This window comes from Brachycentrus maculatus, unplaced genomic scaffold, assembly GCF_059751285.1.
Source record: "Brachycentrus maculatus isolate JH-2025_06_01 unplaced genomic scaffold, ASM5975128v1 h1tg000050l, whole genome shotgun sequence".
NCBI lineage: Eukaryota > Metazoa > Arthropoda > Insecta > Trichoptera > Brachycentridae > Brachycentrus > Brachycentrus maculatus.
The window spans coordinates 731,355-875,533 of record NW_028280804.1 but is presented as its reverse complement, the minus strand read 5'-3'; the positions used below and the strand labels follow the sequence as shown (position 1 = coordinate 875,533).

The 144,179-nt window shown below is 32.6% G+C and overlaps 11 protein-coding genes across 13 annotated transcripts in view; 6 read left to right on the top strand and 5 right to left on the bottom strand.

Annotated features, from left to right (window-relative positions):
* Mocs2B (Molybdenum cofactor synthesis 2B) overlaps positions 1–1,296 on the top strand; it is an 8,088-nt gene extending 6,792 nt beyond the window's left edge. Inside the window, exons 6-7 of the mRNA XM_088277823.1 lie at positions 233–468; positions 1,070–1,296. Coding sequence (XP_088133949.1) covers positions 233–468; positions 1,070–1,195 — 362 coding nt within the window. The 3' untranslated portion in view covers positions 1,196–1,296. The remainder of the gene's footprint in view (positions 1–232; positions 469–1,069) is intronic.
* Positions 1,297–3,093: 1,797 nt separating this feature from the next.
* TTLL5 (Tubulin tyrosine ligase-like 5) lies at positions 3,094–21,816 on the top strand. Of its 3 annotated transcripts, XM_088277784.1 has the most exons (13): positions 3,102–3,234; positions 5,321–5,450; positions 10,334–11,311; positions 11,411–11,624; positions 12,350–12,606; positions 13,303–13,502; positions 14,153–14,397; positions 14,804–15,023; positions 16,693–16,852; positions 17,407–17,574; positions 17,800–17,956; positions 18,311–18,477; positions 18,746–21,816. In XM_088277784.1, the coding sequence occupies exons 2-13, from the start codon at positions 5,341–5,343 to the stop codon at positions 19,074–19,076; spliced, it is 3,207 nt and encodes a 1,068-aa protein (XP_088133910.1). In that variant the 5' UTR covers positions 3,102–3,234; positions 5,321–5,340; the 3' UTR covers positions 19,077–21,816. The 3 variants fall into 3 exon arrangements, with proteins under 3 accessions (XP_088133911.1, XP_088133910.1, XP_088133912.1); XM_088277785.1 differs by lacking the exon at positions 5,321–5,450 and having other exon boundaries at positions 3,094–3,234; XM_088277786.1 differs by lacking the exons at positions 3,102–3,234; positions 5,321–5,450 and adding an exon at positions 10,086–10,199.
* A 715-nt stretch (positions 21,817–22,531) lies between these two features.
* Positions 22,532–24,126, top strand: Srp14 (signal recognition particle 14). The gene is made up of 3 exons (XM_088277783.1): positions 22,532–22,718; positions 22,815–22,887; positions 23,440–24,126. The coding sequence occupies exons 1-3, from the start codon at positions 22,695–22,697 to the stop codon at positions 23,658–23,660; spliced, it is 318 nt and encodes a 105-aa protein (XP_088133909.1). The 5' UTR covers positions 22,532–22,694; the 3' UTR covers positions 23,661–24,126.
* Positions 24,127–28,424: 4,298 nt separating this feature from the next.
* On the bottom strand, positions 28,425–47,689 carry Sptz (zinc finger FYVE-type containing 26 spastizin). Its single transcript, XM_088277782.1, has 15 exons — positions 47,417–47,689; positions 45,550–47,215; positions 44,968–45,095; positions 40,869–42,599; positions 40,654–40,752; positions 39,759–40,574; positions 38,977–39,254; positions 37,521–37,801; positions 36,341–36,744; positions 34,842–35,306; positions 33,426–33,654; positions 32,550–32,856; positions 31,464–31,598; positions 30,669–30,795; positions 28,425–28,616 (listed from the first exon to the last, which is right to left on the bottom strand). The coding sequence occupies exons 1-15, from the start codon at positions 47,471–47,473 to the stop codon at positions 28,446–28,448; spliced, it is 6,894 nt and encodes a 2,297-aa protein (XP_088133908.1). The 5' UTR covers positions 47,474–47,689; the 3' UTR covers positions 28,425–28,445.
* Positions 47,690–48,718: 1,029 nt separating this feature from the next.
* CLS (cardiolipin synthase) lies at positions 48,719–53,730 on the top strand. The gene is made up of 5 exons (XM_088277780.1): positions 48,719–49,373; positions 49,464–49,601; positions 49,872–50,087; positions 51,068–51,163; positions 52,329–53,730. The coding sequence occupies exons 1-5, from the start codon at positions 48,948–48,950 to the stop codon at positions 52,482–52,484; spliced, it is 1,032 nt and encodes a 343-aa protein (XP_088133906.1). The 5' UTR covers positions 48,719–48,947; the 3' UTR covers positions 52,485–53,730.
* Positions 52,619–57,493, bottom strand: CIA30 (complex I intermediate-associated protein 30). Its single transcript, XM_088277778.1, has 5 exons — positions 57,002–57,493; positions 55,837–56,054; positions 54,949–55,134; positions 52,975–53,119; positions 52,619–52,793 (listed from the first exon to the last, which is right to left on the bottom strand). Exons 1-5 carry the CDS (start codon positions 57,336–57,338, stop codon positions 52,714–52,716), a joined length of 966 nt encoding a protein of 321 aa, XP_088133904.1. The 5' UTR covers positions 57,339–57,493; the 3' UTR covers positions 52,619–52,713.
* Positions 57,494–57,720: 227 nt separating this feature from the next.
* On the top strand, positions 57,721–70,188 carry Gnpnat (glucosamine 6-phosphate N-acetyltransferase). The gene is made up of 6 exons (XM_088277779.1): positions 57,721–57,817; positions 61,765–61,987; positions 64,755–64,882; positions 65,625–65,686; positions 66,696–66,836; positions 68,032–70,188. Exons 1-6 carry the CDS (start codon positions 57,794–57,796, stop codon positions 68,048–68,050), a joined length of 597 nt encoding a protein of 198 aa, XP_088133905.1. The 5' UTR covers positions 57,721–57,793; the 3' UTR covers positions 68,051–70,188.
* Positions 70,189–80,039: 9,851 nt separating this feature from the next.
* yata (N-terminal kinase-like protein yata) lies at positions 80,040–92,520 on the bottom strand. The gene is made up of 11 exons (XM_088277777.1): positions 91,855–92,520; positions 90,221–90,450; positions 89,623–89,799; positions 88,280–88,508; positions 87,773–87,916; positions 87,061–87,242; positions 86,107–86,423; positions 85,082–85,249; positions 83,375–83,625; positions 81,970–82,177; positions 80,040–80,274 (listed from the first exon to the last, which is right to left on the bottom strand). The coding sequence occupies exons 1-11, from the start codon at positions 92,230–92,232 to the stop codon at positions 80,126–80,128; spliced, it is 2,433 nt and encodes an 810-aa protein (XP_088133903.1). The 5' UTR covers positions 92,233–92,520; the 3' UTR covers positions 80,040–80,125.
* A 1,271-nt stretch (positions 92,521–93,791) lies between these two features.
* On the top strand, positions 93,792–97,367 carry mRpL11 (mitochondrial ribosomal protein L11). The gene is made up of 4 exons (XM_088277776.1): positions 93,792–94,165; positions 94,690–94,879; positions 95,798–95,964; positions 96,773–97,367. Exons 1-4 carry the CDS (start codon positions 94,031–94,033, stop codon positions 96,869–96,871), a joined length of 591 nt encoding a protein of 196 aa, XP_088133902.1. The 5' UTR covers positions 93,792–94,030; the 3' UTR covers positions 96,872–97,367.
* On the bottom strand, positions 97,299–114,018 carry LOC148312021 (N-acylneuraminate-9-phosphatase). Its single transcript, XM_088277775.1, has 5 exons — positions 113,811–114,018; positions 108,458–108,632; positions 105,071–105,155; positions 103,209–103,431; positions 97,299–102,331 (listed from the first exon to the last, which is right to left on the bottom strand). The coding sequence occupies exons 1-5, from the start codon at positions 113,916–113,918 to the stop codon at positions 102,098–102,100; spliced, it is 825 nt and encodes a 274-aa protein (XP_088133901.1). The 5' UTR covers positions 113,919–114,018; the 3' UTR covers positions 97,299–102,097.
* On the bottom strand, positions 111,054–114,018 carry Neurochondrin (neurochondrin). Its single transcript, XM_088277774.1, has one exon. It carries the CDS (start codon positions 113,383–113,385, stop codon positions 111,169–111,171), a length of 2,217 nt encoding a protein of 738 aa, XP_088133900.1. The 5' UTR covers positions 113,386–114,018; the 3' UTR covers positions 111,054–111,168.
* Positions 114,019–144,179: the final 30,161 nt, after the last annotated feature.

Below are 144,179 nucleotides of genomic sequence, written 5' to 3'. Positions count from 1 at the left end.
TTATGACAAAGATTATTGTAAAACATGAAAGTTATGATAAATATTACAATAAAACATATTTATGATTATAATGAAACATGATTGACTATTAAGTGGAATTTACGAATTCCAAAAAAGTAATATTGTGTTCTAAGTAAGAACACAACGCGACACAATAGATTAAGCTGAACATATATTTTTATTTCTGATTGATATTGGCTTTTTAAATATATATTTCTCATTTTTATTCTAGTTAAGCGAGTACATAATGAATGGGGACCTCAAACTAAAGTGGAGAAGAGAGAAGTGGCTGAAACAAGTATAAATCCAAATCACCCAAAAGACGCGGTCGAAGAAAGGTTATCAAACGCTGAAACACATTTAAATATTCCAAAACCAATTCCTAATGATGTGTACAGCCGTTTGAAAAAAATAGAAGACAGAATTTTGGAGCTTGAATCTATTTCTCCGGAATATGTCATGTTTTGGGTAAAATAATCATCTTTTAAAATTATTTATTATGCATGTTTTTAGATACAAATATTTGAATTCTTGTATTTTTTATGCTCCAAAATTTATTATTATGAAATTACAGGGTAACAGTTACTGATATTAATACTGTTATTTTTAATTTTTTTTAAAACTTTAAATGTTAAGGAAACCTTTATGTTTAGGAAATAGCCTTACTTAAAATACACTCATTTCTACAATAAACATTTAAGTACATTGCTATGATGAATATTTTTTCTGTAAATCAGTATTGTCTGAATTAATCCTATCAAAGTGACAGCTGTTTTTCTCTATTTAATTGATTTTTCAATGATTACTAAGGGCTCATTCGTATGAAGTAATATGGTTGTGCAAAGCTTGTAGAACAACGTAAGTTTAAGGCATATATACATTGTATTAGTCACCGAACATCTGTACATATGGAATGTGTTGCGTCTTCAAGTTTTAGTTAGTATTAATGAACCCTAAGAGATATTCCTGCATTTTAAGTCATCCAAAATACATAAATATTTTAAAATAATTTTGTAGTTTATAAAAGTTTGTAAACACATTATCTGTATTATAAATTTTTGTTTTTCAGTCCAAAAATGCTCAGCAGAACAATGATTCTGAAATCACAATGTTGACTGAATCAAATACCCTGAAAAAATTTAAGTACAGCTCTGAAGACATCAAAAGAAAGCTTCAAGACTTGGAGCGAACATAAGATCTGATGTAATTTTAATACTCATATAATTGAATCACAATACTTTTATTTTATAAAAAGTTTTTTAAATAAATATATCTTAATTGTGAGTTTTCTTTCTTATGCTTGAACTTTGACCTTTTCAAATCTATGAGAACCTGGGAGTCTACATAATATGCTATTGGCTTGTGGCTATGCTCCGTAGTCTTTTTTGTATTTTTTTAAATATACTCTTATGATTGGTTTTATTATGCATCCACTCTTTATGTGGTGTATATGGAATCTGCAAACAAATGTCCAGTGTGTGGGAAGAAAAGCGATGCTGAAGAGACTTGGTAAATGGGGAGATTACCGCGTTACATAAGAAGGGTGATCCATTTAACTATGACAACTACCGCGGCATAACGCTACTCAGCGTACCTGGGAAGGTGCTTGCCCACGTAATCTAGCAGAGAATTCGGCCCCCATTATGCAGGTGCTCATAGAAAACCAGGCAAGGTTTCTGCCTGGTAGGTCGTGTGCGGATCAAATCCATAATATTCGCCACATTCTACAGCAGAGCCAGTTAACAGTTCTCTGGCGATGTGTTATGTAAACTATGAGAAAGCGTTTGATAGTCCGCACAGGCCTACACTCTGGAAAGTACTGGAAGCTTATGGGGTGCCTACGAAATAAGTGAAGCTAATTAAGTCCCTTCACCTCAACAGTAAATGCCGTATGAGAGTTGACGATGTTGTCAAGGATTGGTTTGGGGTCTCTAGCGGAGTCAGACAAGGCTGCGTCCTTGCGCCGTTTCTCTTTATCATTCTCATGGATTTTATTCTTTGAAAGTCATTACCATCTGACCGAGGTATAACCATCTCCCCCTCCTGGAATCTCTGGGGTAAATAGGTATTCTACGCACATGTGGCTTACAATAAATGTTGCAAAAACCCATGTGTTGTGCAACAACTCATGCCTAGATGCCCAACAACCCTTGACGTTGAGTAACCAGCTCATCGAAAGGGTCGAGAGTTTCAAGTACTTGGGAGTGTACGTGGCTGAAAATGGCAGCCTTCAAAGGGAACTGGGAGTGCGATTAGGACTCCCAGGGTCCGCATTTAACAGTATGAAGGCTGTCTGGAGATCAAATTTATACTCGGTGAAGACCAAATGCCGCCTATACAATGCCTGCATTGCTCCTGTTCTCTTATACGGCTGGAGCTTTAAGAATAGGTGTCTGCGGAGAATTTTAGGCATGCGGTGGTTTACTTTGTGAGGAATGAAGAGATAAGGCGTGGGACGCAGCAAATCTTGGTCACAACTGTCGTCAAGAAAAGGCGATTCAGTTGGCTTGGCCATGTACTGCGCATGCCTCCTGAATGCCTTAATCAAGCTTCCCTCTTTTACAAGGCATCAGATCGCGCCGCCCAGGACGACCACTGTTGACAATTCGTCGGCAGTTCTCGTCAGAACTTTGGGACGCAGATTTGACTTGGGAGGATGCAGGATGGAGACAGTTTGTGGACTCCATATGCTCCACCTAGGGAGCGGATATGGTTTAATAACTGTTATATGGATTCACACAAGATCACAGATAATTTGAGAAGATATCAACAGAAAAAATTGTGAGAGACGACATCTAAAATAATAGTTTGAAAAAAACTTATATTATGACTTCCTATAAAAAAAATACTACTGCAAACGTTAGGCAGTTGGTAAGCGAAAGTTTTCCTCCGATGTTTTACTTACTTGCAATTCGGAATGTATGAATTGTATACAAATATTTTTAATCCATATTTTTTTGCTAAAAAGAAACGATGGCATTCTGTCGCGAGAGCCTGGTTTTGCGTAGCCTAGATAAATAGGTACTAAAAAAAAGTATTTACGCAGGACAGTGTTATTTTTGTGTCTGGTAGCACTAGTACTATCAATCGGGCAACACAGACAAATATGCCAAAAAATTGAAAAAGTAAATTTTTTGTGATCTGATTATCACGTCAAAATTCGCAGTGTCAAATTGTTTATTATAATGAAGGCAGTGGATAGTTTAATGAAATTCCCCGAAAGTATTAGTTAACGTAAGTCTCTTTATATTCTATTATTTGTAGACCGTAAAAATAATTCCTCAATTTCAAAATCGATATACGGAATCTTGGATTTTTTTCTATGTAAAAAAATATATTTCTCTTTATTACTAGCTCGCCTATTTAAAATTATAAATGAGAAAACGTCCACGAATACGTTATTAATATACTGCTTATTTTAGGTTATGAATAAGTATTTTTTTGTGCGTGTTTGATATTAGGGTAGGTATACTTGAATTATTATAGTCATTGAGTTAAAGTATATTAAAATATCCTAGCAACAATAAATAGAGGGGTGAATTTTAATAAATAAAATTGAATATCTAGAAAACTTCTGTAAAATATATACTTTTTTATAAAATACATCAAGGTAATGAAGTGATAACAATTTTTAATTTGAATAAAATTTATTTTTATAAAACTAAACATTTTTCTTCTATACTGTTAAATTTATTTAGCAAAATATTTTTATGAATTTATATTTGTATATAAACACATTATATGCAAGTAATATGTCTACATTTCTTTTGATTATGTGTTTTAAAAATATGAAATATTTATTTTCCAAATAAAATTTAATTTCATATTTTTTTGTGTAGTTTTTTATGCTATGTAAATGAATTATTTCTATTGGAATTTAAAATAATCAATCAGGTTTTGAATATTGTTATATGGTAGTGATTAATTTTCTGAATCAGACCCAGACTTCATTCTGGTTTAGACGTTTCTGAATAAGATTTGACCCAAACGTAACACAAAGACAAATGCATATCTTGTATAAATTGTGTTAAAAACTTACTAGTAAGTTGGCTTTTTGAGTGTTGCCAGTCATTACGAATCTAATCAAAATAGCCGCAAAATAAGACTTCAATATAAAGTACTCCAGGCTTTTGACTTAAAAATAAATCCAAGGTTATCTTAGTTTTTTTTGACCATGAGGTCTTTATCATTCCTAATCATTCCACGGAAAAAAAACATGATTTGTTATTATTAACATTAATTATTGTCATTTAAAAAAGAAAGCGAAGTGAATGCAGTCGAAATGCGATTTCTTAAACGAATGTGCGGCAAAACGATGTATGAAAGATGTTTGAATGGGGAAATAAGAAAAATTGCAAGGCTGAGATAAGCATTATCGATAAAATAAAAAAAAGGTGTGTTAAGATAGTTTGGACATGTAGAACTTATGAGTGAGGAATGAACAGTAAAATAAATTTATGAGGCAAATGTAGTTGGTAAAAGAAGCAGAGGAAGAACGAAAAAAACTTTCGATCCGGTATGTCAAATATTTGAAAGCGGCCCGATCAGGAGACAAAATAATTGGCGGGTATGTATGAGGAGATGCATGTACGTGGAAAAGGCGAAGAATGTTTGCAAAGACAGAGTGGTATGGCATTCTATTCTCTTTGCCTACCCTTTTGATATGAGAAAAATCACCAAATGCTTTTTATAAAATTTGTTTTAACCAAAGTAAACCAGAATGTAATCATTTTGTAATGCAAGTATATTAAGACATATTGAGTTTTATTCCTTAATTTTTATAATTTTATATAAAATTCCTAACAAAAAATTTATGCCCATTACATATAAATCTTGAAAAAAAAAGACTATTATACCATTAATGAAATAAAACATTAAACCTTCAGTGTAAGTCCCTCTCCAAGCACAAGAGCTCAGTCTCTTTTTTGTAGAGGCACAGCGAATCTAAAACTATAAGTTTGCCATATGTATAAATGTTTAGAAATTGTATTATGTTGTACTTAAAAATGTAACTATATTAAATAAAATAAAATTCCATTATGTGTTAATAACTTTTGCGGGTTCTATGACAGAATGTTATAATAGGTTTGACTCTTGGTTTTTTTTTGTGGTTACTGTGTCATAAGGGTGTGAGGATCATTGGTCGGCTGGAGCTTTATTCAGCTATATCGTTTATTGAATGATTTTTTTATTGTCTGGATCTTTTATCGTGGATGTATAGCATAGAACCAAGAGTTCATTTCGCCTTTATTGCGGAACTGTACATTATTATTACCTTTGTGAGTAAATTGGCACCCATATTCATTTTATTTTATTCAAGTATATCAGTCAACTACTGATATGGAAGCGTACGAAGATGGGCAGAAAAGAATTAAAAGCAAACCGAGTGGTCAGGATATCGTCCCTGTACATGCCTCAAATATTACCCAAAACAGATCCGTTATCCAGAGGTCTGTAGTTTACTTCCTTTATTATTAGCCCCACATTTCACGCTTGTTTCATACGGCTACATGCGATCAACTTTATATTTATACATTTTACTTCCCACCGAAATAAAAAATTGCTTTTTTAAAATCATCTCTTAGCATTCTTTCACATATAGATTGTAAGTTGATTTTTCAACATTATTCCTCCATGAAATGCTAATAAATAGTTTTGGACTATTCAATTTTGTTTTTTTTTACAACATATTTATAAGGATATTATAGCCAATAGGTAGTAATTATTTTTAGATTAAACATTTTCATAGCATATATTTTTTTATTATATCGATTTATTGTTAAATACTCATTGAAAATCATCAATGTATCACATGAAATAATGGTATTCAATTCTTGATTTATCGTACTAATGCAGAATTCATCATCGTACCTTCATAGAAAGAATTATATAATCAACTATCAAGTTGACACTACGCCAATCCAAGTCAACGCCCATAATAAAATAGAAACTTTTTGCTATTGTCATTTTGACTATATAAAAATGATGTGTTATTTTAGCACCTTAGGCAGTAAAATAATGCTTTATTTATTTTTAGATAATCAAAATTATGAAAAAAGTTAATACAATGATGTAACAGCCAAAATAGTTTTCAAATATTATTTAATATTTACATAAATATCTTTTTAGAATATAATGTTTAAATATTCGTGACCTTGAGGTAGTATTTTACGTTTTTATTTTTTAAATTTTTTTATTAGTCAAATAGACTTAAATAATATGTTTAAGTTAAAATCCAAAATTATTATATCAAATGTATTGTTGATAAAATAAATATTTTCGAATTATTTATTTTCTTGTAAAAAAAAATGCAAATAATTTTTTTTAATGAATTTTATATTAAAAAAAAATCAAAAATAGAAAAATTTCAATTTCATACTATTTTTGTAGACCTAAGTGGTCCATTATTAAAAATAGTAATCAATTTATGGTAGAGTTAGTCTGAAGCCAGCAACTCTGACTCAAGAGTCCGTGACACTGACCGCAGGACCACAACCCATTTTTTTTGCTGTAGTAATAAATGTATTTAAAAAGCACTAAGTTAGCTTATAGTTTTTTTTATAATACATATACATATTAGAAGCATTTAATATTTTATTTTAATTTTCAAACTTTATATTAGTAAATGATTTTTTAAAAAGAAATTAATATTCACCAGACGAACCTATAAATGCAATCATTTTTTACAATCCATTCATTGAATGACTCACAGTCCCGGTGTGTTGGCAAAGCTGAATATTAATGAACCAAATTGGTTTTTTAAATATATATTGGAATCTATTTGTATTCCACGCAAGTCAAATTCTCCATTGACACCTCAAACATCTTCAAACATTAAAAAAAATATATATTTACTATTTTTTATATATTTTTTAGGCTCAATATATTAATATAATATATAAAAAAATACAAGACCATCGGTATTATTCTAATTGAAACCTGTAATGAAATGAGGCAGATAGAAAGAATTAAACTTTCATATTATTTTTTGACATCTCATCAAAGATGAAGAAGAATATGGAAGTCTGGGCATTTACGGGGCTGATGACTGTCGTAGGCTGGTTTGAGTGATCACTTTACACACATGTAACATTCACCAATTCTACCCATTATTGACAACCACACTACCAATTTTGATTCAAGAACAACGTTTCGAAATGGGTTCATATATATAGAACTTCCAAGAATTTGAGTAGTGTGGTTGTCAATAATGGGTAGAATTGGTGAATGTTACACGTGTGTAAAGTGATCACTTAAAGCAACCTATGACGGTCGTCAGCCCCGTAAATGCCCAGACTTCCATATTCTTCTTTATCTTTGATGAAGTGTCAAAAAGTAATATGAAAATAACTCATAATATATTTAAATAATATAAATCAATAATAATAAATAATTGGAGATAATCCAAATTTTCTGAACAAGTATTTGGACACACTCAAAATGTTGTAAATTAAACTTTCTTTCAAAATATTAAAATAAACAGGCTATTACCAGTTCAAAAAATGTTGATTTTTCAATTCCTATTCATGGACCTTGTGGTCTCTATGGCAGATTATATGTGCCGATTGGGCGACATGGGCCGTAAAAGAAAATGCGGTTTATAAAGATTTCAATATCAGCATGCATTTCTTGGGCTCATAATGATTCGGTATAACACCAACTTACCCTAAGCAAATTTAGCAATGAAAATAATGAATGAAATTATTGATTTTTTTTATTTACACAGATTTTATGCATGCAATTTTTTTACTACATTTTATCCTTGAATTTACACACTTTAATATCATGTGACACACTACCTGTAATTCTATATATATTTAATGATTAGTTATAATCTTACACCTCATATTGATCTTGTGCCTTGGTAATACAATATTATGATTTATTGGTTTATTTACAAGCACTGTTTGCATTCAATGTCATATGTATTTTACATATCCTATATTATCACAACATTTGTTTTGCATTCTTTTCTCTTACATGTTTTCCAAGAATCATATATTTTTATTAACACCCAACTTTGATTTCTATACCTGTGTACTGTATACATTTGAAAATGCAATAAATGTGTGTCAATATAAGTTTTTTGTGTTTTTTAAAAGTAGTTAAACCAAGGTTAACAGTGTTGGCAACGCCCTCCATCAATACAAGCCATTTTTAATAATTAATGAAATTTAAAATAGCCCATTTTTAAGCTTAGAATTATATCAATGATATTTGTGTTAACGCACAAAACACTGTTTTTGGACTGATTTTTGTATGACAATGATTGTATTTTTTTCGATTTTATATATGACAATGTTTGTCTCATTCCTATAAATGTTAAAAACAGGTTTATTTACAGTATGTCTGTATCAAATAACTGGACATGACTTGGAGTTATTTTATTATATTAAACAACATTACATATCAAATTATCAACAAAGTATCTTATTCTCATGTACACATTTCCCTTGTAACACTATGGAAAATGTATCTACTTTATTTCTTCATATAAGTTTATTGCTTTGAAAACTGTTCAAAGCTTAAAAAAAAGTAATTTAAAAAAAAGGGGTCAATCCCAGTGATATTTTTTAGTAAGTTAAACTGACAAATATTTCATACCATGTATGAGGTTCGATTCCCACTTGGAAAAAAGTTTGTTATATTTTTTAAAATAATAATTTAATGTTTCATTCAATACATTCTATCAACCCAATGTCCAATTCACTGTTGGGTTGTGGTCCCGTGGTTAGTGTCGCGGACTCTCAAGTCAGAGTTTCTTGGTTCGAACCCACTCTCCCACAATGATACCTTTTTCTAATAATGGGCCGCTTAGGCTCACAGAAATAGTATGAAATTGAAATATTAGTGTAAACAGTAAAAGTACAAATATTTCTCTTATAAATATATTGGATATAGATAAAGGAAAGAAAAATAAGAAATATGGTAAAAACCTAATATCTAAATCATTCCAAAAATATACACAAAAAATTGTGCTCATTTTTAATCTCACATTTTTTGATATATTGATATGTAAATTAGTTTTGCTTGCAAATAGGTCATGTGTTTTATCAAATTGTTATTTTTGTTTCACAACCCCTTTTGTTGAATGTCGTGTTTTATCTATTGGGGGATCTTTGCTGTGTTTATTGACCATAAAAATTGATTTAATATTCCCATAGTAACACAAATATGAAGGGGATATTTGAATTTAATTATCCTTTTTATAATCATTCATGTCATATACTTTTTTAACTGTTTTTTAGATTTTTTTTGCTGTTTTTGCAAATATCAGATATTTAATTATACATCTATGGAATTAATCATTTTTAAATATATAAATATTTTAATTCACCGTTTATATTTTGTTTTTAGTTTTTGTTCTGTAATATTTTGGTCTCATTTACCTAAATTAAATATAAATATAGAAATTACTTCTTTCATTATAGTATCAGATTTCCAAATATGAAGACATTCTGCAGTATGTGCGTACTTACTTAATTTACATAATATCTTAGCAGGCTCTGGTAAATTAGAAAGTGAAGTGAAATTTATTACTATTTTTGCTCTGTACACAGTATGTATAAAAAAACTAGATTAGTCATATTGAATTTGTTTAAATTGAAAATATTAAATTAAACGTCTGGTAATTATTTCACTTTTACTGTTTATTGAGTTATAATTCTACTGTATACTAGTATATAACTTTTTTATTATCATATTATTTTTATATTTTTTATAGTAATGATTCATATCAAGTTTTGATGGATCTCTACTAAAAACATCATTGTAAATTGCACTCTTTCATTTTTAATTATTTTCTTAATTTACATTTAGTTTTATATCAGCAGAAATGTTTTTTTTTATGATACAAATTTTATTATATTGCATGACTGTTTTCCTTATATAGGACAATCAAATTCTAACCAATTCATCGTGGACCATATGCTGTGCATGGTTTGTATTGGATAACTGTATTCTATTGAATGCATAATTAACTGTTTACATGCAAGCCATGTATAGAAATCCAGTTAACTGCTGAACTAGTCATGCTATGGTTTATTTTTCATTTCATATTCTGACTTATTTGTGTATGATTCAGTTTACCATCATTCCAGTTCTTTAAAAATATATTTATACTTAGGATTATTTTCGCATTATCCATATACTTTTATGCATTTTTAAAACTCCAGTGTTTGAAGACTTTAATTTTATAGGTGTTTAATATGTTCATTAAAAGAAAACAGCAAATTTGTATTTTTGTTTGTCTTCTTTTAGTTTTTCTTATTCATTAATCCACCTAATCTGTTTAATTTATTTTTGTTTTATCTTATGGTTATTATATTTTCAGTTATATTACCGGTAACCGCGGCATTATGAGAGTAAAAGATGATGATGAATTGGAAGATATTACTCTCGAGAGACCGAGCGATGCGGAACTATCGGATTGGTTGTGGGGAGGACAACTCGGTGGAAGAGGAACGATGCTGGTTTTCCGAAGTTGTGTTTTAGCACCCAAGGACACATACCAATACCCCAGTAAAAGCTCCTTCAACCCGAGTTTGAGCCGCAACAATTTGGCAAAGAAAACTTCGCAGATTGCGAACCCGACAACTTCTGACAATGAACCTGATAAAAGTTTAGATAACGCTCCCGAATGGGACTCCAAAATACTCGAAGACTCCGATACTAGTACGGAAACTAGCGTAGAGGCTGAACACAGTCCCTTTTCCTGCGAGTGTCCTGATGTAAAGACGAAACGGGATATTAGAGATGTTTTGAACGATATCAATAAAATAAAATTAAAACGTAAACTTAATGTGATAAATTCCACCGCTGATGTTATCAAAGTATCTCAGCCTATAAATCGTTCGGTAACGAGTGACGAAGATGTAGATAGCGGCCATGAGACTGAATCGCCAAAAAGTTTGCTGAACTCCATTCCTGATATTCCGATATCTAACAGAAGTGCTGATGAATCTGATTTTCCCAGCTCTTCATCTAAAGATTCTTCTTTAGCGTTCTTCACAAAGAATAGCACTCCGAGTACGCCGTTAAGTTTTGATTCCGCTTACAGTGATATTTATAGCAAAGACTACAGGGATATTAAGATACTAGACAAATGTCAGATGCCGGCATCTTTGATGAATCTCAAGTACAAGACGGCCATGACGGAAACCAAACTCTTGAGTAGAATATTACACGCCCACGGCTTCACGGAAAGTCCTCCTCATTCCAAGGGATATTCCCTCTTGTGGACAGGTCTACATCCAAAACCTGATCTGCTGAGGTCTTTGGCTGCACATCAACGCGTTAATCATTTTCCTAGGTAAATATTTTAAAATTCATCACAATATAAATTACATAACTTTTTTACACTTACGAGTTATATCATTCCTTTTTATCCTTTGTTTATTATTTTCTGCAGATCTTACGAACTGACAAGAAAAGATAAACTATTTAAAAATATAGAAAAGATGCAGCATTTTCGAGGCGCTAAAAACTTTGATTTTATACCAATGACATTCTTAATGCCCATTGAGTATCGCGATCTTTGCTCTGCGCATTACCGCACTAAGGGACCGTGGATCATCAAGCCGGCGGCTTCAAGTAGAGGACGTGGCATTTATATTGTGAATTCTGTAAGTTTCTTTCTTTAAGAATTTTTTACATGTATGAAATAAAAGTGAACTTTATTCATTCTATGGTTTAGCAATATGTATAATAAGTTATACTAAAATCTGTCTGTGTAAAAGTGCAAAAATAGATTTTCTTATGTATTCTTTTACCTGGCCTCAACCATTGCACTGGTCGTTTTTGATTTTGTCAATTGTTATTTACTCAATAAAAACTTTCGATAACTTGTTATTTAAACGCCATCATTTTTCAAATAATACAAGCTATCCTTCAGATGTTCCTATCTTTAGCTGTACTGTTAGTTTGCATAGTTTGCAGTATTTATTTGTTTTTTGTGTTTGCTTATCAAATAAAAATCCGTTTTGTCAATAAATTACGTAAGAATGTTTCTAAGTTCACAATATTTTATAGTTTATATGAAGTGCATATTTATAAAACATAATTTAGTTAGGACTGTAGATTTATTGTAATCAAAAATGATATCTACAAAGTCGACTTTGAATTTTAAATTGAATAGATATTACAACAAAGCGACTGCTAAAACAATAAATTATCTAGATTTATTGTTTGTACGTCAGGAAACTCTACCATATTCTAAAATTGTGAATGTAAGAACATTTTTTTTTACTAAATGTTTACTTTTTTTTGAGAGTTTTGTAATAGGTATTAAGTTTTCAGCAATAAACAAAATATAATTTGATTTTTATTTGTTTATTTAAACACATTTTAGCCTGATAAAATACCAAAAGCGGAGAGTGTTGTGGTTGCAAAATACATAGACAAGCCCCTACTTGTGGATGGCCACAAGTGTGATCTCCGCCTCTATGTTTGCGTGACATCCTTTGATCCTTTACTGATCTACATGTACGAAGAAGGTCTGGTGAGGTTTGCCACCGTGAAGTATGACAAAACCAACAAGAACCTCTGGAATCCGTGCATGCACCTGTGTAACTACAGCATCAACAAATACCATTCGGATTACATCAAGTAAGTCATTACTTATCGTTATAAATGAGAATCTCTAAATGTAGCGATGATGTTCACCACCCACCCTATTGCCATATGGGCTATTGCAAATTTTTACAGTTTGCCTGAAATTCACAACTGAATTTAGCGATTGAGGTAAAAATAGTGTAATAACAAATTTTTTAACAAATTTTGTTTAAAATATTTCTTCATAAGATATTGACGGAATTAAAATATGACACTAATATCAATGGTTTAATTGAATCTTGTAAATAGTTTGCTGGTCTATTGCACATATTAAACTTCATTCAGGAATGTTCTTTAAATATTTTTTACCAAAATACATACATATATACTTTGAGGATTCATTGGAAAAGATAACAAAAATGAATTTCCTTTACTATATTATACACTTATAGACGCTAGAACTTGACAGGCGCTGTGGCACAAACGATCGACTGCGAAACTGGCATTGTGGGTTCAGTTCCTGCCAATTGCAAAATGAATTCAAGAAAGATTTATTTTCAATTGTTCTGGGTGTTTGTGATGCATTTTTCACATTTACCTTCCCTATCCTTTCTATCCTACCTGCAGACAAGCCTCTTAAAGTAGCTTTGCGGGTTGTTCCTTTGATCCGATCCTCCCTGCCTTGGTACATACATTTGATTATATTTTTTACATTTTTATGATAAAGGATTCTCTTATATCTTTGATCAGGTGTGAGGACCCATCCGCGGAGAACGTCGGTCATAAATGGACGCTCTCGGCTCTTTTGCGTCACCTGCGGAGAGAGGGACGAGATACTGCCACCCTCATGGCCTCTGTGGAGGATGTGGTCATCAAGTCCATTCTGTCCTGCACGCAGTCCATTGCAGGGGCCACCAGGATGTTCGTGCCACATTTCAGCAATTGCTTTGGTAGGCTTCCCTCCATTTGTTTACTGCAAATCGTTTATACCACCTATTATTTTATAAATTGTATATTTTTATTGTCAGTATTTGCTTATACTTCATTTGTTCTGGGTGATCTAAGACTTGTAACATATTAAAATACTTTCCAAAGATCAACAAATGTTTTTTCTCAAAGGATTCTCTCTGATTTTCCCCATTTTGATTTTGGAACTAACTTTTCATGTGTTTATGTCTTGCTTTTGGGTTCATACACAAAACAATTACTGTTAAGTTTTGATCTAAATAAAATCAAAAAGTATTTTTTGAAGAAAAATGGTTATATAACGTGTTGGGTATAAAGGATATAAACCTTTTAATTTTATGCCAAATTTAATTCCTACTTGTGTGGATATATGCTCATGAAAAATTATGCCTTTTCATGCTCTCTGAATGCATTTATAGTTTTAAAATATTGCATCAGAATTTTTACATTATTATTTTCCTTCCCTCTACATATATATTGTTGTTGTTTTCAAAGTACCAATTTTCTTTTTCATATTCTGACAATGCTGACCGGCGATCCGTTTTGAAATCGTTTGAAATAAAAGCCCAAAAGTAAGCCAAAGTTAAGGTGCAATACATAATTCCAGCTATTTTTTTATTGTTTTTCTTTTCAGAACTCTACGGATTTGACATCCTGATAGACGAAACCCTAAAACCTTGGTTACTGGAGATAAACTTATCTCCGAGTTTGGGATGTGACAGTCCGCTGGACACTCGCCTGAAGTCCTCCCTTCTATCAGACACCCTCACTCTAATAGGTATCCCCGCAAACGCTCCTGGGAGTAAGAATGAACCGGCTGCACCCAACCCGCCTCCGATTATCAACAAACCAGTCAACATCAAAATGAGGATTGTTGGTGTAAGTACACCAATTATTCTATTTGGTTGTAATTGATTTTCATAACATTTCATCAATTATACTCATTTTATATATAAAATTGTATTCATTTTATATATAAAATTGTATTCATTTTATAAATAAAATTGAGAAAGGTGTGTTGAGATGGTTTGGACATGTGGATCGAATGAGTGAGGAAAGTAATGTTAAACAAATTTGAATGTGGTTGGAAATAAGAGCAGAGGCAGACCGAGGAAAGTTCAATCAGTGGCATGACAATACATTTTATTGTATTCTTAAACTTTAAAAACTCTCCTGAAAAATCAAGTCTTTTGATATATGACGTTGTTGAAAGGAGTGAGCGATATGTAATTCATATTACGTACATACACATACATACTTTAAAAAATTCTCTCACCTTTTTTAGTGTAACCGTGTACACTCGGCCGAAACTATGCCGTCTTCCATGAAGAAAGGTTTCGGGAGCTCTTGGAATAGTGTGCCAACTCACCCGAGTGGTATTTCATTTCTAACGAATGATGAACAAAGAATCATCAAAATAGTGAAGGGCCAATATCAGAGAAGGGGAGGTTATGTGAGAATTTTCCCATCGCAAGATTCCTGGCAAAAGTACGCTCAGTATCTCGGTATGCAATATTTTATTATGACACTTACATAATGCACTATTTTCATTCTGCCTTTGCCTACATAAAAAGCAAAAAATAAGTTAAAATTTTAAATAATCATAGATAATACTAATACATATTCAATCTTATTTTAATAAGTGAAAATAATTATAATTTCTTATTTCTAACTAATTAATTTATAAATAAAACAAAACAGTTTGTAAATGAAACAATATGTTTATCTTGTTTTTCTTATTGTAAATACATATGGAGTATTATTTTTGTTGTATCAGAGGACGCGCTGGAAACTTGACTTATTAGCATATTTTCGGCGAGCTTTTCATACTGTACATATCACACAGTGGGCAACTAGGAATGGACCGTGGTTGTTCCTTTAGGTTTAAATTCTAGCTGCTAGTAAATGTAGTTAATGCTATCAGTTCACATGATTTAGTTTAGAACTAGAGAAAATATAAGAATGTGAAAAACAGATGAAAATCAGATCTATTATTTTCAGAAATAAAAACACTTTGTTTTTTGATCCAGTCACATGTTTATTAATTACCAACTAGTTTCGGTAACAACCTGTTGCCCTCTTCAGAGTTTAATTTATGAGTATTTTTATTTCTCAAAATAATATATCAATATGATCCACAAAGTTAATGCTTTCAATATTCAAAACAGAAAATCAGAATAATTATCTATGGACTTGCTGCACCCAGCCACGCGTTGCTATGTCTTAGTCTGGTTAGATGTAAGATAAAGAAAATAGAACCACACATTTATAATATGTGTAATTTTACGATGGTTGTGCAATGAAAATATCGAAAATCCATGAAACAATAGTGCTATCGAAAACATTGAAAATATGCCGTATCCAAATGCAACGTTGTGTCGAAATTTCAAAGCAATCGGTGTATAACTTGTGGAGATTTGAGATTTTGAACAAAGTAACATATACTTTTTTATTTGCAATATATAGACAATAGCTATGTGAAGATATAATTGAACCATTGCCAATTTCAATTAACTAACTATGTAGAACCTTGCCCTGGCTTATAGATATCTCAGCAAAATCTTGAAAATCCTTGCTACAAATATGACTTATACTAAGATATTAATAGTTATTACTAACATACACTTAAATAGATAAATGATACAATATACCAATATAAACTTCAATTCTCTTATTGTGTGATTTTGGATATCTTTTATTTACACCCACATTTATATGGTATAAGAAAAATTCCACAACGCAAATATTGCTTTAGAATCTTGGTTTAGAAAAGAGAAAATGAAATGAAACTAGTTTAAAGATTACCAAACTGATATAAAGGTATAATATAAAGATTATCTACTGTTTTCCAATAGTAGAATATTTTGATTAACCCAGAAAATATACCCAATTTCTGTGGATATTGTAGAGAGTATACAGCTTATATTCCTGCATATATTCGGCTACAGCAACAACATAAGTAACAATTCTTATTTGGCTAAGGCGCTCAATGATTTATTAAATCATATTATATCATATATCATTTCTATTTACTTATGTTTTATCAAGTAAAATCAACACAATACATTAATAATAACAAACACTCACAAGTAATTTAAAAATAAATCATACTAACTGTAAATCGTACATAAGGAAGATGGAATTGCTTCTAAATAATGTAAATTGACTGAACAGATCCGGTGAGCGGTATTCCCGTCTGCAACACCTCAGTAACAAATGTAACAGATCCTCACTCGTTAATACCTCACAATTACAATTTGTTAGTACATTCTCAAGTTCTGCCAAATTTTGACCAAAGTGTCGTCTCCAACTCCTCCATGGACCCCCCAGAAAGGTAATGCGCACTTAGAGTGTCAATTTTATATACTGTTATTAAGTACTCGTAAATTTAATCGAGGACATGCATGGAACAGCGACTTATTCTAACAAATTCTGAATCTCATTTGCTTATTTTACCATATCTCAATAAAATATATATGTAGCTCGTAGATGGCATAATACATATGTACACATTAAAAGATGTGGTTTTTTAAGGCCTAGGATAGACCAGCTTTTCAAAGCATTTATCTCCGAACACACTTTCGTTATTCCTTGCATGTCCTTTACTATAAAACAATGTTTTATGTAAAATTTTCGTGGGGATACAAATGTTTATTTTGTTTTATCCAGTCAAAATGCCATAATTCGCTGATTTTGCATTTTATTGAACCAAACTGCAGTAAATAAGACCAAACATTGGGTATTGTAATGCACTCCACAATGTTTAACATTTCAAATTTACAATCATGTACTTACAATCAAGTGCCTATAATTTTCTCTTTTTCTGAAGCATGTTGGTTATAGTAAGTAATGGACTTGCCTCATTTAACATTTGTATAATTTTTTTAGACTCATGCGATACGAGAGAGTGTTGCCAGTCTGTCCCAGAGTGAGCTTAGATGGGAACAATAGTGCTGGGCCATCTAAGCCTGGTTCGGCAACCAAAAATTCTCACCCTGATGTAAAATCAGCCAAGTTGTATGTTAAAAGGGCCTTAGATCTCGGAATGCACCTCACGTAAGTAATTTTTATTAAGATTTGAGTCACACTAGACTAGCCACAAAAAAAATCTATATATTAATATCAATTAATTATACTATAGGAGACTAGGAACACAATTTGTGAATCTTCAGCATATTTAATGATTTTTTGTTGTCTAGTAGGTTTGTTTAAATAATATTCACTCTCTGAACTTGCTTGTTATATTATGCTTAGTTATATATTACTCATTTTGTTTGATAGAATTGGAGAATCTCGCCGAGCATTTGGAATGTTTTTGAACTGTGTCTTAAAACGAATCGCTAACTCTAAATCGGAGCAAGCTGCCCATCATGCTGACCTTGTCCACCGATTTCTCAAAAGGGCCGCTACTACACTCAAAATGCCCTACAATCTTAAGGTATTTCTTATTACCATGAATTCTATTTATTGTTTCGGCATTCACTTTGTGGTAATACATGATGAAATTGTAAATGAAAACACTCGTTTTTTACCACTTGCATTATATTTATTTTAACTAGTTTCGGAAGCTACAGATGCTTCCATCTTCGGGTCTGAATATAAACTAAAGCATTAATAATTATCTGTACTGTAATTATCTCTAGTTTCCGAAACTAGTTATTAAAATAAATATTTCACCATGAATTCTGTTAATTTTCAAGCAATGTAGATTTCCAGATGTCCTTTTACTCGTATATGGATTTCAGTGTAGGATACATTTGTTTAAATTTGAATTGTATTTATTTCTTTGCAGAACTTGTCACACCGAATAAATGATAAGGATAAAGCTGCCATGATAGCTAAGCAACTGAATGATTTCCTATACATTTACCACCGGGAGACAGATATGTATAGTAATTCTGCCGATGAAAAAGACTGCATTAGAAATTTAAATTTTTCACAATTTCTTTATGGTGCTAGGTATGAATTATACAATTAATAATTTATTCAATCTTAATACATATTTTTACTTATATGAGTTTACATTTGAATGCGTGGATAAATAGAGTATTAAAAAATGCATTGCAAAATATGTATTGGATTGTTTTGGGGATGTTAAGACTAAAACTAATACATATAAGCTTATAGAGTACCTGACAGAGGTTCTCTGTCCTAAACAGACGAGGAATGAAAACCCAGCTCATCTAGTATAAAAGATTAATTTTCTCTTTATAAATATTTATTACAGTGAAGCTGACTTAGAAAGCGTATTGTTGACGGTTCTCAAAGCCGAAGGAAATATCGCTCCATTCTTGGGAGATCGGCAAAGTCCTCAGTGTATCGACATGCCCCCTCCTCCCTTCACCCAGAATCCCGGCAAGGCCTTCGGTTCCCGGCAACATCAACTGCTGAGATACCTGACCTACGTCACGCCGCTGCACTCGCGACGTTACCAGCCGCCCAACCCGCCCGCTGAGAGTACCACATTACCTAAAGACAACACACCCGAAACAAATACTAAAAACTCTTTGGAAGGCGAGACCGCGTCCATTTCCAACAGCACCATCAGCTCTGTATGATATTAATATCTAAATCTAATTGATATGATACATAAACTATAGTAAATGTAGTATGCACACTATTCAATTAATGTGTCTTCTTTTACATTCTCACCCGTTTTGAGGTGGCTTTTTAATAATTTTAAACTATCTTCTCTTTATAGTACATAGTTACCAAAATTTAAAATTTCCTTCTCATAGTTGATTTATTGCATTTTGATCTGCGAGATAACTACGCATAGACTTTTATGAAAATATTCGCTTTAAGTAAATGCCAATTAATTATAGCATCTCAATAGACTATCAAGTAACGTACTAACTAATATTACACATAGTTTTGCAGGAAACATATTTATATGTACATATTTGTTTTGCTAATCTCCATCAGTTTTACCCTTTGCTACATCAACCTTGATACACAACACTGCGGTATAGCAAAAAATGTTCATCTTTACACATAGTTTTCTTTAATAAGATATTGTGTGTGCTCGTATTCTAAGTCCATAGTTCTCTCAAGGTTTAAATAGTATCCAATTATCGAATCTGCTTTAAAAAAAAGCCCATATCACCATTATTTTATTAATATTTTAGATGGATCTCTTTTATTTAAATTTTATAAAAAGTGCAGTAATCGAATTTCAATTTTAAACCATATACATATTATGGAGTGATATAGATGTGCCTAATCGGTATTCATTACTTTTTTGGTTACCAATTTAAAATTTTGTAGGTTATTTCTTTTTAGTAAATATATCGGGATCTAGAAATATGCAACTAAATTTTTTGCACAGATTAGCATTGAATCCGAATATGTACTAAATTTAGTAATGACTTCTTCAGGATTCAGTAAAAAAGCTGTCACTTTACTCAGTTTTCGGATTAATCACTCAACAAAACCGAATGGATATTACATTTTTTATGCTTGTGTTTAATATTATTATTTAATTACATTCCTTTGATTGAAAAATATTAAAATTGATCCATAAATGAATCTGAATAACATTATGCTTACTTATTTTTTATGATTTCATAATGTTATCAAAATTGAAATTTAGAATCGTTATTTGTTGTGTATTCTATATTACAGTGGAACCTCTCACAACGAGTAATTCGCATAGCGAGAAAAAAAGTGAAAAAGTTGCTCCCTTAACGAACGACATTTCGCGTAACGAGTTACAGAGAAAGGGCAAGTCCCTGTTTCACGACATTAACATGTGAGCCGGGACTTCCGCACCAGTCAAAACAAAAAACGTTTCGCATACTGAGTGTTTCGCTTAACGAGTAAGATTCCAGAAAAAATTATGCTTGTTATGAGAAGTTCCACTGTATTAATATTCATTTTGTTTTTAAAACATTTTTGTACTTATCAGATCTAGTCTTTTAAACCAAAACTCATATACTTGGGTTTGAAAAAATTATAAAAAACGGTATATAGGTTAACTTATGATTTGGAGAGACAAACTATGAGAAAAATGTATTATAAAATTACGATCCGTCCATGTACATAAGTTTGGCTCGTCTCCAGCAAATTTCTGTGATTTTTATTTTACATATTTGGAATATTAACTTTCGATATCTAGTCTTTTTAATTTAAAAGAAATATTTATTTATACACATTTTATCAAAAATATTTTTTATTTTGAACCAAACGGTTGCGGTTTAATTTTTATCACATTTTGTGAATAGTCGTATTGTTTAAAATTTTTTAAAGTAGATAATTTATGAATACATACGGCCTTATAATACAGGACATACTTTTATTGTTACCGAGTGTTAAGGGAATGTTTGAATTTCTCGGAAAGTGTATTTGGATGAAGTATATTTTTCAAATGATTTGTATTGATTGTATTTTTATACAGATGTAGATGTAAGAACACGATTGTGGCAAATTTTAAGCTTTTATAATTTTTATTGAAGTATTTTTTTTACTAGTAGGTGATGTCATATAGAGCCGACAACTAATTTTATCGGTTTATTTATTCCTATTAATTCATATCTCCATATTCCAGGCAGTCCCCCGAACACAAAAATAATAAATAATTTAATAGACACTATTTAAGTTATTTAAATTAATATGAATACAAAAAAAATGGTGAGTTATTTTCAGTATGACGTATCCCATATGTTGTCAAGTAGGTAACCTACTATTTTCAATATTTTTTTCAATTTCAATGCAGGACATTCCAATTTTAAATTTATTTATTTGTCTATGCATGATTATTTTCTTTGTATACTATCACATTCTCATTTTGAACATCTGGTATGTGTTGCTTGGATGTCTGCATGTACTCAGGAGTTATGAAAAAACCAAAAGATAAGTTTTATTTTTTATGTAATATTGAAATTTCATATTAAATCCAAAGGATATGTCCAAAGCCCTATTGCATTTAAGACCTAATAACATGTTTTTACATTGATATAGATAAAAAATCCATTCTATGCTCGAAATTCAATATGTGTACAAGTTTTAACGATATTAGATGTTGTGATATTTACGCACATTTTTAAAAATCCATCCTAGATAGTGTTCATATATTTCTCAGTAACATCTATCTGCCTTAAATAATTTTATTCTGTTTATTTTCATATTACAATTAGTTTTACTATGTAAAATTACTGACAGAAAAATCCTATGTTCATCAACTCTATCTGCATTTTATGCTGTGATCACAATTTAATAACCGTCTTAGAATTTACAGATTAATAAAATTCCAAAAGTTCCATTTACGATTTTTGTGAATAAAATTACTACAATAAATAAGTTTGTTTTATTTCTGTCTTCCATGTCCATTATAATAATAATATGTAATAATAAATTTGGATAATTTATATTGTCCTATTTTCGTTTCACTGAGAATGAATTGGGGAAATGATTTAGCAAACAAATGTGTTTTTAGTTTTTTTCTAAAGATCATCTCACTATTTCTAAGTACTGGTGGAAGAACATTCCACGCCTTTGGTCCCGCATCATTCAGTAATATCATTTTCTTGAAATGATCAAATGTTTCTTAGCAGGAGCTCAACTTGAAGTAATTAACAAAAAAGTGTCAATATGTAGGTATAGATAATGTTACAATGGTTAGATAATTCCAATTATTAATTTGTTTTCTCACACACACACACATATATATATATATATATATATATATATATATATATATATATATATATATATATATATATATATATATATATATATATATATACTCGTTTTTTTATGTATGTATATGCTGTTTGGAACTAGACATGTAATGATTTTACAGATTTATTGGATAAGCATATTATTTTTAATCGAATATGGAAGGAGTTTTAAATTTTTATTGGGTTTTATACCAATATGAATATCGATTCTTACTCCCTCTTTCTAATCACCAAAATTTATTTGAAGTAGGAACCTTTAATGAAAATTAAAAAGCCAATATAGTTTTTCGTTTCTATGGTTCGGTGATGTGTCGTATTTATATTATATTATTTTTGTCTATGGTTATGATGTGTCGTGTCTGCAAGCTGTCAAATTGAGAAAAATCGAGAGTTCGATTAAGTTTAGTTGTATTAAAATATTGATCATTAATGTTTTCACAGATTCTTTAAGGTTTTTATATTAGGTTTTGATTGGATTAAATTCCCCCGCGGAAAACAATGGTTCTTTTGGAAAATGATGAGGTGTGCTGAGTAACTGAATAACATACGTTATGTACAAGCCGCATGTACTTTTTTATTTTTTGGAAATTTAAATGAATTATTTATTTATTTTTTCAGTTTTTATCTCAGCTCACTAAACTGTTTCAAAAGGCCAGACTCTCAGGAAGTGTACTCATGACAATAAAGCAATGTAAGTAACACATATATAGGTTATGGAAAAAGTAGGTTTTTACAGATTTATAAAGTGTATTGCCATGTTCTACCCTGTTTCAATGCTTCTGGATGTTTTAAATTGTTTATTTCTTATTTGACGAATATATTATCTGGTGTCTTAAGAGTCCTATCAGAAGATTAGCATTTAAACAAAATAAATGAAAGTGCAGTATGTTTGATGAACATACATCAAAAGTATATTATACTTCTAACTGAAGCAACTGAAACGCTTTCATAAATACTTTTGATTTATTTATCCCCTCAAAATGAAGCCATTTCTCATTTGGAGAAATTTGTCCCTTGATTTTGTGTGTTAACTGCAATAGTCTATCCGCAATGAGTAATATTTTTATTTATTTATGAAATAGAATTGCAATGTATGTATGAATGTTACTCTAACAAATAAAGAACGCACAAATAAATGAATTGGTTTTATAATAATAATGATAATTTTTATAGCGCCATTTTTGTAAAATATTACCTCAGGGGGGCTTCATTTTGATTTGATGTTTTAACTTTGTCTTTTCAGATGACGGAAGAACAAAACCAATGCCAAGAAATGGTAAAAGAATAGAACCAGTTAAAAACTTATGCTTAGTTAGGGCAACATTTAAAAGCAAGAAAATATCAACGGTGGTATATCAAAATGACGTTCCTAAATTCCACGCAGCCTATTCAAATTTGCTCAGAGGTAACTTAGACGGACTTAAAAAATTGAAGAAACCCAAACAGAAGAACAAGGCGACATAATGCAGGGAGCAGTAGTTCAAGTGAAATAGACAAAGTGTTATAAGTTGCAACTATTTTTAACACGGTGTTTCGTACTCCACCCTGGACAAGTTTGTTATTTATGTTATTACTAGGGTTTTATCCGTATTCACTAATCCTGTCAATGTTTAACACGGCAACAAAAACTATAATAATACTACAGATTAGGCCCGTGCTGACCTCCTATATGCTACTCTCATCCAGTCAAAATTACATTCTCTAGTTACTCTAGACCAGAGGTGTCAAACTCAAAAGACACCAAGGGCCGCATAAGGTATTTTGGGTACGCCGGCGGGCCACATAAACAACTCAAAAATCATTTTATTTTATTTCATTTTCATTTTTATCTAACTTTAAGTGAATAATCTATTATCAAAAACAGTTACATAAGGTACATTAGATCCAACAATGGTTTTTTTAAAAGAATATCATATGTTCCCGTACAAAATTTTTATTTAAATGAAGAATTAAAATAAATATAAAATATAACCGCGGGTATCCGCGGGCCGGCAAAAAATATCCGCGGGCCACATGCGGCCCGCGGGCTGCGAGTTTGACTTGCTTGCTCTAGACCCATGTGTCACAAACCGATAGTGAAAGCGGATTTTAACTGGATGGCGATAGGATATAGGATGTGAGGACCAGCGTAATATACTTTTTGTACAGGGTTTTTGTCACTTTGTCAAATATTAACAGCATTTGTGAATAGGGATATTCATGTCTATTTTTTTAGCTGCAGTGGTGGGTGCTCTCCTTTATAACTGAATTGTGTAAATTTGTTCAATAAATTACCGTTATTTGTTCTATGAGGCAAATGCACTATGCAAAAATACCTCAAGGTATATATTAATTCTAACACCTATCGACTGCTCAAGCAGTTTGATCGTATGCTTATTAACTGTCAATGCTAACTGTCGAGCCAGTTCTGCAATATCAATATAAATTATGATAATTTATTGAACGATTCACAAAATTCATTAATAAAAATGAGTGTTCACCGTGGCTAAAGGATTTGACCTTCATATTACTCTGAGTGTAATGTAATATGCGTCACAGTGTCTTTAAATGAAGATAGCCGTTATAAAAACAACTAAAGACTTGCTTGAAGATGCTGAGCATTAAAGCAATTTTTAAATAAAATCATCTTTTATATTATGTTTTGTGTTTTCTTTTTTAATCCTACCGTTTTAAATTAATATTGGTTTTTAATGCAACAGAAGCTTCATGTTTGTGAATATTGCTGAACTTAATCTACTATTTATTTTTTCAATAATATATCTTCTATTGTCAGTTTAAAGGTAAAAATCATGACATACAGAACAGTGGCCCAGATCTTGCTTTGCTGTTTAAGAAATGTATAACTTTTTGCCCACCAATATTTTCTTTATTTTTTAATCATATTTCAGAAATATTTTAAATTTTGACATTTTTTGTTAAAATTCGTTAAAAAAAAATATTGGACTTATTGACATTATTTAACCTTTTAACCGCGTCAACTTTGTTCCTGAGAGACCCCGTATGCGGCGGTATTTAGCCGTTTTTAAAATGATTACTTTTATCATGTATTTAGTTAAGAAACGATTTATTTTCCTAAACAAAAACGTTCAATGGGATTCATTGTGCTTTTTTGGTACTCTATAATACACTTGTGTCACATTATTCTTGAAATATATCGTAATATAAACAAATAAGATCGTAACATAAATAAATCAAAGCACGCATCGTGCGTCACTCTTACCCACTGGCGATGCGTAGCGTCGAGAGTGAGACAGATATAGGGCATGATTATGGCGCGGACTAATTACCAACCGCAAGAAAAATCAGGGATCTGTTCTTTTATTTATCCTTGTGATGTTACAAATTATAAGTCAGATATTTCAACAGATGTCGTAAGGCCGAGGATTGACGTATTATTTTATCCAAAGTTACACACCATGGAAAAATCCCTCCAAGTTGAACTGAGGTTCGAAACTTGGAGCAAAGTAAAAACACAAACGGTTATGTCAGCCGCGTACGGGGAATGTTTTGTGAAAACACATACGGTTATGCGAGCCGCGTGGATCCGGTTAAAATTCGTGAAAAAAAAATATAGGACTTATTGACATTATTTAAATACAGAGATAATGTGTGCACCATACTGCACCAAATTCAAATTGATGGTATAATTCATATTGATGTATTACTGTCAGATTCTTAACAATTTTATATTGTACTCTAATAGTAAAAACTACTTAGAATATATCTCTATAATCTAAAACAAAAATATTTATAAATAGCAAAAAACTTCAAATAAATAGCACAAACATTTAAATAGTAAAGTTAGATCTGCGCCACAGTTCTGTTATGATACTTTTACTTCAAGCCAATGATATTATAAAAGCAAATTAGAAATCAATGTCAATGAGATGATGAGGTTCTTTATTAAATAAACGACAAGATTTTCAATATTTTTTTTGTTTATTTGAGATAGAAATATAATTTTTTATAATATTCTTAAACACATGTATATAATAAAGGTTTTGTTATATGTAATATCAAAATAGGAAGTTTGTAATCTTAAATCTCAAAATAAATTTAAAAAAACAATTTTATAAAGTAAACTTAAATGAAATATTTATCTACAAGTATTAGAATTAAAATGAAAATGACTTTTTTGGAAGATATTTGAATGGAGATAATAAAATGTATTCTTGACAAAATTTTGTTCAAGTGTATTTATTATTTTATTATCCATCTACTTGTACGGGTATTGTGATAAATATAAATTTTTTAATAAGTAATAAATTAAAATAGGAAACAATTATGAATTCTGCCTCTAGACCTTTCGCACAATGCTGGGAGTTGGTAATAAAAATAAAACAAATCACACATATCGTAGTCATACAGGAGAAAGTGACCAAGTGCTTTTTTTTTTACAAAAAAGTGATCATTGACTATTTGATATCTTACTAGCTTAATATTGCCCTGAAAAATTCCCAATGGATTTTTAACTTGGAAGTATAATATATTGACTTGTAAAAAATGACTAACTGCATTGATGTTTATTTTCTTGCCAAGCAAAAGTGACTTAAATGGCCCTCCTGAACATTTTCCGTTATGTTAGTTGGTCACTTTCTCCTGTACGACTACGATATATTCTCACAAAAAAAAACTAAACAAAAGGATCAAAGATCAGACAAATAAAAATAATTTAGAAAATGAAAGAAAAAAGCCTATTATTTGTCAATGAAGTACCCATTTTTCTGGGCTAAAAAATGATACATTTAATGAAAAATAAAATTCAAACAAAATTTACTAGGTTTTATCTAGACTGGTCAAATCGATTTAAACTCTTGACCATTTCTAACCTCTCATTTACTTGGACTTTGTGACAATATAAGTGAATGTTCTCGGGAGAATTTTCAGTTATTCAAAATTGTATATGTTTCTATGGTTGACACTGTGATTTGACAGACTTTACTTAAATGTATACTGAAACTATGAAAAAAAAAACATTGTTTCCCAAAAATAAAAAATATTTTCTTGCTTAGTCATATCTGAAGAAAAATACTAGAAAGTTAGCTAAGTTTTACAAGGACAGAGATATTAAATAAAGAAAACATGCAATAATAATAGTTACACTAGCAAAAATGATCTAAACACTTTTTTTTCAATAATTAAATCCTTTATACATATTAAGCATTTACATTTTGAAAATATGTTGTAAAAAGATACATTCTACTACTTACTCCTTCAATATTCAGTCAACAAAGATTACAGAAAAAAAGTTTTGTATCCATGTATTGTCAAAATCTGTAGCTTTATAAACATACTTTTTTTTTTAAATAAAAGTTTTTTACTATCACAGATATTATTATTACACTAATTCAATGTCACAATTGCAATTTGAAAAAAAATTATGGAATTTAAGTTGATCTACAATTTAAAATAAGTTGACATATTTAGACATCTTTTATGCCTACTAAAAGTCTTATTAAAATAGACATATTTTAGTTGAAAAAGGTTTAAAGGTTTGAAGGATTTTTAATTATATATATTAGACATTTTAACAAACATATATTTTATAAACAGTCGAAAGGGTTAAAACTTCAAATAAGTATGATTAAACTGATCATACATATAACTCATAATAGCCAACTCGTTATAAAATATTAAAATCTTTATTAATAAATCTGCTGTTTTTTTTTATTGCACATGATAACAAAAAATCGGATTAGTAACATCGTTGACAAATGGTAAAGATATTTTTTCATAATATAATATTGCATTACGATTATATATGTAAATTAACAATGGCGAAAAACACAATCTTATGTTTATTCATGGGATTCATTTTTGTTTTTACCATTTTTAAAATAAAGCTCAGAGTTATCTGCATATGTTAATAAAATTGGTAATAATCACTAATGATTCCAGTATTAACTTCATAATTACTCTTTATTTATTTGACTTAGTTGAAAGTATTACTATTTTATAGTTTTATAGCACTAGTTTCAGGAAAGCAGTCCTTCATTTGATACTACAAAATAGTAATAATTTTAATAAGTCAAAGACACCATAAGTAATAATTACACCATACTACCATATATACTGTTGATTACATTTCATAAAAAAGTAGAAAAATATATTTATCTCTTGAGAACATGCAGAAGCAATACTATGCTTTGCTATGATTATATTACAAGTTTTCGAGATCTGTTTTTTCTTAATATAATATTGATGAAACGTAACATTTCAATCACATTGTTTTCATTGGCATTTTATTGATCATCTTATTGATTCAACACTTTGAAGTCTTTTGATGCACGCATTTTTGACTTTAGTTTGTCCTAATCTCTCCGCCTCTCTCATGATCCTCTTCAATTCCGCAGGTCGGTTGTTCTTTACAGCTAATACGTATGCCGTCTTTAATATTCTGCACTCGATATAACATGATATCTGAAAAATTCAAGAGTGTATTTTAACACTTTATTTACAAACATATTTTTGAAAGACTTGCCTTAAAAACTATTTTTTTATCAATCTCATTGTATGTATGCATATAATATAAGAGTTTCTGCTTAGTAAAAAGCTTCTTTACATCTCACCAATAGATGTCTCTAGTAAAGTTCTAGTGATTCATGAACAAGGTTTCTAAATTGGTTCATATATATAGAACTTTCAAGAATTTGAGTAGTGTGGTTGTCAATAATGGGTAGAATTGGTGAATGTTACACGTGTGTAAAGTGATCACTTAAACCAGCCTATAACGGTCGTAAGCCCCGTAAATGCCCAGACTTCCATATTCTTCTTCATCTTTGATGAGATGTCAAAAAATAGTATGTATGCATAGTGAAACCGTAAGATGTATCTGATGAAAAAACAACAGCTGTAACGAAGCTAAAGGATGATGACTGAGGATTAAAATATGACTGAATACCGAGACACAAGTCCTTGGAAATTCATGTGCTTTCATCGATCGCAAACCATATTTGAAAAATGTTCAAAGACTAGTCAAAGGAGATGTCATATGTAATTAAGTGGTAAAGAATGTTTAGTAAAGCTAACCATTTTTAAAAAGGGTTGAGAAAATTTTTTATGGTTTAAGTGGCAGTTGAAATTATGAGCATAAAATGTCATATTGTGATTCATTCTAGTAACATTTCGTCTTCTACTTTTTCATCTTGTTGTAGGCCTTGTGGCCTGTTTTTAAAAGGGATTAGCCTCCTGCGATGTCGATTCCCAGCTATCGACCCATCTCTTTGGTGGTCTGCCCGGGAGTCGTCTACCATGTGGTTGGCCGTACAGTGCGATGTGGGGGAGTCTGGATGGTTTCATTCTCCTCACATGCGCATACCATTGTCTCCTTCGTTGCCTTCCCCACCTAACGACATCTTCGATCTCGCATATTTCCCTGATTTTGGCGTTTCTTATTCTATCTCGAAGACTCTTGCCTGATATGCTTCTTAGAGTCTTCATTTCTGACACTCTAAGCGCGTTTTTTGAGGCAACAGTGTCCGCTCTACTTTCGATTCCATAGGTCATGATGGGTCGGACACAAGTTTCATTTCGTATTTATTAAAAATATTGTCTTCAACATGTAAAATTATGGAAAAAAAAAGTGCATACTTATTTCTTAAATTTTAGTCTGTAGTAAATATCCTTTTTAAATGAATAGTTTAAATTTGAAATCGATATAGTGATTTATAAAAATGTAAGAATTATTTCCAGAATGTAGGATAGAAAAACTGACTAATCAGTGTTTGGTCGCTTACGGTTGGCAGTGAAAAGTCGACTAGTCGACTTTTGGTAGTTAATATGTTAAGAATAATTTCGGATAATTTATTTAGAGAGTGCTAAAACTAACTAACTAACTAACTAACTAGCCTACACTGCAGGGGTAGGCAGAGATAATAGAACGCCACACCAATCTTTGTTTGCACACAATCTTCGCCTCTTCCACATTCATGCATTTTCTCATACATATATAAGGTGGTAATATTTTTCTTTGTAAATTGGGTGTAAATAATATGTAAAGTGGGTGTATAATAATAAAATAAACAATGTGTTGCTTTGTAATTAAAGTTTATAATTAAAGTTTATTCTTAATTTATCTTTATAATAATTTTCTATCTATCTATCTGATTCTGACAGTTCAGAACATTATATTTTTTCTATTGGATGTTTTTTGTTTTATTCTGTGCGACGCATGCGACATATGGTGGTAGAACTGTTTTATGTTGGTACTATTTGTAAGTACTTAATAAAATGTATAGGTAGGTACCTAGGTATTTTATTACACATATACGCCAATTATTCCGACTCTTGACCTGACCACGGCCAAGTACTTAAAATACTTGATCATACAGAGTGCTTTTTTGTAAAATATTGCCTAGAGGCGTCTTAGTTAAATTGTAAATTAGAAATCTGTAATCGACAAGGGAAACATACAAATTCTGATAAAAAAGTAGTACAAAACGTAATTTTAAATATGATTTCAAATATGTATACCTTGATGGCCACATCTTCCACCTTTTGTATGAGTAACTCCGCCAATTCGTCAAACAGCTGCCCTTTGGAATCACATTTTCGTACGACCGCGGCAACACTTACTTCGATAACCTTGTCACTTATGTTGCTAAAATGAATAAAACATAACTTTTATACGAATGCAAAATGTTTGTTTTGAATATTGAAAGCATTAATTAACTTTGTGGATCATATTGATATATTATTTTGAGAAATAAAAAGACTTTGTGTTTTGATCCACTCACATTTTTACTAACCAACTAGTTTTTAGTCATAAATTAAACCCTGAAGAGGGCAACAGGTTGTTGCCGAAACTAGTTGGTTAATAAAAATGTGAGTGGATCAAAACACAAAGTCTTTTTATAAAAATATAAAAAAATAATATAGCAAAATGCCCCATCTACAAGGGAAATACAAAGAAACCAACTTCACATTGTGGATGTACATATATATCTTGTTTTTAGAATGATACAAAAATCTAGATATGCAGTTTTTTTTACTACTCTGCTCTCTAAGTGGCTTGGCATATTGTTTTTATCTAAAACAATATGCAAACCCTTTTGGTATATGTATTAAAATGACGTTAAAAGTAGTGTAACTTTGCCAATACAAATATGGTACAGGGATCGACGTTTTTTCTTAATCTTCTGTATCTCTGGGTGGCAATTGTTATATGAAGTTCTTTTCTTTTTTTATTTATTGCCAAGAAACAAAATGAAAATAATTATTATGAATTATCATATTTGCAGTAATAAATCAACAATTTTTTATAATAACCTCGAATTATTTGCATTCCAATTTTTTATGCAGTCGCACAGTTGTAATATATCTTCATAGCGCTCAGAGTTAACCAAATATCTAGCGGCATAGATGTAAACTTTCAATGCATCCAAAACGTGTTCTTGAACAATCCTGCAAGATACAAAAAAGTTTAAAAAAATTTAAAAGGGTAGTATAATTACCTTTTAAATTTTATTTCATTCAAACACTTATTTACTATCTTATTTGCACCCGATGGTGTAAACAGCATAGAATTAGTGAGCTTGTGCACTTCACGGAATTTTACTGTCCAGCAGTCCGGTTTTGAAAAAAAGCGACTACGACAGTTTAGCGTGATCGAATTTAGGCGCAACGTGTTCACCCACCGATCCGAAGAAAGATGGATAAAAGCACAAGCCAATCATTGTTTTATCACGCTTACTGAAGTGCCGGACGGCAAAATTTTGTGTAGTGCACAAACGTCCTTAGATTGCCAGTATATAAAACCTCGATTCAATAATATTAGAATGTCCTACTCGGATGTGAAAAATGATCGCACATTGATCACTTTAGAACATCAGTATGGCATAGCACCGGCTACGGTTGTGTGTGAGCGTCAGTTTGTTGACGGCCTACCGTTACCTTGTGGACAACTTCCCATCAACAAGCATGGAGAAGGAAGGCACATTATTATTTTCAGTTTTGCTTCAGTTTGCACAGTGTGAGATGGTCATCATAGCCACGGGGCCACAAAATATGAGGGCAAGAACCACAGACCGTGTGAAATAAACGCGGCAGCCAGACAGAAGTACAGTGACTGCAAGTTGATCTCATGTTGAATGCCAATCACTAGCATGTTGTAAGGCAATGCTATTATATGGCTCTGAGAGTGTGCGTCGCTGTATGAAAATCTTTACAAACAAATAAGAAAGTTTTGTGTTTCTGTAGTCCTGAGTTACAGAGGCGATAAGCGCGCACTTAAAACTGATCACTTTGATTCAAATAGAATTATATCTTGCATTTAACCAAGCACCATTGAGTATGTATACAAGAGAAACTTCTTAAATATTGTAATGCACTAAATAAAAAAATAAAATTATCTACCTGACAGCCATGTCGAATCCTTCTTTGATATTTGGGCAGCAAGTTATTAAAATTATGGCTAATTTTATCTTTTGCAAGACGGAGTGGAAAAGTGTCGGTAAAAAGCATTTGGGTTCACTCAGCTCTTCTGAATCAGGTGGCATAATTTTGTTGACAATATCTACTGTGAGACGACCGGTATCTTCGCATGCGTTTAAGAATTTAGCAATTTCCAATTGGCGGCAGATGGTGTTGATGTGTTTGTCAAGAGATATTCCATCCATTTTAAGATGCAATGTTTTTGAAGATGCTTCCTTATTTATTATAACTGTAAATAAATATAAAACTTTGGATTATTTAATACATATTAATGAATATGACTACACATTAATTTGTATTATGTAAAGATTACTTTTTTTCTTTGAATTTGCTAGATATAAATATTTAAAAAAATATTAATTGATCCCTTCAACTTCAAAGTATCCGACTTTTTTGTATGAATAAAAAATTTCATTATCTTTTTGAAATTTCACCATTTTTAAACTTTTTGTACACGGTACATTTGAAAACATAGTGTAAAAGAATGTATGGTTTGTTAAAAAATAAATTACGTTTGATATTGTTGTTTGCCAACTAGAGAAACATGGATGGTTAGTTTCTCTACACGACAGATTCTCCAGTTCTTTGGACACATGGCGCGTGGCAATGAGGATAGCCTGAAACAACTGGTTGTGATTGGCAGCCTGGAGGGGTAGAGAGGGAGAGGATTCCCCGCACGATGGACTGATCAAGTTAAGGCAACAGCAGGCACCTCGGTGGTTGGAGCACTATGAGCACTGATTCGACAAGGGTCACAGCCCTCAGTAATGATAACTAAGATGGAGAACAAGTTTCTACCTTGTCCCGTGACCTTTCTAGGCACGTGTTGCAGATGCCCTCTCGCTTGTGCAAGGAAATGGGCACGCTCCACGAGGGCGGCGGCGTGTGGCGCACTGGTCGGCCGCGTGTACAGAGCCGCGCATGTCATGGCTGCCCGCACGTGGTCACCCACACCTGTCTGCAAAGCGTGTAGCGCTTCTAACTGTCCGCGACGCTCCAGCACCCGACATACATATAAAAGATAGTCCTAAAAATATAATCAATTTATAATTTATATTTAACCACCCTACCTTCGGGTTATTTTCAGACATATTTTTTATAAACAAGCAAAAAAATCACAATGTCTGTTGTCACAAAATATTGTCAGGTATGGTATAGGTTTCATACCTGACAAAAATTTGTCAGTGTATCCGGTACACATTAAATATTTTTGGAACAGATGTCTTTTCTCGTGCGAGTAGGTTATACGGGTTAGCGCGGAATGGTGAAGAAAAACCGTCTCTACATGACTTATTCGAGTGAGGATTGAATTAGGAATAACTAATAATGACGGGTCCCCTCGCGCTGAGGCTAAACACATCTCAAAAGTCACCCTGCACTTCTTAGTTTAAGATTTGTTTAAACAAACGCGTCTGGCGCGTTGAGGTGTGGCGGTCATGTTAACTATCAACGCGTCTCACGCGGTGTCAGCAATGAATGTGTTAATTATAATGTCTACCGGTTTCGAAGTATTAATCAGTCTTGAAAAAGAAGCAGTTAGCTTCAAAACCGGTAGACATCATAATTAAGTTATAATAAAATATTTATTGTGATTTTTAACCAAAGTTATATTTTAATCATACAATCAATTTATTTTATAAATTAAATATAAAAATCACTGATTTTAAGTATATCAAATCGTATTTTATTATTAAAAACACAAAAATTAAATTTGTGACAATTGTTTCGCATTGTTATTGCATTTTCAAACTACTGTCAAGATTAAATGGACTGAGGGTTCCTTATATAGCTATCCAATTCTAGGTACCTAAGTATAGTTATAACATGTTCAGTAATAATTACGGGAGAAAACAATACTTATTAATAAGGGTAATAGTAGAGTTGCACAGTAAGAAAAAAGACACTTTTTTTCATTAATAAAAACAAAATAACATGTAATGAGTTTTAAGTCGTACGATTCAATTTCAAAATATAGGAATTTTATATTTTATATGCGTGTTTAAATTGTTTTTCACTTACTGATTTACATCCAAGTTATGAAGCATTCAGTATGAATGCAGCACATCAATGTAAAAAAATAGGCAGGTACTTGTTAGAAGTTCAATTTTCCATTTTCAAAGTAAATGAAATAGTAATGACAGTGTAAGCAAATGTATAATTGTTGTGATAAAATGTTTTTCAATTTAGTAAAATAAAAATAATACACATTCTCACCGTCCAAATGTTCCATGTGCTATCTATGTCACTCATGCACATCAGCAATTCATTGACTTTGTCACTTTTCAAACACGGTATAAATATGTTTTCTGTAAAGATTTCCTTTTCTACCGCATTTTCTTCACAATATTTCAAGGCTTCTTGCATATTATTGAACTTTAAATAGAACTCGATGATTGCGCTGTGAGATCCGTATGCCGTGAGGTAGTAGAGACATTCGTTGTAGAAGAAAGAATCGAGTTTCCGTTTCAAGGGAATTTTGTCCGAGTTGTTACTCTGCTTTTTGAGTATATTCGTAACTTTGATTTTCTTCAAATACAGAGATGCTGTAGAGAAATCACTGAAATCTCCTTGTTTGATTTTGTTTACACTCGCGAGTGCGTGCATTATATTTAGCGAAGGTTCTGTTGAAGCCATCTTTTTAGTTTGCTTGTGTAGAGTTGACAATCTTTCATAGGTACTCTGGAAAAACATACAAATTTCTGACTGATGTCTAAAGATGTCTGATAATTTAAAGTGAAGTAAAGTATTGAAAAGATAAAGGGATTTTCATAATGTTGGCAGACAAATTAATGGATATTTGATGCTTCCATTTCCGAAATGTACTATTTTAGTAGTTTGTTTAATTGTTTTACTTTGTGTTACTGAGAGGTGTTTTTATACTGTCCGCCTTTGTAGTGTAGTGGTAACCGCGTTTGGGTACAATGCTTGAGATACCAGATTCAATTTCCAGAGGGTATCCAAATAAATAAAACAAGTTTAAAAAAAAAACTCATTGATTAAATATAACTCTATACTGGTGCGTAAAGCGCAGGACTGATCACCTTGCCTTTATATAATTAAATATTAAAATAAAACGTGTTCATACGACGCAATAATTCTGGAAAAACTAGCTCATAAAATTTTTAAAAAATAAATATTTTACATTAAATTTGTAAAACCATTAGTCATAATTTTTTTTAAATAAACATTTCCCTTATCCCGCCAAAGTTCCTTTGAGGAAGTATTTTATAAAAATGGTGCTATGTAAATTATTCAAGAAAGAATGTAAGGCTGAGATAAGCATTATCGATAAAATTAAGAAAGGTGCGTAGAGATGGTTTGGACATGTGGAGCGTATGAGTGAAGAAAGAACGGTTAAACAAATTTATGAGGCGAATGTAGTTGGAAAAAGAAGCAGAGGACGACCGAGGAAAACTTGGCACAATCAGGTATGTCAAATACTTGAAAGCGGCCGGGTCAGGAGTCGTAATAATCGTCGGGTATGTATGAGGAGATGCATGAATGTAGAAGAGGCAAAGAATGTTTGCAAAGACAGAGTGGTGTGGCGTTCGATTCTCTCTGCCTACCCCTGCGGCGAAGCGGCGTGATGGTTAGTTAGTTCTTTTTTTTTATTTCTCAGTTGCTTGCTTAAATCGGTTAAAAAAATAGCAAATGGTGAAATTTGGTACTGGAAGTATCAATAGTGTTGTAAGAATACAAATGGAGTGCCTTACCTTGATAGCTTCGGCTTTCTTGGTGATTTGATTATTGATTGGGTAGTTGGTATTCTCCAATAACAAAATGATTTCTTCTAACAGAGCGGGATTGCCCCGATTCCTCGACAGATCAAGTTGGCTGCCAGACATGCTGTGATCCATTTTTCTCAATCTCATGACTGTCCTACTGTGAGGAGCCTCCTTCAGGCTGTCCGTGTCGTCCATCGTGAAGGATGATGTGTGCGACGGTGAGCTCTTGAAGCACAAGGCGAGCTTCTGTCTCGCTTGCTGGAAGCACCCGGCCCTGAGACAAGCCTTGCCCCAAGCGGCCAATACTCCGTTACGTGACATTCCAAACTTGGTTGATATTTCAAGAGCCAGTTCCCACTTTTCGGCTTCTAGAAGTCGCCTAATACAGCGAGCTACAATGTATTAAAAAAATAATAACTTCAATATATTTACAACATTTTGAGTGCGTCCAATAATAATAATATAAGAGTTTCTGCTTAGTAAAAAGCTTCTTCACATCTCACCAATAGATGTCTCTAGTGAAGTTCTAGTGATTCAAGAACAAGGTTTCTAAATTGGTTCATATATATAGAACTTCCAAGAATTTCAGTAGTGTGGTTGTCAATAATGGGTAGAATTGGTGAATTTTACACATGTGTAAAGCGATCACTTAAATCAGCTTATGACGGTCGTCAGCCCTGTAAATGCCCAGACTTCCATATTTTTCTTCATCTTTGATGAGATGTCAAAAAAGAATACTTCCATATATATCTATCATTATTTATAACATTTTGTGTGTGTTCAAATACTTGATCACAAATCTGGATTACTTCAATTAGGAGTTATTTTTTTACATTATTTTTTGACATCTCAACAAAGATGATGAAGAATATGGAAGCCTGGGCATTTATAGGGTTTACGACCATCTTAGGCTTGGTTGAGTGATAAGTACTATAACATTTACCAATTCTATCCATGATTGACAACCACACTATTCAAATTCTTAAAACTTCTAGATATATTGATCAAACTCGTAACGCAGTATGCGTGAGCTTTCCTCATCTCACCATAGTAAAGATTTCTCTATCCCAGCATAGATGGCTATTGTGAACTCTGGGAAACATGTGGAGATTGCTAAGGCGCTTTTATCTGCTGAGGCTTATTTTAAAATGATATAATTTAAACTCACTGTCTACAACATCTTCAGTCCTCTTCTTCTCATCCTGCAACATGTCGTGGCAGCCGTGTGCCAGCAGTAGGGCCAGGGCGTCGGTGGCGGCCAGCTGTCTCTCGGTGTGCGCCAGGGCGGTCTCCGCGATTGACGGCCCCGAGGGCGCGGCCAGCGGGCGCGAGTACAGCACGGTGCAGCACAGCAGCAGCGCGCGCCGCATGCGCAGCAGCTCGCGCCCCCCGCCGCCCCCACCGCTGCCCGCGGCTTTGGACAGCTCTGCGCTTCTGTCCAGAAGGAACCTGTCCATGGGTTGGGATGGATTGAAAATATTTATCAGCTAAACTAAACTAACTAACCATCACACCGCTTCTCCGCAAGGATAGGCAGAGAGAATAGAATGCCACTTTTTTCACATTCATAGCCGTTTATTCCGACTTCTGACCTGACCACAAGTATTTGAAATACTTGATTATGCCAAGTTTTCCTCGGTCTTCCTCCACATCTATCTATTACAAACCACATTCGCCTCATAAATTTGTTTAACTATCCTTCGATTCTTCATTACTCATTCGATTCACATGCCCAAACCATCTCAAGATACTTTTCTTAATTTTATCGATAATGTTTATCTAAGCCTTGCATTCTTTCCTTAAATCACCTTTCAAACATCCATCATTTATCGTTTTGCCGCACATTCATCTGAGAAAACGCATTTCGACTGCTTCAGTCTACTTTCATCCTTCTTTTGCCAACACAGGTTAGGTTAGGCTAGATAGTAGATTAAGTTGGGTTAAATTTATCCTGCATTTCTGTCTAGAATAAACTTATCGAGAGATTGAAGAAGATATTGATGTAATGGTTGCTTGTGTAAAAAAAGGCAGTATTTTAGCACTGGATTCTAGCAAAAGTTTTTTTGTTTGTTTTTAACTAGGGTTAAGTTAGTGTGTAATATTAATAACCAAAAAATTGATTTAAAAAAAAAACATTATTGGCTACCATCGATAGACATAAATACTTTTCTTTTGATGGCTAAAATTTCACATAAATATGTAGCTTCATAAATATTCATAGCCTGAGCTCGCTTAAAACTTTTGACATCTCATCAAAGATGAAGAAGAATATGGAAGTTTGGGCATTTACGGGGCTGAAGACCGTCATAGGCTGGTTTAAGTGATCGCTTTACACACGTGTAACATTCACCAATTCTACCCATTATTGACAACCACACTACTCAAATTCTTGGAAGTTCTATATACATGAACCAATTTTGAAACATTGTCGTTAAATCACTACAACTTCACTAGAGACATCTATTGGTGAGATGAAAAGAAGCTTTTATTGAGCAGAAACTTTTTTATTAGTATGTGAGGTTCGAATCCTGGATTATAATCACACACATGAGAAATGAAAAAATATAATTTTAATTTTTTAATCTTTAAGCTTATAATTTGACCAGATAATTTATACAATATACCTTGGATAGTCAGAGTTTAGAGAGTGCATTTTCATAATGGTCAGACATAATGTCACATTTGGAGAAAATTCATAAACAAATTCTCTTCTGACTTCCTCGTTACGTTTTAGGTTTGCCGTCAAGCACCATTCCATAGACGTTCCATCGCTGTAAGTAGACCCGCTTCCAACTTGTGTTACAGATTTATCATTGCGGATAGAGTTTTCCGGTTTACTCATCGTTTGGAGGTGACAATCATTGCAGACGCGAACTTTTATGTCATTGTATAATCCGTTAATCTGGAAATAATATGGACAACCATACTGTATCAATATATATTTATCAGTGAAATTTTTTTAGCCATTTTGGATAGAGCTAGAGGAATATGATGCAACGCAACTTACAACATTAAAGTTCCCTGCACGCTGACAATGACATAAATCATAGATTCAATAAAATAATGGATTTAACCCTTAATAACTAAACATTCGTCTGGCGGACTACACAATTAAACTTGTAAACCTTAACCAAAAGTATTTATTAAAAATAGGAACCCGTTACATGGCACTTAAGTTTGGTTTATTAGGAATGAATGTAAGGGGCATTTAACAATAAATCACTATTCCGCACAGCTACTACATATGTCAATATTGTGCGATCCACAATGGCATTGTATCTACAAATATAGCTTAGTTATCGAGGGTTAATAAAGCGTCAGAACGCACACATTAATGGTCATAAGTATGAGTAATGGTTGAAAGAAGTGGAAAATAAGTGGGAACTGCTGATTCCATCATACACACCTGCATTTTATGTCTGGAGCAAGAATAACAGACCAAGCGGCCGCATCTTCTGCAGTGATGCCTTCGAATAAGTATGGAGAAAATGGTGGTTTCACAAGACATACACCGATCTGTGTGATTATCCGGAACCCATTCCTCTCTAGGGGGAACCTCTTCTGGCATAATAAAGTTTCCCGATTCGCCGATCATATTAATCGAATCAATAGACTGCAAAAACATTTCATCGGGTTTGCTCGAAAACTGATTGAGTCTGAGAGTTTTGGCCGGCTTGAGATCTACAGCTTTCGATGCGTACATTTTCAAGAGAGCATCGACCGCATTTACAGATATTGTGATTGAATTGATCAAAGAGATGTTATAGTATAAATTTTCCCCGACTGGGTCATTCTTGAGTTGTGGCTTAATTTTTTCAATCAGTTTAGCCAATTTCTCTAATTTTGCATTCATCAAATACTGCTCGATAATCAGCAAGGGTTTGTCAATTATATCCCAAAAGTAAAGTTTGTCATGCATGTCCATTTCTGACAGTAATTCGATGCCAATATTAATATTCTCATATTGGATTCCGTCGTGCGAATTGTTAACTAAGAAGTCAACTATAATTTTTAAGACCGGAAGATCTCTAATTTTGAACATCATATCTCTGCAAAGCGTAATGGCTTGTTGGGAAGGAACTTCACACAGCAGAGAACTAAGTTCAGCGAGGGGCCGATCCGCAGGAGATTCCAACCACTGTTTGACATAACTGTGGATTACTAAATTTTTTATATTGACAGACACTTCATGTAGACTAGTCCACGTGAGACACAACTTGAACTAAAAATAACAATAATTAGTATGGCAATAATTTCATAATATTTGTTTGTTAAAATAATTCTCGAGGTCATTTGTATACCTCTTGCGAATCCATTAGTATTTGTAATACTGCCTCAGGATCTTCAGTAGATAGTAAATATATTGATGACCAAGTGCTTTCTGGGGAACACTGCGATATCTAAAAGTATTTGTAGCTATTTTAATATACAAATGATTTGATGGTCACTATTTTTATTTTGAGTTATGAGAAAGAAATAGCAATAACCAAATAATGTATATGAATAGTGAATATACCTTTTGATAAACGGAAATATTAGACAGCCAACGCTGACATTCTTCTTTAATTTCATCCTTTATTATAGCTCTATTGTAGCAAATATATTGTAAAATTTCTGTAGCTCCGTGATAAGGCCAGTTGATTAAATTAGGAAGAATATTAGTAACTTGTAAATCTAAATCAGATATTCGCAGGAAGTACCTCCAGTTGTCTTCACTGTCATCCCGGACAGAGAGTTTTAGAAGAATTTGGTTCTTTAAGACATCCAGGAATGGATTCAATATTACTTGCTGTTCAGGCAATGCTTCGATGACTTCCAGTCCACTTTTTAATTTTCCAGAGGTCATAAGGTGTTGCAGATAGTTGAAAACCAGATCCAAATCGTAAAATGTTTGAATAGCCGCCAAAGGTTTATTTTTATGATACATGTTTTTTAAAACTTCAAACTTTTCTTCGTGCAAGTAGAAATCTAGGTACCTCGTTCTCGCATCGAGACTCTGTTGTAATATGTGTTCTGAAGAATCAGAATGTATTTTCTTGACGATGTTGGCTATGACCCAATTATGGATAAGAATATAAGTGATAACTGCCTTATTAGGTTTTCGGCATACACTTGCTATATCTACTATTTCAAATTCAATGTCTGATTCGACAGTATTTGAATCAAAAATAGAAACCAAATTAATTAGGTCGTCAAATTTGTCTTGATATGCTGCGGAGTCGTTTATTATAGTGCAGGAAACAGTCGGACAACAATTTAAAACCACTTTATGGATTAAATTAATACCTAGACTTTTGCATATTGGTTCGATGTTGTCTATTGGAATTTTCTTTTCAAATATTAAATCTCCTATAATGTTATGTAAATACAGATTTAAGACATTCAAATTTACATCGGGTTCTTCTATATCCATATCTACTGACTGGTTAAAATTCACAAGCTGCGAAATATTTTTTAAGTAGGTGTAAAATGATTTTAAATAGTCGCAATTCCTTGGGATTCCACTACAATCTGAACCGTAGATATTGAAAATATCTTTGCCAGAGAATGCAACAAAGGTTAAAAAGAATTTGTAGTTATTCGAGAGTGTTTCCTCTGAAATAGTACTTGATTCCGTCGATTCCTCGACTACTTTATTTTGATTTGTTATGTTGGCACAAAATTGAGATATTTTATTCAAGAAATCTTTTTGCATCGTATATTCTTTATACTTCAGAGGAATCTTGTCACACCTAACGATGTCGCATATTCCCATCTTCCTTGCATGTGACTGTGGATTTTGATAAACATCATAAACGATATTGATCATATTTTTTATAAAAACGAGAAAATCACATTGTTTAGAATCTAAATCAGTAGAGACATTGAAATCTTGACATTTCTTTTCAACAACATTTAAAATTCCATAAGTAATATTGCTGTCGATTCCGGTTGACAGCAATAGGTCTATTATGGATATGAGTGTTGAATTTCTGTGGTCGTAAATCTGAAGTTGGGGATAAGACTGAAGTAACTCGGATATTTGGTAGTTGTACGGAGCCCGACTGGTGGATAGAAAACTTTCCACGAGGCTTACAACGGCTGCAGATACCACGGACATGCCGGTCAGTATTTCTATTTGGTGCACGTTGGTGTTTGCAGTGCCTTCGGAGAACATGACACTGTTTCTGACTTGGGTGGCAGTGGCTATAAACCTTTCTGTGTAAGACACCTCCACGCATCCTTCAGTGTCTCCCATATCGTAAATCTAAAAAAAGAAACACATTTGCGATCACATAAATAGATGATCATAACCATAATTTTAGCAGAGAAGAAATTCTAACAGCAGATATTTCAATTTCAATATTTGATTGTTGATTTTGTATGAAAGTTTTAACCAAGAAAAAATATGATGTCAATTTTTGTATTCAAGTTCCTTATACTTCTACCTCAGGTAAGATTATTATGTCAAACTGTATGAATCCTTTCATTAACTAATTTGGCAGTCACTTGGTAAAATCTATCCATTTCTAATTTAAGTTTTACTTAGAAGATACCACTATTTCTTAAAATTGGTTGTGACACGTGTTTCGGTGCATTCTGCATCATTTTCAAACACTGTGATTGAAAATGATGCGGAATGCATCGAAACACATGTCACAATAGATTTTAAGAAATAGTGGTATTTACTAAGTAAAACTTAAATTAAAAATGTATGAATCCTATCCATGTATATTACACTTATATGCTATTTCATGCTTTAATTAATGTTTTTAAAAAATATCTTCATAACTATTTGAAGACTCATATTCCATTGTTTAAATGAACTCTAATTTTATTTGCTGTAAATAGATAAATGCACAAAATAATTATTCAGGAGGATTCATGAGAAATATCACTTTTAAAAGAAAAATAAATGAGTATGAATTGAATTATGACTATGACAGACTCAGTGAAATATATTTTGATGGTTTGGAAACTCAAGAATACACTACAGCACCTGGTAAACAATAATTTGGTACAACCAAACTATGTGGTGACCTTCTCTAATTTATTAAATATTATTTTCTAAAATATAAACGTAACCATTTATTTTTCACTCACAGAAATCACCACAGTACCCACTAATATAAAAAGTACCTATAAGAAATGCTTGGGAAGAGTAGGGATGGATTATGTAATATGTTTGCTAAAGGAATACATCCACATGAAAATAACTTTGATCACATTCATGACACGAGTTTGGATATTTCTTTTGATTTTTTTCACGTTAGCTGCATTTTGTTGGTTCACTAAAGGTAAAAAAATTACTTATGTGTTTTATAAAACCTAAAAACATTAAGATTTAAGTGACTTAATAATAACAATTCTGTATTTGACAATCATCTTAAATACCGTAGAACGGCGCTACTAAAACTTTGATGTGTTACTTGAGCCCAGTACAAAAAAATAAATTAATCTGTATTTGGTCTACAATAATGAACATATCGACATGATTAATTGTTTCCCTGACAGGTGACACTTATTATCACGATACTTCGATCGATATCACGATCAATTTAAAAAAAAAAGTTCTTTCATATCTGCATCATTCATATAATGTTAATAAAAATAGCTTGCTATTGGTGAAAAAAGTAATGGTTATGGTGTAAAGTGTTGTTTGCATGCTGATTTAGTGGCTGTCCTGACGAAGAGACGGATGCATATCTAACTATCGTGTAATACAAACATTTTGTTAAAAATGTTGATATTTGATTTATTTTTTTCCATCAGGCTGGTGTTGTTGTTGCTTGTGTTGTAAAATTTGCTACCCAAGACTAGTGATTGATGAGGTTAAGGAATACTATGCGAAAAACCCGCCAGGGGTCCTATATACAAATGGCAAAAAGATTCACCATGAACCGAGTAAACGCGAAATAAAATTATACAAGAGGCTCGAATACACCATCAAAAAACTGTAAAATTAATTTAAAATTTGAAAAATATACACCAATGTTAATGTAAAGCACGAGATGTGTATTTTCTTCAATCAATTAGAGATTTTCTGGGCAAGTTCGGTGGATATCAGCTAAATTGCAAATGGGAAAAAGTAATTTTATCTCTAATATTTATTTAATAATACCTAAAGCACTGGGGCTGATCACCTTTCCTTCATGCATCAAGATAACACTGCTTATAACCGATGCAGTATACCTTATGCACCATTGTGTGCTAATTAAGAGTTAGAAGAAGAATAATGTGTCGGGTTGTGGTCCCGTGGTTACTGTTGCGGAATCTTAAGTCAGAGTTTCTCGGTTCGAACCCCTCTACCGCAATTTGATACCTATTTCTAGTAATGAGCCGTTTAGGCTCACAGAAGTAGTATGAAATTGAAATATTTGTGAAAATAATAAAAAATAACACAAATATTTATCTTTTTTTATTTAAAAAAAAATGTAAATCATATTTGATACTGGGCGCTGACGAATTTCTTTTGGTGCCCTCGGTCTTAGCCAAACCATTGCTTCTATTGTCCTTTTTATAAACAAGTCCATAAGAGCTCAATCAATGATCGAGTTAACACTGCGTCGATCTGAGTAGTGACTTGGGTCCGGATGGGAGCCAAACGTAAAACAATATAAATATGATCAACTGACCTCTACAATTCTGTTTGCTTTAGAAAATTCACCAGCTTCTAAACACAAAGACAACAAACTGCTAGGAGGAGAGAGCATCAGAGATATGAAGTCTGGTCCGTCGACACTGTGTTTAATGGAGTTTGAACCTAAAGAAACACAAAATAAGAATAAAAAACAATTTCATTAATTGATTCCGCAGTCACTATGTGGTAAAATCTATCCATTTTGAATTAATGTTTTACTTAATCATCGTCAAACAATCGTCATCGTTTAAATACAAATGTGAAGAAGTAATAAAAAATGTGCCCCGACCCATAAACCAATGAAAACAAAAAACAAAAGTGACTGGGATGTAGCTTCATCTATAAAGCACTTATTAGTAACCAACCAACCAACCTTAACAAAAGCAGATAAAGGTAACACAATATTATATTAAACACGACAGATTACATTAATTGGAAATGATGCGGAATGCATAGAAACACGTGTCACAGTAGATTTCAAGGAATAGTGGTATTTACTAAGTAAAACATTAATTAAAAATAAAATACAAGCTTATAAAATTGTTCATATACTATATGATATAAGTTGCAAATTCACCTTCTCGTTCCGATAATTTTGATGATTTAAACAGATCTTCATTTACGGACTTGCATCGTCGTTTTCTTATTTTCAACTTTTTCTTGGATGGCGATGTACTTTGAGGAGGCTCTTCTTCATCGCTGCTGAATTCAGTCACATTGTATAAGCAAGATATGCTAGTAGGTTTAGGAGGTGTCTCGATTTTAAGACTCGTGATAAGCTGCCATCTGTACATCGCGTTTGAAACATTTTTTATAAATATTTTCACAATTCTCTCGTGGCTCGCCTCTGTCTCTTTTGCCGATTTTTGGTTTTGAATTTCACACAAAGAAAACTTGACTAGTGATAGAATTTCCTTGACGGTGGTAACCTTACAAATGAATCCTCTACAATCGCTGAACAATCTCGAAAGACTGTTTTTCATTATAAAATACGAGCTGTCAGAATGTGATGCGACATGTTGGTTAGGGGTGCTTTCTTCGTTTGAAAAATACTCGTAACGTAAAAACAGAGTTGAAAATATATTTTGCAGTATTTCGATCCTATAAACAATCGGGTATAAATTAGAAATCATACTTTTCACTTCTTCAATTTTATTTGCTACGGTTTCAGCTTCTTTTTTGTCATCTCCTTCGAACAAAATAATGTCTATGATAGATGTCAGTATGCAATAGGCATTATACGTCATGATATCCCACTGGAAGGTTTCATCAGAAACATGGTGTCGATCCTGGACTCGCTGTAGCATGTCGTTGTTCAAGGTTAGAGCTTGTTTCACCTTAAACCAGTCCAACTGAGAGAGATCACAGTTTTGAGATATGATGGACAGTGCGCTATGATTTTGAAGTTTTTCCCACCAACCAAACATGACTTTTCTTTTTGAATTGTTCATGCAGAACTTTATCAATTTCAACTGTCTGTATATTTCATTTATGTACAGAAGTAACGTTTGTTCACAATTTTGAAATTCTAAGACCGAAAAGAGGTTTTCTAATACAGTCAGGTTCGAAGATATGTCCAAGTTGTCGGTATAACAACTGTTTATCAGATTTATTAAAATGAGTTGCCATATTTTTTTAATGAATGCCGTGGAGTGAATGGGAGTTCCGCCTTCATCTGTCAATACCTTTTGACAGTTAAACATAATTTCTAAAAACCAGTGCTTGTTAAAACCAAAACATAGATCGATCATTTTATTTGGCTCCAAATTCCAGAAAATTTGGACTGGATACTGCATTTCTTGTTTTGTGAACTCCTCGATTGTATCACTGTCATTTCGGGCCATTAAACTTAAATAAGTGTCTTTATTATATCCGGCCAATATTAATTTATGCAGTTTTGCAAAAACATCCTTTATTTTTTTATCTCGATTTTCGGAATTGATGTCAAGATATGGCAAAATGGAGAACAGATATCCGGTACTATGTTTCTTGTTGTTATTAGTACAGTCCAGTATAATATCTAGCAATGATTCAATTTCATCCAAAATTAATTTATCAATAATTTCTACATTTTTCTTGGATTCATATATTTTGTGGCATTTAAGGCGCTCGATGTATTGTAATGTGGCTAACTGGTGCGATTTAATACAATTTTTCAGAAAATCAACACACCGATCAGAAAGTATTGGGGTATCTCTTTCACTGAGGTCGGATGATATCGGTTCCAAGTATGAGAGTAGTTCCTTAAACAAAGTGAAGTTCGATATTGTCAATTATCTGTTGTGTACATAATAACAATTGTATAGGTAATGCGAGATAGTAAGTAATCTTTATTCCTTGAACAAGTATAAACAAAGGAAAAATCCAAGTTTGTTATCAGTATACAAATAATTTTTACAAGGGAAGAAAGACAACAAAAATATTTTTCTGAAATAAAAGCTTACTTCTAAAATTTCTTCACTCCCACTGTCACATAGCGATAGAATATATTTCGCCTCCATGCTCTAATTCTAATGTAATTAGTTTTTCAATTGTATACAGTTCGCATTATAATAATTTCGTAGCGACGAAATACATCTTAGAACATTCCGTGTATTTAATACAAAACTAAAGAATGAAAACAACAGATAAAAATAGCTTAAAAGCAAAATTAAATTGTATTTACAAAATAGACTAACACAAATTATTATGACACTGATGTCACCGCAGGAGATGTCACTTTTTCTTTCATCAGCTGGTACATTGTGTTGCCAGAATCGAAAACTCCTGTCAACAGTAATAGGAATTTCTACTTACTTACCCACGATATTATTATTAGGGGAAAGTGAAATCGAGTAATAGAAGCAACAAAAACAAAAAGACTACAGCATAAAATCAAAGCATCTTCTCTAGATACAAATTATATTGAGGATATTTGAGGATATTGAGGATGTAAAATTATAATCTGGCATTAGGACTGTGGGTTTTGATCTGGTACATCTGGGATATTTGCTTACATTTTCTCAAATAATAAATCAAGAGGTGAGGATATATTTAAAATGATGAATTCCTCAAAAAAAGAGGGTTAAAATTAACACTAAGGTAGTATTCATTTATAAAGAAGGTTTTGTCCTTGGAAAAAAGTGTCATTGGATTTAGCTTATCGTTTTACACGATCAGTAAAATAATATTATCGAATTACTTAATGTTGAAAATATTTTATATTCTAGATACAACGTATGCAACAATGTTTTTCATTTTCCCACTAAGCAGTCAACATTATAAGTTGCGTTATTTATTCCTACGTTAGAGTGGATTTAACTTTTATGTTGTATATAACTATAATTTCATGTAATGTACGAGGGAATTTTTCAAGCAAAACACATTTTCTATTGCGTGTATATGCGGACACGAGTTAAATTTTTTTTGATGATTTTAGTCGAGGAATGAAGTTATTTACGTAAATTAACTAACTAACTAACCATCACACCGCTTCCCCGAAGGATTAGGCAAAGAGAATAGAACGCCACATCCCACACCACTCTGTCTTTGCAAACATTGTCCACCTCTTCCACATTAATACATTTCCTCATACATACCCGCCGATTATTCTGACTCCTGATCTGACCGCTTTCAAGAATTTGGCATACTTGATAATTGAAAATTATTAAACTTGATATTAAAGCGCTCTTTGCCTGCCTGCCTATTTGTTTTTTATTTTTTATTTGATTTTTGTCCACTTGTCACTCGATTGCATTTTAATCTGTATATAATCGAAATCTATGGTGATCAACCTCAAAATATCTCGATAACATTTCTTCAACTTTTTTTTCACACCGGTAATAATACATCACATTAAATATTCTGTTGTACTTTGATTAGTACGGTACATTTTAATTTAAAGAGATTTTCTGGCTAGAAAACTGTTGGAACGCTGTAAAGTAATATAATGTACGACTGAAATAGGTAACAGAACTGTCAGCTCTCTGATTAGAAATGAATAATTTTGCCAGAAAATGTGTCTTCCAAGGAAAGCTGTGTTATAGAATATCTAATTCCACTTTTAGAAATAAAAGTGATCATGTAAAGATATTTATTGAGTCCAATGTGTTAGCAAACGGGCTATTATATTCATGTAGTTTTCACAGCGATATTGTAAGCAGAACATATTCTACAGAAGATAAAAAAGTTTACGATTTTCAAAAGCAGACTGAAATTTTACAAAATGTGATAGATAAAAACAAAGAAAAGCTTCGCGATACGGAGAACAAGATAAGGCAGAAAAGAGAAGATTTTATAAAGGATTTTAAGCATCAGAAAACCGTAACAGAGCAAAGAATTAAAGAAAAGAAACAAATAATAATTAAGGATATTTTAGAAACAAAATCAAAAGTGAAAGAAAGAATCGAAGAAGTTATTGTAGTAAGTTTTTAAAAACCAAAATATATACATAATACTATAAATTTATTTATTATATTCCTTTTTTAATTTGAAATAATTGTTTTGATTTAGAGAGAAAATATATATACAATACCTAATTTGCTGTGCATAACAAGAATAGCGATGTCTCCATACTTGGGATATATTATTATACAAGAAAATTATAATCTGGCATTAGGATTGTGGGTTTTGGCAGGTATTACTGACCTGGTAAGTACAAAATATAATTGATTTATTTTATAGAAAAATATATCATTTTATACCACACTTAGCACATTGACTGCCATGGAATTTTTCCAATGTAAAGATTTGATTTAATCATGTTGTATTATTAAAAAACTTTCTTAGTAATAATTTAATAATAAAAACCTAATTTGTTTATTCTCTTTCTTGAGGTCTTAAAAAAAAAACATGCCATACAATTTTATACAGTGGAATAATATAAAAAAAGAGTTCTAATTTGATTCTTTCTTTTTCTAGATGGACGGTTGGATCGCCCGCAAATGGAAAAGTCAATCTAGCAAAATGGGATCTTTTTTGGATCCTATGGCGGATAAAGTTTTAGTGGGAACGCTTTTCCTCACTCTGACCTGGCAAGGTCTCATTCCCATTCCCTTGACATGCCTTATCATTGCTAGAGATGTAGTGTTGGTAGCTGCGGGTTTTGTTATTCGTTACCGCAGCCTCCAACCACCAGTGAGATCTTATTATCCTAACATAATACTTTTAAATTTTAATTATATTCGGTGAAAACCAAATGCCGGTTTATTCCTAAGTATTACATTATTTTAGGGGATTTCAAATCTCCACCTTAGGTCTGCGTAGGTTAAGCTGTGTAACCACTATGAAGTAGTCTGCAATGCGAGTGATATGTTCACGCGCTCAGAGCGTGCAATGGTTCTCATTCCATCGGCATTATCCGCCTACGTCGGATCCAATACTGAAGCCATATGCAATTGCAGTGCATTGAGATAATTCTCTCTTCTGAGATAAATCTATGAATTGGTATTCTACAATCTCCACTCGACTCTTGAGGTCTAATAGCGTATCTTTAACCCTATTTTTGAAGAAATCTTTTTTCTGGAAATGAGGAATTCTTTTATAATCCCCTAAAATTTAAGTAGCAATTGTCACTAATTCAGACAACATATTTGTCAGAAGCACACTGCGGAGTGGGCATATTCTGAATATTTTGCAAGCGCATCTCATTGAAGAAGTTGCAGACGCGGAGAGTCCTACATGTTCACTATCGTAGTGTTACCCAGCATTACTTATAATATATACAATAGTTTTCAATTAATAAATATACTTAGAACAGTTTTTAGTTTAGCTTTATTCATTTGTAACTTTTTGGGATTTTATAATATGTTTGGTAAGCACCTATTGCTAACTTACATTAATCTTTTAGCCGACTAATATTGTTAGTTATAAAAGCACCAAAGTTCTATTGCTATTTTTTATTTGAAAACATTTGAAATAAATTTTAATTGTGACATATATCTTTATAATTTATATTTGAACCACTAACATTGTGATTTTCCATTTTATAATTAAAATGCAACTTTGTTTTAAAATAATTATATTTTTTGTGATTTTAAAACAACAAAGTTGCATTTTAATTATAATATATGTCTAGCTTGAACATGAAATAATAAAACTTGTTATTTATTTTTCAGAGGACTTTAAGCCGATATTTTGATGTAACTAGAGTAACGGCCCAATTGGCACCTACATTCATAAGCAAAGTCAATACGGCAATACAATTATTATTGGTAAGTACACATATTTTTTTAAACATGTCTGCTGGAAATATAAACCTCGCTTATTCATCCATACTTTTCGAGAAGTTAAAAAGTTTAGTGCGTGTACTGATTACTTAAGGTGGAGACTGACCGTAGCATTTCGTCGTAACTATCACCGAGCATCCGAAACTATGGATGGAGCGCTCGGCTCGGTGTACTGACTGCCTGAATGCTCACATCGTAACGTGTTACGTTACGACGAAATGCTCCGGTCAGTCTCCACCTTTAGGCATATATATTAAACAATACATGGTAAAAATAGTGATGGACATTGGTACTATAAACCAAGCTAGGACACAGAATGCCGTACTTTCTTATGCTGGAACGGGAAGCCTGTTGACGACAGTCAGCAATCCGGCTCCTGAGGAGTTTTACGTGGTTTCCTCCTAGCAATGAGCAAATGCTGAGAAGTTCCTGATTGGCTCACACTAGCTTATCTGTCCTTTTCCCAACACAGAATAAATCAAAATGTAAAAAATAAACTAATTGATTGAACATAATAAGCAAGGTAAATAGTAAATGAAAATTTAATCCAAAAAAATGCATATTTAACCCTTCACTGCATAGTGTATCAAATTTGTTACATACCCAAAAGTTAGTGTTAAAACGTCCTTTAAAAATATAAGCAACCATTCTTTGTTGTTACTGATTAGATACATTCATAACTCACGTATATAGTTCATAATTTAGCCAAAAGACGCGCTATTAACGCCAAAATAATATTTTCACTTGTCTCTCGAAGACGAACTGTCAAAGCAGTCATGCAGTCATGCAAAAAAAATCATGCAGTGAAGGGTTAACAAAATGGGCTCACCATCCCTCATATACAATGTAGCTTTTAACTTTAGAACAAACTGTGCTTGCATTTTTTTTGTTTATCTCAACATATTGTTTACGGGAAACGCTTAAACTTGGTACTATTCGTAGAGAGCGGGAGACGGTTATAAGCGTTCTATTTGCGTACAGCCTGAGAGACGCCAAAAACATTGAAAGATCAGAATTTGGTTTGCGATTACTTGTGATTAGTATACTGAGGGTCGGGCGGTAGACTGTCTGAGTATATGGGTTGATGAAAAAACCACCCGACAACAATGTGTTAAAATATGGTATCAAATAGCATTTCTTGTATTTTTAGGTTGGTAGTACACTCGGGGCTCCTGTATTCGGATATATAGATCACCCAATATTGCAAGGACTGTGGGGCGTTACTGCTGCATCGACTGTCATTGCAGGATTAAGTTACGTTTATTCCAAGAATACTTACAAATTCATACAGCAGATGAAGAAGTAAAATGAATCATTGAAAATGTTTTCTATGTGCTAAGCGAAATGGACAGGGTCATTTATTAATATTTAAATAGTCTATGCTTAAGCCCTGTGTTATAACTGTAAAAATATTTTTTAGAGAGAATTTAAACATATATGTATTATTTCCTAATGAGTTTTATTATCTATATAGTTGAAATACATAATGAAAAAAAAATTTTCATCCATATATACATATTGTGTAGGTTTACATCCTAAACTCCTGAAATAAATTGATCTGTCTGGTACATTTCATACGCTGTATCTTCATCGTGTAGCGGATCAAACTCTAACCCTGAAAAAGTTAATGATGTTTTAAATAAATGACAAATCAATAAGACAGATTTTTTACATCAGTTCATTTGCTCGTGAAAGTTACTAGATTTATTGTGTCTTGTGTTGTTTCCACAAAAAAATGAAATTAAATAAAAATTATATATTCACTGAAATAACTTTAATTATGATTAATAATTTACCTATGTACTCTATTTCTAATGAAAATGGGCCGTTAATCTTATCCGCACAGCTGAATCCAAAATGTGATATTTTATCCAAAGGAACTCTGTTCTGTTTGTCCTGGATGCGCCCTTTGGATCCCAGGAAGAACTTGGAAAATGGGATCTAAGAGAATAGAAACAATAAACACATTTAATAGTGGAAACATACAATTTTTCTCCAGTCTTCGCAGAGGTTTGCCGCTAATAGTAAAATTAAGAATATCAAGATTACTCTTAGGCAGCTTGTGCACTACACGGAATTTTACAGTCCGGCAGTCCGGTTTTTTAAAAATAAAAGCGACCACGACAGTTCAGCATGATCAAATTTACGTGCACTGTGAACACCCACCGATCCGAAGAAAGACGGCTAAAAGCACAAGCCAACCCAAGCCAATCATCCGTTTTATAATGCTAACCGGACTGCCGGACAGTAAAATTCCGCGTAGTTCACAAGCGCCCTTAGTCTATAATCACCAACTAAATGCGTGCGTTTTTCATGCACTATCCCAACATCTATCATACAACATTTTGCTATATATTTGTCTGAGAGAACAGATTTTGACTCTATTGTGTACTGCCAGATTAGCTTTCGTCAATAGGATTTTATTTGCTATAATTGAATTCAGTACACCATTCCCTCTCCTTTCTTTATAATTACCAATCTTTCCATCTCATAGAACAAATACTTCCCAAATATACAAAATCATCTATCTATTACAAAATTTCATTTCTTTCTCATTTCTTTCAAAAACCATGACAACATTTATCAACAAATAACTTTCCTTGACATAATATAAATACAATGTGTAATCTGTTCCACTTAGCAAGGTGAATTGAGAATTATTGTCAATTTGTATCGAATCCTAATCTGTAATTGATATTATAAAGCTTCTGACCATACTAGCAAACCTTTCTTTCTTTACGGTTTCTTTCAAATAAACATTTTTGTATAATTTATCTAAAAACTATAATAGTATTTTTTTTTACATTGTTCCCCCCGTTACAGAAAACAGGGTTTGATAACCTTCCCCTCCCGGTGATATGTATTTACTACAACTTGACTTTAAAAATGAGAATATCAATATAAAATATAATAGATACGACCTCAGAATTTTTGTATTCCTCCGTGATACTTTTACGTGCTACATAAAAGTGTTATAATATATCATTTGCAGTGACGGAAATAAATAAATTGTAAAAAAAATAGGGGATAGAATCACCAATACACAAACGTTTTTCAGAGTATGCGTACGTGTCGCACCTTACGTACATGCGCACGCAGCTTCATACTGTTTCCAACAATCTCATTTTAGTTGCGCACATGTCGTCGTTCAGGGTGGTCGTGTCGCTACGCTAGCTATGGAGGCTACTTGGGATGTATTTTTTTCTCATTTTTAGACACTTACCAGAGCTAACATTACAAAATTGTTACATTTCAACTTCAACTATGGGCAATAAAAGCAACATTTAGGAATATTCACATTTTTACCGTTTTTAAACCACATTTTCACATGGTGTACAAAATACATATCACCGATGCATGCGGAAGTTTTTAGTACCGTAAGGGAAAGGTAACATTTTAACCTGTCCGGGAGTATGGACGTAAATGAACGTCAGTGCGAATTTTCCTTAAAGGAGTATCGACGTTAATGAACGTCGAAGTCCGTCTGTTAGTTAGTTTGATGTTACTTGTATAGCAATGACATCTGTGGATATTTGTGTGTAATTTTGTCATAATTGAAAAATATTTGGAATAGGTGTTTAAAAAAAAAAATTAACAAAATTTCTTCATAATACATCGATTTAATGAAGAAATTTTTTTTTCATGTAAAAAGAACCCACTCCCCAGAAAAAGTCGGTCATCAATTTTTATACTCCCGGAAACGTTAAACTATTGAAAACTTGGTTTAGTATTATATATTTAGATAATATTATATGAATGAAAAGCTTTACCCTTGAAATCTGCCAGTATGGGCCACCTCTCGTGTACAACACAAAGTGGAAGATATCATTCCACAGGACGTCAAAATATCCCTCGGTGGAGAGGTTGATCATGTATGACCTTCCATCTCCACGAACTTTCAGCACCAGGGTATTGTACACAGACCAGTCGTAGTGAGACTCTCTTTTGAACGATCTCTGAAATAAGTAATACGCAATAATGAATGATAATATTCACAACATTTATAGTGTGTGGGTAAATCCTTGCTCACATATCTGGGTCCCTACACTTAGGGAGTTATTTTTATATTGACATCACATATATGAAGAAGAATATGGAAGTCTGGCTTTTTACAGGGCTTACTATCTGTTAAGTGATCATTTCACAAATCGCTCACTCCTTTCAGCAACGTCATATATCAAAAATCGACAATTTTCAGTTGCGCATGTTTTCGGAATGCCCAGAAAATGTACTATATCCCAGAAAAAGCGGCATATTTTTAGCTTAATATTTACCCGCTACAGGGCAGAAAGTGTTGTTTTTGCATTTTGAAGAAAAGGTATTGTTTAATTATTTTTTTACATAAACTAAATATTTTTCAAATGTAGAAAAAACCTTAAGGTTTTACCTAAAAAGATCTGTTGCACAGTAAAAAGTTCAATAAGTGGCTTGATATTTATTTTTAATACATTGTATTATATTTTTAAACTTTAAAAATGTTCTCCTGATAAATTAAGTTTTTGATTTATGACGTTCTTGAAAGGAGTTAGCGATATATTAAGAATAATATATAATGAATATCTACAATGAACATTTTAATTCAATAAAGAACTTAACTAAATAGAAGATTGTTGTGCAGAAGTTCAGCTGTACTGATTAAAATATAGGCTCATACTAACTTGGCATCTAGCAGAACGAAGGGAACAATATCCAGCTTTTTTAATAGTACCATCTTTGGGTAGCTTGGTTTCTAGAACTCCGGAGAACACACCTCTACCGGCTTTGCCCATTTCAAAGTTACATCTGCTGAATCCCTCTCCGTGATCCCTGTCGCTTGTGGTGACCCAATCGTTCAGCTTACTTTGGTCGTCAAACTGCCACATGATGTCAGTCTCGCCTAAAATACATTTCCTTTCAATGTTGACATGATTTTTCAAAACTCATAATTGACCATAATTTATGCGAACAAACATATATGTCTATTTTGAATATTGAAAGCATTAACATTGTGGATCATAGTGATACATTATTTTGAGAAATAAAAACACTTTTGTTTTTGATCCACTCACATTTTTATTAACAACCAACTAGTTTCGGCAACAACCTGTTTCCCTCTTCAGGGTTAAAGTCATAAATTAAACCCTGAAGAGGGCTACAGGTTGTTGCCGAAACTAGTTGGTTGTTAATAAAAATGTGAGTGGATAAAAAAAACAAAGTCTTTTTATTTCTCAAAATAATAAAAAATATATGTCTATATACTAAAGTCTATGATGTAGAATACACATATCGAGGTTGTTTAACCACTTAGTCAAATATTGGCGAGAAAATTAGTCGGTGCATCACCAAACAACTCGAAACAGGACTACCCGAACACTGCTCGGATTAGTCAATAAAAACAAATACATAAATATATTCGGCTCGGGCAAATTAATACCACCAAGTTGGAATACGATTTGCCCGAGCAGCACTCGGACTCATCAATGCAACACAAACTCCTTGCCCGAGTCACGCTCGGGATAAACTAGCAACAGGTTAGTAAGTTTTCTTCTTCTAGCACTCATTTCAACCAAATTATGTAGAAGGAGCTATATCATATTGAATAAGTGCTAACATGGTCATTAATTTTACGAAGGGGATGTGGACAGTCCTGCGCTTAAGGTACCAGTCCAGGGCAATGTTAAATAAATATTTGGAATATGAAAATCTCATTTATCTCGATCCCCATGGGAATCAAACTCAGAACTTCCAGCATGATAGCTAACCACTCCACTACGGAGGCAGACAATATGACAGACAGGAAAAATGTCCATTCCAATTAGTCGAGTTTTCATTCTATTTCATTACCTGGTCGGTAGTGTAAAAATGGATCTGATTCGAACCGTTCAATAACTTCATCTTTCCAAACACCAATTTCAGATTTGAGTTCCTTTAAACCCTCGCGTATCCGCTGCACTGTAGAAACGTTGTCTTTCCGCTTATTACCATAACCTCCTTTTCTGTCAGGTTCCCAAAAATTACTATTAACAGACGAGGTGGTAATCCGGGCTACAGGTGGAAGGTTCATAGTTTTGGAACTATTTTTATGACTGAGGTGAACGCTATACTGTATTTTAGGATAGCTCATATATGAAGACAGTTGATTTTCAAATCGGCAAACACATCTAGACAAAGATGGCAACATATTTTTTCAAGTGGTGAACTCCTATTTATATTTTACAATTAAAACACAAACAGTGTAATTACTAAATTAGTAATGTTTGTGTTATTTTCAATAAGTACTATTATTAAGATATTAAATTACTACACCGAATTAGTTATGACACATGTCAAAATCCCTAATTGCATAGATTTCAACATGGAAACCATAAGCAATATAACTCTCGTGGGCTGCGTTCATTAAATTGGCGTAATGATCTAACCCAGACACTAAAATTCATTATCGACCTGGCAATAATATTCAAAAAATCAGGGAAGCCAACACGGGAATGTGACAGGTGAAAGTTGTTTTTTAGCGCACTTGAAAAATGTAAATGATAACGAGTTATCCGCGAGTTTTCAATGTCAGTCTATTAGGAAATGGTAAATTAAGCAGTCAGTCGTAACACGTCGATAATTTGCAGGCAAATTTCGTGGACGATGGGGGCTCCCAACGCCAATGGGGTAAGGATTTTTTTAAAACGTCTATTTATTTTATGTTATTCGATGTACGTCATAATAATACATTATGTGGATTCTGTAACGTGTCTTGTTTATTTTATTTAAGCAGCCCAAACGATTAAGTGCGACATTTTATGCTAAATTGAATATTTTATTTTGCATAAATTCACTTTTTTTTGGACACTTTTTTACAATTTGAAAATAAAAATGATTAGTCTATCTTTTTGAAATAGTTTTTTTTTAACATATATTTTTTACACACATTGACATCTATAAAAGTGATTGTGCGACTTGTACAAATACGCATGCCTAAGCAAGTGTGGAAGAAAAAAAAAATAGTCCATAATTTGCATTATTGGTGCTTTGCCAAAAAAAAAACAAAAAAGCATTATTATTATGTAGAACCAGAAATATAGCCAAATCATTTGGCGGTTTACAAGTATTATGTCAATATTTCCTTTCACTTTTGTCTCCTTATTATTCACAATCTCTAAAGCTGCTGATAATATTTTTTAAATGTAATTATGATATATCGATGATAGGCTTTCAAGGTGATTCAAAGTAGCTATCTCACTTCCTTAAGATAATTCTGATTTACAACATGATAACCAGTAAATACCTTATTACTCCAACTATATTAACTTGTATTCTATGTGAATAAAATACTAAATTAATACATTGTCTTTCACTTTGTTATTTGAGTATTATGAGCGTACATTTATGTAATCAGTTTTGAATTAAAGCAGACTATTGATTTCTCGGTTAAACTAAGGATATTTTTAAAAAATCTAAAAACAGCAATTATTTGCTCCATGCCTGGAAAACAAACTGAAGCCTAAAACTAAAAATATTGAATATATTAAAAAAAAAAGGATTAACCCGCAAAGCGTCTATTTCAGATGCTTGTCTGCAGGTAGGATAGTAAGGATAGGGAAGGTAAATGTGGAAAATACATCACAAACACCCAGACCAGTTGAAAATAAATCTTTAAAGCATTCATTTTGCAATTGGCGGGAATCGAACCCGCGACGCCAGTTTCGCAGTCGACCGTCTACCCAACTTCGCCACAGCGCCTGCCTATATGATAATCATATAATTATTTTCCTAAAAGATATGACAATAATATTTTGACTATCATGAAAATATGATTTTTTAAAATTATTTTTCATTTTATGAATCTCCCTTTTTAGTGATTTTTCATAATACAAAACATCCCCTATTTTATCTTTCCATTTCCTGATTGATTTGATATCATTAAACTGAGTCTACTAAACTTGCATTATTTTTGTTGTTGTTAGTAGTGTGATATTTATTTTTATACTGTTCTTTAGATTGATGATACCAGAAAGTGAATAAAAAATATTTTTATTTCACAAATAAACCCACAATGATACATGTGAATCGAACACCTATGAGACTATGCTAGCGATCACTTATTAGACCAATAAACGGGCAAAAATTATGTTTTATATCCATTCAAATTTATCTGGAAAACATGTTTGAAATATATATATTTATATTGAAATATAAAGAAATATAATTATAATTAAAATGTAACTTTGTTTTAAAATCACTATAAATATTTTCTTATAACTTTATTATAAAGTCTACCGGTTTCGAAGCTAACTTCTCCTTTATCAATACTGATTAATACATTGAGTATTAATCAGTCTTGATAAAGAGGCGGTTAGCTTCGAAACCGGTAGACATTATAATTAAGTTATAATAATATATTTATATTGATTTTAAAACAAAGTTACATATTAATTATAAAATGGTAAATCACAAAGTGAGTGCTTCAAATATAAATTATAAATATAATCATCTCTTTTTTTCATAATGCCAAAAATAACGAAACATTCGTTTCTTGACATGGCATCTTGCAGTGGTGAATAAATTATAAAATTAATAATACTTCTGAAATAATATAGCAGTAAGTAAATTATTAAATTATTGGTAATCATTAGGTGCCATACCCTACATTCGTATTTGTTTTTTGTAGCCACATGGTCTCAATTATTTTGCGTATAACCTGATACAAAAAGCCCAGTATAATTATTGTAATTGGTATTTGGTTGGCAAAAGAGAAAGTGTTGAAACTAACAATTGCGTCACCAATAAATTCTGCACCACTTCTAGGTAGCTCTATTACTAACCACACAATTTTTGTTTCATGAACTGGATAGATTACAAATTTATTGATAAGTATTTTCATATCCATTTTATAACAGAATAACAATTTATACATGGAGTCTAAACAATGTTATTTCTAAAGTAATGTTAATTAAAAAAAAACATGTAAATAAATATAAATCCTACGTGTCTTGTCAATTTATTTTGGGATGAAAAAGAATTTTTTTATGATAAAAATGATTATTGCAATAATAGGATTTTTATATTTGTAGAATATTATCAATAGTCAATTTAGAAGTAAGTTACCAGTAATTAAAATGTATATGACTTACTAATATTAATATCGATTAAATTTTTGATTTCGCTTAAGTACCTAAATATTTTTTTTTACTGTGACCAACATTTATTTCAGAATCAGAAACCAACCAGAGACTATAAACAATTTGCAAAGCTTAAACACAGATCTTATTTCCATAAACTGTCTTACTCATCAATCGGTTATCTTTTTCTGATCCTCATTTGCACAACATAGTGCATAGGGAACTGCAAATGATTTCTCAAAGCTTATTTGCTAAAAAAAAGTGAAATATTTGTGTTTTTATTATTTACACAAATATTTCAATTTCATACTCTTTCTGTGAGCCTAAGCGGCTCATTATTAGAAATAGGTATCAAATTGTGGAAGAGTGGGTTTGAACCGAGAAACTCTGACTTAAGAGTCCGCGACACTAACCGCGGGACCGCAATTTGACACTATTATATGAAGGCAATGTGATCAGTCTAGCGATTCACCAGTCAAGGGTTATATAAAGTAAATATTACCGTATAAAAAATAATAAAATAGTAAAAAGTATAAAATTCTGTAACTTATTATAGTTTAATTGTAGTAATATGATTTTAGTTTAATTATATTGAAAACAAAATAAAATAACAAATTCAAAATATTGAGAAATTTGATTTGATTTTTTTGTCGCTATAGCAGTGTTACTCAAATGATACGGTAAACCGTGCATGCCGCCTCTATGGCGGCATTTGAATGCCAAGGGTTAATATTTATTATGACACCTCTGGGAATCGTACCTATAATCAAATGCATTTTAGCCAAATGAGCTAATCATTACACTAAGGATGCAGACTTTACAATTGAAAATCAGTTGTGGAAAAGGTCTGGTGTTTTAATCTGTTTAATTTTAGTACATGAGTCACGCTATTTACTAGTTAACACGTTCAATACATCGCTAACAATCACTAGATGCTGACAAAATAGTAATTTTTAAAATGCTAAAACTATATTAAAATATAAAATAATTTTTTCTAGACTATAATACACATTGTTCTTTTTGTGTGTAGCATTCACCTGTGGCTATAAGCATGTTAAAACATGTTTCGTCAAGGGGACTCGAAGTTACACTCGCGAATTGTATCTTTATACATGAAATATATATATATATTTTTTAAATTTATTTAATTATTACAAACTGACGAAAAATACTGTGTCAAATCTGTAAGAGTATACTTTCAATTGCACAGTGATACTTTTAAGACATTTGATGCATATATGCCTAGCGTGTATTCAGAACACGTTGGGTCGATTTATGCTTAAGGAAGGGAAGGGTATATTTACCTTATGTGCCGGCCTCATTTCAAAGGCAGTAAAGAAGGAATTATCCAATGTTTTCATATGAATATTATATACCAATTTCTTTGTTAAGGTCCTAACTATATGTACATGATTATCATATCCTGTCGCTAGCAGTCTGCAGGCGTAAAATTGATATTTACCCATCTGAAATGTGTTTATGTTTGCTATGTTACAGGTGGCCAGCACCTCAGAAGAGTATCTGTACCCTCCGTCGCTGCTTCTCAAGTTGGACTTCGGCAAGAGTCCGACCAAGTTCAACCCTCCCATCTCGGCTGCGGATCCCGGAGAGAAGTGGATGGTGGTGCGACCGTTGCAAAAGGGAGATTACGACAAAGGATTCTTGCAGTTGCTCGGTCAACTCACTAGTGTTGGCAACTGTACTCGCCAACAGTTTGACGGTGAGTTTATTATTAAATTTAAATTATTTCATAACTTTGAATGTAAAAATACATTGAACAAAGATCAACCTTCGTGACTATCTGGCTGCCCCGTCCCTTTCTATCCATTATTTAAAAAAAAAATGTATGTATGAAGTATTTGTTTATGAGACAATTAAGTACTTTTCTTACTTTGCTATATTTTAACCGTTATACATTCGACTTCATAATCCTACTTCAAAAATGCTGAGAGTTAAATTTTTGACTCTGGTGCCAGTGAGTTTTTAGCGGTAGGGTAAGAGGTTGTATCGCAGCAAATGTGATTATTACAATTTATTTCATTAAATGTATTGACTAATTAAGAATTAAAAACATTTATACAAAAAAAAACTTTTTCATATTTTTTCAATTGTAAAATTTGATGTTGTATCCCTTACAATGTTAATGAAAAATACCAGGGAGTAAGCAAAGGCAGTGTGTTATATTCAGTAATAAGGACGGAGGGCAAAATCACGAACAGGACTCATTTGCTAACTAACTAACTAACTAACTAACCATCACGCCGCTTCTCCGCAGGGGTAGGCAGAGAGAATAGAGCGCCACACCACTCTGTCCTTGCAAACATTCTTCGCCTCTTCCACGTTCATGCATCTCCTCATACATACCCGCCGATTGTTACGACTCCTAACCTGACCACTTTCAAGTATTTGGCATACCTGATCGTGCCATGTTTTTCTCGGTCTTCCTCTGCTTCTTTTCCCACTCACATTCGCCTCATAAATTTGTTTTACCGTTCTTTCGTCACTCATTCGTTCCACATGTCCAAACCATCTCAACACACCTTTCTTAATTTTATCGATAATGCTTATCTCAGCTTTGCATTCCTTCCTTATTTCACTATTCGCACATCTATCATACATCGTTTTGTCGCACATTCTTCTGAGAGATCGCATTTCGACTGCATTCAGTCTACTTTCATCCTTCGTTTGCCAACTCCATGTTTCACTTCCATACATTAGAGTTGGAACCAGGACTCCGTTGTGCACTGCCAGTTTAGCTTCCGCTGATAGGTTTTTATTTGCTATAACTGATTTCAGTGCACCGTTCACTTTGTTCCCAGCATTCACTCTCCTTTCTATATCTTTATCAATCTTTCCATCCATAGAAAACATACTACCCAAATACACGAAATCATCTACCTGTTCCAAAATCTCTCCGTTTACCAATATTTCACATTCAGATCTGCATTCTTCTCTTTCGAAAACCATAATCTTGGATTTGCTAACATTCATCAATAAGTCACTTTCCTTGCACACATTATACACTTTTGTCACCAACGCCTGCAGGTCTTCTCTGCTATCGGCAAGAAGAACAGCATCGTCAGCATACAAAAGGCAACAGACAGTCAAATTATTCATTTGCGCTCACTATAAAAGGGAAGTGTGTGGTGTATGTGTAGGGAAATATATTCGTAGATGATTTTTAAATTTTTAATTTATTTATTCAGTTTTAAATACTAAATCGCTATTATTATTGTGAATATGTTATTTTATTTGTGTAGCATGACATACCCTCTATAAATATCAGAAAGTTATACAATATTGGGTTAATAATCAAGATAAATTTTCGTTGTTTTGTATGTATATGTGCCATAAAAATAGTCTAGTCTAGTTTAAATATATAATAAAACAACAATATAGTTTTTCCACTTCTATTTTATTTGACCGACATGTTACGACCAGGTCACCGAAACCCGGTCACTGGTCAAATAAAATAAACTTGGATAAAACTATAATGTTTTTTTAGTATTTAAAATGCAGCTCCACCAAAAAATTTCTGTACAAAAAACATTTTCCCGTATTGTGGGTAAAATTGTTCAGCATTAAAATGGTTCATAAAACTATGTTATTGTTTGAATAAATACGTCTGACATACATTTTATGATCCAAAGTATTTGTTTAAGAGAGAATTAAGTAGTTTTATTACTCTATTATGCATGAATAAAACTGCTATTCGTTTAAATAAATAAATCTGCCATACTTAAGTACATCTGCCATATAATGTTAAAAAAATGAAACCTCATCCCTATTTTTGTCATGTTCCGTCACTGAAGGATTAACATGCCACTTAAAATTAGAAAATGATGGGATAGAAACATTGAATCTAAGGTAGATGAAATGTACCTGTGTATGTAAAACCTCAATATAACGGACTAATTAGAGGTAGAGGGTGTCCATCAAAACTAAATGTCCGTTATATAAAAATTGGTTTAAAATAAATGTTTTTTTATTAAAAAATAAATAAATATGAACAGTATTTAGATATAAATAAACAATAAAAAATACCAAGAAAATTATATTTATTGTATTCGGACGCTCGTCGTACAGTGACTCTGCTGTTTGATTTCAGCATGCTTGCTTTCGGTAATCTTGTTTTGAAAAAGGAATCAAGTTTTGTTTTCACTTTTGAAGTTTGGTGTTTTTTTAAGATCAACTCTCAAAAATTATAAAAATGCGTTTAATATAGTATAATACATACTCACGTGATATATGACATGAGTATCATGGCCGCTTAAAATTGTTTACATCCGGTGACACTTGAATTTAAGCATGTATAATATTAACAGGAGGTTTTAAATTTTTTTTTACATTTTACCGGATTTTTTGTCCGTTATATCCGAAGTTCGTTACATAGAGGTCCGTTATATCGAGGTTTTACTGTATATTCTTTGAGCCTTAAACTAATTATGTTATATTTTATTAATTTTTTATGTTTGTTTTTATTACAGAACGATTTCATTACATGAAGCAATCGGGAGGCTATTTTGTAACCGTTATTGAAGACACAAGGTCTAAACAAATTATTGGAAGCGCAACTCTGACGGTTGAGCAGAAATTCATACACAATTGTTCACTGGTAATGTTGTTTTTAATTGATCAGTGCTTTTATAAAGATAATTTCAAGTATTTAGATTAGATCACATAAGATAATGTGAGATAATTTGTCCTAGTTTGCTGGATACTAAGTTATTCTAAATATGTATTAGCATCTGTTTATTGTTTCGGTATTCAATTTGTGGTATGTCATGATTAAATAATAAATAAAAATTAATTTTTTACCATCGTAAATTATATTGTTACGACTAGTTTCGAAAGCTACAAATGTTTCCATCTACATAGTATTCCTGCATAGTATAGTCCCCCCTATCAATTTTTTATTTACCAAATAAACTCTGAAAAAAGTGAATTATTTCAAATTAAAAATGCACACATGCAATATATAGTATTTTTATTTAATTTAAATAAATAAATAATATGTATGTTATGTTACATTAAAACATCAAAACCCCCCTCGAAATCGAACCCGGGGCCTCCAGCACGGAAGCTAAACATTATTAAATTAGTCAAAAAAATACAGAAGGAACTTCTGCAATTCAATTAAATTTTGGGCATATCATATGTGTAAATCTTTGTTACATGTATACTCAATTATGAACAAAAATTCATATTATTTTTTGCCCTAATATGTATCCACGCATGTTAATTTTTATTTACTTTTCAACGGTTGTTATTTTTAATATAATTTAGTTTCGCAAACCACACTTTATGATAGTATCTTGTCTTGATATTTTTGCTGAATAATTTAATATTTTTTTTAGAGAGGCAGATTAGAAGATGTAGTGGTGAATACTACCTACAGAGGGAACCAATTAGGTAAACTGTGAGTGTCGCCATTTTTTTTAACCTACCCACGTTTTTTTCATTCAGATTCCATAAAATCCATAGAGTAGTTTTATTTTTTAAACAATAAACTTATAGACAATAAACCATAAACCAAAATATTTCTGATTGTAAATTAATATGAAGTGTGCTGTTGATAACTCATGTGTGTTGATTACTGATAATCCTTTGCAGTATAATTTGGTAGTTGGTAATCACAGGAAATTTATCTATCATAAAAATGACGTTATGTTTGTTATCACTTCAATCAATGAATCATTTATTTTATGTATATTTTATCAGTGCATTATCTCAGTATTACAATGCTGAAACCAATTAAGATTATTAAACACGTTATTGTAATATTTATAGCAAATAAAAGCTTAACAATGAAAGGTGCACAAAAGTGCTGGTACCAACCATAATGTATGGAAGTTTGGAGTTGGCAAGAGTAGGATAAAGTAGACTGAATGCAGTCGAAATGCGATCTATTAGACAAGTGTGTGGCATAACGATGTATGATAAATCGCGAGGAATGCTATCCTACCAGACAAGTATTTAAAATAGACTTATTGTGGATATTCATTTCAAAGAATTATATTGTTAGGGTCATATATGTATAAAAAACTTTTTAGTTAACTTTTAAAACTTCAGTATTATGCAGAATTGAGTCAGATATTGAATTAGAATGAGTGTCAATCGTTGTTGTTCCCTAATGTTTTTAGTTTACTTAAAATTGCTTTTCTAATTTTATTTCTGTTGTAATTTTTTATAGTTCCCAATAATAATATTTCAGAACATATTGCAAATGAACACTGTTCATGTTAACAATATATTTTTTTAATAAATTGACTATTTTTCATGTTACTTTTAACATTTTCTTTGTTACTTTTATCTAGGCAAGCAAAATATCCAGTTTAACACGTGCAGGATTCTCAAGTTTGCAATATTCCAAAGAGGACAATGTATTTTGATTGTAATGTTAGTGAATTCAATTATAATTATTCCAGAATTGTTGTGACCGTGACCCTGTTGGCAGACTCCCTCGGATGTTACAAGATGTCTCTGGACTGTAAGGATAGTCTTATTGCGTACTACAAGACCTTGGGCTTTAATCTGGAACCAGGAAATTCTAATTCCATGAACAGAAGGTAATTTTCGCAGTATTCTAAAAAATAAAACGTTCCTAATGTGTTGTATTCTACATATTAACACATTGTTGGCGGGCGGATTTTCCATCAACCCCGACCCTAATTGGCAGTGGCGTGCACAGAGAATTAATTAGGGTAGTAAGATAACCTACTTTGTAAGGTAGGGTAGGTACTGGTTGCGTTTTTATATGTCACGCGTATAAGTTAGGATAGGCACTGTCTTTTTGCCTATATGGAATGCACGCCCCTGCTAATAAGTATATTAATTAGGGTCGTATACTTATCAGAAGTAACCGCAAACCCAACTCCGATCTGTACAATGTTTTTTGGCGTTTCACGCTCTAGCGCGAAACACCAAAAAACAAACAACAAAACGCATTCTATTTGTTTAATTTTGGTAGACCAAAATTAAGCAAATAGAACGCTTATAAGCATCTCCCGCTCTCTACCAACGTTATGTTGAAGACACTTTTAAGCGTTTCCCGCAAACAATGTTTTAACACTTAGCACTCAACTGCGGCCATAGAGGCGGCATGCATGATTTGCCGTAAAATTTGAGTGCCACCACTATGGCGAAAAGAAAATGAAGTCCTATTTCACAATATTTTTAACACATTGGTTACGGCGAAGTCTGTTAATGAAATGTAATTTGACACAAGCGATATTAGATCGCATTGAAAAAATTATGACAAAAGAATCAATAATATTTTTGTATTATAGTGACACCTACCCTCTAAACAGTAAAGGAAGACAAGAAGACATGCTTTTTGTATATGAAGTTGAAGGTAACTGAAATACATGAATATGTGCACACCGCCACAGCATAAGGTTTCTGAAATGCACAAATATGTGCACGCCGTAAACAATGTGTTAAGAATCAACCAGGAATAACAGGGTTACTTCTTCCATGGTCTCAATCCTACGGATTAGTCAGCAGCAACAAATGACACCTTCTTTGCCATTCTGGTCTATTATGTTATGTCTTGAGCTCCTCATACGTTGAATAGTCCATATCCTCGTATAAATCGCAAAGATATTCGCGGCATGGGCATCCTCTGGCATTTGTTCCCTTGATCGTTCCTTCTCCTCTTGAAAAAAATATTCCTCCCATTTCTTTGGTGTTGGAAATACCTCTATTGGTAGTCGGTACTTTAGGTAGACATGGGATTTCAATTAAAATTATGTATTTTTTCAGATTTGATTCATCATCCTGACAATTAGCCGCTAGGACAACCGCCGCGCATGCCAAGCTGTAAACCATTGCTCCGAGACTGTGAATCCCGACTCCATACACGTCAATATCTCCCTCTACACCTGTTATCATTTGTTTCCTTGCAATCATTCATATAAAAATCACCGACAATCCCCTCATTCTATTTTGTAATAAAATTATTTTAGGTAAATTGACTTATTATTCTGTTTCAGCACGGCTTCGGATAAACATGGAATAATGTGTAATTGAAGATTCATTCATTTGTACCATTTGTGAATAACTATTTGTGTTTACTAGCAAGAAATCGACTGTTTAGTGTCAATATGGTATTTTCACTCGGGAGGAATATAGGGTTTACAAGTAAATTTAGTATTCTTTCCCTGAATTTGTAACTTATATTTATATAATGAGTAAACTTGTTTTATAAAGGCACGTTCTTCCCTCCATTTTGCGTAAATATAATATTACAAAATTAAAATCATAGTGTTGAACTATACCCAATGAAATGTTATTTGTCATTTTGTTGTTTTTAAAATGAAAAGAAAAATAACATTTTCAAATGTTTTTTTTAATGTATTTGTTTGATAATATCAACCACGATACCATTAGTGACATCTTTTTTGTCAAATAAAGTCTCACTCAGAGAAATGCATATGTAAGAGCGCGTGGCCTTCTGAGTGGTAATAAAAGTAGTCGGCTGTCTGGTGATTTTTTTGACTAGTAAAAAAAATTAAGGTGCCCACCCTGTTTAGTGTAATTTGCCGATAAATAAATTTTAGGTATCATTAAATGGATCTATTTTCCTATATTTACCTACTGCTAAAATAATGTATCTTGTACATTCTGTATGTATCCCAAATTGACATAGAGCAGTTTTGAATTGCTAGTTGTGTTCTCGTATATGTAACTAAACATTAAGTCAAGTAAATAGTTGTGATATTTACGCGGTATGACATACCCCAATTTGTTTATCTAGTTGTGATAACTCCCGCCAGCTGTGTATCTATGTGGTTATGTTTGGTGCTTTTTTCTACTAAAAAACGCAATAGCTTTTGCAATGAAAACATTTGCACTCGAATGCCAGATTGCGAGTTCCGACTGAAGGATTGTTGACATGGTGATACATATTGCAGAGACTGTTTGATTATGGCGTTGAGATTCTATCTTGTTGTGTGGTAAGCAGCTTGTAGGATCATGATATTTGTCTATAAAATGTGTATTTTGCAAATCATACTTTCGGAATATCTTTTAGATTGTATATTATACAATAATAAATAACAGTGAAACTTTCCTTTAACATTTTTTGTGTATATTTCATACAAACAAATCTGTAAAACAATGTCAACTTTTTAATTGACTTGTAATTATTTAGCACTTTTATATGTTGCAAAATTTTTGCACAGTAAATGCTACCAACTGATGTGCTACTAAATAAAGTTTTTTCCATATAGACCCTGATTTTATTTATTTAGTCTACAAATAATGTCAAATCTGTTAGAAAATCAGTTTTTTTCCTTACTCTGATAGTATCTTTGTATATGAAAGCCAAATAATGCCTTGCTTTTAATGTGATAGATTCGTTTGCTTATTAAAAAAGAATATAATCACAAAACTCATTTTTATTCAGCGACAATATAGAAATATGGAAATTTTTAGTACTCTTTTCATCTAGTGGTATTTTTGTGTATAAATAATGCCAAATAATGCAGCACTACATATACTATGATTTTTTAGAATGATATTTAAAAAAAAATATATAAAAGTCATTTCTCTAGGTAACATTTTTCACCTTAGAGGTTTTTTTCTTCTCGTTTCTTTGAAAAATGTTTCACTGTATTAATTAACATGAATTGAAAACTAAAATATTTTGATAAATTAAAAATTACTCAGTTGATCTAATTCTGGATGTGACAAAATTGTGCATAGATGAAAAAATAGTAATAAATAAATAAAAGAGTAAAATATGACATTTTATAGAATGGTAACATGATCGAGGTTGTCCTGGTACGTAATTTCATTATTTTATTATTATTTTAAATAACATTGGTTTTGGGATTAAGATGTGAAAAATACTAACAATTATTGAACAAAAATAAATGTATTCATTCTATATTATAAATAAAGAAATTGATAAAACTATGTGTTATTGTGTTTCACCTGTCTAAACATTACCATACTAATGGACGTAAAATGACAATGTTTGATTGACATTGTCATGTAACATTACATATTGCTCACTCCTTTCAAAAACGTCATAAATCAAAAAACTTAATTTTTCAGGAGAACGTTACTAAAGTTTAAAATTATAATACAATGTATTAAAAATAAATATCACCCATTGAACTTTTTACTGTGCAACAAATCTTTTTAGGTAAAATCAGAAGGTTTTTTCTCCATTTGAAAAATATTTAGTATATTTAAAAAAATAATTAAATAATACCTATTCTTCAAAATGCAAAAACAACACTTTCTGCCCTGTAGCGGGGAAATATTAAGTTAAAAATATGCCTCTTTTGCTGGGATATAATACATTTTCTGGGCATTCCGAAAACATGCACAACTGAAAATTGACGATTTTTGATTTATGACGTTCTTAAAAGGAGTGAGCGATATGTACACTCGCAAATATAACCATACTAATTCACACAGCACACGCATACTGAATAATAAATACTTAGAATGGCAATTATATTTTTGTTATATTTTTATTTAGGGTATTATGTATTACGAATCTCTTCCGTATTACGAAGTTGGAAAATCGTACCTAAAAATTGTTACGTAGAAAATTCGTAATACAGAAAACGTATAATTTTAGTGTTAATATATTATTAGATATTATGCTGGGCTTTTTTCTTTAATCCTTTTTTCCGCACCAAATGGTGCATAGGGCATTGCATCTACTTGAAGTGTCTAGAAGGGGGGATTACTTTCAAACAGCAAACTGGATGGTGTTCACTGGTTGAAGTATCCAGATAGGATTGCTTTCTAACTTTTCTCGACGGTGTTTACTGGTTGATGTGCCCAGAAGGACTACACTCAAAATTTGGTCGACAATGTTTACTGGTTGACATGTCTAGAATGGATTAACTTTGTCGCATAGTGTTTCTTCGTCTTCATGTGAAATGTCAGTTGCCCCCGACATCGACTATCACTTGAGAGTATGTGTCCCTATCATGGGCCTCTCTAAACAGTGCCTCAAAGCATGGTGTTTAAGGTACTCAATATTATAGCACCTCCATATATTTTTGAGCTTTGTATTCCTGATGTGGCCAATGTTAGAGACAGGCACACTTTCGTTAGTTACTGCATCAGCAGTTGGTAGATTGCAGGAGCCCAAACAATGTCCCAACACAAATTTCGGTGATTTTAGATTTGCGGATATAGAACCTTCAGCATGAAATAACTTAGCCAGATCTTAAAGCTATCAGAAATCCCACCGAATTTTGGTCCAAACTGAAAAACCACCTTTTCAAAAACTCTTATCTACTATAACCGATGAACATATTCAATATTCACACTGTTAACATTGATAATGGAGTTTGTAGTATCCAGAAAGGAGAGTTAGAGCGACACATTCAACCTCACAATTCCAAGCAGTCCTGCTTCTAAAGAATTAATACAGTGATCCAATCAATGTTGTAAAATCCCAATATTACACTTCTGTCTACATGCATTGGATAATTTAGTGACTACCATGAAACTAATTAGTTTTATCATTAACACAGTAATCATGAGTAGGTATTAAAAAAAAATACAGTAATAATATGTAATAATTAATAATTCATATAGATAATAATTACAATGATTAAAGAAAACACTTCGTTTTTTACCACTCAAGTGGTAAAAAACGAAGTGTTTTCTTTAATCATTGTAACATGTCTTACCACAAAGTTAATGCCGAAACAATAAATAAAATATAGATAATAATTAATATAGATATGTACTTTTTATGTTAAAATTAAAATTATATTTTATTTTAAGAAAGCATTAAATTCAATTATGAGCAAAATAAATTTTGTATTTCCATTATTTCATTTTTTTTTTCAAATAGACTTTCATTGACAGATCAAGCTTGAGTTGTATTGAAATGTCATAGTAATTTTGTTTGGTATTGTTTGACATTTGATCATGAAAGACTTGCAAAACACTGCAAAAACGTTGATAAATTATTCAAATATATTACGAAAATTCACATTCAGTTGAGAATGTGTTTCGTGCGCTTAAATCAACTTATGGTATTCATAATTGACCCAGTGAACCCACTTTTCGCAATACCGTCCTCAAGTTTGAGACTCAACGTTCATTGGTGGATAATACCCGACCAATTAGACCACATCTGGCACATAGTGAAGAGAACATAGCGGCAGTAGCAGAGAGTTCACGCCAAGGCTGCAATTTATCGGTTCGGTGCCATTCTCAACAGCTAAGGATCTTGGTTTGAAAGCTTAAATAAATGCAGCTCATTAAAAAGCTCATTAAAGCCGGTTGGCATTCCTATCCGTTACCGTTTCAATCGTTGGGCTATTCAAAAGATCGAACAAGATCCGCTGTTTTTGACCGACATTTTGTTTTAACGATGAGGCCCATTTCTGCCTCAATGGGTACGTCAACAAGCAAAATTGCCGCATTTGGGATGATAAGCAACCTGAAGAGACTCAAGAACTTCCATTTCATCATCGGAACAAGTATCTGATCTAACTTCGGATGTCGTTGAAAGTGCACATGTAGAAAACCTGCATGACGTTCATAGTAAAATATCCTAGCGAGATAATACTTTAAATAAATTAAAGATAGTTAATTGACTCAGCATTTATTATGATAAATTTACATACAATCCACAGTTAAAACTATAATATCAATACAATTTGAAGATAAAATACAAAGATTACTTGAACATAAATGTCGCAAGCAGCTTACTGACCATGACATTATAAAACCAGAAAAGTTAAGTATGCATAATGTTATATTTACAAATTATATTCTAAACTTTCATATCATTTCCTGGACATGGCACATCAAAATATGTTTTTAACATGCAATAAACATTGTCACTAAAATGCTTAGTTGAGAAGTGATTTCATAAAAGGGTTTTTATAATTTGACTCTTTACTCGCGGTTGGCACACAGTATGAAACCTTTGATAATGCCCAACACACGTTTGGCACACGGGTTGTGACACTGTATCTCAAATTAAAAAATATAATAAATTTCTTCAAAACAAGTGTTGAGATTGTCTTAAAACAATGCTAATTCATTACAGTACTTAGTACTTTGTGGAAAGGAAAATATCCTTTGATAAAGTTACTAGATAAAAAAAATTGGGAGATGTGTTCAGTAAACATGTTTGTTTTGTAGTATGTAATAATGTATTGTATTAAACATGTCGACATTTAAAGCTTAAATGGATAATTTATAAATTTCAATGATTAATAACTTGCTTACTGTTGTTATTGTGATTAAAAATAATTATTTATAAGAAAATGTGTTTAAATTATAAATAAAAGATGTAATGGTATGTCAAAATGTGTAAATATAGTGATAGTATTAATGATTAAGTAAAATTTAATTGCTTCACCCTTTTAAAGGCAAATAATGGTTATTAACTTACAAATTAATGACTTTATAACCTACTTTGTAGTATTTTGTGCCACAGGAGTATTACAAGGGTATTATAATTACACATGTGTTATTCTGTAATACCCTTGTATTACGTTAATTGAGTATTTTTCCACTTTTTATATGACCCATTTCATACCGCTTCGGATTGATGCAGTGTTTACTCAAACATTGATTGTTGTATTAACCATTTCCTGCTCGTATTTTTTTTTATAAAAACAGAACTAAATGTAAGAGGTAATAATTTTTTTTTTAAAGAGTGTACATAATTTTAAGGTGGAGACTGACCGGAGCATTTCGTCGTAACGTAACACGTTACGATGCGAGCATTCAGGCAGTCAGTACACCGAGCCGAGTGCTCAATCCATAGTTTCGCATGCTCGGTAATGCTCGCCGCGAGCGGTGTTACGACGTTATGTTACAACGAAATGCTCCGGTCAGTCTCCATCTTTAAAGTTGTCCAGTTCAAAAAAACAAAACACAAGCAATAGAAAATGTAGAAAACTTAATATAAAAATTAAAAACAACTATAATAATAATAAAATAATAATGTTTTTCAATAAGTCTTTTCTAACCTCTAGAAGCATCTAGTGGCAACTGGCGAGATCAGTTTGTTTATCTTATGTGCTGCAAACAAGTGGAAACACCTGAGCATCGCTTGTGTTGGTGCGATACATCATATGCGCTGTCCGCGAACAATGCTCGTTCAAAAGCATGAAGTGGTTAAAGCAAAGTGATGAGTCCTAAGCTCCAAATACTTGGATTTAGGAATGAAATATATTTGAGGGATACAGTTGACTTTGGTAGAGGAGCTCAGGCTGATGCTACATAGGGAATAATAAGATAATATCAAAGAAACACACGGGTAGACGAGAAAAGCAGCATTGGCTGTGGCATTCGTGATTGTGCTCGCCTAAGCTTGTGGAATATACAAGTCATTATCAATATAATATAAAATAATAATTTAATTCACGGTATCAAATGAAAATACCACTTTTGAAGAAATCACTCCTCAATAATAATAAAAACAAAATATCCAATATCATTCAACATATCATCAAGTGAGAATCAAAGAGTCTCCACTATATTAAATTAACCAGCCTATGTAAGAAAATATATTTAAAAGAAAAGTAAATGACTGCATAGTTTTTTTTTAAATTATAAAGATTCATTGAAACAAAATACTCAATACAAAATTTCAAAATCAGGTGGATCGCATTGTTTTATTGAAATTATTAGATCGTAATAATAAAATAAAAGCGGTTTTTATTTAAATTCTTAAAAACATCAACATATTTTCGACTCTCAAGTAACTTATCATAAAACATATGTAATGTGGCATAGAATACGTTTATATTTATACCTTATTCATTTACAAGAATACGTAAAAACTGTATCCCATTTCAACATTGAGATTTTTGACATTTAAAATACATGAATTAGACGAATAGCGGGATGGGGGTTTCATTATTGCCTTTTAAGCTTAAAGTATAATTGTTTGACCCCATCTTTTGCACTGTCATTATTACGAAAATTAATTAGTTTATTTATAATCTTTGGAAACATGAAATACACATTATATTTTTTAGCATTTTGACGAGCAACTAAATATAGCTCTGATTTCAGGAAAAATATAAAAAACACAAATTTGATACGAAGGTATCAGATGTAAATATTGGAATCTCAAATGGAGGTCTATTAGAGATTTCTAAGTCTGCATGTAGTACCCTCATTTATTTGTTAAATAATTATTTGGAGGACAGGAATAGAAGCATGAAATCAAGTTAATCTTTTATTTCTTCATAAAAATAATTTGGGGTAAAAAACCGACCTTGGAAATCAAACCCGGGGCTTCCAGCATGGCAGCTAAATGCGCTAACCATTACTCTACGCAGGTGGACAAAATTAAGCAGAAAATTAATCAGGGCATACTATACTTTATAAATATTGTTTTCGATATTATTAAGAAGTATTATTAGTACATAGGGTGATTGTCCACTACCCGGAATTTGACCGTCCGGCAGTCCGATTTTGAAAAATGAAAGCAACTACGACAGTTTAGCGTGATCGAATTTACGCGCAACGTGTTCACGGACCGATCAAGAGCACCGATCCGAAAAAAGATGGACAAAAGCACAAGCCAATCCAAGCCAATCGTCGTTTTAAAACACTAACTGACGTGCCGGATGGTAAAATTCCGTGAAGTGGACAAACGCCCATACTGTTGCTGAAAATAAATTACTCGGTACATATTTAACATTTTTCCTGTCCTTCAAGGAACATTCTATCATGATGATAGAATATTATATTCAACCTTTCAAGTGCCCATGAATTTGTGTTAAAATGGTTGAAATTCATATACAATTAACACTTATTTTCCTAATTAATTCAAGAGATTAACATCACTGTTACAAGAAAAATTATATACACCATTCCACATCTCAATGAGCACAGCCTATCTTGGCTAGGTCCTTCGATTCAAATCCAAACGAGCAATATATGTAATTATATAATATAAAGATTCACTATTATCGTAAAAACATGTTACGAAGTTTAATTACCTTGAATTCCTAGTTAGATGTTTAAATCCACAATAATACTGTTAAGTTTTTGATTGCCATCAGAAGAAAACATGTGTTTAAAAGTTCATATCCATAATTTTTATTTGAAGTCAGTCATTGGCCTTTCGTTCCTGAACACTAATGATGAATATCATTTACCATGCCTTTACCTTATTTAGCCTTAGCTGACAATATTCAGATGCAGATGCAGGTTTCTGTCATCAATCAAAGCTTCATATGGGCACTCAAAAAGTGAAAACAATTTAATTAGACCATGATTTCTTGTATATTTATTTAAAAAAAACAACCTTTTTGTTACGTTATAAAGATACAGTGAAACACGGATTTTACATTTACCTATTTCAGTCCCAATATATCGCTCACTCCTTTCAAGAACGTCATAAATCAAAAAACTTGATTTTTCAGGAGAACGTTTTTAAAGTTTAAAAATATAACACAATGTATGAAAAATAAATATCAAGCCACTTATTGAACTTTTTACTGTGCAACAGATCTTTTTAGGTAAAACCTGAAGGTTTTTTCTCCATTTGAAAAATATTTGGTTTATTTAAAAAAATAATTAAACAATACATTTTCTTCAAAATGCAAAAACAACATTTTCTGCCCTGTAGCGGGTAAATATTAAGTTAAAAATATGCCTTTTTTGCTGAGATATAGTAAATTTTTTGGGTATTCCGAAACCATGCACAAGTGAAAATTGTCGATTTTTGATTTATTACGTTCTTGAAAAGAGTGAGAGATATATTAGTACATTTATTACCCGCGTTTAGGTTATTTATTCCTGCAATTTATGTTGAAAATATTCACAAAATATGTTAGTTACACACGCCAGTCAGTATGACAAACTAGAAAATATTATAAAAGAATGGTTTGACAATGCATGAGCCAGCAATATCTATTGGAGGTTCAATCGTTCGTGAAAAGCCACTAGGCATTGCAAATCGACTAAACATGCAAGGATTTACTGCATCAAATGGATGGTTAGATTGCAAGTACATTGAGGGTCATAAAACATATTTTTCAAGCATTCAAGATGAAACTTTCAAATTTATATACATACATGATTAAAAAAATGATACAAAAAAAACAAACTAATCTAAAAAAAATAATTCTGTGTTATTTCTTTCAATGCCCCCATTTATATTTTCCCTCCGTTAAGGTATTTTATTAGTTTTTTGAAAAATGTAAAATAGGGGTTTCACTGTAGTTTAAAGATGATAAGTGCATGTTTTGTTTTTAATTGATTTGTTGAATTTGTGCAGATTTCACTATGACATTTCGTCGAATAAATTGAAAACACCACATTAATAATATGTATTGATCATCATATTCATTTAATTTTACTAAATCATCGGGTTTGGAAATTGATTAACACTTATTTCACACAGTTACGAAATTTTCCATACAATGTTGTTTATTTGGTGTATCATTTGAAATCACATGAAAATTAATCTCAAATACAAAATTGTGCCACACATGTAAATTGTTTTGTGCACACGCAGAATTTTTGCACACAAACTTAGAGGGAAAATTTCCCCTTCACTAATATTAAACTTATTCCGAAAGCACACAGAAATTACGAATACAGTATACATTTAACAATTTTTATTAAAAAAACATGTTAAATAATAATATTTTTGGTATGCAATAACTGAGAAGAAATAAAATTAACTGTATTATTATTCTAAGGAGTAATGGAGAAATTTGGACAATTTTTTATCTTATATATATATATATATATATATATATATATGTATGTATGTATGTATGTATGTATGTATGTATGTATGTATGTATGTATGTATATACATACATACATACATACATATATATATATAAATATATATATATATATATATATATTATATATATATATATATATATATATATATATATATATATATATATATATATATATATATATATATATATATATATATATATATATATATATATATATATATATATATATATATATATATATATATATATATATATATATATATATATATATATATATATATATATATATATATATATATATATATATATATATATATATATATATATATATATATATATATATATATATATTTATATGTTAGATTTTCTAAACCAAAAACACCATTTGACATACTGAATTTTTGTCGCTAAAAAACTGGGAATAGTAAATTTCATTTTACATCACTTTTTCATTACATAGTGATATACTTAAGAATAAATTTTATGGGTACATATTGAAATACAAAGGGCACAAATATTCAGTCAATTAGAATATTTAACTATTTAAAAAACTTGATATGTAATTGACTTACGCAAATATAATGCCGACAAACCGTTTTGAAGAATATCCAAGAAACCATTTACAAATTAGCGGGTCTTAAAACACTCAACAAATTTCCTATGCAAATTATAATCACACCTTTAGAATTTGTGACAAATAAAATAAACTTAGTTATGTTAAAAGGGGCCAGGGACAGTCAATGAAGCTTGGCAATCTGTTTCCATCAATTGAAGGTTTGAATTTAAGCGCAATAGTGGAACTTCGCTCAGTGTGTTCATGTTTTTCCCCAGTTGTTATGTAGATATCTGTGTAGAAACAGCACTGGCAGTGAGTGAAAAAGTTAATTTTGCTTAAATAATATTTTGATTTTACTTTCCATAATTCTGGAACTCAAGAGTACTTAAGGGCACGATACATGTGGTGTATTTGCCACTTGGTGAGCAACTGATTGAAAAATTGGAAATTGGACAGTAAAACGAGCAATCGAACGCGTCAATGACGCGTATAAATGTGCTTTAATAAAATTTTTGGTAATGCTGACAAAATTTGACATTTTGTCAGTCAAATTAATTATTGTGGCTGTTTTTTAATTGATATTTTGATCTGAATTCAAATTTGCAATGCGTTATTTTTTGGTAAGGTTTCTCCATAAAACGATCATACCGTTATACAGTGATTAGTTTAGTTTGATTTACTTAATTATATATTCATATATTTATCTAACTAAAATGTAATTTTAACAATTTTTTATTTTAATTTTGAATTACAAAAACACCTTACTAATTTCATTGCAAAAATAAATGCTATACAAATTTAAAATCAGTCGTAAAAAACGGACTTTATAATTAATTAATAGACAAAAAGTAAAATTTTGTCAATGAACTTTTTTCTCTCTCTGAACATATGTAAATTTAAAAAAAAACTGAACTCTAAAGTACATCAGAAACCACCACAGTTATGCATTTAACAAAATTACTGTCAACCAGTGTAATTTTCCATCAATGAGAGCCCACAAATGACAATTGCTTCAGTTGCTTTTAAATGATCAATTGGTCACATTGATGAGCATCATTTACCAGAAACATAGATCATTTTACTGACCGTCCCCGAACCCTTGAATGCAGCAAAGCAACCTTTGAAAATTTACTCAAATTGTAGATAGAAGGGAATGTTTAAGATTCAACTGTCATAAAATAACGTAATTGAAAGATAAAAAAGACCTACATATATTATATATTGGTAAAAATTTCTAACAATATCTATTTCATAGCTTATTAAAACTGCTGTTTGAGCTTAAAAGTATCTCATTATATACCATAAATCTAAATGGATTAAAGAGAACACGGTAATGTACTCTTCTCTATAGCAACTGCCTATAAAATTGGTGTTTATCATTTATTCACAATATTAAATATTTGGAAAGGTCAGAGCAAAAAATGAAAAGACAAGCTAAAGGAAAAGGATGCCGAATGCTGGCTAAGGCTTTTATAAAAATAAACATTATAAAATTTAAAGTTAAGATAATTTTTATTAATATATTAGATTTTAGGGATATCAAAAAGTCATATAAGCAAAATGGAAATGTTTTATAGAGCTAAAATGGTTGGGGTTTTTTGGTAGCTAATTTCATGGGCCCCTGCTGAGTTCTAGCAGTCCGTCGCGCCTCTAGCTCTCTCTGCCTCTGCAGTTTCCTTTCTTCTCTCTTTCTCTTCATTTCTTCCAATTTATTGACATTACCTGTGTCTGCAAATAGTAAAATACCAATGTTAATTTACTGACAAAACATTATTTATTCACAATATTAGTAGACTCGAGAGTGGCTCGATGATTTGGGGGCCACACGAGCTTAAGTACTCTCTTATGGTAGAGAAAGTCCAAAAGAAGTTTTTGAGGTATCTCTACATGAGAGAGTACGGCTATTATCCTTGGCTCTACCCGACCCAGTTTCTCCAGGGTAAGCTTGGCTACAATAGTTTAGAGACTAGAAGGAATGTGTATTTGATTACGCATTTTTATCGATTGTTGCGCGGTATGATCGATAATCCTGAAATTATCCAGAGCATTGGTCTGTATGTTCCCGATAGTTACCTAAGACAGCGTCGGCATAGATTGTTTCACATTCCTATACACAGGACCAACCTGCCGATGGTTATGCCTGTAGGAAGAGCTACCGCTATGTTGAACAATATCACATTGGATATTGATCTGTTCCATGTGTCCGAAGGAGTTTTCCGAAGCGAGATTCTTCTACACATTTAAGAAGAGTCTTCTTGCGTAATTTTTAATTTGTTTTTTTAATGTATACGCCTTAAATGTTTGTTTGTAATGTATATATTAATTATTGAATAAATTGAATTGAATTGAATTGAATTGAATGTTGAATTTGCTTCTGTACTCTCTGTGCTTACTCAGTAACGTGCACAGAGAATTAATCAGGGTAGGCAGTAAGATAAGCTAAATACTACTTTGTAAGGTAGGGTAGATACTGGTTGCATTTTTATATGTCACGCAGGTATGTTAGGATAGGCACTGCTTTTCTGCCTATAAAAGCACGCCCCTGGGGGTACTAATCATCGTGCTATCTTCTTTATACAAGTACCTGAAACACGCTCTTTTAGAGGAATCTCTTTTTTTAGTACTATATTATATGTATTGTTGAATGTGTGTTTTGAAGATATGTACGCATATAATAATAATTTTAATGTTATAATAATAATTTTGGATAACTTCAAGGGCGCTTCACTGTGATTAAATTGGGGAAAAGGAGATTGTGGAAATGATTTAGCAAACAAATATTTTTTTTATTTTTAAAGATCATCTCACTCCCACTATTTCTAACTGCTGGTGGAAAAGCATTCCACGCCATCAGTCCACAACTTTAGTGCGCTGGTTAAAATGTGAACAGTATTGATTGCTCAATCAGTGATTGTAATATTCTTCTTCTTCAAACCCTTATCCGCGCCCCAATGGTGCATAGGGCACTGCATCATATAAACGCAGTGTTTTCTTGATCGTTAACACATGAAGGAAATGTGATCCGCCCATTGCTTCAGGTTTTAAATATACATTAGTATATTTAATAGTTAATGATAAATAATGAATAATTATGATTCATATCATACCATATCAATTATTCATACAACTTGTTCATTTTCTTCAAACCCTCATCCTCACCGATGGTGCATAGGGCACTGCATCACATAAACGCGTGTTATCTTGATCGTTAACACATGAAGAACAGGTGATTAGCCCTTCGCTTCAGGTACCAGTCCAGGGTAGTATTGAATAAATATTAGTGTGAAAAAAAATCACTTATATTTATTTGAACTCCCCTGGGAATTAAACCCGGGACCTCCAGAACGGTAGCCAAGCGTGCTGACCATTACACTACGGAGGCGGATAATAATATTATTTGGCGTTTATTATTATGTAACTCACTGGCATTGACTTCATCGATGGGTTCGAATTCTCCATCCTCCCAGGCGCTGAGGGCGTCCATGCTGTTCCCGTGGCTGGTGGTGGTGTTGGCCGTGGTGCTGCTGTTCTCCTTGCCGTTGTTGGGCGCCGCGTTGCTGATGGGGTGCTCCGTCCAGTTGGAGTTGGGGGCCCACGTCTCACTGGGGCTCGAGAGAGATGCGGCCGCACTCTAAATACAAATCAGATATTTCAGTTAATAAGAGTGGTTGCCACAATCATAGAGTTGTATTTTTGTCTTTTTAAGTTGATATAAAGATCATGAATTAACAAGTTATTTAAAAAAAATATATTTAAAAGTTTCTTAATAAATTTTCAAAATAAGTTTCAAGTTTATAAATAAAATTTAAATCTTAAACTAGAATGTTAGAGCAAGATTACAAATGAAATTTAGAAAGAAATTCATAAAAGTGGTAAAGATTTTGATCTTTTCAATTATATTATACTGAAATTGCATGTCGTAATTGCTTAATCGCTTCCGTGGTGTAATGGGTAGCGTTTTTAGTTACCATGCTGGAGGTCTCGGTTCGATTCCCAAGGGGGAGGGGTAAAATAAATATTAGTGATTTTAGACTTTAATATTTATTTCAATTATCTTGGACTTAGCGAAGGAAAAAACACCTTGCCTTCATGTGGGTAAGATAACACTGTGTCAATATAACGCGGTGCTCTATGCACCATTGGGTGTGGATAAGGGTAAGAAGGAGAAGAATATATTACATGGATTGACTTTTTAAAATCCTAATTTTATATTTTCTAGGGATTAATAGCAAAGCAGTTAACCGCCCTACACATACGAGCGTACGTGATACGCGTCTTTATTCCGCACCATTGCGCTAACCCTGTGCCAAAAATATTTAATACGAGACAGAGAGAGGGAACACGCTAACGAAAAAGTACATCAATTCCGACCTAAAAGCATCTATTGTGGAAAAAAAATTCAGGTTTGAATACAAAATGGTTTTCAAAATTCTGTAGGAAAAAAGATGATTTTTTTCTACAGAATTAACTCAAATAATAACCCGAGAGTAGGGTGGTAAAAAACGCTGAGACAATGGTATGCACATGTGAGAAGAATAGAACCATCCACATTGCACTGCACGACCAACCAAAAAGGTAGATGACTTCCGGGTAGACTACCAAAGAGATGGATTGACAGCTGGGAATCGAATCCTTCTTAAAAACAGGCCACAAGGCCTACACCAAGCAGAAGAAAAAGAAAATGAAGAATAGCAAAGCCCAAGAGATGAAGACAATTATTCACAAGTGATAGTCGACGTCAGGGTGACCTAACATGACACACACAGGAGAGAAGACGATAATGATGCAGTACACCATTATATAAAGAGTTTGTGTTGAATGATTTTACCGGTTCTTCTTCCAGCGTGCCCCACTCCTCGTTGTCCCAGCCGTCGGCCTCGCTGAGCGCCTCGAGTGTGGCAGAAAGGGGCGCGGCGGGCGCGGGGCCCCCCACGCCGGCGGGCCCGCCCAGCTCGCCCCACTGCGCCCCCATGTCCCAGTGCTCCGGGTCGTAGTCCGAGGCCGACTCGCTGCGCTCCAGGGACGTCATGGACGTCACCGACGACGTCGTCGTGGACATGCTGCTCGAGGAAGGTTGCTCTGAAAAGAAACCATTCTTTATAAACTCTTATATAGAATTATAAACTCCTATTGTTCATGCAAATAGTTTTGAAAATAGGTGCCTGAGGCGAATTCTGGGTATAAAGTAGTATGACTTCGTCAGGAATGACGATGTGAGGAGAAGAACTCAACAGCCCCTCATACTGGAAGTCCTGAAGAGGAGAAGGTGGACATGGTTGGGACATGTCCTTAGAATGCCACCTGAGAGCATCAACCCCTTATGTCTCTTCTTCCAACCCCGAGGATTCCGGCGCCCCGGAAGGCCGCTGACGAACATTCACCGACTATAATCAGCGGAACATCGAGACGCCGGACTGACCTGGGAGGAAGCCAAGGAGATGGCGCGTGATAGAGTGACTTGGAAATGTCTCGTGTTGGCCATATGCTCCCACCTGAGCGAACATGGAAAGAAGAAGAATTGTTCATGCCAAAAATTGTGTACTTCTTATAACAATTTGTTTATTAAAATTGTAGGCATAAATGTTTTTGAGAAGAACAAAGAGACGCAGTTCATTAAGCTTGAAATGTTTACAATATTGTCCCCACCACATGCAACGCCTTTAAAATCGTATATAAGGGGTGGAGGACCAATATTTTGGTGCTCAGATTAGATTAATATTCAAACGTGCATACGTCGCGTTCGCTCTTTTTATATTGGTGTCGCTTTGTTCTTTTCACTTTGTAATTTTTTTATAAATAAATAAGTGTCTTCATTTGCGCGTTTCCGTCTTCCTCATTACAAGTGTTCCAGTACCATTAGACGAAACACCAATGCATGTTGTACGTTGTCCGCCAATATAGTGTAATGGTCAGCACGCTCGGCTACCATTTCGGGTTCGATTCCCAGGGGGGGTCAAATAAATATAAGTGATTTTTTTCACTCTAATATTTATTCAATATCACCCTGGACTGGTACCTGAAGCGTAGGGCTGATCACCTTTCCTTCGTGTATTAACGATCAAGATAACACTGTGTTTATAAAATGCAGTGTAATAATGCAAATATAAATAATTACTTTTATTAATTTTCACTCCCCCCCCTGGGAATTGAACCCCAGCACGGTAGGCAAAGGCGCTGAAGGACATATCTAAGCCAAGGTGGACATCTTGGACACAAGATGGTGCATAGGGCAGTGCATCATATAAACGCAGTGTTATCTTGATTGTTAACACACAAAGGAATGGTGATCAGCCCTCCGTTTTAGGTACCGGTCCAGGGTAATATTGAATAAATATTTGAGTGAAAAAATAATATGGGTATTGATTTGCCCGACCCAAATATATATATGTACATATTTGTTTTTATTGACTAACCCGAGCAGCGTTCGGGTAGTCTTGTTTCGAGTTGTTTGGTGATGATTTCCTGCACCGAGATTTATAAAAGAGAAATATTATATCTGGATAGAATGGTATTACATTTTAAGATAAATCATTACCCAATGAAGCCGGCTTAGACATGAGTTTTGGAGTGCCCCCTTGGTGGGGGCGTCCGGCAGTGTCCGAGTGGCTGCGGTAGAACTTGGCGGCCACGGCTGTTACGGCCCATCCGGCCCACGTGGCGGCTGCGTTGCTCAGGGACGGAGTGGCCGTATGGACGTCTGCCTCTGTGGAATGCAATAAAAATATATTTCAGTACCTAACTGCATTGACATGCGCATTTCATAGATATAAGATGCCCAGGAGTTACAGATGAATGTACACATGTGAGCGTTTTATGGACTGCAGTTCTATGTATACAAAAAAGGGCATTTTCTATTGATATTTTTTCTCTCTTTCTAACCACAGATGTCACTAATGGTACGATGGTTGATATCAAAAATATAAACATAAAACAATTGAAAACCGTTTTTTTTTAAATACTAAAAACTGTACAAAAAATTATGTTTTTTTGTTGTTTTTTTTAACCCTCAAGTTTTAAGTGCATAGGGCACTACATCGTAGCAACACAGTCTAGATTATTAATTGCATGGAGGCAAGGTGATCAACCCTGCATTTCTTGTACCAGTCCAGGAGAATCGTGTCGGGTTGTGGTTCCGTGGTTAGTGTCGCCAACTCTTAAGTCAGAGTTTCTCGTTTCGAACCCACTCTACCAGAATTTGAAAATAATAAAAACACAAATGTTTCCCTTTTTAAAACAAAAACTAAATTAAATAAATAAATATGAAGGTCACATCACCCATATTTATTTAAAAATCAAATCCATAGGTCAAAATCACCCATATTTATTTTGTGTGCCATTTTTTTCTTTTGCATTACATGACATTCAAATACAAAAAAATATGAATAAAATATAAATATAAATACAAAAAAAGATCCCACAAAGGCATGGCCTGTGTGTGGGTATACAATATTATTTAGTAAAGGGTACAAGGGTATAATTATTATAAGTAGAACTAGAATAATAGTGTTAATATATAAAATACAAAAAAATACTTGACCATATATACATTGATAAACATACCCATGTCCTCCTTGAGGCTGGGGTCCTCGGAGACCTTCTCCAGCTTCCCGAGGAAGCCGCGCACGGTGCGGAAGACCGAGTCCCGCACCTGCTTCTCGGCGTCCAGCGCGAGCGGGCAGAGCGCGGGCAGGATGCGCAGGGCCACCTCGGCCAGCAGGAAGTACTGCTGCGTGGCGGCCAGCGCCAGCACACCGGCCTGCCGCGCCGGCGGGAAGGGGTCCCGCGTGGCGCGCACGAAGGCCGAGATCAGCACCTTCTGCCGGATCTGCGGGTGCAGGTGCGGGGCTATCTTGCCCAGGCATACCGTCGTGTTGGTTCTGCAAATGTGTAATCACTTATTTATTTGGGAATTATACAGCTTATACAAAAAAAAAAATATCTATATGAAAATAGTTAGATGTCCACCTTGACTTAGATATGTCCGTCAGCGCGTTTGCCTACCGTGGGGGGGGGGTGAAAATTAATAAAAGTAATTATTTAAATTTGCATTATTACACTGCATTTTAAAAACACAGTGTTATCTTGATCGTTAACACATGAAGGAAAGGTGATCAGCCCTACGCTTCAGGTACCAGTCCAGGGTAGTATTGAATAAATATTAGAGTGAAAAAATCACTTATATATATTTGACCCCCCTTGGGAATCGAATCCGGGACCTCCAGAACGGAAGCCGAGCGTGCTGACTATTACACTACGGAGGCGGTAATTAGTGATTTTACAGCATCAAATTGACGCAATGTTCATTTGGTTGTTTACTATATGATGGCAAGGTTGCAAAATATTTTAGTGAAAAAAAATACATTTATTTTGACCCCCCTGGGGATCACATGACAGCATGGTAGCTAAACGCGCTAACCACTACACTACGGAGGTGGATAAATCACATTGAAAGGTTATCACATGGAATAATCCTAAACATTGATTGTAACAATCACATACATGTAGTTATTTTACCTGATGCCACCCTGATCATCCTTGGATTGTAATCTCGCAAAATGTCGCAGGACCTCAACATTCAAGTTGTTGTAGTTCAGCTTCGGAGCGAGATGAATTATAGATTTCACAGTCTGTTCTCTAATTATCGGGTTTGTGTCTAGGAAACCGTTCACCACTTGCGGAAATATTTGATCGTTTACCTGCGAGTCAAAAGTACCACATATAACATGTATGAAGTAAGCAGTAGATATTTGAACAAAAAGAAGTACAGTAAAGCCTCGGTATAATGGACTCATTTGGGGGGGGAGCGGGTGTCCACAAAAGCTGAAAGTCTGTTAAACTTAAATTTAAAAATAAGTTTTAAATAAATCAAACAACAAGTATTTAGATGTAAATAAACAATACAAAACACAAACAAAATTCTATTTATTGTCGTCAGACACTCATTGTGAATGACGGTGCGTTGATATTGACGCGCTTGCTTTCGGTAATCTTACTTTGAAAAAGGAATCAAGTTATGTTTGCACTTTTGAAGTTTTGAGACATCATTTTTTATTATCATGGCTGCTTAAAATTGCTTCCAAGCGGCGATACTTTAATTTAAGCATGTTTAATATTAACAGGACATTTTTAATTTGTTTACATGACTGTTTTTTTTACCGTTATATCCAAAGTTTGTTGAATAGAGGTCCGTTATATCGAGGTTTTACTGTACGGATATCATACTTACTGTTCCATTTTGTATGTGAGAAATGAATAAATCTAATTGCTGCAGCAAACGCGACCGAGTGGTCCTGTCGTTTGAGGCGAAAAGCTTCACAACACAAGGAACTATTTGCTTCTGGTAATCTGCATCACTCAGGAGTCTACCAAGCTAAAATAAAGCAAATTTTTTAGTAGGTAAAAGGTTTCAGCTTTTTGTTGATAGCTGAGGGCAAAGAATTGCTAGCTTGGTTTAATATTGACAGATTTTCAATTAATGTTAACTACTTCACGCTGGTGGTTTGTTTTACAAAAATAGAACTAAAAATATCAGGTTATTTTATATATTGTTTAAAGAATTTACTCAATTTAAGAGTTATGAGAGACAAGCTCAGTTCGAGTGTTTATCTTATGTAATGCAAGTCGAAACACATGAGCAGTGCTAGGGTTGATGCGTTACGACGCATGTACCGTCCGCGAACACTGCTCGTTCAAAAGAATCAAATGGTAAATGGAAAATTATAAATGATTGTACCTTAAACATAGGAGAAAGAACAGCGCTTCCAGCATCTCCATATTGAAAAGCCGTCAAGAGTTGTGGTAATATTTTATGCGTACAAACACCTTCGGGAAAATTATCTAATTGTCCGCTTAAATTAGAGAAAAATCTGCTTTTTTCCGCCTTATCCTTTATTTGTATTTCCTCTAGAAAGAGCAGAGTATCTACTAAATCATTCTTAAAATATCCTCCAGGCTTACGGCATCTGTAATCAAAGTTTTATAAAAATATTAAAAATGATAACACTGCTATTACAAATAACCTTCAAAGATTTTTTCCTTGTCATTTTTAATAAGGCATACTATGCAATGCCTCTACTTTTAGAGGTTAGTTTGCAGGTAGGATAGTAAAGATAGGGAAGGTAAATGTATAAAATACATAAAAAATACTCTGAGCAGTAGAAAATAAATCTTTTTTGAATTTATTTTGCAATTAGCAGGAATCAAGCCCGCAACGTCAGTTTCGCAGTCGGACGTTTAAACAACTACGCCACGGCGCCTGTATAAATGTAAATTAAATGTGTTTTACTATTGTAAGAATAGCTATATAATTCCTCCAGCTTCAGTACGGAATATGCACATTTTAAAACCAAGACAATACAGTCTTCTATCAATGCTGTCGTTTTATATTACCTCCCAAGAATTAACCGAATCACAAAGTACATTTGAGATACGGTTATTTCATCTTAACACACTATGGACGGGAAAGGCTACCCATTTGGTTGATTGAAGCTTCCTTACGGGAAAGGTATTTTTACCTTCTGCGCTGGACGCATTTCAAAGTCAGAAAAGAAGGAATTACATATTTAATGTTTTTAAATGAATATTATGTTCTAATCTCTTTGTTAATGTCTTGACTATAAGTACATAATTATCAAATCCTGTCGCCAGCGGTCCGTAGGCTTAAAATACACCCGCCCGAAATGTGTGAATCTCACATATATCATAATTATCAGAAAGTTTCAATTTATATGTGGTTGATTTAAAATTCACATGAATACAGTGACGAAAAATGGAAGCCAGGGAGGAAGAGAAGAAGGGAGGCATCTATAGGAATACAGACAGTAAAATAATTTTCAATTTCAATTTTACTTGACAAATACCACTATTTAAAAAAATCATATTGATCAAATTCATCATCACATTGTGACAGCTGTTTTGATGAATTCAGCATCATTAACAAACACAATAATTGTGTTGAATAATGATTTAAGAAATAGTGGTATGTAAATGACACAAGGAAAATAAAAATAAAAAATGGATAAAATGACTGCCGAATCAATTAAAACAGTAATAAAACAGTAAACTAGATAAGATTACCTTGTAATAATATCAGCCGGGTTTGGTCTGGATGCAGGATTGGCACTTACTAGTTCGCAGTACAAGGAACTTAATTGTTTCGGGAGAGATTCCAACATTTTTAAACTAGATTGTTTGGTCAGTGGGCCGTTGAATACTTCCCAAATAAGGCAGCCTAGTCCCCACATATCTGTAGAGCTGAAATTAATTTTTTTACCATCATATTTATTTAAATATAAACAATAAAATTACAATATTCTGATGATGTGTTCAACGATTTTGCGATTTTGATGGTGTCTCCAAATATTTCTTCACAAATAAGGATTATCTATAAATATGAAAATATATGGAAATATGGAGATTCTCTGGAATAAAAGTTTTCTCATTCCAACACAGATGGCTGTTGTTAACTCACATATACTGTGTCACGGGTTTGATCAGTATATCTAGGAGTTCCAAAAATTGGAGTAGTGTGGTTGTCAATCATGGGTAGAACTGGTGAATGTAACACGTGTGTAAAGTCATCACTTAACCAGTTGTGGAACTAGTACATGGAGCGTAGGGCTAATCACCTTTCCATTGTATATTTAATAAAGTAACACTTTTTATGAAAACTTACCATTTTGTCACAGATTTGAGTTTTACGGGGTCATTTTTTTCCGGTGGGTCGTAAATGTCGAGTGCTGGCAGAATTTTCACGGCCAGAGACGGTGCACTCTCCTGGTTGTACTGAGACAAGAACTCGAACCCCCCCAACTTCCACTCCCCAGACACGGTGACAAACACCGAGAATATGGACACATTGTTGTGCCGCAAGTTTCCGTCGTTTGTCAAGAATGACAATGCTCTCTGTGAAATAGATTTTGTGTCAAGTATTTATTCATTAAGCTATCTTAAGCATCAAGGCCTATACCTTGCTCGGATTATCTAGCGGAACCAGTACCTGTGTTGGGAGTGAGATTAAAACTATGCAATTTCTATTGGAATCTTAATGCGCTATATGCATATGTTTTCATAACTATCTACTAGATAGTTTGGACAAAGCCCTAATTTTCCAGAATTTCATATAAAGTATATAAACAAGCATTAAGTTTCTGCGTCATTATATCTGTCTAATGACTGCAGTGGCGTAGTTGGGTAGACGTTTGACTCCAAAACAAGCGTCGCCGGTTAGATTCCCGCCAATTGCAAAATATTTTATTTTTGTTTCGGCATTAACTTTGTGGTAAGACATGTTACAATGATTAAAGAAAATACTTCGTTTTTTACCACTTGAGTTTTATTATAGATTACATGTTTCAGAAGTTAAACTTCCATCATTCAGGTCTGTATAATAATAGTTATTATACAGACCTGAATGATGGAAGTTTAAATTCTGAAACATGTAGTCTATAATAAAACTCAAGTGGTAAAAAACAAAGTGTTTTCTTTAATAATTGCAAAATAAATTCAAGAAAGATTTATTTTTAATTGGTCTTGGTATTTTTCACATTTAACTTCCCTATCCTACCTGCAGACAAGCCTCTAAAAGTAGAGGCTTTGCTGGTTATTCTTTTAAAAAAAAAAACATTGTTTTAACCCTGAAGCGTACAATGTCATATTGTCATATTAGCATAGAAATAATTTGACACTAGGTCTATGAACGTCAACAATATTATGCTGAAAATATTGACAATGGCGATGCTTTCAAGTCAATTTTTTTACATAATACACGCATAGTATCTTGCATACCATAACTGTGTCAGAACATGAATATAATACATTGGTAGTCAATCTCAATTTATTTGACAATTAAATGCTATGACCCGTTAACGTTAAGTAGTGATCATGTCTTTAAGAACAGTGTCTGTCGATGGTCGCTTCTTGTTGGAAGGGACAAGGTAGAAAGTGAATTAATTAAAAGTCCAGGTGTAATTATTTTGTTGTAAAACTTTTATACTGTAAATTGTTATTGTATCTATTGTATGTAATGTATTTAATCTAATTATTAAAAAAAAAACAAATAATAATAGAATAAAAAAATTGTATTAACATGTAAGTATTTCAGCTCAACACAGGCCATGCCTAAAGAGCCGTAATATATATGGTAAAAAAATGTATGTATCTATGAAATAAATTAAATAAATAATAAAAACGAGCATGTTTGGGCTGTTGAATTTTGTACAAGCTTGTATAATTTCATCAAATTTCAACAAGAAATGTTCATTACAAACATAAATATAAAAACGTATGTGATCAGTATGTGGAACTTACAGTAATCTGAAAGAGTCCCCAAGCTAAATATAAATCTTTTTGCTGCCCCTCCAGAGGCAACTGGTTCAAGTAAACAGAGAGAGGTTCGACAGCTTCCGTTGCGATATAAAGCACTTTATCACTTTCGCAACTGTCTAAGAAGTGCATCAGACTGGGGTGTCTCAGAGTCTTCAATTTTTTTAAGGCCGACTTCGCGACTTCTAGCTGCGTTTCGGAGCTTTTCTGGACATCAAATAAAAAGACTGACACTTCCTCTTGGGTACCTCGTTTCTTTCCCTTGTGCAAGCTCCAAACGCTTTTATCGTTCAAACCCTGGACCGGATCTCCGATCTCGTAGGGAAAATCCTTGGTAGGATCGCGAGAGAAGAATGACCACATTTTCAATGTTTTCTTAATAATTTTAAAAAGCTAATTAATTAATGGCAATTAAAGTGATTGTTCACATGGTATTTTTTACACACATATAATAATTAATTGATTGACGACTGAAAACAATAACTGAACATTTTGAGTAAAGGAAAAAATAAGACACGGATTTCAAAACAAGTAAATATTCCAAATATCATCTAACAATAATTGGTAACATAATGCAATTCGTGCAATCGTTGGCACTTGGCACTTTTGACAGTTCTTGACATTCGACTTCAGCAATATTTATTTCAGTGTGACCAGTTCCAAAATGATTGTAGGATTTTTAGTAAATTCGAGCAGTTGTAAATTACTTTATCCCTTTGGCCACCAAAATCCGATACATCGGCTTTCGGTACTCTACCGAGAAATACCAGATCCGTCGGATCTGACTACGAGTGTCGGGTTGTGGTCCCGTGGTTAGTGTCGCGGAATCAATTATCAGAGTTTCTCGGTTCGAACCCACACTAGCACAATTTGATACCTATTTCTAATGATAAGCCGCTTAGACTCACAGAAATAGTATGAAATGGAAATATTTGTGTAAATAACAAACACAAATATTTATCTTTAAAAAAATATATAAAAGTATCAGATACATTTTGGACAGTATGTTCCCTCGATTGTGCATTTTCTTTCGATTAATATTTTATTTTTTCATCAATAAGTTATTTATCGTTATTTAGAATAAAATTATCATTTAAGTATTATGATTAGTTGTACTATAAAAAATATTAAGTTAAAAATAATTAGGGAAAAACGGTGGTATTCTTCAAATAAATACATTTTTACGCTATAAATACAATAAATTGAAGCAAATTTCATATAAAGCGAATAAATCATAACTAAAAAAAAGTTAATTACTCACACCACCTACCCTATTCTTTTCAATACCGTATGTCGTCAATTAAGTTGGTCACCCCTACTCTACATATTTCTTTCAACACCGGATATCGCCAATTATGTTGGCAACTCGTTTGATTTGCAGTATTATGCGCACCGCGTAAGAAAGTAAGTAGCATTTACTTGTTAAACCCCGAGAGATATTTTCGTTGCGCCGAAGATGAAATTGAAAAACAGGTTGGTTTTAACAGTAGTACGGAGCGTTTATAAATTATCGAACACATTTTAATTTGAATCATTCGTGTTTAAATCGCGGTATTTCTAGCGTAGTAACCCCAAAAAATTGGTAAACAAAGGGTTTTTATTATACAATAAGAATTTTTCTCTCCCTTGTTGGAACAAAAATCTAAAATAAAAAGGAGGTAGATACCTGTACCTAAATAAAAGAAATACAATTATTCTTCTTCAAAACCTTATCCGCATCCCAATGGTGCTATGCACTGTATTATATAAACGTAGTGTTATCTTGACGTTAATACACGAAGGAAAGTTGTCTCCGCTTCTGGTCCAGGATAATATTGAATAAATATTAGAATGAAAAAATCACTCATATTTATTTGACCCGAACCCGGGACCTCCAGAACGGTTTTCCGAGCGTGCCCACCATTTTACTACGGAGGCGGACAAATACAATTAAGTTCTCTTAATTGTTTATGGTTTACAAATGTCAAACTGAAATAACCTAAAATTTTTAAGATCCAGCGGGTCGAGCTGTTGGTACATATATAATCTTTGTGTTGGTATATGTAGTCGCGTAATATATAATATCTGTTTTCATTAATAAAAGTTCTATTATATGTTTGGGTTACATTCAATATACGGATTGATTGGATAATCTTTTCACCGATATTTTTAAGCATCAGTCATGTCGAAATCTGTAGCTAGGCTCAAAAATATGAAGAAGTCGCTGGAAAAAATTGATCATTCTTCCAGACTCAGAACACATATTCCTGCTGGAATGGCTACTCCTGCTCCCCCTCTAGGAACGCAACTTGGGCAGGTTAGAAGTAAAAATATATACTTAAAGTTTAAGTTTAAGTCTTAAAGTATACTTTGTTTCCATGGACAGTTAGACGTACCAACGAGTCCATTCGCCAGGAACTACACTTGGATAGCTTGACTCTGGCCAATGTCTATACACGACGGATTCTTCAGTTCTTTGGACAATGCGCGTGGCAATGAAGATAGCCTGGAATGACTGGTTGTGATCGGTAACCTGGAGGAGAAGAGAGGGAGAGAGGAAGATCCCTACACGATGGACCGATCAAATTAAGTCAGCAGCAGGCACCTCAGTGGTTAAAGCGCCACGCGCAGCGCAGTCAAGGGATAACTGGAGAAGAGTCATCGCTTCCACAAGGAAGCGATGACTCTTCTCATGATACCCTCAGTAATGAGGAATAAGACGGAGAAGATAATACTTTGTTTTCTATATTACTTTTAATTCAATCTGTTATTATAAATTCTTTATTTTGTTTTTACAAACATTACCACCTAAAAATTATGGAAGTCTATATTTTATTTCAGCGTAGCATAAATATCCAAGCATTCTGCAAAGATTTCAACGAGAAGACGGCTCACATTAAGCCAGGTGTTCCATTACCAACCCGAGTGTCCCTGAATCCCGACCGCACTCACACAATAGTAATTCATCAGCCACCAACGACCTTCTTTTTAAAACAAGCCGCAGGAACCCTTAAGGCAGCAATGCAACCAGGTTGGATTATTTTTAGTGGGATCAATATTATCAGAAATTATGAATAATACTCCCTGTCTTAAATAGATATAAGATTCTACTGACAAACAACAATTCTAGTTGATTAAACTCGAAACGCAGTTCTTGAATTCAATATATTTCTCGACAGACCATAGATGTGTCTCCTGAAAACAAATCTAATCATTATATTTTTCCCTTTCTATTATGGTAAAAGTACTGCTCGGGAACAATAGATAACCCATCCACACAGAGTTGATTTGCGTTTAAGCTTATAGTATTGATAGTACTTTTATATTTTTGCAAATATTATTTCAAGAACTATTTTGTACGGTAGCTTTTATTTTATGAATATTTTTTTTTTGCTGATACTTTTTAGGTTTTTGTGGTACATTTTATAAACTTTATAAAAATGAATAAAATAACAACTTTGTTTTTAAACACTAATTGCACAATTTTTTTTATTTGGGTAACAGCAAATCACGCAATGACGAAACGAAAAGATTGAATGTTAAATTCAATGTCGAATGTCACTCAGTATATATCGTGGGTATACTGGCAAAAAACGTTAACTATAAAATCCATGTTTGAATAATCCCTGTTCTTTAAAGCTTTCAGCCTGAATAAAATACCCGATATTAAGCTTAAAGTTCAATTTACTTTTAAAACCACATAAATATGACACTTCAAACTAATTAGTATATTTGCATTGTATATTGCATCATTAAGTCAAAATCGCATATTTTCGAGTTATTGGTTTTTGCCAGTAAACCCACGATATGTAGTTTCTTTTTTAGTTTGTTCACTACAATTTTTTCAGTTCAGTTTAAAAATGGTTTAAGTTTTTACATTATGGAATGAATTTGGCACGATTTAATTCTTGAATTATTATTATTTTATTCTGATAATGTTCATTTTTAGGGAAAGAAATTTGCGGCAAAGTTACCCTGAAGCACATCTATGAAATAGCAGCCATAAAATGTCAGGACCCTCCCAATCGACACCGCAGTTTAAAGGAAATGTGTAATTTGATTATCGGCACTGCCGGTACTTGTGGGATCCAAGTTGTCAGAGATCTTGACGCACAGGTATGTTGCGTTCATCTGTCAAAATGTAGCGGAATTTAGAAACATTCCGCCTTGAAAATCTGGCACTAACATATCACAATTACATAGAAAAACTAATTTAACAAAATAGTTTTTTAAATCACAAATAAGTCTTTGTATACTCAAAGGCATCTTGCGAAGCTTTTTATCGATCTATGATGATCCAATATGACAATGACTAAAGCCTCCCCTCTATTGTCTATGTTCCCATTGTTGAGAAATAATAATAAAAAATAATAAATAAAAATAAGAAACAGCTCATACCCCCTCTTCAATCTTCAACGTCCCAAGGAACCAACTCTAAACTTTAGAATTAGCTTCACATACGGTGTTTAAAAATGATGCGGAATGCATCAAAACACAAATCACAAAAGATTTTAAGAAATAGTGGTAGTTACTTAGTAAAACGTAAATTAAAAATCGATAGATTCTACCTCAAAGTGACTACCGAATTAATGAATGAAATTAACATATGGAAATAGGTTGTCACTTAAGTACACGTTTTTAATTTTATTTTTATTTTTAAAGAAATAACCCGCAAAGCGTTTATTTTAGATGCTTGTCTGCAGGTAGGATAGTAAGGATAGGGAAGGTAAATGTGAAAAATACATCACAAGCACCCAGACCAATTGAAAATAAATCTTTCTTAAATTCATTTAACAATTGGTGGGATCGAACCCGCGACGCCAGATTTGCAGTCGAGCGTCTACCCAACTACAGCACAGCGCCTGCCTATTATGTATTTATTATGCAATGGTGATTTTTTTTCAAGGTCTTTTTCATTTGACAGGAATATGCAGCATTTTTAGAAGAGCGTAAAGAAATACTAGTACAGCAAAGGAAGGAACTCGATGATATTAGAGAAGCCAAGATGTTGCGAACTGCTTAACTATATAGAAAAGTGCTTTATTTTGTAATTTTGTAGTTATATGTATTGTGAATAGAATAAAAACTTGTTGAATATGAAAACATTCGACTTTCCATTTCCTCACTCTTTTGTGTGGTTTTTGTTGTCACATAGTACAAGTTTATATTGTAAAGAATTTCACATTTAAGCACTGGGTATGTAAAATAAAAATGTCCGCTTCCGTAGCAAAATGTTTGGCTCATTTGGCTACCATGTGGAGGTCCCGGGTTCGATTTTGGAGCGGGCCAAAAAAAGGGATTTTTTCACCCTTGGACATATTTATTTAACCTGAAGCGCAGGTGTGATGACCTCACATATCGTAATTGATAATCAAGATGGCACTGCTAATAAACTGCAGCATACTATGCACCAATGGGTGTGGAAAAGGGTAAGAAGAAAATAAAAAATGTTTTATTTGAATGAAGATTAAATTTATTGGTGCTAAAAATTTCAGTTTCTAAATTGTACACTTACAATGAAAAAGGGAACAAAATTAGGAAAAAAACTTCAATTTAATGAAAATATTTATTTATGGCGTTCATTAACTAACATTAAATATATATAAAGACACAGTTTTGTGCACAACAATATTTTATATTTTACAACAGTATTTTTATTTAATTTATTGGCAAGCTTTTACTAAGTCTTGTACGTCTAATGTTAAAATAAGAGGAGTCTTCAAAAAGACAGCACAACAAAAAGCCGAGATTTAAGGAGTATTAAATGTATGTAAAATTATATGCCTCTAAACATAACAAACGATAGTATACGCATAACATTTATCTATATAGTTATAAAACATGTGCACGGGTAGCAAAATCGGAAATGAAAAATTGAGAATGGTGCTGTTAGATTTAAAATTAGTGTCTCTTAGTCATATTGCAACAGTTATAGCAAACAAAATACACACGGTAGTTTAACATTATTTTTTAGATCGCTTCAAATCTGATTTTCAGAATGCGGGTTCACTAAAAAAATACATACGAAAGAAAAAATATTCTCAGATAAATGACGAAAAGTTATGTGAGATAATTATTTGAAACAAAAACGAATTTATTGATCTATCTTTCATGAGAATATTTTAATAAATCTGAAAGTTATTTACACACCAAGCATAAGCATAGGATTGGTATTTGTGTTTTAGCATCTTTTATACTTTACATCTCTTAAAAATCTTTGGAGGCATTATAAAAAACGCGATTTAAAATAAAACTGTTTTTTCAAGCGTTATGAAAATTTAGTCTTCATTATTTTCTAAAATTAGATATGTTGTACTACTTTGATTGAATATCAGATAGGGCGATTGTCCACTACCCAGAATTTGACCGTCCGGCAGTCCGGTTTTTAAAAATGAAAGCGACTACGACAGTTTAGCGTGATCGAATTTACACGCAACATGTACACGCACCGATCCGAAAAAATATGAACAAAAGCACATGACAATCCAAGCCAATCGTCGTTTTAAACGCTAACTGATGTGCCGGATGGTAACAATCCGTGTAGCGGACAAACGCCCATAGTGTTATTTTTTAGTAACGGCGGAATGTGACTAAACACTTCCAATCAACACAGTGCTCACATACATTTGTAAGCACTCAAGATGGCAACAGCGTACGGTCCTAAGCAGCCATTTTGACACAATATTAATTGATTAAGGCAGTATTCAAATCGTAATCAAACTTACGTTAAAAAGCAGCTTATTCATCCATAAATTCTTTAAACACTGTTATTGCTTGGGTGCTCACAGACATATACATATGAGCATCGCGGTGATTGGATTAATAGAGACAATACATGTGAGATGAGAACTAAATTGCAAAAGGAGACAAGTAGGTAATAATAATAATAAAATTGGATAACTTATATAGCGCCATTTTCGTAAAAAAATACCTCAAGGGCGCTTCACTGTGAACCATAAAGTTGGAATGAGAGCAATTAATATTGTTTTCATTTACCTATTTATATACACATACATATCATTGAGTCATATCCTATGTATTATTAAATATTTATGGATTTCATCTTAAAAAATAGACAATTTTAAAAACATTAAAAGTAATCAAATAATTCAGATGGATTTCGACTTTTGGAAATTTTATCGACTCATTTATTGGTCTAGATAGACACAATATAAAGGGTCCGCCAAATAACTTTTTTTTTTTGAAAATGCTATAAAAAAAAAACTAACTAGCTTCGGCTGTGTGGCACGTAGCGCCGTCCTGTTGAAACCAAATGTTGCCAATATCCTCCTCTTCAATTTTTGTGAACAAAAATCCGTTCAACATGGCCCGATAACGATCGCCATTGACTGTAACGGCCACTCCTTGCTCATTTTCAAAGAAAAATGGCCCAATTATGCCTCTGGACCAAAATCCGCACCAAACAGTGACTCGTTTTGGGTGTACCGGCTTTTCAATGTATGCGTGCGGGTTTTCTGTGCCCCAAATACGACAATTTTGCTTGTTTACATACCCGCCAAGATCAAAATGAGCTTCATCCGAAAAGATGATTTTTTTGGCAAAATCGGCATCTTCTGTAAGTCGATCCCAGGCCCACTCAGCGAAGCGAAAACGCATTGGATGGTCAGTTGGCTTCAACTCCTGAACCAATTGGACTTTGTATGGCGTCATACCAAGGTCTTTATGCAAAATTCGTCTCAATGATGTCTCCGAAATGTTCAATTGTTGAGAACGACGGTGAATTGATGTTGATGGCGCTTCACGCACACTTTCTGCCACAACATCGATATTCTCGGGTGTACGCACTGTTTTTGGCTTTTCACGCTTTGGTTTATCGATGAGGATGCCAGTTTCTTTCACTTTTTTCACAAGATAACGAACATACGGAGCTGACGGTGCTTCTCTTCTTCCAAAAACCGTACGCAATTTTCGCACACATTCTGCAACATTACCATGATTTTCAAAGTAATGTCGCAATATTTTCCAGCGTTGTTCAAGCGTATACACAACCATATTCGCTCAGCGGAAGGATAAAACTAATTATCTGTCAAATCAGACATGAGCTAAGTGTTACCATTCACGAAATAAGCACTAGTTGAAAAAAAAAACTTTAGATGGCGGACCCTGTACTATGATGTAACAAAATTTGATACAATATAAAAAAATGCAAAGTGCAATAACAATGAATATATGTACTATTATGGTTTTATCACAACCATTTTTGTTTAAAAACATATGCTTTGTATATGAATACAAAAATATTATTAAATTTTAGAATAAAAAATATTATTTCTTTGATAAAAAAGTAAAAAGAATTTGAGAGGAAAGCTGCCTTCCACAATGGTCAACAAATATCTAAATAGATTATTCAGTAAAATATATTTTTGAGATTCAAACATATCAAAGTATAACACTTACTATAAATGTTTATATTGTGAATTCTAGAAACAAGCACATTAATATTTCACCCGTAGCTTTGAGTAAATTCACACATATTCTAATTTATAGGCATAGAATTTAAAATGATGTAATAGTCATAAATACAGGGATTTTAAAGTGATGTAATAGTCATAAATACAGGGATTTTAAAGTGATGTAATAGTCATAAATACGGGGAATTTTAAATGATGCAATATTCATAAATACAGGGAATTTCAAATAATGTGATATTCATAAACACATAAACACAATTGGAATTAAAAATAACGTAATATTCATAAACACAGGGAATTTAAAATTGTGTGATGTTCATAAATATAGTAAATTAAAGATTATATAACAGTCATAAATACAGGGGAATTGAAAAAAGTACTTCTTTTAAAATAAATACCCCAATAGTCGACTACTTTGGAAATTTCTAGTCAACAATAGGAATAAATTTTTTGAAATAATAACCCTATTTTGGTTTTGCTGAACTATTAAATTTAATGGCATCGCAACATTGTATTTCTGTACACATTTCTTTTACAAAAAAGTCTCTAAAATGATACATATATCTATTTACTTTTTTTGGTTAAATTTTATAAAAACATTATTTGCAAGTAAATAGTTTGTGGCGAAAGAAATGTCTACAAAAACAGTAAGTTGCGATGTATTTTAAAATATAATTTTTAAAAACACACAATTTTAACACAGTTAAGGGAGGGAGAGTTCATGGGATCAAATTCAGATAAACAATTTTACAAATTTTAAACTTAATAATAAATAATGACAAAACAGCTTAATAAAGAAAAGAAGATCAATACATCATTTGTGACTTTTTGTGAGATCACCTTAAATATATCATTATATTAACATCAGGAATTTGTCATAAGCATTCGTTTGCTTAATTTGTGAATATTGTATAAAACAGGATGGATACATCACAGTGTATACAAATATAAGAATCATATAACAGTTATAAATAAAACAAATTGAAACGTGCACTGTAAAATAGCAAGGAACAACCTTACTAAGGTAACCGAGTTTTTAATGTTTGAATAAACAAAAACAGTTTTAAAAATTATGTTCACCTTCTTTAGTATTAAACTAGACATTGAATCTACATATTAATATTAGAAAAAACACATAAATGAAATGAAGCACACACCAACGTGAATGGTCAATCGCAAATCTTTTAACAAGCTTAAAAATAATTATATGACTTATCATACCCTAGTCAGTCACATTTCACAGTATTTATATACACCCGTCAAGGTATATCTTTACTTAATGCGTAATGTATATAAACACGTACAAAAATATTTTGAATGGTTAACTTTTCCACATCTTTTTAAAATTACCATTTGTATAGTGATTTTATTCAAATTAAACGCTCGTAATACTGACAATCGGGGAATCATCGGCGTGTAAAAATAGGGCAATCTGAACAATACGCTCCATAAAAATATTTGTCGTAAAATAATATGTCTTAAATATAATAATGTATTAACGCTCTTCCTAATTCTCCTCGGGATGAAACTACGTCAAACGGGAGTAGCTTACAATATCAGCGCAAGTAATTTGTTCTTATGATTAAAAATAAAGTGTAGAAAAATATGATCGTTCTCTCGGCAAACTTGTCATTCTAAACCCATACTACGAATCGGTAATACGATAATTCCTCAACCAACTAGAAGCCCGATGCTTATTCACCGCAGCAAACGAAGAAGCTACCTTTATTCCCAGCGGGTGGAACATAACTAGATGACTACGTAACGGCACCAATGTAAAAAAGATTCGCGAGAACGGTGAAACATCTGAGTTGGCATCAGCTGGTTTCCGTGCCGTTGGCGATAGGAGGGAAGTCCCCGGTGGCCGTATTTTCCTTTCCTTCCGGCTTGTAACTCGGCGATCCCTCGTTTTTGATTGTGTTTCCCGAGAGAATGTCCGGCAGGTGCATGACGCTGGCGATTATGTAGTTTGGAGTCACAGCCGGAGAATCGGTATCGTCCGATTTGAGCGGCACCCACACAGTGCCCCCGAGCTCAGCTTCTATGCCACCCTGTCAAAATAAATATGACAGATTTTTTTACTTCAATTTTTTTTGTAAAGAGAATTTTTATTACTTACAAAAATACTTTAAAATTTTTATACTATTTCTGTGAGCCTAAGCGGCTCATTATTAGAAATAGGTATCAAATTGTGGTAGAGTGGCTTTGAACCGAGAAACTCTGACTCAAGTGTCCGCGACCCTAACCACGGGATCACAACCCGACACAATCTTTATTTAACCACTTTTTTACACAAAAATAGAACTAAAAATGTCAGAATATTAAATTTTTTATTTAGAGTTTACATAATTTAAAATTTGTTCAGTTCAAAAAAACAAAACAAAGCAATGAAAAATGTAAAAAAAATTGACCTTATATAGAAAAAAAAAACTTAAAAAAAGTCTTATTATAAAAATAATATAAAAACGATAAAAAAATAAATGATAATGTTTGATCATTTATCGAAGAATTTTCAAATATGATTTGCATCTTGAGCATTTTGATCCATGAAAGCATGTGTATTTCCAAAAAAAGAATGTATATGTATTGTTATTGTATTGTTAATAAATGTTTGTATCCTCGTATAAAATAATAGAGCACAAAAATATTTAAAAAAAAAATATTTCGTAGTAAATAAAAAGTTCTAATATGAAATCAATATATGTAGCGATTTACGTATTTGTGAAAATTATTTCCAGTATGTAGGGTAGAAAGACTGATTATTCGGAGTTTGGTTGTTTACGGTTGGCAGCAAAAAACCGACTAGCGTTTGGTACACAAATTAAGATTTTTTCGTAAAAATATGTAGTTTTTATTATTAGTACAAATTTGCTTGTCCTTTACAAAAATTGTCGCTAAATAAAGTGTTAGAATGAATAGTAAAATTACCTGAATATCTGTCTCTAATTTATCCCCGACCATAATGCAGTGCCTGGGTTCGACTCCCAGGAACTGACAGGCCTCCTGGAATATCTTCTGGTCGGGCTTCTCCCAGGGAAGGTCTCCCGACACGAGGATGCAGTCGAACAAGCACTTCAGCTGTAATCTTTCCACTTTCTCCCACTGTGCTCGCGATGGTCCATTGGTGATGAGAGCCAACAAGTAATGGTTTCTGTCAAATCAAAGACAATTTAAATTTAATAAAATATTCAGATAGTTACCTAAGACAGCGTCGGTATAGATTGTTTCACATTCCTATATACAGGACCAAACTGCCGATGGTTATGCCTGTAGGAAGAGCTACCGCTATATTGAACAATATCACTCTGGATCTGTTCCATGTGTCTGAAGGTGTATTCCGAAGCGGGATTCTAATATGTATCTTTAACAAGAGTCTTCTTGCTTACTTTTTAATTTATGTTTTTAATGTATACGCCTTAAATGCATGTAATGTAAATATTAAGTTTTGAATAAATTAAATTGAATTGAATATTAACTAAGACATTTGATTTTTACTGTCCGTAAAAAACAGGTATTTTGACTTATGTGGTATTTGTCTCAATGTTTTAATTCAATATAAATAAATACATATATTTTAACATTTTGAGTGCATGCAAATTTTTGTTCAGAAAGGTAGGATTTTAATTTTAATTTTATTTGGCAGTCAGAAGAGAGGATGTTATTGCCAGTGTCAAGTCTTATTTTTATTTATAAACAAAATGATATTTAAAAATAATATCAAAAATTAATAAAATGTTCAAAGTTAACATGCTTTCGCTTTATAATTTTAGAAATTTTGACCGCAATTCTAGAATTAGGTTCAGAAAGAAGGGTGGATCAGGAGTTATTTATATCGAGAATTTGATTGATATCGCAACAAAGATGAAGAAGTCTATTGACATGGGAATATGGAAATCTGAGTGTACATGGCTTACGACCGTTCATTGGCTGGTGTAAGTAATTTATACTCTGTGTGACATTGATCATTCTACCCACAATTGACAACCACATTATGTACTAAGTATTGAAAATTTGTATATGTGTTGGAAGTGACAATCGACGTTTTATCCAGAATAAACTTCATTGGTGACATCTTTGGTTGATATAAGTTATCCCATAATATAAAAGTTATAATATTCCCAGAATAAACATTTTCATCTACAATGAGATATAAAAAAATCCTGAAATGAAATATAGTACAGAAATGAAAACAAATATCGTTTATTAAACTTATTGGGTTTTTTCTACTAGTATTTCTTGGTAGAACTGCAAAACTAGAAGACTTATTAATACATAAGGATATTGTGCTTCTTCTAACTGTTTTATGCACCCATGTTGCATAGGGCACCAAACCAGATTGACAGTGTTAACTTCGTTATAACTACATGAAGGCTAAGAAAGTTTGTAAATGACGAGTTGTAAAAATTAATAAAACACCAATTATATAGACCTTATATGTCCGCCTCCGTAGTGTAATGGTCAGCACGCTCGGCTACCGTTCTGGAGGTCCCGGGTTCGATTCCCAAGGGGGGTAAAATAAATATAAGTGATTTTTTCACTGTAATATTTATTAATGGACTGGTACCTGAAGCGGAGGGCTGATCACCTTTCCTTCATGTGTAAACGATCAAGATAACACTGCGTTAATATGACACAGTGCCCTATGCACCATTGGGGTGCGGATAAGGGTTTTATTTTATTTTATTTTATTTATATAGACCTTTCTACTAAACTCGAAAGTATGTCAACTTTGAGAAACTAAATAAAAAAAGTTGAAAAAATAATTAGAATTAGTGAATCAAAATTATTACCTCAGAGATGAAAGGAGATTCAAAATTTCAGGGCTAATGGCAAGGTAGTGGTATCTCAGTTCTAGCCACTGCAAATAGATGTCATCTGAAAATACATAGGTGGAATATAAATAACTGCTACCGGTGCATACAATCTTGATCGAGACCTCTATTGTTGGATGACAGCAATAACTCAACAAGCTTAAAGAATACTGCAGACTAAATCAAAGTAAGCGCAGAAGCTGCATCTATATTCAAAGCAAACTGGGGAAACTAAACAATCAATATCAAACTGTAAGATATTGATATTCACTAGAACTTCGATTATTCAGATGGATAAAAAAACAATTAAAAAAATGAATTCGCCGACTCGTACGAAGCGAATTGCATCTATCGTTGTTACGTTGTAATGCATAACATTTTGGCTGTTGCTTTATGCTTTCTTTTCAACGACATCCTGGAAAATATAAGTCACTATTCACTGTACTCACGATTCAAAAAGAACTGTTGGCTTAAAGCAGAAAAAATAAATACAGGCGGACCTCATCTTTCACACATTCGACTTTCGCACAATTCGCTATTTCGCAGATTTAAAAAATAAATCTTTTTTGGTAATAATGTTTTTTTTTTCGTTCAGATGTTTCCCTTTCACACTATGAAATGTGTATGAACCGGGTTCGTACTGTGAAAAGTGTTGTGTACGTACTGAATTACAGCATATAGAACTCAATAAATAATATTCGAGACGCATGGGTTGAAATAATAGTGAATAATGAAAGGTTGATGGAAACAACTATGGCCAAAATGATGGGAGATTTCATGAATTCTGATGAAGCTCCAGAAACCATGACACATGAAATAGTTCACCTAATGAATAAATACAAATTTTTAAGTACAATTTTTGGTGTTTGTTTATTTTTTTTTACATCCCTCTACTTTCGAACATTTAACTTTCGCACACATTTTCAGGAACCAATCATATGCCAAAGTTGAGGTCCGCCTGTATGCTATTTGTAAGTCTAGACAAGTAAAAATGATTAATATTGAATGTACTTGTTTTTCTTGTCAGATATGATTTTTTCTATCCGGATTTTCTTTATTTAGACTACCCTCATCCTCAATTAGTCCGGATAATCGAGGTTCTATTGAATAAAACACCGTAGGCAAGAAATAAATATTTCAGATCTTAATCCAAATGCCCAAAAACATCCGTCACCCCTTCTGTCCTTAGTATGTGGTTACTTACTAACTTACTTAATCTATATCCACTCCTTATGTAGAGCATATGGAGTCCATAAGAGCCTCTAAGCTCTTTTTTTCGGTAACCAGCTCCATGACATCCTCCCAAGACAGGTTCAAACAAAAACTGACAATGAATTATCAGTAGTGGGCGTCCTGTGTGGCGGGAACCTGATGCCTTGTAAAAGAGGCAAGCTTTATTAAGGCTCTCGGGAGGTATGCGAAGTACATGGCCTAGCCAACTATATTGCCCTTTCTTGACGACAGTTGTGACCCTATACCTTATTTCCTCGTTTTCAAGTCAACAAATGCACAATTATTTTTGTTGTTGTTGTAGATATCAGTTCTCAAATTTGAGTATACAGCTGCTCTGGGCCCTTGTAAGGTTCCATGTTTTACGGCCATATAAGAGAATTGGAGTATGTGGAAATGTATCCAAAATTGATATTCAATTTTTTGTTAACACATTGTTTACGGAAAACGCTTAAAAGAATCTTTAACATACTGTTAGAAGAGAACGCGAGACGCTTATAAGCATTCTATTCACTTACTTTTGGTAGGGCACAAAACGCCAAAAACAGCTCGTAATTAGGTTTGCGGCTACATGTGATTAGTATAGGACCCTTATTATTTTGGGGTTGATGAAAAAACCGCCTGACAACAATGCGTTAAAATGATAATTTGTCATTTTCATTTCTGAAATAAAATTTATTCAACCGTAATACCGCATTTCAAGGTCTGGATTTTTTGTTCATTGTGAAGGTGAGCAGTGTCCAAGGTTCAAATCCACACAGCAACACGGAACAGGAATAACATTTGAAGGCTTGAAGCCGAATCCTTTGCGATGATAGAAAGACACTCCTTCTGACCTTTATCTTATGAATATTTAACGAATGATTCTCATCTATGATTTTTTATTTTAATTTTATGAAACTATATGAAAACAAGTACTTTTATTTCATATATTGTACCTAAACATAAAACAGTAGAGTTTAATCAAGAAATATCTACAAAAATATCAATAATATATAATAATAATTATGGTCTGTCATTTTTTTAAGCTGATAGAGATTCATTCGCATTTTTATATAATCTCTGGTGCTAATAACATCTAAGGTTGTGACTTGGTTTGATGACGTAACAATATTTCCCAGTAAACACATTTTTTATTGCTAATGACGAATGTTACCATTGATAGCAAAATAACAGCAAAAACAGGCTTTTGTAGAAATGCAATTAAGGAAATTAATATCATTCGTTTGATAAACAGATAAAATATAATAAACGATAATAAAAGCCATTGAGTTAGTAATGAACTTGACTTATACATTTGACCTCGTTAATGGCCATTATGATAAAGGAAAATATAGAGGGAGATGCAGTTTTAGGTCGATAATAGTTCTATACTAGTTTGTGTGACCTGTTTAATGTTATTAATACAAATTCAAGTAAATTATTATTTATTTTTAATTATTTTAAATGACACTCAAAAAATATTATTCAAAACATATTTTCTTGATGAAGTTTTATGCAGAAGATTATTTTATCAGAAAAATAATATTCTGGATAAAACTTCAAGGAAATATGTTTTGAGTAATAATTTTTTTGTGTGTCATTTAGAATAATCAGAAATGACTGACTTCTTTGGTTGATTTAGGATATATTCGATTGGGTATACTAGTAAAATATGATGGGTAACTATTGAAAAAACAAATAGGTTCTTAATTCTGTATTCCAGAGATGTTTGATGTATTTTAAAAATTAGTTATGATTATATGAAATAATGCAGTTACCCAAAATATTGTTTTCTACAGTTAACAGTGAATATGAGAATCTACATTAACACACTAAAGACGGGAAAGGTATTTCTACCTATTCGGTCGATTGATGCTTGATAAATAATAATAATTTTAATAATTTGTATAGCACTATTTTCGTATAATACTACCTCAAGGGCGCTCAAGGACGGGAAGTGAAATTTTACCTTCTGCGCTGGCCAAATTTCAAAGTCAGAAGAGAAGGAATTATTGAATGTTTTAATATGAATATTGTGTATCAAGTCTAAATAATATGTACACAATTATTAAATCCCGTTGCCAGCGGTCCGCAGGCGTAAAAAAACACCAGGTGAAGTGTGTTAATATTTAGGTAAGTAATATGTTGGCTAACTTGCGAGGTGGGAGTGTTCCTCCTCCAAAGCTTGACTCCACAGGTGTATGCGCCATGAATCCAGATCGTAATCCGGATTGTCGGGACATCTCCGGAAGGTTCTCAAGAAAGCCGAAGTTGCTCTGATGGCTTCCTCGTGAGGTACTCCGTACTCTTCCGTCAATATTCCATTCAGCTATCCAAGTTTTATAAACAAATACATGAAAATAAGTAACAGCTTACGTCACAAATTAATCACTTCACACATTTCATATTCTTTACAGTTTGTGAGGTTTTATTCTTTAGCACGGGAAACAGGTTTAATTCAAATAAAAATTATTATTTCGAGACACTACTGCAAGTATTGAGTTAAATATTCATGAGATACAAAAATAAATAATAGTATGACGCTTATCAAACAAATAATATTAAAAAAAAACATCAACACTGTTCAATTCAAACATTTTTTATATTAACCTACGAAGATATCAACATAATAAATTTGATACGTAAATATCAGTATTACGTACAATCATATTAAATACAGATAACCTTTTAACGACCTGATATTATACAAACATAACAAGATAATTAATCGATAAAGTGTGTTATAAACATAAAAGAGTGTTATAAATATTTATACAATTTTAGTAAGAAAATGACAAGTTTTCATTTGAACAAGCCCTTCACAAGTAGCACAAGGCCATGATGTCAATAAAACATGTTCGTGAAGAGGAAATCAAAGAAAATATTTCCACATAGCACAATTTCTTATTTGCATACAGGAAATGGGCAAACTTGTCTTAATGCAAGAACAAGTTCTACCAGTCATATGTGTGTGTTATTATACCTTGGAATAATAAACACCACATTTTCATTGGGGATTTATGAAACACCCGCTAAAGTATAAAACATGTATATAAATACGACCATGACTCAAACCACTAGTGGGAACTAATTCTCAGAAAATGCAGGTTTTTGATACAGCTCTTATCAATACATTTTTATCCTCATTTATGACATGTTTTTAATAATGAACAGATAAACATAATCTACATATGCCCTTAGTAACCGTGATATGGTTAGCTAATTACCGTACGTTACAATGTTCTGATATAAAGAGAACCGATAATGATTTTCTAATGAAAATAATTGGTTTGTTGCTTCAATAACAAGGTAATATTGAATAGAAAAACAAACAGTTTAAAGTAATTTTCCACATTTTGCCAGTACTGTGTGGAAAACGAGTAAAGCCAAGTGTTCAAACACTTTTAACAACAATCAATCTATTGATGATTATAATAACAATGCAATTATATATAGCGCTGTTGAAAAAAAACAGCTTTTAAATACATCTTCTCTATTCACTCAAAACTCTCCAACTAACTAACAATGTTAACATCCAAAGAGATGTATGCAATATTCATAGATATCCATTGTCAAAATAGGAATTTAAAAGTGGAAAAATATTAATATGTACTGAGGTGCTTTGTTAGATGAGCTGAGAAAGGCGGGAAAAATGTTTGTTAGTTAGCGATTTTTGCAAGAACAGAGGTGATATGAAAAAATATTATTTGTTCCAATTTGTTTCAGAAATAATTTAGTAAGTTCCACGAAATACGATTAGAATATAATAAGCCTAGTAATAAATACAATCAAAATACATTTCCGGATCAAACGTAATATGAAATAACCCAATTATTGTATTTTATACATGGATACAATAACAAAAAACACAATCGTTTCAAAAGAAGAATAAATTATAATTGACAATATTATTATTATATAGGAAGTCATTAGCAGTACAAAACATGAATTTACTATTATAAATGAAATAATATGCTAAAAAATTCTAGATTTTTTTTTAAGTAGTAATTTTTTATTACCAAAAAAAGTATGAGAGTAAAAGTTAATTTCTTCAAGAAAAATATGAAAAGTTGATATACATTTTGAAAGCACGAATTGAAATGAACATTGAACATACGAGTTATCTCCGTTTAGAATGCCCAGTAAAGATAATATGAAGATTAGTTTTACCCGAGAAGGCATTATAATGTTGCATAGTGTAAAATTGAGTAGCAACAATGGTCTTTACCTCACAGCGTTAACAGAGATTAGTCACAAACTCCCGATCTATTTATTTGGCAAAGTTAGGAGCTGTTCAATAGCATTCCAGTCATTGTCAATCCAACTCTGTAAAGGTGATTCAACATGAGATATAACAAAATGAAGTATAAAGTGTTTACATACCTATGGAGCGGTACCTTCGGGGTGAAAACAAAGCCACAAGACATGCTGATAGTGAGATCTGCTGATGTTTTAATTTACAAGTTGCAGTATATTAAATGTGTCTGGTAAACAAATGTGATGGCAAAACCAATTTCAGAAAAATGTGCAAAATATTTCGCCAATCATTTCTGAATGAAAATAATAATCACACATTCAACTTCACTCAGCTTTGAAAAACCCACCCACGGATATGTTCAAAATAAACATTATGCGGAGAAACCCACATATCACCTGCTTCGACATATCAGTGCGTGGATTATTAGTCACTTCGGTGCGGAGGGAAACATATTTATAGAAAAGGGAAATCGAGTAAATGATAAACGTCATATAAATTAAATTAATGTATTCAACGAAACCATTAGTAAAGTATAAAAAAATTACAGAATATAAAAAATGTAGAAGGTATTTTCGTATTAGCACTATCTAACGAGAGATTAATAATATTAATCTCCAAAGAGCTTTTTGCCCAGGTCCATAAATCTGTGGTTACGGCACACTCGAAGGGCATCGGCCTTCTTTAGCACTTTGTCTACGTCGGGGTTGGCATCCACCAGGTGGCACAGGAAGTCTTCGAAGGCCGATTTCACATTAGGAGGGAGGGTTCCGATCTTAACCTTTTTGAGCATTTCCAGAATCCCCTCTGCCCATCCGCTCTCGATGGCGAATTCCGATATCCACGGGACCAGAGCGAGGATAGCGCTCATCGTCTGCATTCCCAAAAACCACAGTTCCATTATTTCTGACCAGCATTCCTTGTAAGTCATGGACACTACCATCGCAGTAGGGTCGTTGGATTCGTCCACCATGTACGCATCCCACAAAAAGCGGATGGTAGATTGAATGTATCGGCAAATGGAAAAATCGTTCTTTTTTACTTTCTTGGATTGCTGTTTGAGCAATAAAAGGCCGAGAATAGCCATGTGTCCGTAGAGAACAAGATTTTCCGGAGAATTCTTGAGTTCCGGCAAGTTGTTGAATATAAACATCATGAGGGTATTGAACAAAACACTGTCATCCACCACTTTGGCCTCTAAGACCGTCAAGTTCATGAAAATATTGCAAAGGCTCACCATGGCAGTGCGGGAGTCTTTCATTTGTTCCAAGAGGAGGGGATCCATTTCGGGTTCGGGCTGTGTCTTTACTTTCAAGCGCTCGGACTTCGGTACGGGAGGCTTCTTGTAATGAACGATAGTCCAATGGAATGCCATACATTCAAAAAGTACTTCGTCTTGTTTAGATTTCATAATTATATCTCTGGCCTTATCTTCGACTACTAAGTGGCAAATTGAAGGCAGCATAATACGAAGAATATCGACTTGTCCTAATACTGAGGCTTCGGTTTCCATGGATGAGGAGTCTCCCGCTTGTCGCTTCTCTGCGAGCTTCCTGTTCCTGCTGGCGTAGAAGGTGTCGTTGGCGAGCGACAGCATGTACGGGAGGAGAGCGTATACCTGCGCCCGCATGGCCGTGGTTTCCTGCGCCAGCCACGCCACCAGCACTCTCACCATTGCGCAAATGTACACCTTTTCAGCGTCTGGAAGTTTATCTCTTCCTTTGTCATTAGAAACTTTGGTAAGAACTGAAACCACAGCGGTGAACGCTCCTTTGAGTCCCGTGTAAACAGTCTGTTTTTCTTTTTGTTCCAAATCGATTTGGTCATTGGCCATGTAGTTGATAGCGAGTTCCAAGACTACGAAACAAGCGGTAACGAGTTCGGCATTGGAGTACGCTTGTTTGAAGCTTTTGTCATCGAGTTGCATCCGAACTTCTATCGCGCAGAGCTGCACCAAAAGGAGGAAAAACTTCTTAGGGTTTTCGTCATCCGTTAAAGTCCACTCGATTCCCATTATATCCACGACGTTGGATGCGAGTTTGAGGGCGGGATCGCGTTGGTTCTTTCCGATTCTACTTCTCAGAATATCATTCAGCGCCTTGTAAACGCTCAGGGGCCAAATCTCTTCGGACGCTGATTGGGATACGGCATTGCGGTTGCAGGTAAAAAGAAGAGAGTTGAGGATGCCGGCAAGTTCGAATTTTCTTTCCGAATGATCTGTTTCAAAATCTAAGGCGATCTTATTCATAAGAGAATTGAAGGTTTTCGGATCGGAGCCCCACGCCTCGGAACCACCGTTGCTGACGAGCGTGACGAGAAGGTTTAAAGCTTCGTCCGTTTGGAAACTCTGATGGGAATAGATTTCTGACATTTTAGTGATGGCTCCTCCGTCCACCAGCGCCTTCCGTCCTACGTTGTGGGACGCTATACACTGCAGGCACATGTAGGCTTCGTTCACCACCATGAGGTTGTCATCGTGGTCGTCGTCGTCGGAGGACTGCACGATGTCGAGGAAGACCGGGATGTTGGCCACCATCTCGGGGTGGGAAGCGAGTTCCGGGTCTTGGCAGAAGCACGTGAGGATGGACAGAGCCACCGACTTGTAAACGGACGGGGGGCAGTCCTCGGGCACATCGTTGCTCAGGAGCAGCTTCTTCAGAAACTTAAAGCCGATGGCTTCGAAAATAGCCTTTTTAGCGTTAGTGTTGCAGTCTTTGGCTTTTATCAATTTAGTCACCATGAACAAAGCCGCGAACTTTTCCGTGTCGCTACCGGCGGCCTTCAAAATAGCGATGCATTTTTTCACCGGTTCGGAGATGTCACCCATCGTGATAAACAAAGGAAAGCTCGGTTAGTCGGTCGGGACGCGACACTTCGCAGTTCACACGATGCGGAGAACCTAGGCGTCCTAGGCAGGCGGCGAACTGCAGCTCCGCGATACTCGCGCACCCAATCACGTGTATATTTGGAACTTCAGCTCTTCCAGAATGTCTAAATCGGGAAACGGGCTCCTGTTTCCAATGTTAACAAACGATCTATTTATAGTCGTATGCGAGAAACGTCCGTTCGGCCGCTGGAATACGGCGTATGCTGGCACAAAACCGTGACACGCGGGAATGAGGTTAAAAGATTTAAAAATCAAAATACGCTAGAATGTGGCGACAATTTGCGAATTTTTCACTTCGGCAACTAACATCGACATAAGTACTACGCGGGTAGTTTTCAATTCCCGACATTTACATAAAACTTTACCTTATTACAAGTTTTGCTGTCAGCTTTTCTAGTTTGAATCAACGTATTATCCAAGTCAAATAAAATCGCAGCCACACATATGTCATCCTTTACGTTTGTATCGGCCATTCTCTCTAACACTTTCCTGATACGTGATAAATCTACGGAGAAAATATATAACTGATACCGATACAATGCGCCTCACTGTGAGTCGATTCTCCGTCGCTGTGATGTCACGTAGCCATGAAAATCAGAGTTTGGTCGAAATATTCTGCCGTCTATGGCGCAGTGCGCAGTATATTTCCGACATTCTGACAGCTAAAAATAAATAGCCTGGGTAGGCGCGTATGATATAAAAGTCTAATTGAATATTAAATCTACCTCTTTTTACAACCTGTTACTACCCATTTCATTCCATAATTAACTTAATTCAAATCCAAGAAGTTCCTTTCATTTTAAAATCAAAATAAATTGAAAGGCAAACATTTCATGCAGGTATTTAAAAATAATACATACTTAATGCTGATTCATAAATCAACATTATGCATGATTTAAAATACCTACATGCAATGCTTTTACTTACATCATCGAAAAGAATATATAATAACTAAGAGTTTACTTATACGACGAAACCGCTTCAAATAATAAAATTGTAATAATAATAATTTTGGCAATATTTGCAAATCAGTTAGTTAAATACAAATGCAATAAAAAGCTTGGTAAACATGCAATTCTGTGTTTTGTTGTAATATATAATAAATAATATTTATAAAAACCATGTATCAATAAAAAAAATAATGAAACAAGAATGTAGAATAACATGAAATGTATACCAACGAATATTTTTTTTAAAATATATATTTTTTTAAATATACAAATCATTTGCCATAATACAACAATCGACCTATATATTGGCAAACAAAATCCGATGAAAGCACGTTGTGGAATGTTCGAAATAGAGCCATCTTTTGACAAATATCCAAAATATTATTTCAGTTTCCAAAGCAGCTGACCGAAGGTTATGGAAAATTTCAAGGGCCTATTTCGTATTTTTCACGTAATTCGTTGAGGGCGTGTATTAATTAAAAAAGGTTTGAAATAAGATATGTTTTTAAACGTTGCATTGCATTAAAAAATCCTTTTTAAAATTTTAAATAAATAAAAAAGGAATTATGATTTCACTGGAAAAATGCATAAAATCGGATTACCAAAAAATCAGGGTTTTAAATGGATTTAAGCAAACCGCCTTTCCGGTTCATAACTTTAATTTATATATATATATATATATATATATATATATATATATATATATATATATATATATATATATATATATATATATATATATATATATATATATATATATAAATATATATAACGAACCATCACGCCGCTTCCCCGCGAGGGTAGGCAGAGAGAATCGAACGCCACACCACCCTGTCTTATATATATATATATATATATATATATATATATATATATATATATATATATATATATATATATATATATATATATATATATATATATATATATATATATTTGTATATATATCCATACATAAATAAAACGTAATCTTACTTAACCATACCATCACGCCGCAACCCTGAAGGGGTGGGCAGAGAGAATAGAACGCTACACTGCTCTATCTTTGCAAATAGTCTTCACCTCTTCCAAACATGCAACTCCTCATACATAACCGCCGATTGTTTCGACTCCTGACCTGAACACTTTTCAGTATTTGACATACCTGATCATGAACCTTTTTTTAAATTTTATCGACAATGCTTATTTCAGTTTTGCATTATTTTCTTAATTCCCCATTCGAACGTCTATAGTACATCGTTTTGACGCACATTACTCTGAGGGATCGCATTTCGACTGCACTCAGTCTACTTTCATGCTTATTTTCCCAATTCCGTGCTTCACTTCCATGCATTAGGGTTGGATCCAGGATTCCGCTGTGTACTGCCAGTTACACTTTTATTTGCCATAACTGATTATTACAGTAATGAAATACTTTACATTTTGAATATTAAAATATTTTATTACTGTACAGTAGTTTGATAATGCACTTACAAGGCGAAATAATCGTCACGATTTTTTTAATTTATTTTAATGTTTTTTTTTATACATAAAATATACAACTTAGTATACTCAAATTAATGTTTGATTTTAATATTTAAAATATAAATATGGAGTTCTACAAATTAAATTCCAAGTCAATAAATAAATTACAGTGGAACCTTTCATAACGAACATAATTCGTTCCAGAATCTTACTCGTTAAGCGAAATACTCGCAAAGCGAAATATTTTTTTTTGACTAGCGCCGAAGTCCCGGCTCACAAGTGAATGTCGTGAAAAAGGGGACCTTCTCTGTAGCTCGTTATGCGAAATGTCGCTCGTTGAGGGTGCAACTTTTTTTTGCTCGCTATGCGAATTTCTCGTTATAAGAGTTTCCACTGTAAATACTTAATTTATGTTAATATTTTGTGACGAAACGGGTGAAAATGAAAGAAAGTGTTTTTCCATCAGCGGTACATCGGTTTATTTACATCATATTTATCTAAAACACAAAACATTTGAAAACAAAATTTACATTAATCAATTTTATACAATAACGATTTATTTTTAAAATAATTTTCTAGATAGAATTTCACAAATTGGGTAATATACAATATTTGTTTCAAAGCTTAAAACATGTTAATATATATGTTTTTAAATTTAGCTTACAGCGCATGTACAAAATTTGGCATTAGGTATAAATGTATTTTAAAATCCAAATAGGTACTTAAAACATAGTTCATCCATTTTACAACGATATTTGTGAAATTATATACCGTAGAACGGGGCTACTTGAACTTTGATGTGTTACTTGAGCCCAGTACAAAAAAGAGATTAATCTGTATTTTGTCTACAATAATGAACGTATCGTGGCAATAAGTATCACTTGTCAGGGAAACAATGAATCATATTGATACGTTTATTATTGTAGACCAAATACAGATCTAAATATTTTTTGTACTGGGCTCAAGTAACACATCAATATTCAAGTAGCCCCGTTCTACGGTATTTAAAACATAGTTCATCCATTTTACAACGATATTTGTGAAATTATATACGTAATATTTCATTGTGTAACACGTTTTGTATAGATTTTATCGTTTACAAAAGTGGAAATAGTATAACAATAGTGTTGAATCCTTATTTGAATGTATCTACCTAAATTTACATTTCCCGTAGTTCGCTTCATTCAAATCATCTTCAATAAGGTGAACGCAAAATGGCGATGAATGGCGATGGCTATTATTATGATTTGAACATCGCACAAAGTCAAAATTACATAATAATTACATTAAAAGGTTTATATCAGGTCTTCGCATTGATTTTGAAATTTAATTAGATAATGGTGTAAATATTATCCCAATGGAGTTTAAATAGCGCCAAAAAGCAATGAAAATCGTAAATTCAAAAAATAATAATATTAATGACATCCCAACATAGATGAAGGAAAATATGGAAGTCCGAGTATTGACAGGGCCTGTCATAGGCTGGTTTAAATTATCGCTTGGATCATTCATAATTTGTTAAAATTGTCTGTGTTGCAATTAAATAAATACGTTCGTAAAAAAACCATGGATATTTTGAGAAAATCACTTAAGTTTTACGTAGTTGAATTTTTCTTTAAACACCACTTTTGTATTAAAAGAAAAGAGTTATTGAAAGGTTAAAAAAATATTTTTCCATATAAATTAAAAAAAAAACAAAAAAATCCAAAATACGAGTACATTATTTGAAAAAAATCGAGCGTGAAGAGACGAGTAATCTCTCCGGTGGTCTCCGGTATCTTTGCAAAAAAGTTAGAATATCTGAGTATTTAAAAAAAAAACGTAATGGAAATTTTTAGAACATCACGTAAAAGGAGCTGATATTTATGTCAATTTGAAAAAAAATTCCGGGTTACTTTTACTTATTTTCGGATTTTTTATTTCAAGTTGCGGGTTTGGGACCCTCTACGGTCAAAGAACACCTAACGAATGGGTAAGATATTTTTTTATCAATTAATTACGGTAATATCTATCCGTTTAAAAAAATTAAGATGTAAAAAAAATCCTTGATGTTTTGACGCACTTATCATTATCGTCACTTTAATAATGATAATAAGCGCATCGAAACACGTGTCACAATTCAGTTGAACGGTAAGTAAATGTTGAATTTTAAAATAGATTTAAAGGTAACAGAAGAGTGTTCTCTGTTAGCAGTTGATCCAAACCGTTAGTTGATCCAAACCGTTCCGTTATTTTACCTGTTCCTTGACCTAATAACCTAATACTTGACCTAATGAGTTCCAACGGGAGGGCTCCGAATCCGTAACTTAAATATACTAATTTGATATTAATTGCTGAACAATTTTCCTCTAATATTTTTTAAAACAGCAATTTGAAACGAAACTTCGTATTATTGATATCTCAACATAAATAACGAAAAGAAAATGGAAGTCTGGATATTTACAGGGCTTACAACCCGCCATAGGCTGGTTTCAGTGGTCACATTATACACGTGTAACATTCATCATCCTACCCATGATCGACAACCACACTACTCAAATTTCGGAAGTTATATTTATGCTTCAATTGATACTTTCTTTCATGTGCGAGTTCTCAGGAGCATCTCTGGTTGAGTTAAGTAATTTTTTATTAGCAGAGACCTCCATGAAATGTTTGTAAGATTCTTCCCGAAATGTTTTACATACATACGTGTACACGTGTATTAAGTGATTACTTAATACACGTGTACACGTATGTATGTAAAACAAACAAAAAACACTTGTATAAAACCACTAAAAGAGTTTTGTTTCATTACACCAAAATAGTTTCGAACACCACATGTTTTAGAAACTAGTCGTGTACAATGAAATAAAACTCAATAAGTTGTATTATGCAAGTGTTTAATTTTGAAAATAATCAACATGTCATTATACAAAATTAATGCCAAATCAATAAATAATATATATACCATAAAGCAGCTCGTAAGCCATGTAAATACCCAAACTTCCATATTCTTATTCATCTATATTGAGATTTCAGTAAAAAAATATACGTCCTAAGTGGACAAAGTCGAGGACTTTGTGATTAAAATAGAATCAAAATAATGTGAAAATTTCATTGAAATAAAATTGAAGATCGCTAAATGGAATGATTAAAAAACTACGTTGTTTAATATTCTCAATATTATAAATATTTAAAGCATTTACTTTGTGGTTAGTCATTTTTGCTTGTTTATTTTTTACAAAAATGTTAATAATATTAGTATATAACCACTCACCGAGATTTTTATGTCCACCGGTTTCGAGACGTACCCGTCTCTTCGTCAGGACATGCTGTGTTAGTGATTGTCCTGACGAAGAGACGGGTACGTCTCAAAAGTGGTAGACATAAAAATCTCGGTGAGTGGTTATATACTAATATTATTGACATTTTTGTAAAAAATATAAACAAGTACGTTGTTTAATTTTACGATGACATGATATTTATGAACGCTTCCTGTATAAATTTAAACCAAAGATAGCTTAAAACGCGTTCTTCATAACGATGCTTAATTTCGGAGTCGAACGGTAATTAATATAGCGGTTTGAATTTATATTCGCGCCTTTCCGGAGGAAGTCTAACCGCTCGCCCGATACCGGAAGTCGAGGCAGCAAGGGCGGGAGAGGTTCCCTCCATTATTTCCCCGCAACTGTCATTTAACGGGGCGATTATTTGTCAATTTTAAAATTTATTACCCCAGGAATATCAACCGGTGAATGGATTTCGCCTTCTTAGAGCGCTTGTGCACTACACGGAATTTTACCGTCCGGCAGTTTAAAAATAAAAGCGACTACGACAGTTAAGCATGATTGAATTTACGCGCACCGTGATAACACACCCATCCAAAGAAAGAAGGCCAAAAGCACAAGACAATTTAAGCCAATCATTCGTTTTATCATGGTAACTGGACTGCCGGACGGTAAAATTCCGTGTAGTGCACTAACGCCCTTAGGGCGATTGTCCACTATCTGGAATTTGACCGTCCGGCAGTCCAGTTTTGAAAAATGAAAGATACGACAGTTTGGCGTGATCAAATTTATGCGCAACGTGTTCACGCACCGATCAAGAGCACCGATCTGAAAAAAGATGGATAAGTCAATCCAAGCCAATCGTCGTTTTACGCTAACTGACGTGCTGGACAGTAAAATTACACGGAATTCCGGGTAGTGGACAAGCGCCCTAACGCCCTTACGCAACGCGGCCGGAAGTGGCTGATTTGAATTGTCTGTAATGACGTCACTTGTGAAAAGGCGACCTTAATTCTTAAATAAATATCACTTTCCCTTGAAAATACATTGGTGGAAATTAAGAATATTATTTTCATTTACTGGTTCGCCAGTAGTAAGTACCACTTTGTGGGAAAATCTATGCATTTCAAATTTAAGTTTTACTTGGTAAATATACAACTTGGTAATATTTGGTATTTACCAAGTAAAAAAAATGCCCTCGGTAATTTTTTATTTATTTTTAATATGTTTTATAATAGTTCTTTTATATCAATGGTAACAATTTATGTAAATAAAAAAAAACTTTAATTAAAAATAAACCACCCTTTTTTTCTTTACACTTTTTCCCCCTTTATTAACGGCTTTAGCCGATTAATTTAAATTAATTTAGTAATTTTTTAAAATTTAATTAATTAAGTAATTTTTACAATTACAACATGTTGTATAGATAATGATAAAATAATATGTTTTCTCTTTTAAGTAAATATATGGTTCGGTTATATTGGTTCGAAAATTACTTATCTAAACAAGGATGAACGTATATAGCAAGGAATTATGCATTAGCCTTAAATATTGTAATTATTATCGCTTTATAAATAGGTCCGTCTTTAGTCCGCCTCCGTAGTGTAATGGTCAGCATGCTCGGCTACCGTTCTGGAGGTCCCGGGTTCGATTCCCAAGGGAGGTAAAATAAATATAAGCGAATTTTTTCACTGTCATATTTATTCAATATTACCTTGGACTGGTACCTGAAACGGAGGGCTGATCACCTTTCTTCATGTGTAAACGATCAAGATAACACTGCGTTTATATGACGCAGTGCCCTATGCACCATTGAGGTGCGGATAAGGGCTTTATTATTATTATTATAAATAGGAAGTGACATATTCCAGATATCAATATGGTCCGCGAAATCATTGCCGAGGTTTTGCATTCGGTGTATAGGAGTATTGAATCCAGACACTGTCCGGCTGTTATAATATTAGAATAAAATACAAGACGGTTTCTCGTGTTTCTGATTTGTTCCTTTGATAAATATGTTACAAGAATTTGGCAATTAATTGCGAGAAAGTTAGTTTCGAAGAATGCATTCTGAGATACAGGGTGGCGCAAAATAAATCACCCTATCGGAATATGTTATAATTTTTGTAAATGGCGTCGTACGTCAATTAAACTTGATATTTGTGAACAAAACAGCTGCAGTATACAAATAAATTGATAAGACGGGCACAAATGTGTATCAACACTGGCGGCAACCACTTGACGGATAACATCTTTTCAACTTAACAAAACAATTATAAAGGTTTGAACAATGATTTCCATTAATCGAAATATTTATTTTTTATAAAATAAAAAAAGTAATTAAAAAAATGGTTGATTAATTTTGCGCCCCCTAAATATGTTTGTGTACTGCAGCTGTCTAGTTCAGAAATCGCTTACTCCTATCAACAGCGTCATGTATAAAAAAAAATCTTGATTTTCACAAGATCGTTTTTAAAGTTTAAGAATATAATAATATGTATAAAAAATAAATATCAAGCCACTTATTGAACTTTTTACTGTGCAACAGATTTTTTTAGGTAAAATCTGAATGTTTTTTCTCCATTTGAAAAATATTTAGTATATTTAAAAAAATAATTCAACAATCCCTCTTCTTCAAAATAAAAAAAACAACATTTTCTGCCCTGAAGCGGGTAAATAATAAGTATAAAACATGCCGCTTTTGCTGTGATATAGTACATTTTCTGGGCATTCCGAAAAGCACAACTTTGTTGAAAGGAGTGAGCGAAATGTCAAATATTATTGACGTACGAAGCCATTTGCAAAAATTAAAACATATTCTGATAATATTCTAATTTTGCACCACCCTGATATGTCTGTATACCTACTGCATCTGTCTGTTTACCTACTGCATCTGTCTAGTTCACAAATGTAAATTTTATTGACGTAAACTTATTGCAAATTAAAACATCTTCCGATAGAGTATTAATTTTGCGCCACCCTGTACTTGATTCGGCCTCCGTTTGCTGCTGAATGTTGACCTCTAGGGTCAAACATTCGTGTTTCGGCTCGACTCCAGTCCACCAGTCAGAATAGTTGAAACTTTCGGGTTTGCAATTGTTGAAACGGACTTAGTTGAATCCCGAATCAGAATTAAACGAGGAATCCAGTAATCCATTTCGGATGTATTGAATGCTTACCCCACACGATTCCGACGTTCAATTTAAACAAATGCCTCGAATTCTCGGTCGCGGAAGCTCAAAGCAATATAATGCGAAAACAAAACCGCTCCGGGAATGTCTGCGAAGATCGGGGATGTACAGTGTGTGTCGAAAAATGTATCCACCGTTTTTCCGCGTAACATTTACTTGAGACCATACTCGCAAACACAGAATTCAATCAGCGGCTGACCGCTGGAGATGTAACAAGTGCCTGCAAGCCTTTTAGATTACAATAGAATTTTGGATATTTTTTTTTTGTTTTTTATAAAATAAATAAACAAATATTTTTTATCATTTCTTATCAAACTAACCGGAAGCACACTGCGAGAAACCTTACAACCTTTGTTTGAAAAAAACAACTTTTAATGTGAGGTTCAACTGTTGTTTGATATCACTTATAATAAGCACTGAAATATGTCACAAAGCCGTTAGCCTTGAATATGCCAAGACATTTGACTTCCATATTCCCTTTTTATAAATTATTACATCGCTGTTGAGATATCTATAATTATATCACTCCATAGTGATTAACTAATTGTTAAGGTAAATAAAACTTACCATTTTTTTTATTTATTTCTTAATTGCCAAATCAATTTATTTGGTCTATAATAAGCCAGTTATTATTAAGCGTATGATAATAATCTGTAATATTAAATAAAACAGTAATTATAGCCAAAACTGAAAAATTAAACAGTAATTTAGCCATAAATTATCGGTTTATTAATTTTTACATTTATGTTGTATTTTGTTGATATTTTAGTTCAAGTTTTCATATTTTCTTGATGAATATATAAACGTATAAAACTGGAATTTAATATATTATATTTTAACTTACTCGTAAAAAAATGTTAAAAAATTGCTAGGTTTAGAAAAAGTAACGTATAGTATAAATTTAAAAAATAAATAAATTTAGTATGTTACCCACATCTTGTCATACATCTTGTTAGGCCATTTTATCAGTTTTAATATTATAAAATATTATTTTTTGGTAAATACACTTTTTTAAATGTAGGCATACTTAGAGAGGCCATTATTTCCACTTCAATAAACGACTGCATTTCCTACTAAATATATAAAAACACAAAACATAATTTTATATTTTTTCTAATAAACTCATTTATTACTTACATACAAAAGGTTGGTCGGAAAAACATTCGTATATTTAATAATAATAATTGCATTTAACATTACAAAATACGATTCGATCCGATAAAATTATTATTTACAATAATGTTGTATTATAAAGGGGTTAAAAAATCATAAAAGTGACATTTATCATAATATAAAAGATTATTTTAGAATTTTTTTCTTTTGGGAAGTTTTTTCAAGACAATTTATTTTTCGACACAAATTGTGCAAAATATGTAATTCATTAAATATTTCTAAGAATGGCGTTATTTTCAAATAACAAGTAACTTATGATCTTTCAGTTGTCTGTTAAACAATATAAAAATCATCTGCTTTATTCAGAGTTACAATGGAAGATGAACACCATCTATGACAACTGATGAAACGAAGTCTAAACTACGAACATGATACTTTTTGAGATATTTTGGAAAAAAAGTCGATTAAAGTTTCAGCAGAAGGAAAAACGCAATAGACTCGTGAAATATATATGTCACTTTCACCAAATTTTGGAAACCCATTCGGATTGAAAATTTCAATAAAATATTTCGTTAGGTCTAAACAATGTACAAATTGATGTATTTTCTAATTGAGTTTTTTTTCCATTCATTTGAAAAAGCTTTTTTTGTTTCGTTTATTTATTTTTATATAAAAACGAAGGTTTTCACGGGTGATTGTCTGTACCATTCTACCAGACCTGTGGAAATTTGTAACGCTCTTTGTTATTCTGTAATATTAAAAGAATCAATATTCCAGCGGGAGGTTTTGTTAAAACAATATCAGGAGCCCTTTATCATAAAGGAAAATATTAGTTTATTTAGATTGTAGCAAGAAAGTCTGGATTCCATTGTTATCACGAAAATTGCTTTGTATCATAAAGCGAAAGGAATTGTACAGAGTAGTCAATATCATTTTATTTTTCAAGTGTTTTGTTCAATTTTAAATTTTAAGAAAGTACTTAAGTCAATTAATATCTACGTTGGTACGACACAAACAAATGAAAGTTAATTTATTATAACTCAAGAGATCAGTATGCCAAAGTTTTTGATATTTTTTTTTAGTTAAAGGTCGTAGACATGAGATATTATTTGCATATTACTTATTTGACATTTCACTCACTCCTTTCAACAACGTCATATATCAAAAATCGTCGATTTTCAGTTGTGTATGTTTTCGGAATGCCCAGAAAATGTACTATATCCCTGCAAAAGTGGTGTATTTTCAACTTAATATTTACCCGATACAGAGCAGAAAATGTTGTTTTTGCATTTGGAAGAAAAGGTATCGTTTAAATATTTTTTTAAAAATATATTAAACATTTTTCAAATGGAGAAAAAAAACCTTCAGGTTTTACCTAAACAGATCTGTTGCAATGTTAAAAGTTCAATAAGTGGCTTGATATTTATTTTTAATACATTCATTATATTCTTAAACTTTGTAAACAATCACCTGAAAAATATTTTTTTTAGATATATGACGTTGTTGAAAGGAGTGAGCTACTTTACTTTTTCATTTATTTTCACTTGAAGTGATTCCAGGCATTTTTTTCAAGAACTTTGAATATTTTTTGTTCTAAATTTTAACAAATCATTTTAGATTATCTGACTGAACTTTTCACTGATTTGTTATGATGAAATATTCGTAAAACAAGTAAACAGTTTTTCATTATGTAACGTAAAAAATAGCTTTGTTATAAGATAACCATATGCCAATCAATACAAAAAATGCTTCTTGAGATTTCTATCCAAGCTTTACAAACCACCATATTTTGTTTGTAAAGTAGATATTATTAATTGATCTTGTGGAAAAAGCTGTACATATCGAAGCAAATCTACATTACATACAGCAATAATAATTATATACATGTACGTAGTGATTTTATAACAAAGTCAATTTTAAAGTTATAAAATGGATCACGTTCAGTTAGTATTTCAGATATTAATTACAATTTTGCAACAGTTTTTAATAAACTTTCATTTGGGTTTAAGAAATTGTTTATTTCATTAAAAATTGTAATTTTAATTAAAAGTTTCATCTAAAAAATTAAATGTGTTTTACAATGAAATAATAATAAAAAATCTTGCTATACTTTGTCTTATATCGTTGAAACTGTTTACGAAAGCAATTTGAAAATATTATTGTACGGAATTGATTTAATTTTTGCCACAAATATTATTTTATCCAAAAGTAAAGAGTATTTCAAATGTCCTGTGGAGTTTCTGTAGAAAGACATAAATCTTTGAATTTAATATCTTCATCCTTAACGCGAAAAACGGAAATGTAATAGGGTTTTACAAACATATATGTTACGAACGATCATCGGAACAAAATTTCATCGAATTTTACAAATAATACTAAGATGTATTATGAAATGTTTAGTACAGTAGTTCGACCGTTTACGCGAATTCTCTCCAATACGATAGAAAGCCATTAATACTTTTGTATTATCTATTAGACTACAAGGATTAAAATAACATTTTACTATCAAGATTTTTATTGATATCATAACAGAGACGAAGAAGTTACTGAGGTGAAAGTTGGAGAAATCACAGGGCTTACAACCTATCAATGACTGCTTTAAGTGAAGTCTGAAATTAGTTAATACAAGATTAAAAACCGTGCAAATGGTCAAATGCCCAAATATTTTTTTAAACTTCTTAGTGTTAGGTGAGATCTCAATATTTATTCAAATAATATTTTAAATTACAATTTTTTCAGCTCTGAAAATCCAAAAAATTTAGAAAAAAAAACTCAATTATATGTTCGTAGTGGCTTTTGGAATCTGCTGACATACATGCACGTATGAAAATGTATAGATTCAAAATTATCTCGATTTACACGCTATTTTCGTGTAATGAGCAATTCGCGTAAACGGAGGTACTACCGCATTTAAACAGGTTAAATTTCATTTGAATCGAATTGATTTGATCGTACGTCTTAACCTTAATTAAACATAAAAACCCAATTTATTAGCACTTTGCCGAACAAGCCACGTATTACATACAAACATTACATAATAGTATAATATATTTACGTAAAAGTATTAGTTTTCACATAGTCATTTTATATATTATTAATTTGATTAGTATGTACAAGTTAGTCACGATTGTTTTTTGGTATACACTGGAAGTTTCTAGTCGGGTTTCAGACTGTTACGCGAACATTAGACACTGGATGTTTCTAGTCGGGTTTCATACTGTTACGCGGACATTAGACACTGGAAGTTTCTAGTCGGGTTTCAGACTGTTCCGCGAACATTAGATACTGGAAGTTTCTAGCCGGGTTTCAGACTGTTACGCGAACATTAGATACTGGATGTTTCTATTCGGGTTTCAGACTGTTCCGCGAACATTAGACACTGGAAGTTTCTAGCCGGGTTTCAGACTGTTACGCGAAGATTAGATACTGGAAGTTTCTAGTCGGGTTTCAAACTGTTCCGCGAACATTAGACACTGGAAATTTCTAGTCGGGTTTCAGTCTGTTACGCGAACATTAGATACTGGAAGTTTCTAGTCGGGGTTCAGACTGTTACGCGGACATTAGACACAGCTCTCGGGGCCTGGGATGGTGTTGGTGATGATGTGGTCTCTTCGCCTCGGGGGTCGGCCGAGTGTGGAGGCAGCGGACAGCCCGACTGTGCTCCCCGACACGCTGTTCTGGGGTGACATCTGTAAAAAAAGTATTTTCGTCATCATCTCATGTTTTAGCGTTGACATCATAATATAGATCACCTTATATATTGTAATATGGATGGCCTTGTATGTGATAAAATGGATTACTTTATATATGATAACATAAATCACCTTATACTATATGTGGTAACATGGATCACCTAATACTATACCTAAAAATTTGAATCAAAAGTGATGTAAAGACATATATGAGAGTTGAGAGTTTGAATCCCCTTATATCAAATATGAAAATATATATCACCTTATATATGTTAATATGTTTCACCTTATAAGTATAAAATAATATGGAACACTTTATACAATATATGATAATATTAATCACCCTATATCATAAATGAAAATACTCGTTAATACCATATTATATTATAAATGTATGATAATATGGATCACCTTATACGATATATGATATTTTGGATTACATTATACCATATAAAATATTATGTATCCCCTTACATATTGCAGAATAAAATGGTAAACTCCTAATATCATTAATATGGATGGATACCGGATTATGAAACACACTGTGAATTTAATGAAAAATATATTTACAACACTTTGAGTGTGTCTAAATACTTGTTCACAAAATCTGGATTATCTCCAATTATAGGAGTTATTTTCATATTATTTTTTGACATCTCATCAAAGATGATGAAGAATATGGAAGTCTCGGCATTTAAAGGGCTGACGACCGTCATAGGCTGATTTAAGTGATCACTTTACACACGTGTAACGTTCACTACTCAAATTCTTGGAATATCTATATATATGAACCAATTTTGCAACGTTGTTCTTGAATCATACGTTTGATATAAGTAGCAAAATAAACAGTTTAAAAAGAAATAATGTGATTTTGTTTCCATTAGAAGTTTTTAAATGTATTTGAAGTTTTGCGACAAACACAAAGGGCTAGAGACATTAAGTATTTTGTATTCTAGTAATTGTGATTGTAGTCTATAAACTCATCGGACGCTTTGAGCATCCTCCCGAATCTCGTTTGGAGAAGTTTCTCTATGAGCCAGTTCAAAGTGTTCAACATAATTTATGCGAATGAGGTAATTTGATTAGGAAACAAGCTAGGATAAACGGTCTGACCAAGTAAAAAGCTGTTAATGGGAAAACAACCAACTCCTACCTTAACAGATTAAGCCCTTTATGCTTGTATACAGTCTTAAGTTAGTTGTTTGGCGGAACGATTCATTTGAAGCGTAAACACACTTCGAGAAAAGTGCCTTCCCTAATAATTATTAACAGAATGTCTAGACTGGGACTAATTTCGATAATAAGAGAAGGGCTGTTGTATGGAAACGGCTTAAGTATAAGGAAAAACTTTACAAGCATTTCCCGGGCTTTAAAAGAACGCACAAAGTTACTCTCGCGGATTACGACTGGGCTTCATAATGAAACGGATAATACAACTGTTCATACTTTAAAATATAAAAGATGAATCTATACAAATACAAATGTAAATATTCTACAATATATATTTTTGACATATCAACATGGATTAAGATGAATATATTTTGGCATCTGGGTATTTACAGGGCTTATGACTTATCATAGGGTGGTTCAGTGATCACTTTACATACACGATTGACAACCACACTACACATAAATTTTGGAACTCCTACATATATCATTATTCTCATGACACTGTAAATGTTAAATAGATCCATCTATGGTTGGATTGGGAACCCATAGTCAGTCGACATTGATATCGTGGAATGCCCCTCGTACAATTTATCTTTAACTTGAGCTTTGATCTTTTTACCTTTCTCCTTTCCTCCCTCCCGTCCCTCTTCCAGGTATTTTTACAAATGTGGATTTTTACATTTGTGTAGTTGTTTTGTAATACTCGTATATGTGTATAATTGGATGTAACGATGTTTAACTTCCAAATAAAATAATATACAAGAAATATACACAACAAAGTATATTTTGGGGGTTTGTTTTTCATGTTTATATTAATGATGATGTCAATAAATTAATTCATCTGTACAGATAACACAGCGTTGATACAATGGATTACCCTATGCACCATTGGGGGTAAATAAAAGTTAGGTTAACCTAACTTTTATTTACCCCCAACTTCAACCTAACCTTACTTAAGTAAGGTTAGGTTGAAGGATAATAATATATGGTAGCCGCCTCAAGTTTCGAATTCGCGAGTTATCTTTCATCTAGAAATCAGAAAAAAAACTATTTCAGATAGTACTAAAGATTTAATCTTTGAACAGAGCTGACTTTAATTTCTATTAGCCTACAATAACACCACTTATTTATCCCATGTTAGTCTTTGTCACAACAAACAATTGTCACAATTTTCATTTTTATGTGTTTTTTAAAACATTATAATAAAACACAGTTTGATGGACTCTAACAATCAGTGATTGATTTTAACATTTAATTATAAATTGAAATGGAGTTACATGTAAAAATTAAACGCCAAGTCTTTAAATAAATAAAAATATTTTAATCTAGAAAAAAACATAAAAAACTGATTATGCGAGTACAAAAGGTTTAATCTTTGCATTTGCACAAAGCTGACTTTAATTTCTATCAGTTTACGATACTGGCAGATATTTATCCAGTGTAAACCTTTTTTATATAGAAATTAAGTAACTAAGCCAGGACTGAAGATTTAATCGTTGAATTTGTACAGAGCTGACTTGAATTTCTATCAGTTTCCGATAATGCCAGTTATTATGTTTTAGTCAAGTTGACATGTTCAATTGCGGAAAATCTGTGTTGAAAAGTCAAATGGTGAGCATATTGTCCTCTCAGGATCTTTTAAAACTATGCTTCTCAGCATTGTATGTATGTCCCTACTAGAATCAACATCACACACACACGCACACACACATACCCACATATACACAGACACAAAAACACACACACACGCACATTCATTCATTTGCTAGATCTACACTAAATATTTTGTAGTAATCTTTATGTTTCTGTGGTTAACTACAATTAGCTTGTTTAATGTATATTTTTTAATTGTTTTGTTTTACATGTCGCTCACTCCTTTCAAGAACGTCATAAATAAAAAATCGACATACATAAACAATTTTCAGTTGTGCATGTTTTCGGAATGCCCAGAAAATGTACTATATCCCAGCAAAAGGGGCATATTTTTTAATTAATATTTACCCGCTACAGGGCAGAAAATGTTGTTTTTGCATTTTGAAGAAAAGGTATTGTTTAATTATTTTTTAAATATACTTAATATTTTTCAAATGGAGAAAAAACCCTCGGGTTTTACGTAAAAAGATCTATTGCACAGTAAAAAGTTCAATAAGCGGCTTGATATTTATTTTTAATACATTGTGTTATATTTTCAAACTTTAAAAACGTTCTCCTGAAAAATCAAGTTTTTTGATTTATGACGTTCTTGAAAGGAGTGAGGGATATATTGCCTTTGTTAACCCAAATAAATAAAAAATTCATCCGATGAAAATCTTTTTATCTAGAAATAAATTCATTAAATAGAAATCTTTTCATCTAGGAAAAAAATATGCTAGTTATAAAGATTTAATCTTTGCATTTGCACAGAGCTGACTTTAATTTCTATCAGTTTACGATAATGCTAGTTATTCATCGAATGTAATTATGGTGATATAAGTAAGAAGTGTGTTCCAGAAACGTGTCTAAATTACGGAATTAGCGGGTAGCTATGAAGATTTCAATTTGTTAGGGGAGGCGAGATAGCGTGCCTCGTAATTCTGTTAATTAACAAGTGAAATAGACAGTCCTACCTTTGGAATCCTTTATGGAGAATGGTTTATTTCCAAATTAATAAGGCACGCAACTAATATCGATAGTGTATTGATTCTATAACAATGGAATTGATAGGAAATGTCCTAAAAACATTGTCAGTATTTTAACACGGAAATATTCCTAGCAAACTATTTACTACTAATACTGACCTATATCCGCAACCAATGTAATAATTTTTATTTTATTTATTTCTTAAGTTAGCTTATATTAAAACTAATATAAACTATTATAAACATTTACATCATCTTTATATATTTACATTTCCTTACAGTAACTTAGACATTTATTTTTAAATTCTTTCAGACACTTTTCATTCTTCATACATTCAGGCATCTCATCATACATTTTTAAACCTAATAATGTACTTACTTTTACAAAATGATTTTTTTATTCACAAAAATAACTTAAGTATTGTAGAAAGCACAAATTATTAACAAGGTAAATTATTTTTAAAAGAAAATAAATGTTAAAATTGCCAAATAACTGAAGACTAACTTAAAAATAAAATACTAGTAATTCGAATTTATCATTATTATTCATGTCTATTTAAGTTTTTGTTGATTTAAAAAAACTTCACTCGTAATAAGATTTTAAAGACCCATTATCCGCAACCAATGGTGCATAGGACACTGCACCAAATTGGTGCAACGTTATTTTGATAGTTTATTATGTGAAGGCAACGTTATCAATCCCGCGCTTCGGGTATCAGTCCAGGGTAATATTAAATAAATATTGTATAATAAAATAAAGTATCTTTTTAACAAATATTTTATTTGACCAGTGATCGGGTTTCCTCGTTACCGACATCACCAGACTGGTAACGACGTAACCCGGTCACTGGTCAAATAAAATATAAATGAAAAAAAAGAGAGTTGTTATTTTATTATATAAAATGCAACTCCACCAAAAAATGTCATAACAAAATTAAACTCAAGTAAATACTAGAGTGAAAAACACTATTTATTTAAATCCCTCTATGAATCGAACCCGGGACCTCCAGTATGGCAGTCAAATATCCTAACCACCATAATTCGTACAATACAACAAAAAGTACTATACATAAAGTACTTACTTTTACAAACTGTTTTTTTTTTATAAAAATAACTTGAATTGAAAGCACAACAACTTATTAATTAAGTACTAAAGTACTTTAAGTACTAAAGTATTTTATTTTTAGAAGAAAATAAATATTAAAATTGCCTAAAAACTGAAAACTAACTTAAAAATAAAATACCCGTATATCGAATTTATCATTATTATTCAAGTTTATTTAAGTTTTTGTTGATTTAAAAAAAACTTCACTCGTAATAAAATTTTGTTGAAATTCTACGATTATATTTAAGGTGGGTAGGAAGGTACTTCTTTTCTTAATTGAAAAGTTTTGAAAAGTACTTAACAACCGAGTGATACAATAAAATTTGTCGAACGAAATCGTGGAAAAAAAACTATAAAATTATTTTAGTATTAACTATTATGAAATAGAGTAGCAAACTTAAGCAATAACGTGTGTGTAACTTTCAATTCGGATAATTAAATTACCTTTTGTACAACACGAACAATAGAGAAAGAACAGAAATTTGGTTAAAAAATGTGCCAAAGGTTGTTTAAAAATGTTTCGAAACTTGATGGGGCAACTTTTGTGGGGCGTTTATGAACAGTAATCACCATAAAGCGTCTGGAGTAGGGTCTCGAAATCATGGGGAAATTTGAGAAGGGCAAGTATGAAGACACACGTAATAATAATAACTTGGTCTACTCTCACGAGGTGCAGGTAGAAGAGTTTAGTCCCCGGATAGGGTGTTTTTTTTTTTAGAGGTATCCGAATTTAAATTTTCCACAATAAATTGATGGTGGCACCCGCAGTGTGATATGTTGTGCGATTTTGTTGAAACCATAGCTCTGTCACATCAATCCCATTCAACTGAAGTACGAAGAAGTCAGTAATCATGGTTCTGTAGCGTTCTCCATTGACCGTAACATGCTAGCCAGCATCTTCTTTAAAAAAAATAAGAGCCTATGATTCCACATGCCCATAAAGCACACCAAACAGTGACTTTTAATGGATATAAGGACGTCTTGACAAAGGCTTCAGGGTTTTCCATATAGCCATTTAACCAAAAATGTGCCTCATCGGTGAAAAAAATCAAAATTAGCTTTGGTTTTCGGTCCATTCACGAACCTTCGACGCGCATAATAGTCATTCAGTCTATTCAAGGTAAAATGGCAAAACCTACTGACGACAAATCAACTGTCAACTGGCAAATTGACAATCTCTACAAACAAACAAACAAACAGTGTTGCTAGTTTAAAAACCAAATCTCTAAAAAAAAACATCCCATATTATTCACGTTTCTTTAAATATACGACTCAGATAGAATTGTGTGGACGGTATTTTTATGGTCTGGACTAGACATTATGAGTTCAGCATCCACTTATCTTTCAAAGAAGCAATGCGCTAGTACATCAAGGATAGATTACAGTGAAACGATAAAGACTTAACTACGTATTGTAGATAATTTTGAGTTGAATTATTTAGCGACCTTGGTATTTTAAAACTGGTTGATGTAAAGTTATTGATACTAAGAACGAAAAAAGAATATGTGTCCTTTCTTACCGAAAATACCGAAGAGTCGGGTTGTGGTCCCGTGGTTAGAGTCGTGGACTCTTAACTAAGAGTTTCTCGGTTCGAATCCACTTTACCACAAGTTGACACCTATTTCTAATAGCCGCTTAGGCTCACAGAAATAGTATGAAATTGAAATATTTGTGTAAATAATATAAACCAAATATTTATCTTAAAAATATATCTTTAAATTCCGTTTATGATCGCAATCCAACGTTGTAAAAATAATACATAGTAAAACATTAAACAGAATATTATTTAAAAATAATATGTGGAGAATTTCACAAAGTATTAAAAAACGTTTTTTAATATTTCGTTGAATGTTCAGTTTAACTAAAAAATATTCAATTTTCAGTTATTTTATTAACTTTAGTAAGAAAATAATATAAATTAAAAAAAAAAATTGTTAAATTTCATAACTAATAAAATACAGTTATCACAAACTGCTGTTTCAAAACCCTTGTTCAACTGATCAAATCATTAGCTGCATAAAAATTAAAAATCATGTTTTAGGAGTCTCGAAGCATGTAGAACAATCCCGTTAGAATATTGCACATATTTAAATAAAACGGTCTCTGCTAAATAAAAACTTTCTCGAACCAAGCATAGATGGCGCCAGTGAACTCACATGTACAGTGTCATGAGATAAATGATATTTGTAGGGGTTCCAAAAAAAATGATTCCTGCTGTTGTCAATCGTGAGTGTTGCACGTGTGTAAAGTGATCACCTAACCAACCTATGACAGCCCTGTATTTGGACTTCCATATTATTCTTCATATAAATATTCTTCTTCGTCTAACCCTTACCTACATCTAATGGTGCATAGGGCACTGCATCGATTTATGCAGTATTATCTTAATCGTCAACTATATGAAGGCAGGGTTACAGTGTTATAGTGTAAAATCACTAATATTTATATTATTTTTTGACATCTCATCAAAGATGAAGAAGAATAGGGAAGTCTGGGCTGACGACCGTCATAGGCTGGTTTAAGTGATCACTTTACACACGTGTAAAATTCACCTATTCTGCCCATTATTGACAATCACACTACTCAAATTCTTGGAAGTTCTAAATATATGAACCAATTTAGAAACCTTGTTCTTGAATCACTAGAACTTCACTAGAGACATCTATTAGTGTGATGTAAAGAAGCTTTTTACAATGCAGAAACTCTTATATTAGCATGTGAGGTCTGAATCCTGGATTATAATCACATACATGAGAAACGCCAGAAAATATCTTTTTCAATTTTATTATTTTAGCTTATAACTTGAATAGTTAATTTAATTACAACATTTTGAGTGTGTCCAAATACTTGTTCACAAATCTAGATTATCTCAAATTATTTCCAATGCTTTTTACGAAGCAGAAACTCTTATATTAGTGTGTGAGGTATTACAAGTATTTGGACACACTCAAAATGTTGTAAACAAATATTTATGTTCCCAGGTAAACACGCCAACCATTACACCATGGAGGCGGACAGCTCCGTCTGAGTAGAGGTGTCAGGATGCAAGGACAGTTTGGGGTGAGTACTCACAAAGCCCGACGGAAGGTCCGGCCTGTGTCTCGAGCTGTCCAGCAGGGCCAGGTCCCTGGCCGAGAAGAGGGCGTCGGGGCGGAGCGCGGGGGCGGCGGGCGAGGGCGGCTGCAGGGGGCCCCCCGACGGGGACTCCGCTCCCGACCCGCCTCCGCTCACCTCCAGCTCTGGAAGAGACAGAATGGGACTTGAATTCAAGGATAGTGATATGAGAGAGAGAGAGAGATAGAAAACTTTATCCACACCCCAATGGTGCATAGGGCACTGCGTCATATAAATGCAGTGTTATCTTGATCGTTTACACATGAAGGAAAGGTGATCAGCCCTCCGCTCCAGGTACAAGTCCAGGGTAATATTGAGTAAATATTAGAGTGAAAAAAAGTGATATGAGGAATAGACAAATTTGTTAAAAGTGGAACTCCAAATAATTGTTTTGATTGCTTTTCGGGTGAAATACCTTAAAAATATATTTTATATGCGTGAGGACTTTTTTAACCTAGAATAGATTTAACTTATTTAAAAAAAATGTTCATTTCGCTCACTCCTTTCAACAACGTCATAAATAAAAAATCGTCAATTTTCAGTTGTGTATGTTTTCGGAATACCCAGAAAATGTACTATATCCTAGCAAAAGCGGCATATTTTAAACTTAATATTTACCATTTTTAATTAATGTTTTACATAGTAAATACCACTATTACTTAAAATCTACTGTGACACGTGTTTCGATGCATTCCGCATCATTTTCAAACGGTGTTTGAACATGCGTCGGAACACGTGTTATAGTAGATTTTAAGAAATAGTGGTATTTACTAAGTAAAACATTAATTAAAAATGGATAGATTTTACCACAAAGTGACTGCCGAATCAATTAATGAAATTAGTATTTACCCGCTATAGGGCAGAAAGCGTTGTTTTTGCATTTTGAAGAAAAGGCATTGTTTAATAATTTTTTGTTATTTTCTTAATATTTTTTTAATGGAGAAAAAACATTCAGGTTTTACCTAAAAAGATCTGTTGCACAGCAAAAAGTTCAATAAGTGGCTTGATAATATTCAATACATTTTATTATATTTATAAAATTTAAAAACGATATCCTGAAAAATCAAGTTCTTTGATATATGACGTTGTTAAAAGGAGTGAGCGATATGTCAATTAAAATAATTATTTTATCTATTTCATCTCCGGGAGTTTTTTTTAGTTGGGAGTTGCATTTATTATATATACCTTGCTTATTATGTATAAAGTTAAAAGATGGATTTTTGTTACTACTAACTAAAAAAAACATTTATAAAATTTTGAATGTGTCCAAAAACTTGTTCACAAACCTGGATTATCTCTAATTATAGGAGTTTTTTTTTTGACATCTCATCAAAGATGAAGAAGAATATGGAAGTCTGGGCATTTACGGGGCTGACGACCATCATAGGCTGGTTTAAGTGATCACTTCTACCCATGATTGACAACCACACTACTCACATTTTTATAAGTTCTATATATATATGAGCCAATTTCGAAACATTGTTCTTGAATCAATAGTTACACGTGTGGAAAGTAATCACTTAAACCAGCCTATGGACACACTCAAAATGTTGTTATGTTGTAATGTTGTCAGAAGTGTTATCTATTAATGTAATAAAAATACATTTTCAAATAATGTTGTTATTATGTTTTTTTTTTAACAAAAACGAGATAATGAAAACAATTACTGTCTTGGGTCTATTACATAATTAGGCACACGACTGTACATATCGCTCACTCCTTTCAAGAACGTCATAAATCAAAATTCGTCAATTTTCAGTTGGGCATGTTTTTGGAATGTCCAAAAAAATTACTATATCCCAGCAGAAGCGGCATATTTTTAACTTAATATTTACCCGCCACAGGGCAGAAAGTGTTGTTTTTGCATTTTGAAGAAAAGGTATTGTTTAATTATTTTTTTAAATAAACTAAATATTTTTCAAATGGAGAAAAAACCTTCAGGTTTTACTTTAAAAGATCTGTTGCACAGTAAAAAGTTCAGTAAGTGGCTTGATATTTATTTTTAATACATTGTATTATATTATTAAACTTTAAAAACGTTCTCCTGAAAAATCAAGTTTTTTGATTTATGACGTTCTTGAAAGGAGTGAGCGATATATGTACAAAGCTGTTGTTTTATTATTATTATTCATACCGAAATTTTGTGCAGGACTTTATCCCCAATAAATTAAATTGATTTTACGAGTGGCTAATTCCTTAAATTTGGATCTTTCGTCGCGGCCATAATGCAAAAAAGTACACATTTTCCTTTAATGGCTCATAAAACGGAACCGCCGAAAAGCTAGCCATTAAGCAACCAAAATTACCTTATATACGATTTAATCTAAATATCTGATTCCGTCTGAATAAAGACCGCGATACGACCACCTTTTTAGCGTTCGTAAAATTCGCCTTTGTTTAAATACCAAAGACATTAACTTTGGTAATATAACGATTTCCAGATACCGCATTCAACGGAGGCCTAATTATAAATCAAAAGGCCACATTATTCTGATTACCGTCGGGCGAAAAAGTGTACAACCGAGGCGAGTTAGTTAAACTTCCTGAGGGAATGAATAAATTGTATACGGGACCACAAAGCGAGCGGGGGAAGATTTATTTTAATTTCTTTACCCCTTTTTCAAACAACAACGACAATGGGAGCTGATAAAATAAAGTACTCAAGTTTTAGTCTCATCCCACTGTGGCGCATAGAAAATTACAAGCATTTTAGCTACTATTTGAGCATATTTATTATTTATTATTATCCCCTCCCCTGTGGCGCATAGAAAATAATAAGCATGTTAGCTTTTACTTATCAGATATCGGATTATTCACCCTACGGATTAGATGTCAATATTCAAGCAAGCTAAATAAATACATACTGTATAATGACAAATATATAAATGTATATGTATTTGTATATATATATATATATATATATATATACATATGTATATACATATATATATATATATATATATATATATATGTATATATATATATATATATATATTTATATATATATATATATATATATATATATATAATATATATATATATATATATATATATATATATATATATATATATATATATATATATATATATATATATATATATATATATATATATATATAACTAACCATCACGCCGCTTCCCCGCGAGGGTAGGCAGAGAGAATAATAATATTGATATAACAATTAATACACAATTGATTTTATTCTAATGTATTGTGCACAGAGTGTATATATTCATGATCATAGCTATATTTACGGTAAAATATTTATATACATCCTCAAATAAGTGCTTGAGTAGTGATGTTTGTATGGTTGCAAGAGCCAGGACTGTATTGCTATTACAAATGCACTTTGTAAATAAATTCCGCTGACGCCAAGCGTGAAGTTGAATGCCACAGTTAGTTCTAATGAGCTCCAGATACGATGCAGAATATTCCAGCATCGCGGACCGAGATGAAAATAAGATGCTGGAAACATTACATCGGGGGTACACCACTCTGCAAACCATACGTCAGCCATCTCAGTCTGTGGGACGCGCCCGTTTCAAAAGGGGTATAAGAAAATCAAAGGAAAATAATATTTTTTAATTGATGTTTTTCTTAATAAATACGGGTTCGATTCCCAGGGGGAGTCAAATAAATATGAGTGATTTTTTCACTGTAATATTTATCCAATATTACCCTGGACTGGTACCTGAAGCGCAGGGCTGATCACCTTTCCTTCATGTGTAAACGATCAAGATAACACTGCGTTATATGACGCAGTGCCCTATGCACCATTGGGGTGCGGATAAGGGTTTTATTATTATTATTATTATAATTATAATAAATACCATTGCTTCTTAAAATCTACTGTGACACGTGTTTCGATGCATTCCGCATCATTTTCAAACGAAAATGATGCGGAATGCATCGAAACACGTGTCACAGTAGATTTTAAGAAATGGTGGTATTTACTTGCATACTCTATATTTGCAAACACCTTCATCTCTTTTCCACATTCATGCGTCTCCTTATACATTACTTACTTATAACCCTTATCCGCACCCAATGGTGCTTAGGGCACTGAATCGAATTGACGCAGTGTTATCTTGATCATTACTTACACGAAGGCAAGGTGATCACTCTTGCTCTTCAGGAACCAGTCCAGGGTAATATCAAATAAATACGACAGTGTAAAATAACTATTATTTTTTACCCCCCCTGGGAATCGAACCCGGGACCTCCAGCACTGTAGCAAAAACCGTGACCATTAAACCACGGAGGCAGACAAATTATACATACCCACAGATTATTGTGACTCCTCTTCTGACCAATTGGAATGATATAGAATTTGAAATACTTGTTCATTCAAAGTTGTCTTCATCTGAGTGATCGTATTTTGACTGCATTCAGTATACTTTCATCCCTCTATTGCTAACTCCATGCTTTACTTTCATACTTTATATTTGGTAGCAGGACTCCGTCGTGTACTGCGATTTTAGCTTTCACTGAAAGGTTTTTGTGTGCTTTCATTGAATTAAGTGAAAATTCAATATTTTTAAATGCAATTTTATCGTTTTGCGAACCAAATACCGATTTCATCACCCTTGTTATGGTTTTACAAAATTTTCGAAATTTTTGTTTGTTTAAAAAAATAACTATTTACCTTTTCAAAAAAGGTTGAGAAACGTAGCATTACACCATGCAGTGTAACTGTGTAATGTGTATTTTACATATGTGCCATACGTACAAATATTGCTTTGCAGTAATATTAGTAGTACAATTGTAAAACCAATTTTCATTTATTCACGTACCTATATTGCATTTCGTAGAAGGCAATCGTTGTGCATGTTATGATAATTGTTTCGCAAGTTATGACAATTTGAATGATGATAACGATGATAATAATTGCAACAATTTGAATTTATTTTTAAGGGGATACTCTCAAATATTGAAATCATTACGCGACCAGCTGTGTAAGGAGTCACACGTGTCTCCGCACATTTTTTTTTACAATATATATTTTTTTCAGAATACTTTCTTTTTCCTTCCCGCATATTGCATTTTATTCTATACATACCCTTATCCTTTTACTCCCACTCTCTCTTTCTCACACATACACACACACACACACACACACACACACACACACACACACACACACACACACACATACACACACACACATACACTCACACACACCCTGTCTTCTCTCTTAATATACAACAGTATTCATTACATATACTGTGGAATTATTTAATTGGCTTTCATCATTGTCAATCTAACTATTTTTTATGTACAAGCTGTATCATTCCCAAACAAATCAAATAGAGTAATAAATAAAATAAAATACATTTTTAAAAAAATATTTTTATATATTTTTAACTCCTAACCTTTCAATACCTCTTTCTCTTTCACACCATATATTTACTTCGAAGGAAAACTTTTTTTATAAAGAGAAACGGTGTTTTAAGCAAACAATTCAGTTACCCACGTTAAATGTTACCTGTGTTTAAAGAAATTGAAATTACGTTGACTGGGTCCCGTGAGATTATGACGATTACGAAGAAAAAGAAATGTAAAATATATATTATATAATATTCAAGAGCGTTAATTTACTTGTAGTGCTAGAAAGTTACACTTTTTCTGCAAACAATGGGTTTTATTTTACTATATGATGAAATTGTAAAATTAAAATAAAATTACTTTATTATCTCTTTTGTACATCATATCGATGATTATATTATGTACCTACATGTAAGGTAGATGTAACATAATTATATTTTGGTATATCGACATCACACGACGTAATAAGATAAGATCTTTGCCAGAAATCCAATTATAATAACAATGTACTGTTAATTATTTACTATACTTATGTTTCGTATAATCACTAAGATACGTTTATTCATGTAATTAAGTTGTGTTAATTCATGCAAAGAAGTTCAATGTTTCTTGAATGTTTTTCGCAGATACTTTGTGGCACATTTTATAAATTTCATAAAATAAAACAACTTTGTTTTAACCACTTTTTATAGGTACACTTTTTCCAACCGATGTAATTAAGTTAAGTTAATTCATGCAAAGAAGTTCAATGTTTCTTGAATGTTTTTCGCAGATACTTTGTGGCACATTTTATAAACTTTATAAAATAAAATAACTTTGTTTTAACCACTTTTTATAGGTACACTTTTTCCAACCGATGTAATTAAGTTATGTTAATTCATGCAAAGAAGTTCAATGTTTCTTGAATGTTTTTTGCAGGTACTTTGTGGCACATTTTATAAATTTTATAAAATAAAACAACTTTGTTTTAACCACTTTTTATTGGTACACTTATTCCAACCGGTTTCTCGACCAACCAACAGGTTATCAGGTAACCAACAGGTTATCAAGAACCTTGTTATCCTCAGGGTTTATGTACTAATTTTAAAATATTGAAATACTCATAGTTAGGTTATAATCAATTGAATTTAAGTAACAGTCCTATTTTTAAGCATACTGAATATCGAATTTATTTGACGAATATAGTGCTTTTATGGGACATAATTAGGTGCCTACAAAAAGCATACCTGACCCTATATATTTTCCACGCTTCACATTTTTGTGCGAAATGGAATTTATAAAACGAATTTTGATAATGATTGCTTTTGATCGTTCATAAATATTATATTTGTTTGAAATTAATTTTCTCTTTAGATTAAAATTTGACGGAATTAATTGCTTTCGGATTTACAATTAACTGTATGGAATTATTTATGCGTGAAAGCAATTTTAAAATAGCGCAACCTTTTCATTTTAATAACCTTTTATCATATGTTATCTCAAGGAATCGCAAACACCCTGCACGAGTATGGCTATGCAATCCCGAGTGCCCTACCCAATACTGATATTGTTATAATGGTAGTTTAATTTACTTCTAACTAATTAACTAATCATCACGCTGGTTTTTCGCAGGAGTAGATAGAAAGAATATAATACCACACCAATCTACGCCTCTTCCACATTCATTCACCTCCTCGAACATAATGGTAGGTCATTTCGACTTTTGACTTAATTACTTTCAAGTATTTGAAATACTTGATCATGCCATGTTTTACTCGGTCTTCCCCTGCTGCTATTTACATTAATATTCGCATTATGAATTTGTTTTTCTGCTCTTTATTCACTCATTTAATTCACATGCCCACCGCACATTTCTTAATTTTATCGATATCTCAGCCTTGCATTCATTCCATATATCATCATTCGAACATCTATCATACATCATTTTGCCGCAAATTTGTCTGAGAGAGAGCATTTCGACTGTATTCAGTCTACTTCCATATTTCCTCCATAAATAAGGGTTGAAACCAGGAGTCCGTTGTGTACTGTTACAGGCTTTTATTTGCTATAACTGATTTCAGTACACCGTGCACTCTGTTCCCAGCATTCACTCTCCTTTCTATATATCTATCAATCTTTCCATCCCTAGAAAACATACTTCCCAAATGTACGAAAATATCTACCTATTTACTACTATTTTACACCCAGATTTATATTAATCTCTTTCAAAAACCGTGACTTTAGATTCGTCAACATTTATCTTTATATTTAATTTAATATTAAAAAATAAAATACCTGAATAATACCACTTTTTGTTGAAAACTACAGTTAATCTCATCAATAGGTGATTACAAAAACTGATAATGAGAACATCTGCAGTTTTCGAAACTAGTTGTGTGTAATGAAATAAAACTCAATAAGTGGTATTATACAAGTGTTTAATTTTAAACTAATCAACATGTCATTCCACATATATTATTCAAAAATATATAGGCCAAACTGCGAGAAATTTAAAGATCAGAATTAAAGAACATCATAGCGATCTTGTTAGTAATTATTTTTCGGAATTCGCAAATCACATAATCGATACTAATCACTCATTTCACTCTCATAAATTAAAATTATTACACCTTGTTCCATATAAAGGCCAAATTATGAATTATCTTGAAAATTTAGAAATCCAAAAAAACCTAAATTCTAATAATAATTTATTAAATAATATATTGTTCCAAAATTCTTCACCTTTGCTTTCCATTTTTGCTTTGTTTTCAAACTCCGCCCCTTCACTAACCCCTTCCCCTAACTTTTCCCTCTCCTTATTTATAGAACGATTTTATATTTTATATTTTAGTTATTATACAGACCTGAATGATGGAAGTTTAACTTCTGAAAAATGTAGTCTATAATAAAACTCAAGTGGTAAAAAACAAGTGTTTTCTTGAATCATTGTAATGTCATTCCACAATGTTGATTCCGAATCAATATAAATATTTTCTATATATTCCGGTACCTATTTATTTTGTTGTATGTATGTATGTATGAGTATGTTCTAGGGCGAATATTTCGAGAGACAAGAAACACCGTTCTTTGCGCAATTATCGTACGAAAACATTCCCCAGACAGTGTAAAGAGCGAATTGGGAAGTGAAATTGTTCCAGTGAGGTGGAAAAATACACCATTCACACAACTTACGGTTTCTACGTATGAATCACATACAAAGTACTTAAATCATAGAAACAACATACAGTAGACTCGCTTTAAGGTTCTGTCATATTTAAAATAATAATAATAGCTGTATTAACAACATTTATTTTATTTATTGTTTCGGCATTAACTTTGTGGTAAGACATGTTACAATGATTAAAGAAATCACTTCGTTTTTTACCACTTGAATTTTATTATAGACTACATGTTTCAAAAGTTAAACTTCCATCATTCAGGTCTGTATAATAACATACATATATTATTATACAGACCTGAATGATGGAAGTTTAACTTCTGAAACATGTAGTCTATAATAAAACTCAAGTGGTAAAAAACGAAGTGTTTTCTTTAATCATTGTAACAACATTTATAGTGTGTCCAAATACTTGTTTACAAATCTGGATTATCTCCGCTTACGAGGTATTTTTTTAAACATTTTAGACATGTTAAAAAAACTCTAGTCGTAATTTCATTATATGAAATGTAGTTGTCGTAAGAAATATCAGAACAAAACTTGATTGTCTTTGAGATTATTTTCATTT

Bases quoted from the DNA above. Each gene is read 5' to 3' on its own strand.
- TTLL5 (XM_088277784.1), top strand. From the start codon at position 5,341: ATGGAAGCGTACGAAGATGGGCAGAAAAGAATTAAAAGCAAACCGAGT. The intron at 11,625-12,349 runs GTAAGTTTCTTT...AACACATTTTAG, and splicing joins GCATTTATATTGTGAATTCT to CCTGATAAAATACCAAAAGC. The intron at 15,024-16,692 runs GTATGCAATATT...TTGACTGAACAG, and splicing joins AAAGTACGCTCAGTATCTCG to ATCCGGTGAGCGGTATTCCC.
- Srp14 (XM_088277783.1), top strand. From the start codon at position 22,695: ATGGTTCTTTTGGAAAATGATGAG. The intron at 22,719-22,814 runs GTGTGCTGAGTA...TTATTTTTTCAG, and splicing joins TTCTTTTGGAAAATGATGAG to TTTTTATCTCAGCTCACTAA. The intron at 22,888-23,439 runs GTAAGTAACACA...TTGTCTTTTCAG, and splicing joins ACTCATGACAATAAAGCAAT to ATGACGGAAGAACAAAACCA.
- Sptz (XM_088277782.1), bottom strand. From the start codon at position 47,473: ATGGAGGCGAAATATATTCTATCGCTATGTGACAGTGGGAGTGAAGAA. The intron at 45,096-45,549 runs GTGAATTTGCAA...GTGTTTCTTTAG, and splicing joins AAAATTATCGGAACGAGAAG to GTTCAAACTCCATTAAACAC. The intron at 30,796-31,463 runs GTTATTATAAAA...TATTCATTTTAG, and splicing joins TGGAATGCAAATAATTCGAG to CAACATAAGTGACAAGGTTA.
- CLS (XM_088277780.1), top strand. From the start codon at position 48,948: ATGAATAATTTTGCCAGAAAATGTGTCTTCCAAGGAAAGCTGTGTTAT. The intron at 49,374-49,463 runs GTAAGTTTTTAA...GTTTTGATTTAG, and splicing joins GAATCGAAGAAGTTATTGTA to AGAGAAAATATATATACAAT. The intron at 51,164-52,328 runs GTAAGTACACAT...TTGTATTTTTAG, and splicing joins CGGCAATACAATTATTATTG to GTTGGTAGTACACTCGGGGC.
- CIA30 (XM_088277778.1), bottom strand. From the start codon at position 57,338: ATGTTGCCATCTTTGTCTAGATGTGTTTGCCGATTTGAAAATCAACTG. The intron at 53,120-54,948 runs GTAAAGCTTTTC...CTATTCTCTTAG, and splicing joins CATACTGGCAGATTTCAAGG to ATCCCATTTTCCAAGTTCTT. The intron at 52,794-52,974 runs GTAAATTATTAA...TAACTTTTTCAG, and splicing joins ATTAGAAATAGAGTACATAG to GGTTAGAGTTTGATCCGCTA.
- Gnpnat (XM_088277779.1), top strand. From the start codon at position 57,794: ATGGGGGCTCCCAACGCCAATGGG. The intron at 64,883-65,624 runs GTAATGTTGTTT...TATTTTTTTTAG, and splicing joins TCATACACAATTGTTCACTG to AGAGGCAGATTAGAAGATGT. The intron at 65,687-66,695 runs GTGAGTGTCGCC...TAATTATTCCAG, and splicing joins GGGAACCAATTAGGTAAACT to AATTGTTGTGACCGTGACCC.
- yata (XM_088277777.1), bottom strand. From the start codon at position 92,232: ATGTGGTCATTCTTCTCTCGCGATCCTACCAAGGATTTTCCCTACGAG. The intron at 90,451-91,854 runs GTAAGTTCCACA...TCTATTTCACAG, and splicing joins GGGGACTCTTTCAGATTACT to AGAGCATTGTCATTCTTGAC. The intron at 87,917-88,279 runs GTACAATCATTT...GCTTTATTTTAG, and splicing joins TTCTTTCTCCTATGTTTAAG to CTTGGTAGACTCCTGAGTGA.
- mRpL11 (XM_088277776.1), top strand. From the start codon at position 94,031: ATGTCGAAATCTGTAGCTAGGCTCAAAAATATGAAGAAGTCGCTGGAA. The intron at 94,166-94,689 runs GTTAGAAGTAAA...ATTTTATTTCAG, and splicing joins TAGGAACGCAACTTGGGCAG to CGTAGCATAAATATCCAAGC. The intron at 95,965-96,772 runs GTATGTTGCGTT...TTCATTTGACAG, and splicing joins TCAGAGATCTTGACGCACAG to GAATATGCAGCATTTTTAGA.
- Neurochondrin (XM_088277774.1), bottom strand. From the start codon at position 113,385: ATGGGTGACATCTCCGAACCGGTGAAAAAATGCATCGCTATTTTGAAG.
- LOC148312021 (XM_088277775.1), bottom strand. From the start codon at position 113,918: ATGGCCGATACAAACGTAAAGGATGACATATGTGTGGCTGCGATTTTA. The intron at 105,156-108,457 runs GTTAGCCAACAT...ATGTATTTTCAG, and splicing joins GGAACACTCCCACCTCGCAA to ATGACATCTATTTGCAGTGG. The intron at 102,332-103,208 runs GTAATTTTACTA...TTATTTTGACAG, and splicing joins AATTAGAGACAGATATTCAG to GGTGGCATAGAAGCTGAGCT.